This window comes from Gorilla gorilla, chromosome 3 (genome assembly GCF_029281585.2).
Source record: "Gorilla gorilla gorilla isolate KB3781 chromosome 3, NHGRI_mGorGor1-v2.1_pri, whole genome shotgun sequence".
NCBI classification, from domain to species: domain Eukaryota; kingdom Metazoa; phylum Chordata; class Mammalia; order Primates; family Hominidae; genus Gorilla; species Gorilla gorilla.
The window spans coordinates 8,778,107-8,886,645 of NC_073227.2; the positions used below are offsets into that span (position 1 = coordinate 8,778,107).

Sequence of the window (108,539 nt, forward strand, 5' to 3'; positions counted from 1 at the left end):
TGGTGTTTCATTCATGGCTCCAGATCCTGGGGGCTTCTGATCAACCCTCCCGCTAAGTGATGGATGACTAGATGAATGAATGGGTGGATGAAAGTATGCATAGAAACATGGATGGATGGGTGAATGCTCAGGAGAGCAGAAAGAAGTAAATGGAGTCAAAATGAGAATGAGGAGATGACTGAAGGATAAAGAGTTGATTTATGAGATAGAGGCATGGTCTCCAACCCTCCTATCCCCACACAGCCTCACCAACACCTGCCTTGGGGTAGCAGTGGCACATGCTTCAGATGATGTCCCCAGGCACCATGACATAGCTGCAGAAGGTGCCATAGACCTGAGGCTGATCATGGCTCATGAGAAATGTGCTAAGAGCCAGCAGAAAACACCCAGCAGCACAATAAAGTTGATGTTGAAGCTCTTCTCATCTGCCATGGCTGCCTGGCCAGGTCATAGACTATGCAATCCTGGCAGAAGGGGTCCACGTCATCCAGCATAAACACCCAGACAGGCTCACAGGGAGGCATGAAGCCCTGTGATTGCTGCCAATTGAGGCTTAAAGTTAAAAGGAGAACAAGACCCCCTCAGGTCCAGACCCAGTGCCTGGGCCCACAAGTTCAGGTGGCAAGAGGGAGCACACTTCAGTGAAAAATTGCACCCACCCACCCACTCAACTTCATTCCTCACCATCCTGCCTTCCCTGCAGGCTAAGCAGTCCTGCAGGGCACGTATGAATCTGAATGAGAGAGTATGCAGGAAAGAGGGAAGGGAAAGTTACCAGGACTGGGCCCCAGCCAAGGATTTGACATCACCTTATTTGCCTACTATAGGGATGAACTAGGTGGACCGGTGGCCATATTATTACACTGTATTAATACATATACACCTTTCAGCCCTGGGAAGCAGCATACAAGTCTGCAGGGAAAAGATGTTAGAATGCTGCTAGAGGATTCCGGGATCTCACAGGCTGGATTTCAGAGTCCTGAATTTTAGACTTTTCAAGGACATGTGCCCATCTGGGGTTCAGGCATAATAGTCTATATTAACTGATGGTGACTGTGTGCATGCCACCATAACATGTTACACTATTAACTCACTTAAGGGACTCCATGAGGCAGGTACTGCTATCTTCACTTTACAGAGGACATTGAGCACAGGCAAGTAACTTCCCCATGGTCACACAGCTGGAAATAGCAGAGCAGCTGGGATGTGAACCCAGAGTCTGTGTACTTAGCCACAGTGCAGTCCTGCTTAACTGCAGAACAAAATTATGTGTGTGAGCTCTGATGGCAAGGCAAGCTGGCTGGGTTTAGATCCTGGCTCCTCTACTCTGGGGCAGAATGGTTGATCAAGTTACCTACTGTGCTTCATTTTCCTCCTCTGTAAAAGGGGCGTAATAACTGTGCCTCCTACGTTTGGAGCTGTCTTTGAGCCTAGCCTTTCTTTGTTCCCCTGTACCCTTCACATTCTGTGCACCATCCAGGCCTGCTTTTAATGAGCTTCTCCCATTCCCCACCATGACTCTGGTAAATTAATGTCTGTGCAGCGTGTGAATGACTGATAGCAACTGACTCAATTTCCTTGCATCCTAATCCAGAGAGATGCCTTCCTAAGAATGGTATTCTAATTTAGGATTTTAGTCCTGGGGACAGGCTGATGAGAGAGATAAGATTCCTTTACAGGATTACAGGAATATAAGAACTATCAGTATCTCTAAAACAGAATGTTCACTTGGAGTGTTGATGGGGTTAAATGGCTGACGCAGGATAAAAGGCTTTCATTTGGCTCAGTGACTTGCTGGGTTTGGGGATTTTTCTCTTCTTGGTCATCATCTCCTGCCTTTTGCCCACCCCACGGTGGTGCTTGTTCCCCTAACGCCACACCTGTGCTCACACCAAGCCTTCTGCCTGGTAGTCCTACCTACAGACCTGTTTTGTTTTTTCTTTTTCTAGACAATTAAACTCAGAGTGATCTTTAACATGCCAGTCAATATTAATAAAACACAAGTCAAAGACAAGAGCAAACATATTTTAGATCAAAATTAGTGAGAAAACAATGGAAAAATTATATTTATTTTTGCAAAATCTGTTTGCCAGTATGACTAGTCAAATGGCTAATCACAGATACAACGTATTTTGTGAAAAACTTAGAATGTCAGAAATAATTCTGGCATTTCAAACAGCTGTGTAGAGGATTACCAAGATCAGTTTATATACACAAACACTGCAGACAAACCTGGCAAAATATTGAACATCAGACTAACAGTACAATCGGATACAAAACTGGGGAGGAAGGAGGAGGCTTTTTTGTTTGTTTTTTTGCTTGTTTGTTTTTGAGACAGAGTCACGCACTGTAGCCCAGGCTGGAGTACAGTGGTGTGATCTTGGCTCACTGCAACCTCTGCCTCCTAAGTCCTGATTCAGGCAATTTTTGTGCCTCAGCCTCCCAAGTAGCTGGGATTACAGGCACGTGCCACCATGTCCAGCTAATTTTTGTATTTTTAGTAGAGACAGGGTTTCACCATGTTGGCCAGGCTGGTGTTGAACTCCTGACCTCATGATCCACCCACCTCAGCCTCCCAAAGTGCTGGCATTACAGGCATGAGTCACCGTGCCTGGCTGGTTTTTTGTTTTGTTTTGTTTTTGTTTTTTTTTAGAGTCAGACTAGTACAATACCAGAAAAAATTACCAAACTCAGTAAATATTATTTGGCATTAATAAAAAATTCCAAAGGTGAGGGGAAGGTGCATTTTTTTTTAATGCACCAGGTTTAAAGTTCAAAGGATAAAAGGCAAATAGTTGTTTTCATCAAGAGCAGCTATACATTTCCCATAATTTTTTCAAAAGGAAAGGCTATTAACAACAGTGATTATTTAATGCTGCAAGTTTACAGCAAAGACAAAACTAAATAGCAAATTCACAAGGCAATACTTCCACAGAACTATCATCCCATGTCTCATGCAATGCCTAAAAAGTGCTCTTAATTGGATATACAAGTATAATTAACGTTAAAAAAGAAGAAATATAAATTTGTCACGCAGATACATTAAAGGCTGAGTAGTAATGAGTGGTTTTAATATTTGCCTTGTCAAGAGGAGAATATGTTTGTCATCAAGCACTTGAATCCTTTCCCCAGGTCACTACAGGAAAAGATATCTTAATTAAAGTGCAGCAGCACACTGAGAGCAACACACCACCACAGCAGTTAATTTTGGAAAGGCTGCTGTAAGCTCCACTAGTGACTGACATTTTACAGAAGACAGATTGATGAGTACACAAAAGCCTGAAAAAGCTATGGTCAAAATATAGCTTTCAATTGTAATTCACAAATAAAAGTCCTAATCAGTAAAACTACTGACATCAATAGAGAGAGTAATTGCAAATTGAATTCTAGCAGTGATTTCAACCTAGCTTGCTTTTGTCACAGTGTTATTTTGGTGGGTTGGTTAGGTAGGAAATGAGTAGCTTAGTATACTGGAAGGCTGATAGAGCACTTAATTTTCTTTCTAATAAGTCAAGATGTTGTGTTCCTCTGGGTGGTGGACCTACTGGCCTCTGATCAGTGAAGAGTGCTCCTTCCTCAGCGGCAGCCTTCGCTCTCTGTGCTTTCATGATTTATTTAGGTAAAAGTGTATTTTCGGACTTCTCAACATTCAGTTCTATACATAACTGTTCTCCTCTCTCTAGAAGCAGGCAGCAACATTGAATGCTTTATCAGGGCAATTGCTGAAGGTTTCTTTCTGGATCTGGATGAATCGTAAATTTGGGCAACTCTGTAAACTCTTGGAAAATCCTGTGTGGTATCTGAGGTAATCTATTCTACCTGATTCCATGCCACTGGTCTCCATTCCTGGGAAGAGATTCAGCACCAGCAGCACATACCACTGTGAGGGCAAGTACAAAATACCTGCTTTTAGTAGAAGATATAGTTCTCCTGTAAAACTTCATTTCCAAAAAAAGGACTATCATCCTGTTCAATCTGTGGACTAGAGATCCTTGTTACATGCCCAGGATTACCTATTTTAAGTATAACTTTGTTGGATGCCTAGTGACATGCTTTGGCTGTGTCTCCACCCAAACCTCATCTTGAATTATAGCTCCCATAATTCCCATATGTTGTAAGAGGTACCTGGTGGGAGATAATTGAATCATGGGGGCAGTTTCCCCAATATTGTTCTCCTGGCAGTGAATAAGTCTCAATAGTTCTGATGGTTTTTTACAGGGAAACCTGTTTCACTTGGTTCTCTCATTCTCTCATATCTGCTGCCGTGTAAGATGTGCCTTTTGCCTTCTGACATGATTGAGAGGCCTCCCCAGCAATGTGGAATGTGGGTCCATTAAACATCTTTTTCTTTATACATTACCCTGTCTTGGGTATCTCTTTACCAGAAGTGTAAAAATGGACTAATACACTAAATTGGTACAAGTAGAGTCAAGTGCTCCTGTAAAGATACCCAAAAATGTGGAAGCAACTTTGGAACTGGGTAACAGGCAGAGGTTGGAACAGTTTGGAGGGCTCGGAAGAAGACAGGAAGATGTGGGAAAGTTTGAAACTTCCTAGAGACTAGTTGAATGGCCTTGAGCAAAATGCTGATGATGATATGAACAATGAAATCCAGACTGAGGTGGTCTCGGACAGAGATGAGGAACTTGTTGAGAACTGGAGTAAAGGTGACTCTTGTTATGTTTTAGCAAAGAGATTGGTGAGTTTTTGGCCCTGTCCTGGAGATTTGTGAAACTTTGAACTTGAGGGAGATGATTTAGGGTATCTTCTGGAAGAAATTTCTAAGCACCAAGCATTCAAAAGGTGACTTGGGTGCTGTTAAAAGCATTTAGTTAAAAAAAAAAAGACAAGAGAACATAAAAGTTCAAAAAATTTGCAGCCTGACAATGTGATAGAAAAGAAAAACCCATTTTCTGAGGAGAAATTCAAACCAGCTGCAGAAATTTATAAAAGTAGAGTAGCCAAATGTTAATCACCAATACAATGGGGAAAATGTCTCCAGAACATGTCAGAGGTCTTCATGGCAGCCCCTCCCATCACAGGCCAGAAGGCCTAGGAGGACAAAATGGTTTAGTGGGCCAGGCCCAGAGCCCTCCTGCTTTGTGCATCCTAAGGAATTGGTGCCTTGTGTCCCAGCCACTACGGCTGTGGCTAAAAGGGGCCAAGGTACAGCTTGGGTTGTGGCTTCAGAGGGTGCAAGCTCCAAGCCTTGGCAGCTTCCACAAGGTGTTGAGCCTGCAGCTGCACAGAAGTCAAGAATTGAGGTTTGGGAACCTCCATCTAGATTTCAGATGATGTATGGAAACGCCTAGATGTCCAGGGAGAAGTTTGCTGCAGGGGCGGGGCCCTCATGGAGAAACTCTGCTAGGGCAGTGTGGAAGGGAAATGTAGGGTCAGAGCCCATACACAGAATCCCTACTGGGGCACCACCTAGTGGAGCTGTGAGAAGAGGGCTATCATCCTCCAGACCCCAGAATGGTAGATCCACCAACAGCTTGCACCATGCACCTGGAAAAGCCACAGACACTCAATGCCAGCATGAGAACATAGCCAGGAGGGAGGCTGTACCCTGCAAAGCCACAGGGGTGGAGCTGCCCAAGACCATAGGAACCCACCTCTTGCATCAGCATGACCTGGATGTAAGACATGGAGTCAAAGAAGACTATTTTGGAGCTTTAAGATTTGACCCACTGGATTTTGGACTTGCATGGGGCCTGTAGCCCCTATTTTGGAGCCAGTTTCTCCCATTTGGACCAGCTGTATTTACCCAATGCCTGTACCCCCACTGTGTCTAGGAAGTAACTAACTTGCTTTTGATTTCACAGGCTCTTATGCAGAAGGGACTTGCCTTGTCTCAGATGAGACTTTAGACTGTGTGTTTTTTGCTTTGTTTTTGTTTTTGTTTTTTGTTTTTTTGAGACTGAGTTTCACTCTTGTTGCCCAGGCTGGAGTGCAATGGCATGATCTCGGCTCACCACAACCTCTGCCTCCTGGGTTCAAACGAGTCTTCTACCTCAGCCTCCTGAGTAGCTGGGATTACAGGCATGTGCCACCGTGCCTGGCTAATTTTGTATTTTTAGTAGAGATGGGGTTTTCCATGTTGGTCACGCTGGTCTCAAACTCCCAACCTCAAGTGATCTGCCTGCCTTCACCTCCCAAGGTGCTGGGATTACAGGCATGAGCCACCACACCCAGCCTGGACTGTGGTCTTTTGAGTTAATGCTGAAATAAGTTAAGACTTTAGGGGACTGTTGGGAAGGCATGTGGGGTTTTGAAATGTGAGGACATAAGATTTGGGAGGGGCCAGAGGTGGAATGATATGATTTGGCTGTTTCCCCACCCAAATCTCATCTTGAACTGTAGTTCCCATAATTCTCATGTGTTGTGAGAGGGACCTGGGGGCAGTTAAGTGAATCATGGCGGCAGTTTCCCCAATACTTTTCTGTTAGTGAATAAGTCCTCCTGAGAGATCTGATGGTTTTATAAGGGGAAACCTCTTTCACTGGGTTCCCTCATTCTCTCTTTTCTGCTGCCGTGTAAGATGTGCCTTTTGTTTTCTGCCATGTTTGTGAGGCCTCCCCAGCCATGTGGAACTGTGAGTCCATTAAACCTCTTTTTCTTTATACATTACCCAGTCTCAGGTATGTCTTTATCAGGAGCCTGAAAATGGACCAATACCCCCATTCATCTTCATCCCCTTCTTCAGAGGCTGCATTGGGGATTGAGGTTTGAGACATGGAAATATTACTGGTTTCATGTCCATGTGAATCAAAGACATTGAATGAATATACCTCAAGCACCAGCCAACTTGCCGAAGGAGAACCTTCACCTCTGCTTGTTAAAAGTAACTCATGATTCTGTAATTTGTATTTGTAGCATCAACTGACCTTCCACCATCACAATATCCATTCCGTGTAAGCATATGAGCATCTGCCCAAGCAGACAAGTAAGTGCCAAACTACGCAAATGCTGTCCAAGCACTGTGTGAGCATAAACTTTTCTGAAAGCATTCTGCTCATGAACAGAGCCAGCCAGTGACTTTTCTGATCACTTAATGCACTTATCCAGCCTCTCCACAGGCGGCCCATGGGGTCTCCCGGGAGTGTTGGTGTTGAGGTGGCCTTGGTGCTGTCCCAAGCCCCATTCCCTAGCTTGTGCAGTGCCATGAGGTTGGACTCCTGGGCGCGTCCTGGGCTCTGGCCCACCCGCGATGCCAGCTGCCTGTGTGGCCAGACCCAGCTCCACCCCGCGGGGCTCCACGCCTCGGGGTTGCCCAGGGGTGTGGTCCCAGCTTTGCCCTCGTTGCCCACGGTGTCCGCCCCGGCCCTGGCTTGGCTGACAGCAGCCAGTCCAGGTGGGGCTTGGGCTAGGGGCATGCCCCTCCCACCTTTCTGGAATCCAAGTCCTCGCCACCGCTGCCAGGTCCTGCCAATACCCCTGGTGGCCCTGGCAACACCCCAGTTGCAGCATCGCCATCGCAGGGCAGACCCCGGCCAACCTCAAAGCGACTGTGCGGTGGGGCCAATGAGGACTAGGGCTGTGCAGCGCAGCCAGGGTGGGGGTGGCGGGCCACCAGGAGCTGCTCGGAACCAAGGGTCCTGGGGCCGTCCCACCCCGCACAGCTCTGGGTGGGCTTGGGGAGGGAGACACACTCTCATCCTACCTCGCCCCACCCGACAGTGCTCCGAGTCCTGAGTCCTCTCACCCCCATTCTACAGACACAAAGCTGAGGCCAAAGACAGGACGCTCACTTCCTGAGTATTTGCTGCCTGCTGCATGGACACCACCAACCTATTGTTTACAGCAGTCAGAGACCCAGACCCCCAGACTCCCAGGACCCCCAGGACCCCACTTCCTGGCAAGGAGGGCGTCCTCAGCAATGGTGACCTGCACCAAAGCGCTCCCCATCCAGGGTCACTGCCCCAGCTGGTGTGAGGCCTGCAGGGCACTGGGGATGTGTGACTGGCTCCCCTAAACCTGCTTTTCCCACATCAGGGAGGGCTGCACACCCAACTCAGCTCTGTGAGGACGGACTGATGTTGGCATGCAGGCTGTGGCCGTGAAGGGAGGGTTTGTGGAGGGGCTATTTGTGAGCCTGGAGGAAGTATGGGCCGTGCATGTGTGTGTGTGTGACTGTGTGTGTGACTCTGTGTGTGTGAGTGTATGACTGTGTGTGACTGTGTGACTATGTGTGTGTGTGGGTGACTGTGTGAGATTGTGTGTGACTGTGTGTGATGATGTATGTGTGTGATCCTGTGTGTGACTGTGTAACTGTATGTATGAACTGTGTGTGTGACTGTGTGTGTTTTTGACTCTGTGTCAGTGACTGTGTATGACTGTGTGTGTGTGACTATGTGTGGGTATGAGTGTGTGTGTGTTCATGTGTGAGGGACTGTGAGTGACTGCATGAGTGCGTGTGTGTGACTGTGTGGGTGGTGTGGGAGACTGTGTGTGTGTGGCTGTGTGTGTGACAGCATGTGTGTCTGTGTGTGTGTCTGTGAGACTGAGAGACTGTGTGTGTGTGAGACTGTGTGAGTGACTTTGTGTGTGTGAGTGTGTGTGTGAGTGTGAGTGTGCATGTGTGTAAGAATACTTCCATGGGAAGGCATCAGAGGTGTCTTAGAGTGGCAGTGGACAGCAGCATCCATGCAGAAGGGGCAGCTTGTGGACAGAGTCACAGGCTGGTTAACTGGTGACAAATTCCTGAAGGTGCCTGACAAATTCAAGAAGAGCCTGTTCCCAGATCAGTGGGGTCTGGGTTTTGTGTTCACCTTTTCCCACTGCTCCAGTGAGGCAGGACAGTGGGGCCAGATTGCATTCAACCATGGTCAAGGGCTCCCCTACAAGGTGGGGAGGACTAACTCCCTTACCAGCCCAGGGACACAGAAGGTTAGAGCAGCCTGTCCAGTGGGGATTTGAGCTCAGACAAGGGAAGCCACTGTCTCAGAGTCACAGAGCAGGTCAGTGGCAGGCCCAGGTCCTGGATCCTCAAGCTCTTTGTCTCTGAAGAAATATTCCACCCCAGAGCATGAGAGTTATCTGAGCACTGACTCCCTGGCAGATGAGGTCATTTTGCCTGTTCTCTCTTTTCACCTTCATTGTGTGTGTGGTTTGTGTAAATATCCCCATCATATGGTGGAAAACTTAGGCTCAGAGAGGGGCAAAGGCCTGTGCAAGGCTACAGAGCTCAGAAGTGGCTAAGCAGAAACAAGGACCAGAGAGAATTTCCCTTGACTTTGCTCTGGTCCATCTGGAGGTGGGGCAATTTACTGGGGGACCAGAGGCCATCAGCAGTCCTCTTGGTGGCCATGTGGGCTCAGGGGAGATGTGCATGTAGATGCTGGAGGCCATGATGCTTTCACCCTCACTCACTTCTAAAGGGGCAAGAATCTTTGCATGGCACAGACCCCTCGTTTGCCAAAATGACCCTCCCCTCCCTGCCTCTGGCCCCAGAGGTGAGTCACAGGTGGGTGAGGGTGGGGCCAGGCAAGGGCAAGGTGATGTTGCTAGCACACTCTTCAGGCCCTGCTTCAACCCACAACCCTGGGTCTAGACAGGAAACTGGGTTTTTCAGGCAAAACCCAGATATATTGTATCAAAATTTGGATTTCAAATAATATTTTCAGGTGATTCACATGCACACTGATAATTTTAACTGGCAGTAATTCTATAAATGAAAGGGAAAAGAATATATAGATATAGTGATTGTCAAAAATGTACAGTAAAGACTATGTTTCAATGCATATACATCTTATCTTACAAAAATAACAAAACAATAATAAAGAGGGGATAGGGAATGAGTTGAAGTAGAAATTAAACAGAAATAGGGCATAATTAGTAGATGTTGAGGCTGAGCATCATCTTATACTGAAGGGGTGGCCTGCCCCTCCACACCTGTGGGTGTTTCTGGTCAGGTGGGATGAGAGACTGAGAAAAGAAAGACACACAGAGACAAAGTATAGAGAAAGAAAAGTGGGCTCAGGGGACTGGCGCTCAGCATACGGAGGACCCATGCCGGCACAAGTCTGAGTTCCCTCAGTATTTATTGATCATTATCTCTACCATCTTGGAGAGGGGGATGTGGCAGGACAATAGGGTAATAGTTGGGAGAGGGTCAGCAGGAAAACATGTGAACAAATGTCTCCGTATCATAAACAAGGTTAAGAAAAAGGTGCTGTGCTTTGATGTGCACATACGTAAACATCTCTGTGCATTAAAGAGCAGTATTGCCACCAGCATGTCTCACCTCCAGCCCTAAGGCGGTTTTCTCCTATCTCAGTGTATGGAATATACAATTGGGTTTTACACTGAAACATTCCATTGCCCAGGGACAAGCAGGAGATAGATGCCTTCTTCTTATCTCAACTGCAAAGAGGCCTTCCTCTTTTACTAATCCTCCTCAGCACAGATCCTTTATGGGTGTTGGGCTGGTGGATGGTCAGGTCTTTCCCTTCCCATGAGGCCATATCTCAGGCTATCACATGGGGAGAAACCTTGGACGATACCTAGCTTTCCTAGGCAGAGGTCCCTGCAGCCTTCCACAGTGTTTTGTGTCCCTGGGTACTTGAGATTAGGGAGTGGTGATGACTTTTAACAAGCATGCTGCCTTCAAGCATTTGTTTAACAAAGCACATCCTGCATAGCCCTCAATCCATTAAACCTTGAGTTGACACAGCACATGTTTCTGCAAGCACAGGGTTGGGGGTAGGGTTACAGATTAACAGCATCTCAAGGCAGAAGAATTTTTCTTAGTACAGAACAAAACGGAGTCTCTTATGTCTACTTCTTTCTACACAGACACAGTAACAGTCTGAACTCTCTTTTTTTCCCCCATATTATACTATTTTGGTTATTGTGTATAAGTTAAAATATTCTCTGATAAAACACTTGTATAAAAAGAAAAACTACAGCATTAGCTCTTAAGACCATGATTAGGTTTGGGGAGGAGGAAAAAAGGAAGTGGTTTGTGGGCAAAAACAGGGGTAGTTCTATTCTATAGTTATGCAGTGTATTAGCTTTGTTACAACTTATTGAGCATTACATTAATATTTTATTGTGCATATATTTCTGTATGCATGTTATACATCAATAAAATTTTAAATATTATTTAATCCTAACAATATTTCAGAATAATAGCAATGCTTGGTATTGTTTTGTTTAAAAGTGGGGCATTTACACTCAGGCATCATGAGATGGATACTACTATTCCAAGGTATTTATTCATGTCCTGATCCTTGGGCGTCCCCCTCAGTCTTTCATTTTTTATTTCAATTGAGTAAGTAACGTGGTTTCAGTTTTGGGGAATGCAATTTCTTACAGCAACATCCTTCCTCCACAACAATATTCACCTAGCACAGTGGGCTGCACATAGTGTGCACTCAGTGTGTGGAACTGGTTTGAATCAGGAACAAAACAAGTAGCAGAGGTCAGTTTTGCAAAGGATAGAATATGGGTAATACGAGTAAGACTGAAAGGCCACAACTCAACAGCAAACACTTTTTACATGAATTTGAGAAATATTTTCAACTGGTTCTCTGAAAGATGTTGGTTTACAGCAGACATTTGGGAGTATGGTTGCATATTGTAATCACCGGGAGAGCTTTAAATCACACTGCTGCCTGGGTCTCACTCTAGAGATTCTGGCTTAATTATTCCCTTGCAACTTGGGTTTGGGAACATTAAACAACACCACCCACATGCACAGCAGTTTATTCTAATGTGCACCCAAGGGTGAGAAGCATTGATTCAGGGTCAGGAATGCATTGGTTGTGTGTGATTTCTATGTGTGCTCTAGGCATTTGCCGTATAGCTGCTCCTAGATGGGGGTCTTAGAAAACATCTTGGCCCTTCAAAACATACTCTGCTGGTTGGCTAAATTGCAACAGGGAAAAATATCAGCAGCACTATCTCTATGTCACTTGCCTTCAGAGCAAAAGTTTTTTCAGGCACAGTAAGTTGATTTAGTCTGTATTAAAAATCACAAGTATCCTACCAATACAGAATAATGACACAAAGGGTTTGCAGATATGTGGAGTGCATTATAGGTGTTTTCATATTTATCCTATGATAAGAAATTAAAATGTAATGTTGGGCATTAATTTCCTACACTCAATGCTTAGCCATTTCCTCAAATCATTTCCAGTTTTTCCAAGACACTTCAGAAGCATTCCCTGGAGTGAATTATTTCCAATGGTGAAGAGTACTGGATGGATGGAATGAGATTCTCAAAAAAAAATCTTGCTTCTATTTCAGAAATGTCACTCTTTTGCCCCTTGAAGGACCAGGAAACCTGGCTGAGTAGTGTGGTCTATGGAGGTGCATGGGCTTCAGAGACAACGTTGATCCTGAGTCCAAGCCAGCTGCTTAGTAGATGTGGGAGAGTTTTATACTTACCTGCAAGAAAAGACAAAACAAAATTGATTGCAAAAACAAATTTAAAAAATTTTTCTTATTGTATTCATATTCTTGGAAATGGCTTTTATAGTGGCTCCCATCAACAGACAGATTCTGTTTCCCAAACCTTGAATCTTCCTTATTTGCACAGGCCGAAGCTGTGCATATGACAGTGTGCCAGTTTGGGGCCCAGGCTCAAAAGGTCTTAAATGCTTCTGTTATCTTTTTCAGAATTTTTCCATGTCCATGAAAACAAGCCCATTTTAGCTTTCTGGAGGATAAAATAGCATGCTGAGAAAAGCCAAAGTGCGCCAGTTTACAGACAGCTCACTCCCAGAAGCAGAGCCACCTAATTCACCAGCAGCTGACCACTCACACCTGAAGGAGCCAAACTGAGCCCAGAAGAATGGCCCAGCTAAGCCCAGCCTAAATTTCTAAACAGCTCAACCCCTGAGAGAGAAGGCAGTCAGAGTCTGGTTAGGAAAATAGGGACGGAGGGTCTCGGGAAAGGAAAAGCACCTGTGGGACTGCACCTGCCCCACCCCTGTAGCTAGTGGGAAGAAATGTGGTTAAGAACTTCCTCTTACGCCAGGATGTTGCTCAGATGGGACTATCCCAGCTTAGACATAGGCAGAATAAATCAACCTAAATTTCCTTGTCTTCACCCAGCTCATTGTAAAGTCATTAACATTGTATTAGCATTGTGGTTTTAGCTTCTCCCCTGTAAGTTTCCCTTAGGCACTCATGGGTAATAACAAAAATGGAGTCACTGTGGTCAACCCCAGGCATGCGCAGATGCAGCACCCTTGGTGGGGAACTTGACCCGTCCCATTTGGGTAGAACCCACAGAAGACTTCCTCGTTCTTGCCACATAAAAGACCCAGAACTCAGCCCCATTTCTGGCAACCTGCTTTCAGGTCCCCTCTTGCTGCTGAGAGCTTTCCTTTTGCTTAATAAATCCTACTCTGCTTTCTCACTCTCTGGTGTCCATGTGCCTCATTTTTCCAGGTCATGGGACGAACCTGAACCTGGCTGAACTGAGGAGACCACCACACCAGCAACAAAGAGCAACTAGGAGACCGTGATATTCACATGGACACTCTCAGCTTGCAGCCTCTGCTCTCTCTAGGGGCACTGTCCCACCCACCCTTGAGCCTGAGAAGACAAGTTGGTAGAGAGGTTGTTCCCTCACTTCCAGCAGAAAAGAGGTGTCCAGGCCCTCAATTCCCTGAGATTAGAGCCCTCATGGCTGCACTCAATGTGGCGGCCACCTGCCATATGTAGCTACTGAGTACCTGGAATGTGGCTGGTTTGAAGTAATATGTGCTGCAAACAAAAAATGCACAGTGAGTTTAGAAGAATTAGACCAGAAATATACTTTATTTCTAATTATATATTGATCATGTATTAAAACAATAATATTTTGGATACAATAGGTTACAATTATCATAAACAATTTCACTTGTTTATTTTTTTTAGTTTGGATGTGGCCAATAAAAATTGTAAATTCACAAATAGCTAACATTTTATTTTTTAGAGACTTGTTTCTCTCTTCAAATCTCAGGTGTCCTACTCAAAAGACCAGAGGCCAGAAAGGTTATGAAATCTAAAATTTTAAAATAATTGTGATTATTTTGTTTCCGTTTGTGAACAAGTGTGTGTCTGTGTGTTCGTGCTCGCGCGTGCACAATTTATAAACGGACGTAACCTCACACAACAGAAGTTTAAAAATGAACCCCCAACAGAGCCAGGCCTAGCACAGAAAGAAAGCCCTGCCTGAAAGTACCTGGAGACACGAGTCTGTCAGTCTTGCCTCATTAAGTGTATGGTCGAATTTCTGTCACTCGAATTCTGTCACTCAAAGCTTGAGGGCGTAGAGCTAGTAGTTGTATCCAATGAGGGCGCTGGACTGAGAACTGCCCAATCAGGCAAAGGAGGGGGCGGCATCCGGGATCTGGCGCCGCTTCTGCGTCAGGCTTCTGCCTGAGCTCGGTTAGGTCCTCACCGACCTGCACCCCTCAGGGAGGCCTCAGTGATTCGGCCACAGCCTCAGCCTCCGTCGCTCTGTGACCTGCGGGTATTGGATTATTCGTAGCTAAGACTCTACGACACCCCTGAAGCCGGGAAATGGTGAGTGTGCCGGGCAGGGCGTCCGGAGGCGACGTGGCGGGGAGGCCTTATCGGAACCAGCGGGAAATGGCGGCAGCGGGACCCAGTCTGCGAACGGAGTCCCCGCTGCCGCCGCTCAGCCCTCGGTCCTCAGTCCCCTCCGGTGAGGGACCCGCGCTCCTGTCGGGGTCCCCGCAAGGCTGCTCTGGCCCAGCCTGCAGCCCTCCTTGTGCAGCTTTGCACCCGCAGCCCCGCACCTTCCCCGGGCTGTGGGGTGAGGAGTAGCTCATCTGGAAGACGCCTGCGCCGCGTGCGCGATGCCGGAGTGGGAGCAGCTGTGGTCCGGGGGATCCTGTCCCTACTTGACCGTGTTCGGAATGAGATCGAGGCCCCATCAAAACATAGAGTTCATGTGAGCAAATGGGGACTAATTAATGGGACAGCCCCGGGCATGGCTTGTGGTTTGGGGGCTGCCAGCGGGTCTTGAAGGAAAGGCTTTTGTGAGGTGTGTGAGGAAGCGAAGCAAATCACCCGCCCTCTCTAACTTGCCCACCAGTCCCCTTGCTCTGTATGCCTCCTCCGCGTGGCTGTTCCTGAGTGGCATCTTTTAGAATACGCTGGTGTGGGCGCGCACAGCGCTTCGCTGAGTTCTGTGAGTAGTTCTGCCACATTATTGAACTTGAGGAGGGTGTGGGCGCCCCTGTTTTGTAGACAGGTGTTCAGAAATGAAGACGGGTGTCCAGAGGCAGGGACTGGCGTCTGCAGGAGGGCAGCTGCGGGAAGAGCGCTGAGCTTGTGGGGTCAGCGCTGACTCTGGGTGGTGTCATTAGTGAGTTGCTGGACACCGCGTTGGGGTTGGAGCATTGACTGGTGTTGAGGAAACTCTGCAAGTTTTTTTGTCAGAAGAAAGACATGGCTGAGCCTGGGCTGGGGGGAGTCGCCGGTGTCCGCGGGAGACCTGACCGGGTTCTGCACATGCACTGTCCTGCTGCGCACTGTCCTTTTCCTCCAAGTCTCCTCCCGGGGAGAGAGGGCACTGAGAACTTGGAGGAAAGGAGTTCTGAGAAACATCCCTTCCCCGCACCCTGCTGCCGGCTGCCACCCAATGCTAACCCGCTCCTGAGCACGCCCACTGGGCATTCGCATGGCCACACGCGTCCTAAGACAGGGTTCTACCCTCAGGAATTGTGGCCATGGCAGCTTTGCTCCTACAGTTTTCTCCTAAGAATACACACAGTGCCCAGAAGACTCCATGCTTATCTCAACCCCAGATCTGCAGCAGGAATCTGTTTTCTTCACCTAACCAGGCTTCTGGACCACCTGATCCTAATCTCCTCTGCCTTTATGGACTCAGGAATCAGTCAGAGCGTAGCCTTGCCTGGGCCTGTACCTGTAGCACAAACCAGTCCTTTCATCAATCCTGCCCTGCCCCCACCCAAGGCTGTTGATAGCTCCTTTCTCTCTTGTGCTCTTTTCTTACCCACAAATCCTCTTTCCTGTGCACACAGTTTGCTCAAGTGCATCCCTCATGTGCTACAAGAATTCAGACGTTAGTGAGTTCAAGACCATGCCTTTAGACCTGCCTGTTGTAGGACCAAATACAAATTAGAAGAGGCTTAATGCTTTCTCTTTAGAGTGAGGGAAGAATTTTTGCTCTTCTCCCTTTTCTTAAAGCATTTAGTTTGAAAACTTTTATATTTAAACATTTTCTCTGCTTCTTTGAAAAATATGTAAATCATTTTTGTCAGTTAACTAGGTCATTTGTCTTTTTTGACTCAAAACTGTCTTTAGGACCTGGGAACTATTGCTAGGAAATACGAATAGCAGGAATATACACCCTATGCCACAGTTTCTGCAGGCGAGTAGGAGGCTGCCTTCAGCAGGTACCTGGCTGCACATTTCAAAACTACGTCCTGTCATGAAGATATGGGAAGTGTTTGTTTTTTTGTTGTTGTTTGTTTTTCATATTACCAATTAGAAAACCCAGATGACCTCCCAAATTAGTTGACGTTATTATAAACTGTGTATGACAAATGGTGCTGTCATGTATTGTACTTCAGTACTAACGGTGACGTTCTTTCTGTATTTGCAATCTATTAGTAGATTGCCTGTGATGTACATCATATTTTGGTTTAATTAAATAACAAATCATTATCTTGCTCTAATATTGTGGAGAGTATTTTAGGATTGGAGATGATTTTGCTTTTAGTTACATTTTCCAAACACTGTCCAGAATTACCAGATGGTATACACAAAGTGCCCACCAGGTTTCCCTTTAGAGAAAACCTTCCTTCTAAGGATTCCAGCCACAATCCACAATTTTGTGGCAAAGTGCTCCACAAATCTGCAAACAAAAAGGTCTCTCTATTTGGGATCTACAGTCATTTCTAGAGCAGTTAGACTATATTTCTACAAAAATAACTTTTCAGGACAGCCATCAGTTATTCCACTTCCGTCTGTGCTCCTGGCATCTTCAGATCTGACACTGGTTCAGACATCATGGGGCCCATACACCCAACCAGGATCACACATGTGCATTGATTAAACCTGATAACTTCAATTCTGTCCCTTCTCCCCTTGCCCAAATGCCCACAAATGTCCATAGCTCACCAGCCCTCCAGGACCTAAATGTGCAGTTCCAAATTCTGAATTTATGTCCTGGGATTTGAGAGAAAAACAGCACTTTTATCTGAGAAATACAAGTTCTTTTAATTATCAGACCCAGAGACTTGTTAAAATGAGACCACAGTCCTACTGTTCCCCTCTTTGAACTATGTGTTTTTTGAAATTCCTTGCATTGCCATCAGTGGCTATAAAGTAATGTAATAATACCACAATGGACACTATAACCCACACTCTGTGGCTTAACATATATAGCCAGCCACTAACCAATTTTAATTCTATAAATCAATAGGAATGTCTAACAACTTTGTATCAGTCTCCTCTCTACCTTCTTTTTTGCCTTTAAAAATACACTTGTAACTGCTTCTAATTGGAGTGTATATTCAGGGCAGCTATATACCCCAAGGTTGCAGTCTTCAAGCTTTGGCCCAAATAAACTCTCTACTTATTTACCCCAGCTTTTTCCTTTTAGGTCGAAATATTCTTCAGAATGTGTTGAAGGAGCCTCCATGAGAGGCTCTCTCTGATTTTACTCTGTTTGCTGTAATCCCCAAGAATGCAGAGGCACATTGATCCCACCTAGCATCTGCACATAAAAGCTGGCTTCTGCCTAGGAGTCACAAGACAGGGCCAGATTTTGGGTTGAAGACATACAGAAAACTCACAGAAGGCATTTTTTGCATCATGAAAAGTCAACATAGTCTTCTTAAACCCCACTTTCAGAGTGGAGTCTTTGAGTTTTCCAGGTCTTGTCACCTGTGTGAGAGGCTTCTGGTGTGAACAGAATCCTGTGGCAGAATCTCTAGGTGTATAACAAGCACCTTAGCAGTGAGAGGTCAGGGCCACAAAATATCCAGAGCCATGATCACAACCATAATCACAAGTATGCCATCCTGTATACTGGGGTACTGGAGTACTTTCATCTTTCCTCTTGTCTCAGAGTTAGCTGATCAGGGACAGTGCACATCACATCTGGATCCAGGATCTGCAGCTCTACCAGGGCAGTTCCGTTTTCTGTTTGCACTCCACAAAGTCAGCCTGAGTCTCTCCTGCCGGGATCACTATGGGGGCTTCAGCCCAGGGTCACTGAGGACACTCTCACCAGCATCAGTGAGTTATTTGAGACATTTGAGGATGTCCAATGCAGACTGGGGTCAGTCTGACAAGAAAGTCTAATTCTGGTTCCATTTCAGAGAAAGAGAAATGACTTATCAAGGGTTTGTTCCTCCCCTCACAGAAAGAATCCCATTGGTTCATAACCAGATAAGAGTTGTTCCAGTTTTCTGGTTCTGGAGACTCAAACTGATCAATAAGCTAATTGCTTCTATTTTATATGGTCATTAGAAAAAGAGATAAAGCAGTCGTGGTCCCTCCCATCAAGGAACTTGCAGTCCAGAGCACATGAATAAATGGTTGAATTCAGCATCATGTGTTCAGTACAAAGATGGAAACTGCATAGGAAGCTTAAGCTTCATTTACGTTACTTCCCTTTTATTATTTTGTGAGTTTTGATCCCTCCACCTGAAGGGCTATTCTGGACAGAAGAGAAGTTGTTATTATTTGTATTGTATTTAGCTTGCTAAGGATAAGTATTTAGCTTCTAATATAATTGGTCTAGAAAAACATAAGGGTTTTGGTTAAATTCCTTCTTATTGTATGTTGTAATATAGACAGGGAAGTGTCTAAAATAGATTAAAATTACACAAACTCTGGGAATAAAATCTCTCTTGGGCAGGCTTAGAAAAAACAAAACTGAAAATATTTAGTGGCCTAGAGAGCAGAAGCCTAGGGCCCACCTTCTGTCCCAACCCTGCCCAGATCCACCCTCTGCTGAATCTTGTCCAGGTCTAATCCACACTGAAATCTCTCACAGAACTGCTTAGAGGAGATAAGAGTTTGGGGTGGCTACTCCTACTGCCTCTCCAGAGCTGGTGCTCCCAATTTCCTGAAACACAAAAGCAGATAAATGGGGAAAATCCTAGGAATTATGGGACACTTAGTACCCATCTCCCAGGATGTTATGAGAATTAACACACATACTGTGAGCTTCCCAGCAGAGTGCTCTGTGACATACTTCTGCACACATAGTGCATGCTCCATAAAGATCACATTAATGCATGTGCACATGTTTTTCAAATGCAGACTTACTCAGACGTTTCCACCATCTCCAGCCTCTGTAACCTTTGAAGGGCCTGCAGAGAATGCCATGTTTCAGGATAACGATTGGTGGTCTTCAGATGAAAAGTATTTGTGTTGGGGTAAGGGACCCTGTGTGCTGTGCCTGCTTACTCTAGCTGAGTGGTACTATAATGGATCTAGGGGGAGGAATATCAGCATTAACAGGAGACTTGCTATAAGAAGCTATATAATTCATGGACCCTTTTCAAACCTGCAGAATTTTGTCACAGTGAGGCCTAGAATAGCAAATAATTTATACACACATTGAAGCTTGAAAGCCAGTGCTTAGCTAAGTGACTCTCAGCTGAGTCTTTAATAGTATCACATGGATGGTTTGAAGAGAAACAGTCACTTGTTCCCTCCCCACAGATCCTGTCTATTGTTCTGGGTGGAAACATCCCTGTTTTTTAAACTAAAACATGATTCTACAGTGAGGGCAGGGTCAAGCATTAGGGCTTCCAGATACTTTAATGAGTGGTGAGTTTACCCTTTGTTCCAGGAAGTCACAGGGCCTACTCTGCTTGGTTTTGGTAGCAGCAGGTCAGTGTAGCCCATATTTCCATTGCAGCAACAGTAATTGCTCACATGCCATCATTTTTCCTAAGAGTTATAGAATACTTTAGAGAACATGACTGTGTTGAAAGTTATTTTATCAGATAATTACAGTCAGAACTAGCTCCCTTAACTCATTTCTCCTGTAGTCAATTTAAGAACTCTGTCACTGGCCAGGTGTGGTGGCTTATGCCTGTAATCCCAGCACATTGGAAGGCTGAGGAGGATGGATCACGAGGTCAGGAGATCGAGACCATTCTGGCTAACACAGTGAAACCCTATCTCTACTAAAAATACAAAAAAAAAAAAATGAGCCAGGCATGGTGGCAGGCGACTGTAGTCCCAGCTACTCGGGAGGCGGAGGCAGGAGAATGGGATGAACCTGAGAGGCAGAGCTTGCAGTGAGCTGAGATGGCATCACTGCACTCCAGCCTGGGTGACACAGCAAGACTCCGTCTCAAAAAAAAGAACTCTGTCACTTGATAAATATGTGTTTTCAGGAACTCTTAACATTCAGGGATGTGGCCATAGAATTCTCCCCAGAAGAGTGGAAATGTCTGGATCCTGCCCAGCAGAATGTATATAGAGATGTGATGTTGGAGAACTATAGAAACCTGGTCTCCCTGGGTGAGGATAACTTTCATGTGTAATTCCTAATATTCTCTCAGAGTTTTATTTTTTTTCCTTTGTAGAATGTTTCTTGGGAGCTTCTGCTTTGCATGAATTAATTTCATCTTGTTTCTTCATGAAAAAATTGGGAGTCTGCTGGTGTAAAAAAAATCTTTAAGATGTTTCATCTTTACCTAAACCTTCTCTTTTATTGAGGGAATTTTTGTCCTTCACTCTAGATTAGTGGTAATTTTATAAATTCAGTGTTGTAAAATATTGTTTTCCACATCTTAAAATCCAATTTGTACCAATTTTTTTTATTCAGTAGTACTGGCTAGTGGAACTTAGAACCCACAGATTTGAAACACTTAAATATTCTAATGAGCCTATCAGGAAACAATTTTTGGATTAATTTTTTAGAATCTTCCATAATTTCTCTTTTCTTCTTAGCATAGTACTAGGTTGGTAATTGGAGAATCTTCAGCAGTAGTCACGTTATTTTATTTTATTTTATTTTATTTTATTTTTTAAATAAAACAGGTGTTGCTCTCTTTAACTCAGACCTGATCACCTGTTTGGAGCAAAGAAAAGAGCCCTTTAATGGGAAGACACATGAGACAGTAGCCAAAGCCCCAGGTAGGTGAGAGTGAATGAAGGAGAGGACACAGGCAAGGGGACCAAAGGTGAAGAAGGAAGTCAGGCCTTAAAATGTAGTTTGGAAAGCTCTTCTTCAATGCAAATAATTTCTGAAAAGGCTGCATTTTTTCTCATGTTCACAAATAGGGGCATCTTCAGCCCCATGCTGTTAAATCTTCTAAAAATTCTCTTTTTTCTTTTTTTTGAGATGGAGTCTTGCTCTGTCACCCAGACTGGAGTACAGTGGTGTGATCTTGGCTCACTGCAGCCTGTGCCTCCCAGGTTCCAGCAATTCTCCTGCCTTAGCCTCCTGGGTGACTGGGATTACAGGCATCTGCCAATACGCCTAGTTAATTTTTGTATTTTTAGTAGAGACAGGGTTTTGCCATGTTGGCCAGGCTGGTCTCGAACTCCTGACTTTAGGTGATCCACCTGCCTCAGCCTCCCAAAATGCAGGGATTACAGGCATGAGCCACTACACCCAGCCCTCTTTTTTCTTTAGAGATCTCCCTTCAAGTTTACAGGGATAGCCAATGTCCACTTTATCACTTATAAGGGGCTGCATGATCTCACTGCTGTTCCATTGCTTTTGGAGACATAGGAATAATTGTGTTATTGAGGAGCTCTATGTTAACGTATTTTTTTCAAATATTGATTTTGTATCATGCCTAAATATGTAAGGCAAGTAGTGGACATATTGGAATTTGGTTCAGAAATCCCAGGAACACTAGGGACAGATGTTGCACCTTTTCTGCTTAGTGATTTTTAATCCTATTGCAAATGTAATTCTACAAAAATTCTTTCTTAGCAATTTTATAAGAATGATAAGCATTTTCCTAAATATGAAAAATGTATTGTTGATTGTACTTCAAAATGTTATTGTTTTAGTATAAACTGAGATTTGTAATTTAAACTCTAGATGTGTAAATTTTCAAATTATAATATAGTTTAAAGCATGGTTTTCCAACCTTTTGGCTTCCCTGGGCCACATTGGAAGCAGAATTATCTTGGGCCACACATAAAATACACTAACACTAATGATAACTGATGAACTTTAAAAAAAAAAAGTTCATGAATAATTTTTATGGTAGCTACTGCAACAGATAAGTGAAATGTTCTTACATTCATAGGATTGGACACCACTTGATTAAAGTATCTACTCACCTTCAAGATTTCTTAAATGCACTGTCATTAAGTAGCTTAGAACACTGCTAAGTGTATATTATTATTTCTTAATAACTATTATACTTTTAGTAAGAAGCCTACTGGGGGCCAGGTGCAGTGGCTCACGCCTGTAATCCCAGCACTTTGGGAAGCTGAAGTGGGTGGATCACCTGAGGTCAGGAGTTCAAGACCAGCCTGGCCAACATGGCGAAACCCCATCTCTACTAAAATTGCAAAAATTAGCTGGGTGTGGTGGCAGGCACCTATAATCCCAGCTACTTGGGAGGCTGAGGTGGGAGAATCGCTGAACCCAGGAGGCCGAGGTTGCAGTGAGCCAAGATGGCGCCATTGCACTCCAGCCTGGGCAACAGAGTGAGACTCCGTCTCAAAAAAAAAAAAAAAAAAGCCTACTGGGATTCCATCATTGAGATCTATTGATATCTATATAAAAATGTGGGTCTCACACATACACCCACCCATATAAGTTATATATGTGTATTGTAAATTCTCACTTAACATTGTTGATAGTTTCATGGAAACTGTAAGTGAAGCAACATATTGTTTAAGAAAACTAATTTTGGCTCAGCACGGTGGCTCACACCTGTAATCCCAGAACTTTGGGAGACCGAGGTGGGCGGATCATGAGGTTAGGAGTTTGAGACCAGCGTGGCCAACATGGTGAAACCCCATCTGTACTAAAGATACAAAAAATTAGCCGGGTGTGGTGGCATGCACCTGTAATCCCAGCTACTCAGGAGGCTGAGGCAGGAGAATCACTTAAACCCAGAGGCAGAATTACTATAGTTGAATTGATAGAAACAAGGGTTATGTTTGAATGTCATATAGTGACATTGTTTTATTTAAAGATGCAGTTTTCAAGAACCTATTTTGAACATTGAGTACTTACTGTACATCTGTGTTTGTGTGACATGGATTTTTCTGATAAATAAAAATGGTATAACTATATATTTAATGTATACAATGTAATGATTTGATATGCATGTACACTGTGAAACAAAATACAGTCAAGTTGATGAGCACATCTAGTACCTCAATTTTTTTTGGAGTAAGAACACTTAAGATCTGTAGTAGCAAATTGTAAGCATACATTACAGTATTACTAACTATAAACACAATGCTATTTGGCTAATCTAATGCTAATTTACATTAGATTTCTCAGACTTACTCAACTTATAACTAAAAATTTGTACTCTTTGAACATCTCCTCATATTTCTACCCTCAGGCACTAGCAACCACCTTTTATACTCTGCTTCTATGAGTGTACTTTTTTAGATTTCTCATCTAACTTAAAACAAGGAGTTTCTTTGTCTTTCTGTGTTTGGCTTATTTCATTTAGCATAATGTCCTCCAGGTCTATCCATGTTGTAAATGGCTAGATTTCCTTCTCTTCTGGAGGAATAGTATTCTACTGTCTATATATAGACACACACATACCATATTTTGGCTATTGTAAACAATACTACAGTGAACATAGGGCTGAAGATCTTTCTTCAAGGTACAAATTTTATTTCCTTTGGTAGGATGCCCAGAAGTGGTATTGCTGGGTTGTATGATATTTCCATTTTTATTTTTTACTGTTTTTTATGACAACTTTATTTATTTACATCTCACCAACAGCATACAGATTTCCCTTATATGTATGGTTTGTCTGTTTTTGAATGGGTTATTGTTTTGCTTTGAATTGCAGAAGTGTCTTATACATTTTGGATATGAACTTCTTATTAGATATATGGCTTGCAAATAATTTCCTATGTTGTAGGGTTAAAAAAATTTTTTTTCTTTGCTGTGTGTAAGCTGTTCAATTTGATGCAGTCCCATTTGTTTGTATTTTTTGTTGCTGTGCTTTTGATGTCATATCAAAAAAGTTATTGCCAAGACCAACATTAACAAGGTTTTTTTTTTATATGTTTTCTTCAGGAGTTTTAAGGTTTTATGTCTTACATTTAAGTGTTTCATTTTGAGTTAATTTGGGGGTATGGTATAAGAAAATATTCTACTTTTATTCTTTCACTTGTGGATACCCAGTTTTTCTGGCACCATGTATAAACAAGACTGTATTTTCTGCATTGTATATTCTTGGTGGCCTTTTCAAAGATTAGTTGACCTTATATTCTGGTTTTGTTTCTGGGCTCCCTATTCTGTTCCATTGGCTTTTGTATCTGTTTTTATGCACATACCATACTCTTGATTACTATAACCTTTAAATAAAATTTGAAATTAAAGAGTATGATGCCCCAGCATTGTTCTTTCTCAAAATTGCTCAGGTTATTTAAAGTTCTTTAAGGTTACACTTAAATTTTACAATTGTGTTTTCTATTACTGTGAAAAATGCCCCTAAAACTTTGATAGGGATCACATTGAATCTAGAGATCATTTTGGATAATATGATACTTTGACAGTGTTAGTTATCCTAATGGAATATATTTCCTTTATTTGTGTCTACTTCAATTTGTCATCAGTCTTACTGTATTTAATGTATAATTTTTTTACTTCATTGGTTAAATTTATTTTAATTAAATTTCTTATTTTTATACTATTGCAAATAGAAATTGTTTCTTTTTTTGGAAAGTTTGTTGCTACTGTATGGAAATGCAACAAATATGTGTATGTTGGGCCAGGTGCAGTGTCTCATTTCTGTAATCCTTACACTTTCAAAGTCCAAGGCAGGTGGATGACTGAGGACAGGAGTTTGAGATGAGTCTGGGCAACACAGTGAGACCATGTCTCAAAAAAAAAAAAAAAAAAAACCCACAAGTATTTGTATGTTGATTATGTATCCTGACACTTTAATGAATGCATTTATTAGTTCAAACAATTTTTCTTGTTTTACTCTAGGGTTTTATATATATATGCATGGTCATATTATCTACAAACAGTAACATTTTTACTTCTTTTCCAAGCTGGAGAGCTTTGTTGTCCTTTTCCATGCCCAATTGTTCTGAAAGAAACTTCCAGTAACATGTTAAGATAGAAGCTGTGGCCCTGCAGACAGGCCTGCATATCTTGGCCTCAGCTGTAGTCTCTGAAGCAGCCCTGTGTCTGTACATTTGAAGGATCTAACAATGATTACAGTTTCTATAAACTATTTTTGACAGGTAAAGATCTCCCATTTGTTTGGTCCACAGGCTGATGAGATTACCTCTGGGGTTGCAGAGAAGAAGGATTGTAGCTGGGTCACAAGGGTGCTGCTGGGTCTGCTGTGGGGTCTGCCTTTGATGGTTATGTTACCAGATATTTGGACAGTCATGGATTCTTTCTGGGCTATGGAAACATTAAATATCCTTGAGGACATTATATGGCAGGCAGCAGGGTAGGGTTTGAAGTTTGTCTGCATATGATGGGCCAAATATCAGGTGTATGAATGGGTTTGGCTTCTACTGACTACCTGGGAACAGTTTTCACAAGTCTCTATGTGGGTCCCTGAATGTGTACAACTGGCCACAGACAGTGACTGTGAGGGCTAGAACTGAGTCACAGGGCTGCTTCAGGGAGCACAGCTGAGGCCAAGATATACAAGCCTGCCTCCAGGGTTATGGCTGGGTGTGTCTCCCTGCAGGTGTCTTAATGGGAAGGACCACTTGTGGACTGTAGCTGAGAGGGGTTTGAGAAAGGTTGCAGAACTGCTTCATAATCTTCAGTAACACCAGGCTCGATGTGCCATTTCCTTGTCTGTAGCCATGTCTGTGGGCCCTTGAGTTAGCCACCTGGGTGAGGGCCTGCTTTTTCTAAATAACCCTCCTTGATCTCTGGCTCCACTGAGGTTTCACAACCCTAACCATAGGCAAGTATGTTTCTACTTCTGTTTCCTAGTTTACTACTCAAAATATTGTATAAAAGTGGAATCATACACTGTCACTTTGTCGGTGTCTTATTTCACTTCAAATAATGGCTTTAAGATTTATTCTTATTGTAGCATCTCACAAGATATTTTCATTGAGGGCTAAAGAATATTTCATTGTATGTATAAACCACATCTTTTTAAATCATTCATCCATTGAAGAATGTTTGAGTTTTTTCAGTTTTTGGCTTTTGTAAATGATGTGGTTTGGATCTGCATTTTCATTCAAATCTCATGTCAAATTGTCATCCCTAATGTTGGAAGTGGGGCCTGGTGGGAGGTGGTTGGGTCATAGGGCTGGCTTCTCATGAATGGTTTAGCTTAGCCCCTTTGGTACTGTCTTTGACATAGTGAGTGAGTTCTGAGATCTCATTTTTCAAAAGTATGTGGCACCTCTTCTCTCAATCTCTCTTACTCCTGCTCCCACCATGTAAGATGATTCACCGTCCCTTTGCTTTCTGCTATGATTGGAAGCTTTTTGAGGTCTCCCAAGAAGCAGAAGCTGCTGCACTTTCTGTACAGGCTGCAGAACCATGACCCAATGAAACTTCCTTTTTAAAATAAATTACCCAGGCTCAGGTATTTCTTTATAGCAATGCAGGAATAAACTAATACAGTGAATATTGCTGCAGTAAACATGGATATGCAAATATTTCTTTCAGGTATACTTTGCATATTTTGAACAGATGCTCAGAAGTGGGGCTGGGCACCATGGCTCGCCCCTGTAATCCTAGCACTTCTTTGGGAGGCCAAGGCGGGTGGATCACTTAATGTCAGGAGTTCAAGACCAGCCTGGCCAACATGGTGAAACCCTGTCTCTACTAAAAATACAAAAATTAGCCAGGTGTGGTGGTGTGCACCTGTAATCCCAGCTTCTTGGGAGGCTGAGCCACAAGAATCACTTGAACCCAGTAGGCGGAGGTTGCAGTGAGCTGAGATCATGCCACTGCACTCCAGCCTGGGCAACAGAGCAAGTCTCTGTCTCAAAAAAAAAAAAAAAAAAAGGAGTGGGATTACTGGGTCATACAATAATTTCATTTTTAATTTCTGGAGGAACCTTTATACATTTTTCAGATGGTTGTATCATGTTTATTTCCACCAACAGTACACAAGGGTTTCAGTTCCTCCATGACAAATGACAACATTTGTGATTGTTTGCTTGATATTGGCCATCCTAATTAATGCACAATAATACCTCATTGTGGTTTTGCTTTACATTTTGCTAAAGATTGGAAATATTTTTCAATAATTGTTTGCTGTGTGCATTTCATCTTTGGAGAACCATTTTTATCTTGTTCATTTGTTAATTATGTTACTTACTATTTGTTGATTTTCTTGAAGTTGTTTATTCTGGATGTTAGCTTCTGTCAAATATATGCTTTTTAATTTGTTTTCTTAGGTGGGACTCTTACGAAATGTTTATTTTAATATGCAAAGATAAATTTAATGTAGTCCCATTTTTCTGAGTTTTTTAATTTGTTGCTCAGATATTTGATGTTGTATGCAAGGAAACATTGCTGAGACCAAGGTCATAATCTTACTGTGTTTTCTTCTAGAGATTGTATAGGTATAATTCTGACATTCAAATATTTAACTCATTCAAGACAGCTTTTGTATATGGTTTGGGGGAAGGACCCAACCTCGGTTTTTCCCATGTAGTTACAGAGTTTTCCAACACCATTTATTGAAGAGACTGTCTTTTTCTTGTTGTGCAGTCATAGCAACCTTGTTGAAGATCATTTGAGCATATACACAAACATGGTTTGGCTTTAAGTTCTGGGTTCTGTTCCATCACTATTTGTCTTCTTTCAAGTACCACACTGTTTTTATTTATGTAGCTTTGTAATCTGTTCTAAACAAAGGAAGCGTTGTGCCTCTAACTTTGTTCTTGTTTTCTAAGAATGTTCAGGCCAACAGTGGTCCTTTGATATTCCATGTAAATGTAAGAATTTTAAAAAAGATTTCTTTAAAAAGTATCATTTGGATTTTCATCAGGATTACATTGAATTTGAATATCACTGTAGGTAGTATTGTCATTTAAAAATATTAAATCTTCTGACAAAGAAGAGTATGTTCAAGAGTCTGTTAAGTTTCACATATTTTCGGATTTGGCAATTTTGCTTCTGCTTTTGATTTCTAGTTTGATTCCATGTGGTATGAAAGGATGCATTGTGTAATTCAATCCTTAACGCGTACCAGGCTTAATACCTTATGACAAAATAATGTGTACAACAAACCTTCATGACACAAGTTTACCTATATAACAAACCTGCACATGTACCTAGGTCTTAAAGTTTTAAAACGTAAGAGTTATTTCGTATTCTAACAGGTTGTCTGTGAAACAACAACTACTCATTTTCTTCTCCACTTAGCCCCGACACAGTTTAGTCTACTTTCTGTTTCTAGCAGTTTAACTACTTTAGGTATCTTACATAAGTGGAATTATATAGTATTTGCCTGTTTGTGCCTGGCTTCTTGCACATAAATAAAGTCTAAAAAAATGCATCCTTAGGCCGGGCACGGTGGCTCATGCCTGTAATCCCAGCAGTTTAGGAGGCCTGGGTGGGCAGATCACCTGAGGTCAAGAGTTCGAGACCAGCCTGGCCAACGTCGTGAAACCCTGTCTCTACTTAAAATACAAAAATTAGCCGGGTGTGGTTGCAGGCACCTGTAATCCCAGCTACTTGGGAGGCTGAGGCAGGAGAATTGCTTGAACCTGGGAGGCAGAGCTTGCAGTGAGCCGAGATCATGCCACTGCACTCCAGCCTGGGTAACAGAGAGAGACTCTGTCTCAAAAAAAAAGAAAAAAGAAAACTTGGTTCTTTCCACATATTTGCTTTTGTAGATGATGCTACAATGAATATGGATGATGGATGTGTAAATTAGTCTTCATTTGATAATATATGCAAGGGATTATTTACGTGCTCTATTCTGTTTCACTGGTATTGTCTTTTTTTGATCCAGTTATAAAGTATTTCAATTACCATAACTTTATAATAGGTTTTCAAAATCAGGATGTATGATGCCTCCCATGTTCCTCTTTTTGACAATTTTTGAGCACTTCTGGCCTCTTTAGTTCTCATATGTCTTTAGGATTGCTTCTTTCAGTAATGTAAAATATGCATAGCTGCTGTCATCCAAAGTATACCACCTTTTTCTTCAGCACTGTATGTCAGGGGAGACAAAACCCATCTTTGACAGCCCCCCAAAAACCAAAAATGTGGGTACATATTCTGCGTTTATCTTTCTGTCCTGAGGAAGCATACAGTTGGGAGTTTCTCATTGTTGACCATGCTGTATTGGCAGGAGGTAAGGCTGTGCCAGACGTAATAAAATTTTAATAAAATTTTTCTTCTCTTCTATATGTTTTTGGCATTTTGCTAAAGTGAAGTAGTACACAGTCTTAACTATGTTTTGGAATTCCCACAAAGGCAATGTGATCAATATGATGTTAAGGTCATATACCTATGAAGAAATGAGGACCAGTGATTTTTATTTTTAAGCTTTGCAATTTAAATTGATATTTTTATTATTTTGATTTTTAATTTTTGTGAATACACAGTAGCTATATATATATATATATCTGTGGGTTACATGAGATTTTTGATATGGGCAAGAAATGCATAAAAATCACATCAAGGTAAATAGGTATTCATTATCTCAACTATTTGTCCTTTGTTTTACAATCTGATTTCATTCTTTTATTTAAAAATGTACAATTAAATTGCTTTTGACTATAGTCACTCTGTTGTACTAGCAACTACTAAATCTTACTCTTTCCAATTTTTTTGAACCCATTAACTTTCCTCACTTCCTCCCAGCCCCCTACTGTATTTTCCAGCTTCTGTAACAATCGTTCTTCTAGCTTCATGAAATTAATTTTTAGTTCCAGCAAATGCATCAGAACATGCAAAGTTTGCCTTTATATACCTGGATTATTTCTCTAAACATAATGATCTCTAGTTCCATACATGTTGTTGCAAATGACAGAATCTTATTCTTTTTTATGATGGAAAAGTACTCCATTGGTCAGACGTGGTGGTTCACACCTGTAATCCCAGCACTTTGGGAGGCCGAGGCAGGCGGATCACCTGAGGTCAGGAGTTCCAGACCAGCCTGGCCAACATGGTGAAACCCTCTGTCTACTAAAAACACAAAAACAAGGCCGGGAGCGGTGGCTCGCGCCTGTAATCACAGCACTTTGGGAGGCCGAGGCGGGCGGATCACGAGGTCAGGAGATCAAGACCATCCTGGCTAACAACGGTGAAACCCCATCTCTACTAAAAATACAAAAAATTAGCCGGGTGTGGTGGTGGACACCTGTAGTCCCAGCTACTCATGAAGCTGAGGCAGGAGAATGGCGTGAACCCTGGAGGCGGAGCTTGAAGTGAGCCGAGATCGCGCCACTGCACTCCAGCCTGGGCGACAGAGTGAGACTCCATCTCAAAAAAAAAAAAAAAAAAAGCCAGGCATGGTGGTGGTCACCTGTAGTCCCAGCTACTTGGGAGGCTGAGACGGGAGAATGGTGTGAACCCGGGAGGCGGAGGCAGAGCTTGCAGTTAGCCGAGATCGTGCCACTGCACTCCAGCCTAGGCAACAGAGGGAGACTCCATCTCAAAGAAAAAAAAAGAAAAGTACTCCATTGTGTGTATGTACCACATTTGCTTTATCCATTCATGTGTTGATAGACACTTAGGTTGCTTCTAAATCTTGGATAATGGGAACAATGCTGCAATAAAAATGGAGGTACAAATATCTCTTTGATGTCCTGATTTCCTTTCTTTTATGTAGCTACTTAGGAGTGGGATTGCTGGATAATATAGTAGCTGTATTTTTCATTTCTTGAGGAACCTCTAAACTCTTCTCCATAGTGGTTGTACTAATTTACATTCCCACCAAGACAGTGCCAGAGTTCACTTTTCTCCACATCCTCATTGGCATTTTTTATTGCCTGACTTGGATAAGAGCCGTTGTAATTGGAGTAAGATAATATCTCATTGTCATTTGGTTTGCATTTATCTGATGATAAATGATGTTGAGCACCTCATCATATGCCTTTTTGTCATTTGTATGCCCTCTTTTGAGAAATGTCTATTCAAATTTTTGCCCATTTATAATCAGATTATTCAATTTTATCCTATAGAGCTATTTGTGCACTTTACGTATTCTCATTATTTTTTTTCTGACGGGCAGTTTACACATATTTTCTCTCGTTTTATGCGCTCTCTCTTAACTTTGTTAATTGTTTCATTTGCTGTTTAGAAGCTCTTTAACTTGATGTGATTCCATTTCATTTTTGCTTTGGTTGCCTGTACTTGTGGGGTATTATTCAAGACATCTTTCCCCAGTTTCCTGGGCTTCACCTGTAGAGCTTCACCAATGTTTTCTTGTAGGAGTTTCATAGCTTGAGATCTTAGATTTGTCTCTAATCCATTTTGATATAATTTTTTTATATGGCAAGAGATGGGGTCTAGTTTCATTCTTCTGAATATGGATATTCAGTTTTTGTAGCACAATTTATTGAAGACTCCTTTTCCCAGTACATATTTTTGACACCTTTGTCAAAAATAAGTTGGTTGTAGATACATGGATATGTCTCTGCATTCTCTCTACTGTTTAACTGATCAGTTTCATGCTGTTTTAATTACTGTAGCTCTGTAGTATCATTTAAAGTCAAATACTGTGATTCCTCCAGTTTCTTTTTACAATGGCTTTGGGTAGTATTCTGATTCTTTTGTGGTTCTGTCTACATTGTAGGATTGTTTTTTCTATTTCTGTGAAGAATGTCACTGATGTTTTTCTAGAGATTGTATTAAATCCGTAGATTGCTTTGGGTAGTATGGACATTTTAAAAATGTTGATTCTTCCTATTCATGAGCATAACATATTATTCAGTTTTTTGTCTTTTTAAATTTCTTGCATCAGTGTTTTATAGTGCTAATTGTAGAGATTTTTCACTTCTTTGCTTAATTCCTACGTATTTAATTTTAATTTGTGGCTATTGTAAGTGGGATTATTCTCTTGATTTGCTTTTACATTATTCACTGTTAGCATACAGACACACTTTTTTTTTAGACGGAGTCTTGCTCTGTCACCCAGGCTGGAGTGCATTGGTACAATATCCGCTTACTGCAACTTCTGCCTCCTGGGTTCAAGCAATTCTTCTGCCTCAGCCTCCCACATAGCTGGGACTACAGGCATGAGTCACCACACCTGACTAATTTTTGTAGTTTTTTTTTTAGCAGAGACGGGGTTTCATCGTGTTGGCCAGGCTAGTCTCAAACTCCTGACCTCAGGTGATCCACCTGCCTCAGCCACCCGAAGTGCTGGGATTACAGGTGTGAGCCACCGTGTCCAACAGTTTTAATCTTATATCTTGACTAACCAATTCTAGTAGTGTTTTAGTGAATTATGTTTTTCCAAATACAAGACCACATCATCTGCAAACAAAGATAATTTGACTTCTTCCTTTCCAATTTGGATGCCTTTTTTTTTCTCTTTCTCATTGCTCTAGCTAACACTTCTAGTACTATGTTGAATAACAGTGGTGAAAGTGTGTATCCTTTGTGCCTCTTCCTTTATCTTCTTCAGATGCAGACATCTTATGAGAATGTTTTTGGGTTTAGGTTCCCAACTTTACAAGGTAATTTGTCCTCAGCCATCCTGTTGTCTTTTCCTGGTCCTAGGCTTCAGAACTGTCTGGGGAAGATCCCAGATGCCCACGGTAGCCATGTGTCTTGGAGTGGTTAGGGCATAACAGTTACTGCAGCATCTCATCATAGTGGATGGCCTGAGGTGTGGGGTGGACCCTCTTGGAAGCAGCTGGGTGCCCTGGTACTCAGAGCACTCTTGTGGTTTACACTTCATTCAAAAAGCCACGTCCTTGTGGCATTAAGATTTTCTTTCTTTTTTTTTTTTTTTTTTTGAGACAGAGTCTTGCTCTGTCGCCCAGGCTGGAGTGCAGTGGGACAATTTCGGCTCACTGCAACCTCCACCTCCTGGGTTCAAACGATTGCCCTGCCTCAGCCTCCCAAGTAGCTGGGACTACAGGCATGCGCCACCATGCCCGGCTAATTTTTTGTATTTTAGTAGAGACAGGGTTTCACCATGTTGGCCAGGATGGTCTCGATCTCCTGACCTCATGATCCACCCACCTCAGCCTCCCAAAGTGCTGGGATTACAGGCGTGAGCCACCGTGCCTGTCCAAGATTTTCTTTCTCCCAATCCAGTTTCCATTTTTTGGAGACACATTGCTGTTCAGCCAATGGAAGTCTGATATTGAGGGGAAAGGCAGAATTGTGAAGGGAAAAAAAGATAGTATCCCCGAAGACAATGAAAGTCCATTCTAGCAAGATGGTGCATGGATGACCTGCAAAAATAAATAAATAAATAAATAATAGGCACTCCAGGCACACAGAGGCACAAAGTGCAGTGGCTCTTGGTCATTGAGTATTTCAAAGAGAAAGATGAAGGTAGGAGGACGTACATCATAAGACATTCAGCCCGATTTGACACTTGAGTCAGACATATCATTATTCCAGCCAGTACTGCCACTCCTTGGGTTTGTCATCTTGAAAAAATGTTTACTTATTTCAACTTCCACTTTTAGTAACTGTACAATGCATTTTATTAGTAGTGCTTGAAAAATAGGAATGTGAATTTTAAAAATGTCTAGTGACATATTTTATTTCTTAAAAATTCTTTCATTTTTCCCTTGAGAGTGTGTAATAAGTTTTTGAGATCTGTACATTTTGGGAATGGTTTCATACAGAACCTCAGGGCTTAGTTATGGGAATATTACTGGATAAACAAAAGTAGGAAACAGTTCTCTTCCTTTATGGCTGTGGAGAAGTGAATACATTTTTAGAAGAAATTTTGGTAGATAAATTGGTGATTTACAGAGATGTGCCAAAATATCAATTTTTCTGCATGGTAGAGAATTTGTGATAATGAATAAGTCTGCTCTGTATCTTGTTATCTGGATGTCTGAATTTAATGTTAAATTTTATGGAATAGGACTTGACATTCCTTAATGTTCGTGTATGATTACCTATTTGTTATTATGGAAATAATACCTAAATGACATATTTATTGTCTGAAATAGATATTTTGGCTTTTCTTGTTGAAGTATAAGATGTAAGTGCCTTACAATCTCCTTTCCTCCTATAAACATAAGCAATGAGTTGGAGGAATTTTGCTGGATTCTTTAAACACTGAGTTCTTTTACATAAAACTAAGTGAATAATCTTGACTGGGAATCAGAGACCTAAGCCTGTTGACTGCAAGGTAAGGCCAATCTTGACCCTACCAAAGAAGGTCATCAATAGCCCAGTAGTTTCTTCCTGGGAACCTTTTCTGCAGGTGTCGCAGCCTGGCCGAAATTAGACATGAAAGGGGTCTTTATACTGAGAAGCTACAGAGCCCTGGAAAGCTGAGCATCCACAGGCAGATGCAGAGAGAGTTGGGAAGGGAGGAGGGTTGTGATGTCCTCTGAGAGGGTGTAATTGTTATTGTCATTGGGCTGTTTCTAGATATCATCAAATAAAACAAATTCTGATGTAGGTAAGAAATGACTTTATTTTAAGGAGTATTGCCATGGGAAAAGCACCAAGCATAAGATCTGCAAGCATCTCCAAAATGAGGCAGATAAAGGCTATTTTTCATATGGAGGAGCAAACAAGATTAGAAAGAAGATGGGAGAGGGCAGAATGGAGAACAGCAAAATCAGATTCAAGATTAGAGAATGTTTCACCCTGAAGTCAGCCTGTTCTTGGGAGAGGTATCAAGAGGGTTGTATGCTGGCTCAGACTGAAGGTGGAGCATAGTCCAGTGGCCTGGGGGAAGGAGAAAAAACTTGAGCAGTTTGGTTAACAAGTATTCTGTTTGAACACTGAAGACAAAAATATTTAATTGTTTATGAGGGAAAAATGAGAATGTAGAATCTGTGAATTTGTGATATGTAAAGAGGGAGCATCATAAAAGTCATAATGAAGAGGGCATTTCTTTGCAGTAAGCTTTTCTTGCAGAACACAAAGGATTTGAGAGATGTTAGTCTAACTACCATGATTCACTGCCCGCCTCATGTTTTCCCTGCTTTCCTTTGTCCCATACATTTTTTCCTTTTGGCTTTTACAGGGTTGTATCCAATATAATAATCTGGTAAACATAGGTAAAGTGTTTTTGCCACATTCTGTGAGTAGTTTTTTTCAAATCCTTTAACTTGAGGGAGGGAGTTATGGAAGCCCATGATTTATAGACAGTTGCTCTGAAGTATAGGTGAGTCCCCCTGGGGCTTGTGACTGGCAGGTGGAGTGGAAGCAGTGTTGTGGGACTAAGCCCTGAGCCAGCAGGGTCTGTGCTGACTCTGGTGTTGTCAGAATTGAGTTGTTGGACACCCAGTTGGTGTTGGAGGATTGGTTGGTGTTCAGCAAACTCCATATATTTGGTGTTAGAATAAAGATATCAGGCCAGGTGCGATAGCTCACGCCTCTAATCCTAGCACTTTGGGAGGCCACAGAGGGCAGATTGCTTGAGCTCAGGAGTTCAATGCCAGCCTGGGCAACATGGTGAAATCCCCTCTCTACCAAAAATCCAAAAACATTAGCAGGGCACGGTGACACATACCTGTATTCCCAGTTCCCTGGGGGTGTGCTGAGGCAGGAGGATCGCTTGAACCCTGGGTGATTGATGCTGCCATGAGCCAAGATCATACCACTGCACTCCAGCCTTTGTGACAAAGTAAGACCCTTTCTCAAAAAAATTAAGATATCATAGCAGTCTTGGTTGGAGGGAGACACTGGGTCTGTTGTAGAATGGAGAGGCTTTTTTGTTTTGTTGTTGTTGTTGTTGTTGTTTGCACACAAGTTGTCACACAGTGAATTCTCCTGTGATTCTAGGTCTCCTCCAGGGGTCGAAGGGGACTGAGGACTTAAAGGGAAGGAGTTCTGAGGGCAGACTCTTCTCTCCACCCTGCTGCTACAATGTGATTTCTGCACATTCACACACATACATGCTAAGCAATGGTATGGCCATGCTTCTTTCATGACAAATCTTCACTCAGGAATTGTGCTGAGAAAACCTCTGTTTCTAGAGTTTTCCACTAATAGGCCATATAAGTATCCAGAAGATTCATGGCTTCTTTCTACCTCCCAGATATTGAATCTGCGCCAGTAACCTCTTTCCTGCGGTAGGCTAGGCTTCTGGATCACCTGACCATCTTATCTCCCTGCATGCTCACATTTATAAGTCAGAGCTGTCCTGCCTGGGCCAGTATCTGTAGCACTAACCAGTTCTTTCACCAATTGTGCACCAACCGTCACCCATGGGTTCTTTATAGCACCTTTTCTATTCTGCATTTTTTCCCCCACAAACCCTCTTTCCTGTGAAGACAGTATGCCCACGGTTACCCTGCAGGTGCCTAAATTTAGGCCATGCTGGAAATCAGATGTCCATGAGTTCGAAGCAGAGTTTTCAGATGTGGTTATTGTAAATATAAGTGCAAAATAGAAATGAGACTTAGTCCTCCAACTGGAAAATAAAGGAAGAGCATTAACTCTCCTCCCTTTTCTAAAAACCTTTGATTTAGAAACTTTTTATATGTAGATTATTTCTCTGCCATTTATCTTTTTTGTTGTCTTTTAAGTATCTAATTTATTTCTATTGGAGGTCTAATTTTTATTATTTTACTATGCTAACATTGGGATTAGTTATTTTTCAAGTGTTTTGAGGATTAAAGTTTCATTATTTGAGATATTTTTTCTTAATATAAAAATATATTACTATAAAATTCTTAGAACATCTTTTGTTACATTTCAGTTTTGATATGTTCTGTTTCTATTTTCAGTTTTCTCAAGATACTTTGTGATTTTTCTTTCTTTTTCTTCTTTGACCCAGTGGTTGTTCAGAAGCATGTTGTTTAATATACACATATTTGTAAGTTTTTTTACTTTTCCTTATATTGATTTCTAGTTTTACAAAATTGTGATTTAAAAAACATGATATGATTTCAGTCTTTTTAAAAATGAAAAGACTTGTTTGTTTTTGTTGTGGGCCAGATTTATGATGTGTCCTGGAGAATGTTCCATGTGTGTTTGAGAAGAATATAAATTATACTGTTGGATGAAATGTTCTATACACATCTGTTAGGTGCAGTTTTATAGTGCAATGCAAGTACATTGTTTTTTCACTAGCTTTCTGTCTGACTCATGTATTAAGTAGGGCAATAAAGTCCCCTATTATATCTGTCTGTTTCTTTCTCCAGTTTCGTTAATATGTGTTTATATATTTATGTGCTCCAATGTTTGGTATATATATATATATATTATGTTTTGACAAATTAGGCTCATCACAATATAATAAAATTTTTTTTGACAGATTTTTTTCTAGAAGTCTATTTAGTGTGATGTAATTATAGCCACTCCTACACTTTTAATTATTATTGGCATAGAATATTCTTTTTCATCCTTGTACCATTAACCTAACCTATGTATGTCCTTAAATCTAAAATAAGTCTCTTGTGCACAGCATATTGTTCACTTTTTAAATCTATTCAGACATTTTGTGAATGTTTTTTTTTTTTTTTTTTGCTCCAATAACAGAATATCCCAGAGTTGGTAATTTAAAAAGAATAGAAGTTTACTTAGCTCAGAATCCTGGATGCCAAGAAGTCCAAGAGCATATCATTCCCATCTGATGAGAATCACAGTTCCACATCACAACATGACCAAAGGCTTGAGGATGACAGAAGGTGTACACCAGAGCTCACTTTTATAATAGACCCACTCTCATGATGACTAATCCACTGTGGAAATGATGATACTAATCCTTTCATGAGAGTAGAACTCTCATGACCTAATAACTTCTTAAGGGCCTTATTGCTTAATTTTCTCACAATGTCAGTTAAATTTTAACATGAATTTTGGAGGGGACGCTCAAACTATAGCAATGTGTTTTTATTGGATAACTAAATCTTTGTATATTTAAATGAATTACTGATTGATAAGAACTTACTGCCATTTTCTGTTTTCTGACCATTTAGTAGTTTGTTTTTTAATTGTTTCATGCTGTCTTCCCTTGTATTTTCTTGAATTTTTGTTGTTTTTGTTGTTATATGCATTTTTTCTTTTGTGTATAACCACTACAGTTTTTTTTGTAATTTCCAGGAAACTTATGTAAAACATCTCATAGTTACAAAATCTAGCTTCAGATAAGAATTTAGCTTTTTGTTTTGTATAGATAGGGTCTTGCTTTGTTACCCAGGCTGTAGTGCAGTGGTACATTCATAGCTCAGTGCAGACTTGACCTCCCCAGGCTCAAGCAATCCTCAGCCTCCCAAGTAGCTGGGACTACAAGCACATGCCACCCTGTCTGGCTAATTTTTTTAGTATTTTTTGTAGAAACAGGCTTTTGCCAAGTTGCTCAGGCTGGTGTTGAACTCCCAGGCTCAAGCAGTCCACCTGCCTTGGACTCCCAAAGTGCTAGGATTACAGGCATGAGCCATCAGGCCCAGCTGCTTCTTTTTTAAAAAGACTAAATAGCTTTCTGAGATCTTTATTTAATTTTATTTATGTACTTATTTAAAAGACAGGGTCCTGCTATATTGACCAGACTAGTTTTGAACTCCTGGCCTCAAGCAAAAGTTAGCTTCTATGTATAGAAAAATTAAACAATTTTACTCCCTTCAACATAGTATTTATGTCACACTCTACATCTTTTTATATCGTATACCCTTTAACAAATTATTGAAGCTATATGTAGTCTTAATAATTTTTTCTTGTAGCTTTTATACCAGAGTTAAATGTGATTAATTCATTCACCATAATTAGTTTTATAGCCTTCTAAATTCGACTATGTATATATGATTTTCAGTAAAATTTATAATTTTGTTGTAAGTTTGGATTCCATTACAACTTAAATTCTCATTAGCATTTGTTGTAAGTCAGGTCTAGTGATTAAAACTTTCAACTTTTTTTTAATCTGAGATTTTGATACTTCATTTCTAAAGAACAGCTCTGTCAGGTATCGTCTTCTTAGTTGTCAAGGTTTTTTCTTTTTCTCCCTTCATTTGCATTTTAAATATATGGTTTCACTCCTGTGTGGCTTGCATGGTTTTTGCTGGGCAATCTGCTGATAACCTTATAGGAGTTCCCTTGAATGTGAAGAATCTCTTTTCTTTTGCTTTTTTTTTTTTTTTTTTTTTTACCCTTTACTCTTTATTTTAGGTTTTGCAGGTAAACCCCAGGTAAAGGGTTTTCTTTTTTTAATTTTAATTTTTGTGAGTATGTAGGACATGTATATATTTGTGTGGCACATGAGATGTCTTGATCCAGGCATGTAATGTGTAACAATCACATAATCAAAAATGGGGTATCCATCCCCTCCAGCATTTATAATTTGGGTTATAAACAATCTAATGGTGCTCTTTTAGTTATTTTAAAATGTGCAACTAAATTATTATACTCATACTGGGTATTACTCATTCTTTCTATTTTTTTTCTTTTTTTTTCTTTGTCTTTGAATTTTGGCAGTTTAATTATAATGTGTTCTGGACAATTTCTGTTAGATTCTTCTTGCTATAGACATTTTGAGCTTTTAAATTTAATGTCTATACTCCTTCCAAGATTGGGAAGAATTTAAGACATTATATCTTTAAACAATTTAAAAATTTTTTTCTTTCTCATGAACTTCCTAAAATGTGTACATTCTTACCATTGATTAAGAAATATGGGGGACAAATGCTTTATTCACTCACATTCTGTTTTTAAATTCTAACTAGGAACTTTCAAATAACTTTTATGTTTGCTGATTTTCTTTTTCCTGTATAACGGAGTCTCCTGTTAAAGTTTCTCTTAAATATTTTAGATCTCCTATTGTGTACTTCAGCTCCAGCATATCTAACTGGTTCTGTTTTCATGGTTTCTCTTTCTTTATTATAATTGTGATTCTGTTCATACGTTGTTGCAAAAAAAATTTAGTAATGTGGTTTTTTTCCATCTCATTGAGATTCTTTAACATAATTATTTTGAATTCTTAGCCATTTTTTAGATCTGTGTTTACTGTAAGTGGTTACTAGAGCATTTTTAGTTTCTTTTGGTGGTGTTACATTTGCCTGATCCTTCATGGTCTGTGATGCCTTGTTTTTATGTCCTTGCATCTGAAGAAGTAAATATCTCTTGCAGTCATTATAGATTAGTTTGAGGTGGTAAATATTTTCTCCTATTGGATCTCTGTGCTGCTGAGATTTCCAGTGAGTTTGCAGTAAGGTGCATTGGATCTGGATCACAGTGAAGTTCATGCTTGGCAGACCTGTTATTAGGGCATCAGACTGTTGTGGATTCTGTCTATTTTCTGGGAAGACTGAACTTTCTTCAGGATCTTGATCAGTAAGACCGGTGCTGAGAAAAAAAAGTCTCCAGTTATATATGCAGATGACAGAGCTGATACAATCCATGTGAGCAGGTATGGCTTCTGCTGTGTGGCTCTTGCTGGGTTTTTAGAAATCTTCTGACCCAGTCATTGGACAGATTCCTAGATGAGAAGTACTGACCCTTGGTCACAGCTGGGAGGGTGTGGAACTGATTCATAGGGCTGCTTCAGGATACACAGCTGAGACCAAAGTCTTCAGGTTTGTTTCTGGGTTCATGGCATTTCTCCCTCCAGATTCCTGGGTGGGCAGGACTGCTCCCAGACTTTAGCTGACAGGGACTGGAGGTAGGTTTTGGGACTGGAGCTGGGTTTTAGGACTGCTTCAAGATTCACAGTGGGAATAAAGTCAACCAGCATGCCTACAGGGGCACATATAGTGTGCTTTTTGGCAGGTCCCAGGTTAGGAAAAACTGCTTCTGGACTTTGGTTTCATGGACTGGGAGCCTGATTATAGTGCCACATCAAGATCCACCATCAAATAAATACTGGCGAGCCTACATCCAGGGGCACAGATGGACGTTTCTGTCTGTGGGTTCCTGCATGTGCAGGATTTCTTCCACACCATGATAGATGTGTGCAAGGGGCTAATTCAGAGATCACAGAGAGGAGCAACATCTAAAGTCCTTTCACCTGAGACACAGGACATTATGACTCCTCCTTGGTGTCTTGGCAGATGGTGCTAGTGGCATAAACAAAGCCAAATGGTCTACAGCTGTATTTACAATGAGAATTAGTCATATTTTCTTTTGTAGCTGGGACTATGATGGGCAAGCATGCCACTCAAGCAAGGGCATGCCCTCTCAATACAGCCCTCCTGTCTTGGGTTTACACCTTTTGACATGGATTCCAAAGTTCCCATAAAGGTTCATTTGCCAGGGCATAACTGCTGCATTTTTTTATAACCATAGAAGATTTAGGTAGAGAACCTCCTATTCTGCCATCTTGCTATGTCACTCCCCTTGTATGTTTTACTTTGATTGTTCTGTGTGAAATATTTTTTATTTCAAATTCAAAATGTCTGAAATAAAATGCTTAAATTTTCAAATTGTGGAATAAGTAAATGTATTGAAATGCCTCATTCTCATCAGAGCATTTTATTAATTATTGAGATAAATTTTCTTTTATTACTGTACCTTGAATGCCAAAGATTCAAAATACCAGCTCTTCATAAGTACATAGTCACAGTTGAATACTGTAAAGGATTGTTTTTATGATACACCTATATGATATTCAATATTTTAAAGGTCAGAATTTTTTATTCTTGTTTTCAACCCCATTTTAGTGGTTTGTTTTTAATCTTTATATTTGTATGGTAACTTTAAACCCTGTAACTTGGCCAGGGGCAGTGTCTCATGCCTGTAATCCCAGCACTTTGGGAACTCAAGGCGGGTGGATCATAAGGCCAGGAGTTCAAGACCAGCCTGACCAACGTGGAGAAACCCCGTCTCTACTAAAAACACAAAATTAGCCAGGCGTAGTGATGCATGCCTGTAATCCCAGCTATTTGGGAGGCTGAGGCAGGAGAATCACTTGAACCCGGGAGGCGGAGGTTTCAGTGAGCCAAGATTGCACCATTGCACACCAGCCTGGGCAACGAGTGTGAAACAGTGTCTCAAAACAACAACAACAACAATAACAACAACAACAACAACCTCTCTACCTTTTATGACCATGTGGTGTTTAATTCAAATAAATATCATTGGGTTTCACTTTGAGCAAATTAAAAAACGTATATATAAATCAGACATTTCTCTTGCCAAGAAAGTTATCTATGTGGTATTTGCCTGTATAAATATTGCCCCTACATTGTTTATAAATTATTTATCGGCCAGGCACAGTGGCTCATGCCTGTAATCCCAGCACTTTCGGAGGCCAAGGCGGGCGGATCACAAGGTCAGGAGATCAAGACCATCCTGGCTAACATGGGGAAACCCCATTTCTACTAAAAATACAAAAACAAAATTGGCCAGGCGTGGTGGTGGTTGCCTGCAGTCCCAGCTACTCAGGAGGCTGAGGCGGGAGAATGGCGTGAACCTGGGAGGCGGAGCTTGCAGTGAGCCGAGATCGCACCACTGCTCTCCAGCCTGGGTGACAGAGCGAGACTCCATCTCAAAAAAAATAAATAAATAAATAAAGTATTTATTTACTTGGGTGTTCATCATTGTTTTCTCGTGTGGGTGAGTAGTCAAAGAAACAGTGTAAAATTACCATCTATTTTATTATGTTATTCTGTGAGAGAAACACTTCTTACTTGAAGGTGATTTTTAAAGACTGTAACCTTTTTAGGTAGATCTAAATATTTAATTGTGATGAAAAACATGAAAATGCCAGGGAAAAGAGAGATCAGACTGTTACTGTGTCTATGTAGAAAAGGAAAACATAAGAAACTCCATTTTGATCTGTCTTTTGAACAATTGTTTTGCCTTGAGATGCTGTTAATCTGTAACTTTAGCCCCAACCCTGTGTTCACAGAAACATGTGCTGTATGGAATCAAGGGTTAAGGGATCTAGGGCTGTGAAGGCCGTGCCTTGTTAACAATATGTTTACAGGCAGTATGCTTGGTAAAAGTCATCACCATTCTCCATTCTCAATTAACCAGGGGCACAATGCACTGCGGTAAGCCGCAAGGACATCTGCCCAAGAAAGCCTGGGTATTGTTCAAGGTTTCCCCCAACTGAGACAGCCTGAGATACGGCCTCATGGGAAGGGAAAGACCTGACCATCCCCCAGCCTGACACCCATAAAGGGTCTGTGCTGAGGAGGATTAGTAAAAGAGGAAGGCCTCTTGCAGTTGAGATAAGAGGAAGGCCTCTGTCTCCTGCATGCCCCTGGGAACGCAATGTCTCAGTGTTAAACCCGATCATACATTTATTCTATTCTGAGATAGGAGAAAACCGCCCTGTAGCTGGAGGCGAGATATGGTGGTGGCAATGCTGCTCTATTACTCTTTGCTACACTGAGATGTTTGGGTGGAGAGAAGCATAAATCTGGCCTACGTGCACATCCAGGCATAGTACCTTACCTTGAACTTATTTGTGACACAGATCCCTTTGCTCACATGTTTTCTTGCTGACCTTCTCCCCACTGTCACCCTGTTTTCCTGCCACATTCCCCTTGCTGAGATAGTGAAAATAGTAATTAATAAACACTGAGGAAACTCAGAGACTGGTGCCGGTGCAGGTCCTCCGTATGTTGAGCACCGGTCTCCTGGGCCCACTGTTCTTTCTCTATACTTTGTGTCTGTGTCTTATTTCTTTTCTCAGTCTCTCATACCACCTGATGAGAAATACCCACAGGTGTGGAGGGGCAGGCCACGCCTTCATCTGCCACCCAACGTGGGTGCCTTTCTCTAGGGTGAAGGTACGCTAAGAACATGAGCAGTGAGGACAAGTCGACGAGAGATTCCTGAGTACATCCACGGTCAGCCTTGCGGTAAGCTTGTGCGCTCGAAGGAACCCAGGGTAACAATGGGACAAACTGAAAGTAAATATGCCTCTTATCTCAGCTTCAGCAACCCACGGCGGTGGCGCTTAATCCTACAGCACCACCTAGTGGACAATGTAGCACACTGTATGAAATCATTGATTAAGCCAGAAAACAGGGAGATCTTGAGGCATGGCAGTTCCCGGTAATTTTACAACCGGTACCAGCCGGGGAAGAGACAAGTAGGAGTGCCTACCCGAGCTGAGGCTAGATATGAATCTTTCACCTTGAAAATGTTAAAAGATATGAAGAAAGGAGTTATAAACAATATGGACCCAACTCCCCTTACATGAGAACATTATTAGATTCCATTGTTCATGGAAATAGACTTATTCCTTATGATTGGGAAATTTTGGCTAAATCTTCCCTTTCACCCTCTCAGATTTACAGTTTAAAACCTGGTGGATTGATGGAGTGGAGTACAAGAGCAGGTATGAAAAAATCAGGCTACAAATCCCACTGTTAATATAGATGTAGACCAATTGTTAGGAACAGGTCCAAAGTGGAGCACCATTAACCAAAAATCAGTAATGCAGAATGAGGCTATTGAACAAGTAAGGGCTATTTGCCTCAGGGCCTGGGAAAAAATTCAGGACCCACGAACAGCCTGCCCTTCTTTTAATTCAATTAGACAAGGCTCTAAAGAGCCATATCCTGACTTTGTGGCAAGATTGCAAGATGCTGCTCAAAAATCTATTACAGATGATAACGCCCAAAAAGTTATTGTAGAATTAATGGCCTATCGAATGCAAATCCAGAATGTCCGTTGGCCATAAAGCCATTAAAAGGAAAAGTTCCAGCAGGAATTGATGTAATTATAGAATATGTGAAGGCTTGTGATGGGATTGGAGGAGCTATGCATAAGGCAATGCTAATGGCTCAAGCAATGATGGGGGTCACTTTAGGAGGACAAGTTAGAACATTTGGGGGAAAATATTATAATTGTGTTCAAATTGGTCATCTAAAAAAGAACTGCCCAGTCCTAAATAAACAGAATATAATAAGCTATTACAGCAAAAAATAAAGAGCCACCTGGCCTGTGTCCAAGATGTGGAAAAGAAAAACATTGGGCTAATCAATGTCATTCTAAATTTGATAAAAATCGGCAACCATTGTCGGGAAATGGGAAGAGGGGCCAGTCTCAGGCCCCGCCACAAACTGGTGCATTCCCTATTCAGCTGTTTGTTCCTCAGGGTTTTCAGGAACAACCCCCACAGCAAATACCACCACTTCAGGGAGTCAACCGATTACAACAATACAACAGCTGTCCCCTGCCACAGCAGGCAGCACAGCAGATTTATGTGCCGCTCAAATGGTCTCTTTACTCCCTGGAGAGCCCCAACAAAAGATTCCTCCTACAGGGGTATATGGCCCACTGCCAGAAGGGACAGTAGGCCTTATTTTAGGGAGATCAAGTCTAAATTTGAAGGGAGTCCAAATTCATACTGGGGTAATTGATTCAGATTATAAAGGGGAAATTCAGTTAGTGATCAGCTCCACTGTTCCCTGGAGCGACAATCCAGGTGATAGAATTGCTCAAATACTGCTTTTGCCTTATATTCAAATTGGGGAAAAGAAAACAGAAAGAACAGGAGGGTTTGGAAGTACCAACCCTGCCGGAAAAGCTGCTTATTGGGATAATCAGGTCTCAGAGGATAGACCCGTGTGTACAGTCACTATTCAGGAAAAGCAGTTTGAAAGATTAGTGGATACCGGGGCTGATGTCTCTATCATTGCCTTAAATCAATGGCCAAAAAATTGGCCTAAACAAAAGCCTGTTACAGGATTTGTCGATGTGGGCACCGCCTCAGAAGTGTATCAAAGTGCCATGATTTTACATTGTCTAGGACCTGATAATCAAGAAAGTACAGTTCAACCCATGATCACTTCTATTCAAATCAACTTATGGGGCCGAGACTTGTTAGAACAGTGGCATGCAGAGATTACTATCCCAGCCTCCCTATACAGCCCCACGAGTCAAAAAAATCATGAGTAAAATGGGATATCTCCCTAAAAGGGGACTAGGGAAGAATGGAGGCAGCATTAAAGTCCCAACTGAGGCTGAGGGAAATCAAGAAAGAAAAGGAATACGGTATCCTTTTTAGGAGTGGCCACTCTAGAGCCTCCAAAACCCATTCCGTTGACTTGGAAAACAGAAAAACCTGTATGGGTAAATCATTGGCCTCTACCAAAACGAAAGCTGGAGGCTTTACACTTATTCGCAAAGGAACGATTAGAAAAGGGACATAGTGAGCCTTCATTTTCGCCGTGGAATTCTCCTGTTTGTAATTCAGAAAAAATCCGGAAGATGGCGCATGCTGACCGACTTAAGAGCTATTAATGCTGTAATTCAACCCATGGGGGCTCTCCAACCCAGGTTGCCCTATCTGGCCAGGATCACCAAAGATTGGCCTTTAATTATAATTGATCGGATGGATTGCTTTTTTGCCATTTCTCTGGCAAAACAGGATTTTGAAAAATTTGCTTTTACTACACCAGCCATAAATAATAACCAGCCACCAGATTTCAGTGGAAAGTGTTGCCTCAGGGAATGCTTAATAGTCCAACTATTTGTCAGACTTTTGTAGCTGAAGTTCTTCAACAAGTTACAGACAAGTTTTCAGACTGTTATATCATTACGTTGATATTTTGTGTGCTGCAGAAACAAGAGACAAATTAATTGACTGTTACACATTTCTGCAGAGGTTGCCAACCCAGGACTGAGAAGAGCATCTGATAAGATTCAAACCTCTACTCCTTTCCATTACTTCCATTATTTCCATGCATGTAGAGGAAAAGAAAATTAAACCACAAAAAACAGAAATAAGAAAAGACACATTAAAAACATTAAATGAGTTTCTTTTTTTTTTTTTTTTTTTTTTTGAGATGGAGTCTCGCTCTTGTCACCCAGGCTGGAGTGCAGTGGCGGGATCTTGGCTCACTGTAAAAACATTAAATGACTTTCAAAAGTTGCTAGGAGATATTAATTAAATTTGGCCAACTCTAGGCGTCCCTACTTATGCCATGTCAAATTTGTTCTCTAAAGGGGTCCGAAATTGAATAGTAAAAGAACATTAACTCCAGAAGCAACTTAAAAAATTAAATTAGTTGAAGAAAAAATTCAGTGAGCACAAATAGAATAGGTCACTTGACCCCACTCCAACTTTTGATTTTTGCTACTGCACATTCTCCAACAGAGAATTTTGAACATCATTATTCAAAATACAGATCAAAATGGGGTTTCTTATGTCTTCCGTTTCTACATAGACACAGTAAACAGTCTGAGCTCTCCCCTACATTAAACATTTTCAAGCATACAGTCTAGTGGTATTAAGTACGTTTACTTTTTTTTTTCTGCAGTGGATCTCTAGATTAATTTTATCTTACAAAAGTAAAATTTAATACGTCATAAACAATAAACTGCCCTTTTTTCCTTTTTCTTCAGCTCCTGAAGAACACCGTTTTACTTACTGTTTCTATAATTTTGGCTGATTTCCATATTCTTATTAGTGTAATTATATAATGTCTGTTTCTTTTTGATTATTTTAGATAATGTAATGTTCTCAGGCTTTGTTTTTGTAAGATGTGTCAGAATATCTTTCTGTTTTAAAATGAAATAATATTTCATTATATGTATATGTCACATTTTAAAAATCTAATACTGATCTCTAAAGGGCCATTTGTGTTGTTTCCAGGAATTGTCTTTTGTAAATAATAATGAAGAACATGCATGTGTAAATATCTGTTTAAAGTCCTGCTTTAAATATTCTTGGAATAGTTAGGATATAGTGATGTAGTACTATGGGTATGTCCATATTTTTGTTTCCTGAGCCTTTGATGTCATATCCAAAAAGCGACTGCTAAGACCAGTTGCATGAAGCCTTCACCATCTATGTTTTTATTACATTCCACATATGTGTAAGATCATGTGGTATTTGTCTCAGTGTATCTGGTTTAATTTCTGCAACATATGATCCAGCAGTTTGAATTCTTTCTTTCTTACATGGTCATCAATGTTTTATTGTCTTAGAATCAAAAAAACCATCTTAAATTATGATGTTTATTGCTTAAATATATGTCACCCTGTGGTACATTTTTTTCTATAATGGCTGTACTAACTTACAATCTTACCAGCCGCATATGTTAACTTTTCTGTACATTCTCACTAACAATTCTTTTTTGCCTTTCTAATTACAGTCATTCTAACTGCAGTGAAGTCATATCTTATTGTGGCTTTGATTTGCATACCTCTGATAATTAGTGATGTTGAGCATCTTTGCATGTTCTTCTTGGCCTTTTGTATTTCTTGTTTTGAAAAATGTCTCTTAGTCCAGGCAAGGTGGCTCATGCCTGTAATCCCAGCACTTTGGGAGGCAGAGGTGGGCAATCACCTGAGGTCAGGAGTTCGAGATCAGCCTGGCCGACATGGTGAAACCCTGTCTCTACTAGCTAGGCGTGGTGGCAGGCACCGGTAATCCCAGCTACTCAGGAGGCTGAGGCAGGAGAATCGCTTGTACCCAGGAAGCGGAGGTTGCAGTGAGCTATCGGGGGAACCAGCCCCCAATATTTCAATGTAAGTTCTTTTCTATTTTCCCTAATTGGCGGCTGGCCTGAGAAATAAAGGGAAAGAGTATAAAAGGAGAAATTTTAAAGCTGGGTGTCCAGGGGAGACATCACATGTCAGCAGGTTCCGTGATGCCCCCCAAACTGCAAAACCAGCAAGTTTTTATTAGCAATTTTCAAAGGGGAGGGAGTGTATGAATAGGATGTGGGTCACAGAGATCACATGCTTCAAAGGCAATAAAATATCACAAGGCAAATGGGCAGGGCAAGGTCACAAGGTCAGGGCAAAACTAGAATTACTGATGAAGTTTCATGTCCCACTGTGCACACATTGTCGTTGATTAACATCTTAACAGGAAACAGGGTTCAAGAGCAGAGAACCAGTCTGACTAGAATTCTCCAGGCTGGATTTTCCTAATCCTAGCAAGCCGGGGGGCGCTGCAGGAAACCAGGTTGTGTTTCATCCCTATCTACAACTGCATAAGGCAGACACTCCCAGAGTGGCCATTTTAGGGGCCTCCCTCTGGGAATGCATTCTTTTCCCAGGGCTGTTAATTATTAATATTCCTTACCAGGGAAAGAGTTCAGCAATATTTCTTTTGCCCGTTTCTGGAAATAAGGGAAATATGACTCTGTCCTGCCTGGCTCCCAGGCAGTCAGACCTAATGGTTATCTCCCTTGTTCCCTGAAGATCGCTGTTATCCTGTTCTTTTTTCAAGGTGCCCAGATTTCATATTGTTTAAACACACATGCTTTATGAACAATTTGTGCAGTTAACACAATCATCACAGGGTCCTGAGGTGACATACATCCTCAGCTTATGAAGATGACGGGATTAAGAGATTAAAGGCAGGCATAGGAAATTACAGGAGTACTGATTGGGGAACTGGTAGATGTCCATGAAATCTTCACAATTTATGTTTAGAGACTGCAGTAAAGACAGGCGTAAGAAATTATAAAAGTATTAATTTGGGGAAGTAATAAATGTCCATGAAATCTTCACAATTTATGTTCTTCTGCGGTGGCTTCAGCTGGTCCCTCCGTTCGGGGTCCCTGACTTCCAGCAACAGTGAGCCTAGACAGTGCCATTGCACTCCAGTCTGGGCAATAAGAGTGAAACTCTGTCTCAAAAAATAAAAAAGAAAGAAAAATGTCTCTTAAGGTTTTTTCCCTATTTTCAAATTATGTGTTATATTTGTTAAGTTTGTTATATATTCTGTAAGTTTACCTCTTGTATATTTTGCAAATATTTTCTTTCATTCTGTAGATTATCTCTTTGCTCTGTTAATTGTTTTCTTTGCTGTGCAAAACATTCTTAATTTATTGTAATCCCATTTGCATATTTTTGTGTGTGTTTTGAGGTCTTAGTTAAAAATTCTTTTTTCTGCAGTAGCTGGTAAAAAGTTCCTCTATGTTTACTTCAAATAGCTTTATAGGTTTAGGTTTCCTATTTAAATCTTTATTTGTGATTGAGTTCTTTATATCATAAGAGGTAGGGGCCTAGTTTCATTTTTTTATTATGTAAATAATCAATTTTTCTAGCACCATTTATTGAAAAGACAGTCTTATTCCAAATGTGTGTTCTTGACATCTTTGTTGAAAATCCCATGGCTCTAGGTTCATGGATTTATTACTGGGCTCACTGGATACTTTGACCTGTTTATCTGTTTTTATGTCAGTATCATCCTGTTTTGCTCATTATAGCTTTATAGTATGTTTTGGAGCCAGGTAATGTGATGCTTCCAGCTTTGTTCTTTTGGCTCAGGATTACTTTCACCATTTGTGGGTCTTCGGTTCCTCCTCATAAATTTTAAGCTTTTTTTTCCCATTTCTGTGAAAAAAGTCTGGTACTTTGGTAGAGATTGCATTGAATCTGTAGATCATCTTGTGTAGTATAGCAACTTTTATATTTTTTCAATTCATGAGCAAAAAATATCTTTCAATTTCTCATGTCTTTTTCAATTTTTTATCAATGTTATATAATTTTCAGTGTAGAGATTGTTTACCTTAATTAAGTTTGCTGTTAGACATCTAGATATCTTTATTTTTACTGTGTATGTAGAAGGAGTATTTGGCAAAACTCAACATGCCTTTGTGGTTTAAGAAACTCAACGAATTAAGTATAGATGATATATACCTCAACACAATAAAGGCCATGTATGACAAATCAATGACTGATATCATCCTAAACAGGAAATAGCAGAGCACTTTTTTTCTGACATCTCAGACAAGACAAAAATGTTTTCATTGTGTATGACAATATTCAACTGTGTACACCGTAAGACTGTGGAGCATGACTTGGCATGGTGGCTCACACTTGTAATCCCAGCACTTTGGGAGGCTGAGGTGGATGGATCACTTGGCATTAGGAGTTCAAACCAGCCTGGCCAACATGGCAAAACCCTCTCTCTACTAAAAATACAAAAATTAGCCAGGTGTGGTGGTTGGCACCTGTAACCCCAACTAGTCAGGAGGCTGAGGCAGGAGAATCACTTGAACCTGGGAGGCGAAGGTTACAGTGAGCCAAGATCGTGCCACTGCACTCCAGCCTGGGTGACAGAGCACGACATCATCTCAAAAAATAAAAATAAAAAATAAAAAGACTGTGGAGCACAAGTCAAATATGGATCAGTTATAAGTCTATTTCTGAGTCTCTGTGTTTATCTGTATGCATATTGTTCCTGTAGTGTTATATGAGTTGTATACTTGTTCTGTTTATGTGTGTACAATGGTGGTTTTACCCTGCCTAGGTGAATAGTCACTGAAATTCTCCTAATTTTACCCTCTATTTATTTGTAAATCTATATTTTTGTGTGTGAGGGAGAAACACTTGTGATGTGAAGATAATTTGAAAAACTGCCATACCTCTGTGTCTATTTTAGATATTAATTGTTGTCAAAAACACAAACTTTACAATCAAGTATTTTTAAATATTGAGTTCAGTCATATTAATTATATTGACATTGTTATGTACTATATCTTTAGAATATGTTTATCTTGCAAAGCTAACACTCAATACACATTAAACAACTACCTACATTTTCTACTTTCTGGCCCTTTACAAAAACAATTCTGTTTTCTATTTTAGAGTCAAACTGCTTTAGATAACTCATGTGAGTTGATTCACACAGTTTCTGTGTCTTCATGGCTGACTTATTTCATGTTGCACAATGTCATCAAGATTTATCTTTTTATACTTTTAGAGTTTTTTTTGCTTTTTACAAACTTAGTATTTCATTATTTTAATATTACAAATTTATCCATCTATTTGGTGAGAGAAATTTGCATTGTTTTCATTTATTTGCTTTCAGTAACAATGCTACAATAATTATGAGTGTACAAATTACTCTTCATTTAACCATATGTGTGATGGTGTATATTTTTGCCAGGTTTTATTGGTCTAGCTGTTCAGCTTTATATCCATACCACATTGTTTTAATTCGTTTCCTTTGTATGTGTTTTGAAATCATGAGCTGTGAAGCCTCCAAATTTTTTTGTTTTTTTAATTCTTGGGTGCTTTATTGTCCCTTGAAATTCCATATAAGTTTGTGGTTGCCGCTTCTAGTTCTGCAAGAAATTGATTAGAAATTTGACAGGGATTTCATTTAAACTGTAGATTACATTGAGCAGTCTAGACATCTTCATAATATTTCAAAATTTGAACAAGAGCATGCTGGACTGTATTTTTTAATTTCTATAAATATGTAAATGTTATAGTTTTCTTTTATTAATTTCTACTCTCACTCCAGCTTGGTCATTAAAAGTTATCTGTAAAATTTCTATTTAAAAACAAATTTTAAGACTTTTTGTGGCCTAACAGGTGGTTTACCAAGGAGAACATTGTATGAGCTATTGAGAAGTGTGTATATCCTGCTGTTATTGAGGAGTATTCTCTATGGTTCTCTTAGGCATAACTGCCGTATAGTGCTTCAAGTCTTCTGTTTCCTTGTGAGTATTCTTTTTTTATTATTCATTACAGAAATTGGGGTATTGAAATATTCTACTATAGGCCGGGCACAGTGGCTCACGCCTGTAATCCCAGCACTTTGGGAGGCCAAGGCGGGTGGATCACGAGGCCAGGAGATCGAGACCCTCCTGGCTAACATGAAACCCCATCTGTACTAAAAATACAAAAAATTAGCCAGGCGTGTCGGCGGGTGCCTGTAGTTCCAGTTACTCAAGAGGCTGAGGTGGGAGAATGGCATGAACCCAGGAGGCGGAGCTTGCAGTGAGCCGAGATCATGACACTGCCTTCCAGCCTGGGCGACAGAGCGAGACTCCATCTCAAAAAAAAAAAAAAAAAATCTACTATAGTTATATTGCTCTCTCTGTCTTGCTGTGTCAGTGTTTTATTTTTATATTTGGAACCCTAATGTGACACATACACACACACGCACATTTATATATGTATACACACATTTGTCGTGGGTTCCCAGTAAATGAACCTTTTTATTGTTGTTTAATGTCCTTCTTGGTCTCTTGTGCTTTTAAAGAATATTTTATGAAATATAACAGTTTTGACTTAAGATGTACTTTGTGTAATATAATCTTGACTTTTTTTTGATTATTTGCATGAAATGTTTTCTTTCATCTTGCCTTTTTCAGTCTCCTTAATCATTAGATCTCAAGTGATTCTTGTTGAAAAGCAAGTTGGATCTTGTTTTTTAATTTTTTAAATCCCTTTATTTGGTGGCATCTATTTTGAATCGAAAGTTTACTTCACAAATACTTAAATAATTTGCTTAATTAGAAAGTCATTTTTTAATTGTTTTACTTGATTATTATACCTTTGTCCCTTATTTTCTTTCTCTGTCTTCCTCTGTGTCTTTTTAATTTTTATATTGATAGGATTTCTTATACTTTTGTGTATCTATAGATACTTTGTGGTATCTTGGGGATTACATAAAATTTCATAAAGTTAATATATCTTAAAATGCTAAGAACTTCAGTTGCATTTAAAAATTCTTCCTCATACATTTGCCCTCAACTTTGTTATTGGTGTGATTAATCATATTTTATGTTGCATATTAACAGATTATGATTGTTTGATTATTTTTATGCTTTTATCTTTAAAACTTCAGAGATTAAAATGTTTTCTGTAACATTATAATGGTACAGAACGTTATATTTGTGTATGTGCATCTTTTTCAGAAAGTTACGTATTTTCATATGATCATGTTTTGTTTTCTTGCATTGTTATTTTCAGTGGCAGATACTTTCTTCAGAATTTTTTTGTAAGGCAGATGTGCTTTTTGAGCATTTGGTTATCTTGAAAAGTCTTTACCTTTTTTTCATTTTTAAGACAGTTTTGCTGGTTATATTCCCAATTAGAAGCTATTTTTCTTTCAGCACTTTTTATCACAATTCCTTCTGGTCTGAAAAAAATTTATCAACAGATTCACTGGTTATCTCTTAAGACCACACTTATGACACATCACTTTTATCTTGCAGCTCCTAAGATTCTCTTCCTGTCTTTGACTTTTGAAACTTTGCTTATATATGTGCCTTGCTATAAATCTGTGTGTGTGTACCCTAGTTGAAGTCTGTTGAGCTTCATTTTTTATATCCTTCTTTTGCTTCTGAAAATTTCTGTCATTATTTTTGTATTTTTCACCTCCATGATGTCTTTTTTTTGTTTTTAATGTTTTCATTGATTCTCATTTTTCTGATTTTATTTAGTTGTATGTATTTCCATTTAGCTCATTGAGAATTATTCAGGTTAAATTTTAAAAATTTGTACATCTTCATTTTTTATGGTTTTCTGAAAATCTTTAAATTTTTTAATTGGGCCATGTTGCCCTAATATTTTGTATGCATTGTAATATTTGCTTGTTATTTGAAGATTAACAAAAAGCCATTTGTCACAATCTTCACAATGTTGCTTTGTCCTGACATAGTCTGAAACCAATTGTCTTTGATAGAGATTATGGGAGCCTCCCATACATGTTTTAAGGATGTGTCTTGTCTGGAATTTCATGTTTTTCAGTTAAAAGGGTTTGTTCATGTTTCTTCTTAACAGTCTCTAATCACTTGCCCTACCTACTTTCTGTATTTAACACTGCAGTCTGCTCCTGAAACATTTACATTTTTGTCTCAGCAAACCCAAGCTGTCCTTTCAAAATATACCACTGTTTCTTTCAGCATTCTGTATTATTGGAGACAGAAACCAGTTTTTGTAAAGACCACCAAAAGCCAGAAGTAATGATGTGTGCGTTAGTATTTTTCTTATTTTTAAAGAAAGAAGCCAGGAATTGGCAGTTTACTCCTAAAGACACAATGCTATACTGGGGAGGAGGAAGGGCTGTGTAAATGTAACAAATTTTCCTTTCCATTCTATGTGGCTCTTGGCATTGTTCTTACCTGAGGCATTACATACAATTAACTCATTTCGAGATTTTGCACAAAAGCATTTTGATGAGTATATGTTTATTACATGTATATGTCTGTGAAGGAGTTATGGCCTGTGGTATTTTGTTGTGCCATCTTACTAATGTACTTTGTATAAGTATATATATTAGATTTGTAAAGTAAGTATATTGATATGTAAAGTATATTCATATAAATCTAGTAAGTGGGATAATTTGTTATTTTTATTTCTTTCAGGTATGTGTTCTCATTTTACCCAAGATCTTTGGCCAGTGCAGGGCATAGAAGATTCATTCCACAAACTTATACTGAGAAGATATGAGAAATGTGGACAGAAGAATTTACAATTAAGGAAAGGCTCTAAAAGTGTGAATAAGTGTAAGGTGCAGAAAGGAGGTTATAATGGACTTTACCAATGCTTATCAACTACCCAGAGCAAAATAATTCAATGTAATACATCTGTCAAAGTTTTTCATAAATTTTCAAATTCAAACAACATAAGACATACTGGAGAGAAATCATTTAAATGTAAAAAATGTGGCAGATCATTTCCCAAGTTCCTCCAACTAACTTAACATAAGGGAATACATGCTGGAGAGATACCCTACAAATGTGAAGAATGTGGCAAAGCCTTTAATAGGTCCACAAGCGTTACTAAATATAAGAAAATTCATGCTGGAGAGAAACCCCTCACGTGAAGAATGTGTCAAAATCTTTACCTCATCCTCAAGCTTTGACAAACATAAGAGAATTCATACTGGAGAGAAACCCTACACATGTGAAGAATGTGGCAAAGCCTTGAGACAGTCCACAGTTCTGAATGAACATAAGAAAATTCATACTGGAAAGGAACCCTACAAATGTGAAGAATGTGGCAAAGCTTTTAGACAGTCCAGAAGCCTGAATGAACATAAGAATATGCATACTGGAGAGAAACCCTACACGTGTGAAGAATGTGGCAAGCTTTTAACCAATCCTCAAGCCTTATACACAGGAGCACTCATTCTGAACAAAAACTTTACAAATGTGAAGAATGCAGCAAAGCCTTTTTTACTCAATCCTCATCCCTTAATAAACAAGAGAATTCATACTGGTGAGAAACCCTACACGTGAAGAATGTGGCAAAGCCTTTTATAGGTGCTCACACCTTACTGAACATAAGAATATTCATACTGGAGAGAAATCCTACAAATGTGAAGAATGTGGCAATGCCTTTTATAGATCTTCACACCTTACTAAACATAAGAGAATTCATTCTGGGCAAAAACCCTACAAATGTGAAGAATGTGGCAAAGCCTTTAGACAGTACTCTGCACTGAATGAACATAAGAAAATTCATACTGGAGAGAAACCCTACAAATGTAAAGAATGTGGCAAAGCCTTTAGATGGTCCAGAAGCCTGAATGAACATACGAATATTCATATTGGAGAGAAACCCTACACATGTGAAGAATGTGGCAAAGATTTTACTTGGTCCTCAACCCTTACTGTACACCAGAGAATTCAGACAGGTGAGAAACATAGTTGATAACATAGTTGAATGACATTTCTAGTAATATGTTTCCTTTGGCTTTAAACAGCAAATAAATTGAAGAATATTGTTCCATGTTCTTTTCCTTATTTAAATTTATTTCTTAAATTTCTGGAGGCACATAGTATATGTATATATTTCTGGCATATGTTAGTTATTTGAATACAGGCATACACCATGTAATAATCCATCAGAGTAGGCCAGGCGCAGTGGCTCATGCCTGTAATCCCAGCACTTTGGGAGGCCAAGGCAGGCGGATCACAAGTTCAGGAGGTCAAGACCATCCTGGCTAACATGGTGAAACCCCATCTCTACTAAAAATACAAAAAAATAACCGGGCATGGTGGTGAGTGCCTGTAGTCCCAGCTACTCAGGAGGCTGAGGCAGGAGAATGGCATGAACCCAGGAGGCAGAGCTTGCAGTGAGCCTAGATAGCGCCACTGCACTGCACTCCAGCCTGGGCGACAGAGTGAGACCCCGTCTCCAAAAAAAAAAAATAATAATCCATCAGAGTGAGTTATTCATCACCTTAAGTATTTATTCTTTGTATTACACAAGTCCAGTTATACACTTTATTTTTTAATGTACAATTATTTTTTACTACAGATCGTTTTGTGATTGTAATATATCAAAGTATAATTCATGTTTCTGAGTCCCGAATGAATACTTTAAAAAATGTTTCATATTTGTCTTTGAACATGTAGTGTCTTGTCCTGCAAACACATACGGACTTTTCATTTTTATTTACATGAAGTTAAATATATAAATGTATTGCTCTAAAAATAAACCTTTAGGTGTAACAAAATTACAGAGCAAGCAATAGTGTTTGTGTGAGAGTTTGTACCTATTTTCCAAAGAAAAGATCAATATTGGAACAAAGAAGATACTTTTATAAGGTGGATAATTTACTAGAAATCTAGAAACCTAAAACATTCTGAAATCAAATCTATATTTCTTTGGATTTAATTACTGTAAAATCTAATTGTTGAGACTCTCCCCATGTAAATTCTGTTTTCATTTGTCTGTTACTCATATTACAGCTATAATTTACTTGTTTCTTATTTCTTTTGTTTTTACTTCATTAAGTATTTATGATGTTAGCTGGTGAGAAATTATAAGAATGATTTTTATAAAATTTAGTAGTACACAGAAAATTTTTAGATGCAAGTTCACAATTTGTGTATTATATTTTATCTAGTTAGAAAATTTCATTTTGTGGCTTTAACTGGAGAACTCTATATGAACCGTTTTCTTTAGTTGTTCCTTTCACTTTTTACTTGACATAAATGAGTTTATGTATTGTGTGCCAATTTGTTCAGGTAAGTACTGGGAAATCTTTTAAGTCATGGAGATGTTTTGACATAAAATTGTAGTGAACAAACATAAGAAAGTGCTGAGTGTGTAATAGATGCTCCATAATTAGCCATAAATATTCTTTCTGGAGTCAGTTTGTAGCTGCAAGTAAGAGACTGAAAATGTCTATAGTGAAGAAATGGCATTAATTGTGCATGTGGAGAGGACATCTGTTCCCAGGCTGCAAAACTGACTCATTCTGAATTTAAAGAGGGTTTTTTTTTTTTTTAATTTAAAAGTAAACTTTAATGTCAAAAATGCAAACTTAGAGAGGGCATAAAGATCACACACAAGGCTGCCACTTCACACTTGGAGGGTTGCACAGCATCTGGGCAAAGGCTCTCCTCACTTCCCAGATGGTGGGGCAGCCAGGAAGAGGCGCTCCTTACTCCCAGATGGTAGGGCCGCCGAGCAGAGGCACTCCGCATTTCTTAGTGCGGCCGCCAGGCAGAGGCACGCCTCGTGTCCAAGAAAGTGTGGCAGCCGGGCAGAGGCGCTTGTCATGTCCCAGGCGGTGCAGTGGCCGGGCAAAGGCGCTTTTCATTCCCAGACGGTGCAGGGGGCCAGGGAGAGGCGCTGCTCACTTCCCAGACAGTGGGGCAGCCGGGCAGAGGTGCTTCTCACTTCCCAGAAAGTTGGGCAGCTGGGCAGAGGTGCCCCTCACTTCCTAGACGGGGCAGTGGCTGGGCAGAGGCGCTCCTTAAAGAGGATTTGTTTTATGTTTATCCGCAGCTATGTATGCCTCACAGCTCCTCTCCTTGTGTTATGGCTACGGTTTTCTCACTGTTCTCTTCATGCCATGTAATTTCACATGGACGTTCCAGGTTCTGATAGGTTCGACTTTTTTTAATATGGTAAATTGCTCCTAATTGGGACTGTTTGAGGTTATTTATAACTTCTCAGTGCAGCATTTAGATCGCTTGAGAAGTCTTTTAGTGTTCACAGGTAAGAGAATTAAGTCAGCATTGTTTTTCTGCTTATGAAAGAAAATTTTTGAGATTCTAACACAAACTGTCTTAAGCATAACACTAAGACTAGGTAAAGCATTAATGTGAGTGGGTTGCATATTGTCAGCACCATATGAAGAAAATATCAGAATTTTGAAATTTCAGAGAAAATATCTTAGAGGTAAATTTTTTAGGAGACTTAATGGTAGAGAAGAATTTTACATTTAATATTCTATGACATACTTATAGCAAAACTTATTTTTTCATGCAGAATTTTCTGTTTCTGAATGTGAATCTTAAGTGTTGGAAAATAATAGAATGGTCTCTGTAGATTCAAAATTTGGAATGATCCTTTTTGTCCAGATTGATACTGCAATCCTGAGGAATTTCTCTTATGATTTTTTATTTTAGTGGATGCAGTTCATGGTCTACAGTTTTCATTCTTAGTCATCTAACTTTAACCAAGTCCTTGGTAACCTTCTCGAAAAATTTTGGAGAGTATGGCAGCTGTTAAATTTAACATTTTCTCAGTGATTTTTAATGCAAATTTACTTACTTTGGTCACAGAATGGACAATTATGGGACCTTTAGCAAGTTACCCTTTTAATGTCTTCCCTATAATTACCATCAGCATTAGAAACTCCAGGTGCTTCAAACTTAAAGCAAAAGCCCTAGAGTACATTATCTTGTCTTATATAGTGTTCTGGGTCTCAAACATGCTGGCAAATATTAGAGTTTCTGTGGTTATTACAAAAACAGCACGAAAACTATTTTTGATAATACTCAAAGACAGACCAGCATTTGAAACGTTATTCTGTGATGGCTTTTAAAATGCATTTTTAATTGACAGATAAACTATGTATTTATCTTGTAGAACATGGTGTTTCGAAGTATATATATATGCTGTCAAAGGCTTACTTCTAGGTAATTCACATAGTAATTATTTTTTTGATGAGAGCACATAACATTGACTATCTTAGTATTTTTCAAAAATACAATTCATTATTATAGTCACCATGCTGTAGAATCGATTTCTTGAACTTATTCCACCTGGACATCTGTAATTATGTATTATTTTACAGACATCCCTCCAAATGCTTTTTTTCTAAATAACCAAGTATCTGGTAAGCAGCATTCTGTTGTCTGGCTTATTTTCATTTAGCATACTGTCCTCCACATTTGTTCATATTGTTTTAAGCGACAAGATTTCCTTTGAATCCTGAATTGTATTTCCTTGTGTATACCATATTTTGAAAAAATGAATTGAAACATGCATCAATTTATTGAACAAATCATGTAATGAAAAGATACTTCTGTGTTAAAACACGTATTAATGAAATCCAGCTTTTACACATTTTTTTTTATTTTTTTTAGATGGAATCTCGCTGTCACCCAGTCTGGAGTGCAGTGGTGCAATCTTGGCTCACTACAACCTCTGCCTCCCGGGTTCAAGCAATTCTCCTGCCTCAGCCTCCTGAGTAGCTGGGACTACAGGCGTGAGCTACCACGCCCGGCTAATTTTTGTATTTTTAGAAGAGACAGGGTTTCACCATATTGGCTAGGCTGGTCTCGAACTCCTGACCTCATGATCTGCCCACCTTAGTCTCCCAAACTGTTAGGACTACAGGCATGAGCCACCACGCCCGGCCTACACATTTTATTAATAGTTAATTTGAAACTAAACACTACCCATAACACTGTGTTAATAAATTTAATTTTCACAGTAACTCCATAGCATAGGCATTATTATTATCCTTATTTTAAAGAGAAAGAAATAGAGCCACAGAGAAAAATTACTTGCTCACAACAGTGGAGCCAGTTTTAAAACACAGGGAACTTTGACTCCAGAGAAAACACTCTTTATTAAACACCCTCTTCAAACAAAAAATAAATGATTATCTTCAACACCCATTCTTAGTAAATATTTAACAAAATTAAATCAACTGATACATTTTTTGTTATGTGTGTGTGCAAACGTGTGGGCGGCAAGCCACCCAGGTGCAGAGGCAAGAGTCCAAGGACACGAGCTGTTCCAGTATAATAAAATATAAAACAAGAATAGTTACGCCAGACATAGATCTTAGATATGATTATATATGAATATTATATATGAATATAATTAATCAGTAGTACTTATTCTTTATTCCAATATTATAATAATCCTCACTCTATAATCATAACCTAGGAAAAACCAGGCCATATAGAGATAGGAGCTGAGGGGACATAGTGAGGAGTGACAAGAAGACAAGAGTGCGAGCCTTCTGTTATGCCCAGAAAGGACCACCAGAGGGCTCCTTGGTCTAGCGGTAACGCCAGCGTCTGGGAAGACGCCCGTTGCCAGGCGGACTGTGGTCTAGCAGTAGCCTGTCAAGGAAAAACACCCGCTACTTAGCAGACCAGGAAGGGGAGTCTCCCTTTCCCCAGGGGAGTTTAGAGAAGACTCTAGTCCTCCACCTCTTGTGGAGGCCCTGACATTAGTCAGGCTCGCCTGCAGTTATCCAGAGGCCTGTCTCCCTGTGATGCTGTGCTTCAGTGGTCATGCTCCTAGTCCACCTTCATGTACCATCCTGTACACATGGCTCTGCCTTCTAGATAACAGTAGCAAAATTAGTGAAAGTACTAAAAGTCTCTGATATGCAGAAATAATAGCGTAAGCTGACTCTCTCTCTCTCTCTGCTTCGGCTGCCAGGCAGGGAAGGGCCCCCCGTCCAATGGACACGTGACCCACGTGACCTTACCTATCATTAGAGATGACTCTTTACCCTGCCCCTTGTGCTTTGTATCCAATAAACAACAGCGCAGCCAGACATTCAGGGCCACTACGGGTCTCCATGACTTGGTGGTAGGGGTCCCCCAGGCCCAGCTGCCTTTTATCTCTCTGTCTTGTGTCTTTATTTCTACACTCTCTCATCTCCACACATGGGGAGAGACCCACCAACCCTGTGGGGCTGGTCCCTACACAAATGTATAAATTATGATACATAAAGGAGAAATACTTCCTCTATTTAACGAAACTATATAAACTCTAGAAATTGTTCTTTGCTACTGACATGTACTTGGGAACAACCTTTCTTTCAACTGTCCTTGCCACCCCTCCAGCACTTCAGAATATTTATAGCATGATTTTTATGTAAACCTGTAGTCAGCAAATGCTGTAATTAATCAAATATTTACTACAAAGGCAAGCAGTACACTATGATTTTACTTTCTTGATACAAATTTTGAGTTAGTTATTTCACTCTATATTAGTATCCTTTGTGCATTTTTCTCAGTTTTGCCTAATACTAGCAATTATCTTACTTTTAAACTATTTGTTTATAAAACTTTAAATTATCTCTGGGAACCTCAGCTCAGCAGAGTGCATAGCCCTGACCAGAGCCCTAGAACCAGAAAAGAACCTAGGAGTTAGGTACTTTTTATACAGATTCCAAATGTGCCATTTTAGTATTCCACAATTATGCCACCATTTGGAAAGAAAGGATTGTTGACAGCAAAAGATACCCCTATTAAATATGGGTCACAGATATTTTACCCTACCCTAGGCTATCCACCTACCACAGAAAGCTGCAGTTCATTGCTGGGGCTACCAGAAATGCCAAGATGAGATTACCTAGAGAAACAGGAGGGTTGGCCAAGCAGCAACGGCCACCACCCTTTCCAGGGAACTCCTTATGGCCCTTATCCCAACTTTGCCTAACCACCTGCCCACCCTGCAATGGGGTACCAAATGTGAATATACTCTAGGACCTGAAAGATTGTATAAATTGGGAGAGGTTCTTTATTTCCCCCAGGTTCTCCAGCAGAAAGCAATAAGGGCACTCCATAATTCTTGTTTCTTTAGGAGAGGCCATCTCCATCAGCTATAACCAAAAAAACCAAAAAACTCCTCTTTTTGACAAGTTTGTAAAGCCTGTCCATCTGGGTCTATAATAATCCTCCAGGCCCTATGCCACTCCCCTTAATTCAGCCAGTTCAGCAACAAGAAACCTACCCAGTGGGAAGAATGGTAGGTAGACTTTAATTGCCAGCCTATTGAGGCTACAAATATCTCCTGATCCTTGGGGATGCCTTTACTGCCTGGGTTGAAGCCTCTCATACTAGAATAGAAAAGATTCAGGTAGTTGTCAAGATCATTCTGAAAGAAATTATCTCTTTGAGCCTCCACAGTCTTCACAAAGTAACAATCACCTATATTTTATTTCACAAACTACCCAAACAGTGGCAAAAGCCCTAGGGATAAAATACTTTTCACACTCCTCCTGAAAGCCACAATCTTCCAGGAAGGTAGAAAGGACTAATCAAGCTATTAAAAGGACCTCGAGCAAATGATGCCAGGAAGCCTCTTTACCATGGTTAGAACTTCTGCCCATGGCACTTCTCCAGATCAGAACAGCCCCTAAATTACGTCTATGCCTTAGTTTCTTTGAAGTCCTATATTGGAGACCCTTTCTACATGCGAACCTAATAGTATACCCAGAGGTTACCAAATTAACCCAGTATATAAAATCCCTGACTCAATTTCAAGAGGTCATCCAGGAGTTTGGACAGACAATTCTGAGTCTAACCCCAACAACCCGTATAACCAGGCAGGAAAACAAGTCATCATTAAAGTCTGGAGAGATGGATCTCTCGGATCTCAACTAACCCCGTCACAAAAGAACGTTACTATCATAATTTCCACCCCAATAGCTATCAAGTTTCCTGGCATCTCTAGCTGGACACATTACTTTTGAATACAACTACAAACACATTAAGGAACCAAAGACTAAACCAACACTTACCTACTCCTGTGACCCACAGGAGGACTTACAAATTTCTCTCCAAATGAGAAGTAATGCTCTCCCTCCTTTTACCTCAAAGTAGAGTGATCCCAATAATGGCCATCTTATTTGCAGTGGTACTGTTGATTCTTACTTTCACCCTAACTTGTGCACCACCAGGAGTTCCATTAAGAGCTTTTTTTTTTTTTTTTTTTTTTTTTTTTTTTTGAGATGGAGTCTCGCTCTGTCGCCCAGCTTGGAGTACAGTGGCGCTATCTCAGCTCACTGCAAGCTCCGCCTCCCAGGTTCACATCACTCTCCTGCCTCAGCCTCCTGAGTAGCTGGGACTACAGGCACCTGCCACCACACCCAGCTAATTTTTTATACCTTTAGTAGAGACAGGTTTCACTGTGTTAGCAAGGACGGTCTCGATCTCCTGACCTCATGATCTGCCCACCTCAGACTCCCAAACTGCTGGGATTACAGGCATAAGCCACCGTGCCCAGCCATCTAATACTAATTTTTTAACCTAATTTAGTTATTTTACTTTTGACTGCTTTAGTCCATCAGCAATGTTAGTAATACTTTGGTGTTTATATTGCAAGTCATAATACTCTTTGCAAAGTTACTAATACATCTTTGTTACTGTAAACCAACACCCTCTCCAGGGAAGTTTCCTATGTCCCTCTTACATTTAAACATCAAAGCCATCATCTGAGTAGTGATCTCTCTAATAGTCATTGCATTAACAGTTGCTCTTAACAAGCATCTCAATTTGGCCCTATTCTGAACCATGCAGCCTAATGTTCTCTGGTCATTACTCATACTCTTTTGTTGTTGTTGTTGTTGCACTCTGCAGGCAACTCCACAACTACTAAACTCTACCAATTCTTCCTATGCCTCAACCTGCTAGCTAGTCATGAATTCCTCTTCATTCAGGGTGGGAATGGCCTACTTGTCCACAATACAAGAATGGGCAACTTCTCAAGCCCAACTTAGCTTCACCTATCATCAGGACCTCTCTATACAAAAACCTTCCCTCTGCTAACATAATATTTTTAAAACAACCTAAAGCAGCTTTTAAAGATTTTCTTAAACCCACCCCCATTGATTCAAGCCCCTTGTTCTCCCCTGCTACCCTCATTGGCCAGGCACTCCTATGCATCTGTGCTACTGTAAATTCCAGAACCATCGTGGGTGCTTTAGACCCAGCACAATGCAACACAACAAGCACCATTATTGATATTTCTCAAAATTTTGTTTCACTAAATATTCTCAATATCAAATGAGATTTTCTATTCTCCCTCCAAATGTTTTAACACCTGGACCATTCATCCAAAATGATGCCTCTGAGTTCTCCGTCAGTCACCCTTCTTGGAGTCAACCCAACCCATGGTGTTGAACAAGCCAGTATAAATTATGCAAAAGGTTTCAAGTCTTTAATTTCTTTCAGAAAATCCTTTTCTTTGACACTACTAGAAACATGCCCATGTTTAAAAAAAAAAAAAAATAGGACCCATGTCTGGCTCCCCTGGCAGCAGCAACTTTAGTGGCAGGATCTCACATATTGGGTAGCCAACAAGGACCCTGGTCAGTGTTTGGAACTGACCTCACCTTCTGCATCCATTTTTATCGACTACAGAACTTTACTTCCTGTGTGAAATGCAGGCTTATCTCTGCCTCTCTGGAAACTTGACGAGCACATGCACTCTGGCTTCCTTCACCCCTAAAATTTCCATTGTCCCGGCTGATGCTTCCTTGCTGTTACCCTTTACTACCTCACACCAGATCGACTAAGCAGTTTATCTTTTTTTTTTTTTTTTTTTCCTGAGTTTGGCATCTCAGGTGCCACTACAGGAATAGCTGGCATAATTATTGCTTCCTCAACTTACACAACCTGGCTCTGGAACTGACTCACAAAATAAAAACTACTGCTCAGACTCTTACAGAGTGACACCAACAAGTTATCTCGTGGCTGTAGTTTGAAATTGTAGAGGTCTTACTGCAGCTCAGGAAAGAATCTGCCTTATGCTAGGAGAAAAATGCTGTTTCTGGGTTAACAGATTAGGGAAAGTCCAGGACCATGTTAGAGGTTTTACAAACCAGGCCTGTCACCATCAGAAACATGCCACTGAAAGCTAGTTCTCTTGGGGTGCCACTTGGTTCCAATTCTCATGACATCCCACTTTTTGGAGATCCCTAGCCTTTGTCTTCCTTTCTCTTTTTTGTGAGCCTTGCTCACTAAATCTAGTAACCAGGTTCGCTAGTAACCAGGTTCGTTTCCTCTCACCTAGAAACTCTCAGACTTCAAATGGTCCTGCAACAGGAATATCGACCTATTTTCCCCCCATCTGGACAGCCATGTCCCTAAACATTTCCTCTGGACACTGCAAGTTCAACCTTCTGGGAGAACATGGATGGAATCTTTTTCTGACAAAAAGCAAGAGAATGAGATACTGATGAATTCTTTATCTCATATTACCAGGAAGTAGTTACAGAAGACCCACAGTGCCCCTAGACTCAAAGATTTTTAGAGTCTCAATCTATTAAGGAGGGAATGTTAGAGTAGGCAGTTAGACATGAGCAGGAAAAAAGAGCCCCTGGGGGAGAAAAATCTCATGCTCCAAAGACAACCCAAGATATGTATGCTAAATTTGAGCAGAGTGGACAGGAAATACCCATGAAGAAAGAATACCCAGAAACACCCCTTAAGACACCCAATAATTGCTCATACTGTGATTAAACTGTCAGAATGTAGCTAGCTATATGCTGACAAAAAGGGGGAAAGGGCAAAAGGAAACTTCCTAAGAGATATGCAGGCATAGTAAGTACAGATTTGACTGCTATATGATTTTCCTAGGGTAGTGGTAATAAGCAATTCTGCCATCAAAACTCATTGATCACTGGAACTCACACAGGTACATCAGCCGACAGTAAGGAAGCATCTCATAGACCTGGGCAGAAACTCAGTGAGGATAAAAGAAGAGATTTACCAGGAAGCAGGAAACTCCACAAAGACAAAGGCAGACACTTAAGACAGAGGTGGGAATTTTTTTTAAGTCTATAATAATAAAAACTGCAACATGTAAATCTCAGGGCTGTTTCCAGCTGGGCCAATCCACTCCTCCTTCGGTGTGTTCTTTATTTTCCTTTAATGAACTCTCTGCTTGCTTCACTAACTGTCTCTGGGCTGAATTGTTTCTCTCAAGAAAATAATAGCTGAGGACCTTATATATGCTGAATTACATTAAAGGAATTAATGAATGTTTGAATTCAATAGCTGCCATAATCTCCGAATTTTTTCTAGAGAAGGTGACCAAGAACTTGGATAAAGTTAGATGACTAAAAATAAAAACTGTACCCCATGAACTGCATCCACCAAAACAAATCTCAAACTCAAGATTGCAATACGAATCTCAACAAAAAAAGATCATTGCAGATTTTGAATCTACACAGATCATTCTATTATTTTTGCAACACTTAACATTTACAGTCAATAATAGAAGATTCTGCATAAAAAATAAGTTTTGCTATGTCACAGAAAATTATATGTAAAATTCTTCATCTACCATTAAGTCTTAAAAATTTTATTTCAAAGATATTTTTTAAGCGATTTCAAACTTCTGATGTGTTTCTTCATATGGTGCTTACAATCTGCAACCAACTTATATTTATGCTTTAATATAATATTAAGGTATGTTACATTTAACACACTTTGTGTTAGATTCTCATACAATTTTTCTTTTACAAAGAGAAAAACAGTGCTCACTTAATCCTCTTACATGTGGACAGTGAATTACTCTTACCTCAATTACATGATCTGAATGTTGCATTGATAAGCTGTAATCTCAAACACGCCAGTTAAAAACAATGTACTACATTAAAAATTCCAAACTTCTCATCAGAGCCTAGAAAGTCCAAGTGAAATTACATGGCATGAAGTGAACAGTGAGGAAACTGTAGCCATAACACAAAGAAGAGCAGTGAAGCATACATAGCTGGGGATAAACACATGAAGACATCAGAAAACTAAAGACAATTAGAAAAGAAAAACAGAGGCCAGGTGCAGTGGCTGATGCCTGTAATCCCAGCACTTTTGGAGGCTGAGGTAGGTGGATCACCAGGTCAAGAGATCAAGACCATCCTGGCAAACATGGTGAAACCCTGTCTCTACTAAAACTATAAAAATTAGCTGGGTATGGTGGTGTGCACCTGTAGTCCCACCTACTTGGGAGGCTGGGGCAGGAGAATCACTTCAACCCAAGAGGCGGAGGTTGCGCTGAGCCAAGATCATGCCACTGCACTTCAGCCTGGTGACAGAGTGAGACTCTGTCTCAAAAAACAAAAAAAAGAAATATAAGGAAAATTAAATGTTCCAATAAAACATAACTATACACATTGTGAAATTACATCTAAAAAGTATTTTCTGTGCACTAACTTTTATTAAAAATTCTTATAATTTCTGACCAGCTCACATACTTTATGGAGTTAAAAAAAAAGAATGAGAAACAAGAAAATTATACCTCTAGCATGAGCACCACATTAAAACAGAGACTTTTTACAGGGAGATTCCATTAGATTTTACAGTAATTACATAAAAATAAGAAAACATAGATTTTAATTCAAAATGTTTTAGGTTTCTAGATTTCCAGTAAATTATCCACAGTATTAATAGAAACTTCTTTGTTCCAATATTGCTATTTTCTTCGGAAAATAGGTACAAACTCTCATGCAAACACAATTGCTTGCTTCATAATTTTCTTACACCCAAGGTTTATCTTTAGAGCACAACATTTATATATTTAACTCCATGTGAATTAAAACAGTCTGTATGTTTGCAGGAGAACATGATGCATGTTCAAAGATAAATATGAAACATTTTTGAAAACCATTCAGGACTCAGGAATGTATGAATTATAATTATACTCTGATATACTTATTACAATCATAAAATGACCTGTAGTAGAAAAAATTATACATTTAAAAATAATTGAAGTGTATAATTAGATTGTGGGTAATATAAAAGATGAATGCTGGAGAAATCCCAACTCTACTAAAAATACAAAATTAGCCAGGTTGCCAGGCGCAGTGGCTCACGCCTGTAATCCTAGCACTTTGGGAGGCTGAGGCGGGCGGATCACGAGGTCAGGAGATCGAGACCATCGTGGCTAACACGGTGAAACCCCGTCTCTACTAAAAATACAAAAAATTAGCCGGGCGAGGTGGCAGGCGCCTGTAGTCCCAGCTACTTGGGAAGCTGAGGCAGGAGAATGGTATGAACCCTGGGGGGCGGAGTCTGCAGTGAGCCAAGATCACACCACTGCACTCCAGCCTGGGCAACAGCGAGACTCCGTCTCGGAAAAAAAAAAAAAATTAGCCAGGCATGGTGGCACATGCCTGTGATCCCAGCTACTCAGGAGGCTGATTTAGGAGAATTGCTTGAACCTGGGAGGTAGAGGTTGCAGTGAGCCAAGATCACACCATTGCACTCTGGCCTGGGCAACGAGAGCAAAACTCTGTCCCAAAAAAAAGAAAAAAAGAAAGAAAAAGAAAAAAGATAAATGCTTAAGATGATGAATAACTCATTTACTCTGTCATTATTATATATTGTATGCCTGTATCAAAATAACCCATATATACCATAAATATATACATACACTTATGTACCCACAAAAACTTTTTAAAAATTTAAATAAGAATAAAAATGCAACATGGGAACAATATTCAGTTTACTTGCTGTTTAAAGCCATTGGAAAAATAGACTAGAAATGTCATTCAGCTATGTTATCAGATAGTACATTGTTAGCATCTCTTACGTATACCCTTGAGTAAGGTGGAATAGGTGAAAGCTGGTGGCATAACACATCATTCAAGGCACAATAATTTCTACACATTAATAATTTTATTTAAAAAGTTAAGGCCAGGCGCGATAGCTCAAGTGTGGAATCCCAGCACTTTGAGAAACTGAGGCGGGTAGATTACCAGGTCAGGAGCTCAAGACCAGCCTGGTCAATATGCTGAAACCCTGTCTCTACTAAAAATACAAAATGTGGCCAGGCCTGGTGGTGTGCGTCTGTAATCCCAGCTACTCAGGAGGCTGAGGCAAGAGAATCACTTGAACCTGGGAGGCGGAGGTTACAGTAAGCCAAGATTGTGCCACTGCACTCCAGGCTGGGCAATAGATTGAGACTCCATCTCAAAAAAAAAAAATTAAGTTTACACATGATCTTAAAAGACAATTTAAAAATTTACAGCATTTTATTAATGTACAATTGGTAAAACAATTTACTACTAAAATTCAGATTGTTTCTCACAATAATGCAAAATGTTACTCTGAACACCTACTTCATGCATCACTCTAAGTCAACTACAAAAAGCCTCTCTGCTTAGATTTTCCTCAGGCGTCTTTCATTTCTGTTTTTTCTCTTTCATGTAAAAGTTCATGAATACTGCCCACCTAATGGAATTTCTCATATATCTGGTGCAGGAATAATTCATCACGTTTTCACATAAATGAGAAAACTGAAATACTATAATTTTGGATTTGAATTATTTGCTTTTCAAAAAATGTATACTTTTTTCAAGTAAAAAAATATACTTTGAATGAAATCTCTTCAAAAATCTACTTCTTTTCAACTTATATACGCAGAAACTTTTTTTTTTTTGAGGTGGAGTCTTGCTCTGTTGCCCAGGCTGGAGTGCAGTGGTGCGATCTTGGCTCGCTGCAAGCTCCGCCTCCCAGGTTCAAACCATTCTCCTGCCTCAGCCTCCCGAGTAGCTGGGACTACAGGCGCCCGCCACCAAGCCCAGCTAATTTTTTGTATTTTTAGTAGAGATGGGGTTTCACCATGTTAGCCAGGATAGTCTCGATCTCCCGACCTCGTGATCCGCCCGCCTCGGCCTCCCAAAGTGCTGGGATTACAGGCGTGAGCCACCGTGCCCGGCCAACAAAGAAAGTTTCTAACAGGTTGAACTTTGGATTTTTTTACACTTAATACTCTGATTTCTTGTAAAGTGTTAGTTCCTTAGTTCTTTCTCCAGTAAATCCTCTGATGTTTACATAGGCTTAATTTTAGCCTAAATATTTCTCCACATTTATTGCATCTACAAATTCTCTTCTAATATAAACTCTCTAGTGTTTCTTAACCTGCAGTTTTTGAACAGATGTTTTTCCACATTTATTACATTTGTAGTATTTCGCTCCAATATAAATTCTCTGATGTTGAACAAAGTTTGAGCAACTGCTTCTGAGTCTTCCGCTAGTACAAAATGTGTACAGTAAGATCCAGGATACAAGTACAGGTACTACAACCCTCTTTATATTTGTATTGCCTGTCAAGAATACTCTTCTTCACTTTAATGGCCTATATTTTCTAAAAGGTCTTTCAACAGAAATTACATTTATAATGCTTTTGTTAACCATAAATTCTGATATCTGGTAAGATGTGAGTAGAAATTAATGGCTTTTGTATTTTTATATTTGTGCAATTATCCTCATGTATAAATGCTATCACATGCAAAAAGATATGAGCATTGATTAAAAGTTTTGCCACATTTTTTGTATTTCTAGTTTTCTTCAGTAGTAATTACATACAGTAAGATGTGATGAGAATTTGAAGTCTGCCGGGCATGGTGGCTCACGCCTGTAATCCCAGCACTTGGGGAGGCTGAGATGGGCGGATCACGAGGTCAGGAGATCAAGACCATCCTGGCTAACATGGTGGTACCCCATCTCTACTGAAAATACAAAAAATTAGCCTAGCATGGTGGCGAGCACCTGTAGTCCCAGCTAGTCGGGAGGCTGAGGCAGGAGAATGAAGTGAACCCGGGAGGCAGAGCTTGCAGTGAGCCAAGATCGTGCCACTGCACTCCTGCCTGGGGAAGAGAGCAAGACTCTGTCTCAAAAAAAAAAAAAAAAAGAAAGAATTTGAAGTCTTTGCCACATTTTAAATTTTCATATGGCTTCTCACCAGTATCATTTATCTTATGTTTAGAACACAGTGAGGTGTGGTTAAAAGCTTTCTCATATTTTTCACATTTCTAGAGTTTCTCTCCATTATGAATTATCTTACGATTAGAAAAGATTAAGGAACATTTAAAGACTGCCACATTCTTCATACTGGTAAGACATTCCTCCAGTACGAGTTCTCTTATGTTTAAGAATGCTGGAGTACAGCTTAAAGGCTTTTCCACATCCTTTACACTTGTATGGTTTTATCTCCAGTATGAATTCTCCTATGTATGTAAAGGTTTCCGGACTGTCTAAAGGCTTTGCCACATTCTTCACATGTGCAGGGTTTCTCTCCAGTATGAATCCTATGTTCAATTAGGGTTTTGGAGCTATTAAAGGTTTTATGACATTCTAAACATTTATAGGGTTTCTCGCCAGTATGGATTCTCTTACGTTTAGCAGAATTTGAGGATGAGGTAATGACTTTGCCAGATTCCTTACATTTGTAGGTGTTCTCTCCATTATGAATTTTCTCATGTTTATTTATGGATGAGGACCGTTTATAGGCTTTCCCACATTCTTTACATTTGTCGGATTCGTCTCCCATATGAATTTTCTTATGTTCATTCAGGGTCGTGGACCATCTAAAAGCTTTCCCACATTCTTCACATTTGTAGGGTTGCTCTCCAGCATGAATTTTCTTATGTTGATTCAGGTATGCGGACTGTCTGAAGGCTTTCCCACATTCTTTACATTTGTAGGGTTTTTCTCCAGTATGAATTCTTATTTTCATTCGGGTTGTGGACCATCCAAAAGCTTTGCCACATTCTTCACATTTGTATAGTTTATTTCCAGTATAAATTTTCTTATGTTCATTCAGGTTTGTGGATCATCCAAAGGCTTTGCCACATTCTTCATATTTCTAGAGTTTCTCTCCAGTATAAATTTTATTATGTTGATTAAGGTATGAGGACCGCTTAAAGGCTTTGCCACATCCTTTACATTTGGGGGTTTTATCTCCAGTATGAATTGTCTTATATTTATTCAGGACTCTGGAACGTCTAAATGCTTTGCCACACTCTTCACATCTATAAGGTTTCTCTCCAGTATGAATTTTCTTATGTTTACTCAGGTATGTGGACCATCCAAAGGCTTTGCCACACACTTCACATTTGTAAGGTTTCTCTCCAGTATGAATTGTCTTATGTTTATTCAGGGCTCTGGAACATAAAAAGGCTTTGCCACACTCTTCACATCTATAAGGTTTCTCTCCAGTATGAATTTTCTTATGTTTACTCAGGTATGCAGACCATCCAAAGGCTTTGCCACACTCTTCACATTTGTAAGGTTTCTCTCCAGTATGAATTATCTTATGTTTATTCAGGTCTGTGGACCATCCAAAGGCTTTGCCACACTCTTCACATTTGTGGGGCCTCTCTCCAGTATGAATTCTCTTATGTTCATTAAGGGTTGTGAACCGACTAAAGGCTTTTCCACATTCTTCACATGTGTAGGGTTTCTCTCCAGTATGAATACTCTTATGTTTATTAAGGGTTGCGGATTGTCTAAAGGCTTTGCCACATTGTTCACATTTGTAGGGCTTCTCTCCAGTATGAATTCTCTTATGTTCATTCAGAACTGAGGACCTACTAAAGGCTTTGCCACATTCTTCACATGTGTAGGGTTTCTCTCCAGTATGAATTCTGTTATGTTTAGTAAGGGTTGTGGACCTATTAAAGACTTTGCCACATTCCTGACATTTGTAGAGTTTCTCTCCGGTATGAATTTTCTTATGTTTGGCAACATTTGAGGATGAGGTAATGATTTTGCCACATTCTTCACATGTGAAGGGCTTCTCTTCAGCATGAATTCTCTTATGCTTAGTAAGGGTTGAGGACCTATTAAAGGCTTTGCCACATTCTTCACATTTGTAAGATTTCTCTCCAGTATGAACTTTATGTTTAGCAAAGTTTGAGGATGTGGTAAAGATGTTGCCACATTCTTCACATGTGAAGGGTTTCTCTCCAGTATGAATTATCTTATATTCATTAAAGATTAAATACCATTTAAAGTCTTTGCCACATTCTTCACATGTGTAGGGTTTCTCTCCAGCATGAATTCCTTTATGTTGAGTTAGGTCTGAGAACTTCTGAAATGACTTGCCACATTCTTTAAAGTGTTTCTCTCCAGTATGTCTTATCCTATGTTGGTTTGAATTTGAAAATTTACTAAATACTTTGACATATGCATTACACTGAAATATTTTGCTCTGGATAGTTGACAAGCATTGATTAAATTCATTATAACCTCCTTTCTGCACCTTCCTTTTACAGCTTTTTCTTAATTGTAAACTCTCATGTCCACATTTCTCATATCTTCTTAATATAAGTTTGTGGAATGAATCTTCTATCCCCTGCACTGGCAAAAAGTCTTGGGTGAAATGAGAACACACAGCTGAAAGAAATAAAAATAAATTATCCTGCTTACTAGATTCATACAAATATACTTTAAAAATCTAATATATAAACTTATACAAAGTACATTAGTAAGATGGCATAACAAAATACCACAGGCCATAATTTCTTCACAGACATATATATGTAACAAACATATACTGATCAAAATGCCTTTTAGTGAAATCTATAAATGAGTTACATGCAATGCCTCAGGTAAGCACAATGCCAAGAGCCACATAGAACAGGATAGAAAGTTTGTAACATTTACCAACCACAGTTCTTCCTCCTCCCCAATACAGCACTGTGCCATTAGAAGTAAACTGTCAACTCCTGTCTTCTTACTTAAAAGAAAAGAAAAATACTGACACGTATCCTTACTTCTGGCTTTTGGGGATCTTTACAAAAACTGGTTTCTGCCTTCAATAACAAAGAGTGCTGAAAGAAATGGTGATATACTTAGGAAGGACAGGTTGGGTCTGCTAAAACCAAATGTACATGTTTCAAGAGCAGACTGAAGTGCTAAATACAGACAACAGACCAAGTGATTAAAGACTCTTAAGAGGAAACATGAACAAACCCTTTTAACCAAAAAATAAACACAAAATTCTAGACAAGACACATCCTTCCAACATGTATGAGAGGTTACTATAATCCGTGTCAAAGACAACTGGCTTCAGACTATGTCAGGAGAAAACAACATTGTAAAGGTTGTGATAAATAGCTTTTGGTTAATGTTCAAATAACAAGCAAATATTATAATGTATATAAAATATTAGAACATGGTCTAATTAAACAATTTAAAATTTTTCAGAAAACAACCATAAAAACAAAGATGTACAAATTTTTAAAATGTAACCTGAATAATGCTGAATCAGCTAAATGGAAACACGTACAACTAAATGTAATCAGAAAAATGAGAACATCAATGAAAACATTAAAAACAAAAAACAAATCATGAAGGTGAAAAATGCAAAATAAAGACAGAAATTTTCAAGTTAAAAAAGGATATAAAAACGGAAGAAGCTCAACAAACTTCAACTAGGTTACACACACAGATTTATAGCAAAGCACATATATAAGCAAAGTTTCAAAAATCAAACTTAAAAAGGACATCTTAGGAGCTGCAAAATAAAAGTGATGTGTCATTTATAACTGTGGTCTTAAAAGATTACCAGTGAATCTGTCAACAAAACTATTTTGCAACAGAAAGAATTGGGATATTGTTAAGGTGCTAGAAAAAAAAAAAAAACAAACTTCTATGTGGGAATCATATAACCAGCAAAACTGTCCTAAAAATGAAGAAAGAATAAAGACCTTTCAAGATAACCAAATGCTGAAAAAGTATATTAGCACAACACGTCTTACCAAAAAAATGCTCAAGAAAGTATCTTCCAGTGAAAATAACATAATGCAAGAAAACCAAACATAATCATATGAAAATATATAGCTTTCTGAAAAAGATATGCACATCCACAAAGTTCTGTACCACTATCATATTACAGAAAACATTGTAATTATTCTCTAAAATTTTAAAGAGGAAAGCATAAAAATGATCATAAACTGTTCATCATAATCTGGTAATAATACATAACAACAATATGATTACTGACATCAATAATGAAGTTGAGGGCAGATGTAATGAGGAATTTTCAAATTCAACGGAAGTTAAGTTTTTACCAGTTTAAAATATATTATTTTAACTTAAAGAAATTTTATGTAATTCTCAAGATACCAGAAAAAAAGTATCTGTATAGATACACCAAAAAATAAGAACTAAAGGTGTATCAATACAAAAATAAAAAAGACACTAAGGAAAACAGAAAAAGAAAATAAGGGACAAAGATAAAATAATCCAGTAAAACAATCAATAAGACGAGTAAGTCTATTTCAGCAAATTATTCAAATATTTATGAAGTAAAGTTTCCATTCAAAATACATGCACCAAATAAGGGGATCGACTGCAAAAATTAAAAAACAAGATCCAACTTGCTTTTCTACAGGAGTCACTTGAGATGTAATGATTTAAAAAGACTGAAAAAGGCAAAATGAAAGAAGAGATTTCATGCAAATAACCAAATAAGAGGTCCAAATTATGTAATACAAAGTACATCTTAAGTCAAAACTGTCCTATTTCTTAAAATATACTTTAAAAAGTCATAAGAAAGAAGGACATTGAACAATAATAATAATAAAGGTTCATTTACTGGGAACTAATGACAAATATGTCTATACATATGTTAATATGTGTGTGTGTCTCCCCCACATTGAGTTCCAAATATACAAAGCCAATACTGACAGAATTAAGACAAAGACAGCAATATAACTATAGTAGGATATTTAAATACCCCAGTTTCTGTAAGGAATAATGAAACAAGATAAAATATTCATAAGGAAACAGGAGACTTGAAATCAGTATTAAACTATTATGCCTAACAGAACTGTAGAGAACACTGCTCAGCAACAACTAAATACACACCCTTCTCAATACCTCATACAATATTCTCCTTGATAGACTACATGTCAGGGCACAAAAAAAGTCTTAAAGTTTTAAAATTGAAATTTTACAGATTACTTTTAATGACCAAACTGGAATGAGAGTAGAAATAAAACTAAAAAATTTACGTATTTATAGAAATTAAACAACACACACTTAAGCATGCTCTTGTTCAAAGTTTGAAATAATGATATCTAGACTGCTCAATATAATCTACAGATTAAATGCAATCCCTGTCAAATGTAATTAAATTCTTGTAGTAATAGAAAAAACAACTCCCATATTATATGCAATTAAGAAACAGTGAAGTACCCAACAATCTTCAAAAACAGAAGCAATCTCAGAGGCTTCATAGCTCCTGATTTCAAAACACATACAAATCTAAAGAATTAAAGCAATCTGGGATAGGTATAAAGCTGAACAGCTAGATCAACTAAATAAAATCTGGCAAAAATATAAACTCTCACACATGGTCACATGAAGAGTAATTTAGACACTCATAATTATTGCAGCATTGTTCCTGAAAGCAAATAAAAGCAACGCATATTTCTCTCACTAAATAGAGAAATATAATTTCAATTATTAAAATAATGAAATATTACTCAGTTTGTAAAAAGCAAAAAATAAACAAGTACAATAAAGATAAATCTTGATGACATTATACAACAAAAAGTCACAAAGAGACAAACTATATGAATCAACTTACCCAAGATATCTAAAGCAGTTTGACTTTAAAATAAAAAATAGAATCGTTTGTGTAAAGGGTGAGAAAACAGAAAAAGTAGGTAGTTATATTGAGTGTTAGCTTTGCAAGATAAACATATTCTAAAAATCCAGTGCATAAAATTAATAAAATGACTAAGCTGAATATTTAAAAATAAGTAAGATTTTAAATGTTATGCATTTTTGAAAACAAAAATAATATCTAAAAGAGATGGAGGTATGAGTTTTGGAAATTATCTTCAAATCACAAAAGTGTTACACACACACAAATACAGATTTACAAATAAATAGAGGGTAAAATTAGGAGAATTTCAATGACTACTCACCTAGGCAGGGTAAAACCACCATTGTTACACACAAACAAAATAAGTATACAACTTAAAAACAATAGCGAAACAATATGCAGACAGATAAACACAGACTCTTACATTGGAAATAGATATATCACTGATCCATATTTGACTTGTGCTCCACAGTCTTACAGTGTACATAGCTGAATGCTGTCATACACAATAATAATACTAAATAAAAGCATCCTTGTTGTGTTCCAGATCTCAGATAAAAAGTTTTCTGCTCCTTCCTATTCAGTATGATTTCAGCCATTAATCTGTCATATACAATCTTTATTGCATTGAAGTATATAACATCTATACCTAATTTGTTGAGTTTCTTAAATCACAAAGACATGTTCAATGTTGCCAAATGCTGCTTCTGCATCGACAATAAAAAATAAAGATTTCTAGTAGCAAACATAATTAAAAAGGTGAACACTCTCTACACTGAAAATTGTAAATAATTAAAAAGTGAAAAAGACATGAAAATTTGAAAGATATATATTGCTCATAAAATTAAAAAATATGAAAGTGGCTATACTACTCAAGGTGGTCTATAGATTCAATGCAATCTCTTATCAAAATACCAATGACTTTTTTCACAGAAATGGAAAAAACAAACTTAAACTTCACAGGGAACCACCAAAGACCTCCAAATAGCAAAAGTAATCCTAAGGGGGGAAAAAAAAAAAAAAAAAAAAAAAACAGCTGGAAGCATCACACTACCTGACTCCAAAATATACTATAAAGCTATAATAAGCAAAACAGCATGATAATGACATAAAAACAGACAGATCAAACTATCCAGTGAGCCCAGTAATAAATTCCTGAACCTAGAACCAAGTGATTTTCAACAAAAATGTCAAGAACTCACATTTGGAAAAAGACAGTCTCTTCAATAAATGGTGCTACGAAAATTATTTACATGATAATCAAAAAAATTAAACTAGGCTCCTACCTCTTACAACATAAAAAACTAAATCACAAATAAAGATTTAAATGGGAAACTCAAACCTATCAAGTTATTTGAAATAAAAATACAGGAATGCATTACCACATAGGACAGAGAAAAGAATCTTAAGACCTCAAAATCACAGGCAAAAGAAGCAAAAATATGCAAACGGGATTACAACAAACTAAAAATGCTTTGCACAGTAAAGAAAACAATTAACAAAGTGAAGACATAATCTACACAATGAAATATTTGCAAAATGTACATGACAAAAGATAAATTTACAGTATAACAAACTTAACAAAAATAACACACAATTTAAACATAGGCAAGAGGCCTTAAGAGACATTTTTCAAAAGAAATACAGATGGCCAAAAAGTACATGCAAAGATGCTCAACATCACTAATTGTCAGAGAAATGCAAATCAAAACCACAAGACTTGACTCCAGTTAGAATGACTGTAATTAGAAAGACAAAAAAAAAATGTTAGTGAGAATGAATAGAAAAGGAAACACAGTAAAATTTTAAGTTAGTAGAGCCATTATAGAAAAAAAACAAGTATCACAGGACAACATATATTTAAACAATCAACAAATGGTATTTTAACACTGTTTCTTTGACTCCCCACCTAGACAATAAACCATGAACGACCACACACACACAAAAAAAATTCAAATTGCTGGATCACATGTTCTATTTTTAATTTTTTAATTAAATGGGATTGCTGGAACATACGTTAGTTCTATTTTGTTTGCAGCTAAAGAAAACAAAATCAGTATGTCAAAGAGAAATCTACACTCCCATGTTTATTAAAACACTATTTATGGCCAAGGTATTCAATCAATCCAAGTGTCCAAAACTTGGATGAATAAAGAAAATGTGGTATATATACACAACAAAATACTATTCAGCTACAAAAGAGAATACAATTTTGATATTTGCCACAACAGGAATGAACCTGGAGGCCATTACGTTAAGTGAAATAAAAGATAACACTGAGACAAATACAAAAGATCTTACCCATATGTGAAATCTTATATAAACATTTATGAGGAAGGCTTTATCCAACTAGTCTCAACAATAACTTTTTGAATACAACATCAAAGGCTCAAGAAAAAAATATGGACACACACATGGTACCACATCACTGTATCCAAAATATACCAAAAATATTCAAGGCAGGACTTTAAATACATATTTACACATGCATGTTAATTATTATTTACAAAAGACAATTCCTGGAAACAACACAAATGTCCCTTTAGAGATCAATATCAGATTTTTTAAATGTGACATATATACAATATTTTATTTTAAAACAGATATTCTGACACATCTTTGTGGAGGAAAAGTTAAATATTAAATTTGAACCCAACTGAACATGACAAACAATGGTCACCAAATCCCAGAATGGGTTGTGTGAGCCCCCAGCACTGTTTCAAAGAAACTTCTATTTCAATCTATTCCTATATGTTAGCTATTGAAAAACAATAAACAATCGCAAAAACAATTTGACCTTTTTGTGTTCCTTGAGTCCAGTCACAAAGGGCCCTTGTGACTGGGCCTCATGCCAAACAACTCATTACAAAAAGAGCTAGGGTCCCAGACCGTGCCGAAGCTACATGAGACCTCTCTTCGTCTGTGCATGGAAGGGTGGCGGACTCTGGAGCCCAGGCTGTTACTTCCTAGTCTGGTGGTGAATCCTCCATAGTCTGGTAAATGTAAATATATATATCTCCTTTTCCTTCTCCCCTTCCCATTGCAATTTGCTTATTATATCATTTGCTTATACATCTGCATTGCCATTTACATGGGATAAAGGTTGTTTACCCTTAAAGATATTGTGTGTGTGTCTTTTCTTCTCCCCTCACGCATTTCCCGCACAGGACAATCTTACAAAAACAAAGCCGGAGAACATTATGTTAAGTAAACTGTGAAAAAAAAAAAACAGACATGGGGGCCGGGTGCAGTGGCTCATGCCTGTAATTCCAGCACTTTGGGAGGCCGAGGCGGGCAGATCACGAGGTCAGAAGATCAAGACCATCCTGGCTAACACGGTGAAACCTTGTCTCTACTAAAAATACAAAAACCAAAAAAAATTAGCTGGGCGTGGTGGTGGGCGCCTGTAGTCTCAGCTACTCTGGAGGCTGAGGCAGGAGAATGGCGTGAACCCGGGAGGCAAAGCTTGCAGTGAGCCAATATCACGCCACTGCACTCCAGCCTAGGTGACGGAGCGAGACTCTGTCTTAAAAAAAAAAAAAAAACAAAAACCAGACATTATATAATTACACCAATAAGAATATAAAAATCAGTCAAAATTATAGAAATAGTAAGTAAAATGGTGTTCTTCAGGACCTGAAGAGAAAAAAATGGCAGTTTATTGTTTATAAGGTATGAAACTTTACTTTGATAAAATTAATCTAGAGATCCATTTCAAAATAATGTAAATGTACTTAACTCCACTAGGCTGTACACTTGAAAATCTTTAAGCAATGTTAGGTTTTTCATCACAACTAAATATTTACATCTACCTAAAAAGGTTACATTTTTCAAAAATCACCTTCAAATAAAAAGTGTTTCTCTCACAGAATAACATATACGCAAACAATAAATAAGTGGTAATTTTTTACTGTTTCTTTGACTACTCACCTATAAAAGAAAACAGTGATGACCACCAGAAAGAAAAACTTATAAACCAGGTAGGGGCATTATTTACACAGGCAAACACCACATAGATAACTTTTATAGGCTATAGAAATGTCTGAATTACACATATATTTTAAATTGCTCCAAGTGAAACCCAATGATTTTTATTTGAATTAAACACCACATGGTCATAAAAGGTACAGAGTTGAAAATTACCATACAAATATGAAGATTAAAAACAAAAAATAAATAATTGAGGAGAACCTACATGAAAAAAGACTCCCCAGTAAAATACAGTTTGAAAACAATAAAAAATTCTGACCTATAAAATATAGAATATAGATGTAGATGTATCATAAAAACAATCCTTCAAACAACTACAGTTTTCAACTGTGACTATGTACTTATGAAGATCCAGCATTTTGAATCTTTGACATTCAATGTACAGCAGTAAGAAAAAAAAAAACAAAAAACGGCCAGCCGCAGTGGCTCACACCTGTAATCCCAGCACTTTGGAAGGCTGAGGCAGGTGGATCTCAAGGTCAGGAGTTCGAGACCAGCCTGACCATCTCTACTAAAAATACAAAACAAAAAGATTAGCCAGGTGTGGTGGCACATGCCTGTAATCCCACCTACGGGAGGCTGAGGCAGGAGAATTCTTGAACCCGAGAGGCAGAGGTTGCGGTGAGCTGAGATGGCGCCATTGCACTCCAGCCTGGGCAACAAGAGCAAAAAATTCTGCCAAAAAAAAAAGCAGCAGTTATGTCCTGAAAAAGGAAATTTATGTGAGCTTTGGAATCCACGTCAAGGGTTGTGAACCCAAGACTGAGGAGGGCTGTATTGAAAAGGCATGCCCTTGCTTGAGTGGCATGCTTGCCCATCACGGTCCCAGCTACAGAATAAAATATGTCCAATTTTCATTGTAGACTTAGCTGTAGACCATTTGGTTTTGTTCCTGCTACTAGCACCATCTGCAAAGACACCTAGGAGAATTTCTAATGTTCTATGCCTCAGGTGAAAGGCCTTTAGAAGTTGGTTCTATCTGTGATCTCTGAATTAGCCCCAAATCCACTCTTTACACATGTCAGTCATGGTGTGGAAGGAATCCTGCCCAGACACCCACAGAGAGAAACATCCATCTGTGCCCGAATGTAGGCTTGCCAATAATTATTTGACAGTGGATCTTGACGTGGCACTACAAGCTGGCTCCAAGTCCATGCAAGCGAGTCCAGAAGAAGTTTTTCCTAACCTGGGACCTGCCAAAAAGCACACCTGTATGTGCCCCTGTAGGCATGCTGGCTGACTTTATTCCCACTGTGAATTGTAAAGCAGTCCTATAACCAAGCTCTGGTCTCTGTCATCTGGAGTCTGGAAGAAGTCCTACCCACCTAGAAATCCAGAGGGAGAAATACCATTAACCCAGAAAAAGACCTGAAGACTTTGGTCTCAGCTGTGTATCCTGAAGCAGCCTTATGAATCAGTTTCACACCCTCTCAGCTGTGATCAAGGGTCATTACTGCTCATCTAGGAACCTGTCCAATGACTAGGTTAGAGCATTTCCAAACACCTCGCAAGAGCGACACAGCTGGAGCCACACCTGCTCAGATTGATTGTATCAGCACCTTAATCTGCAGATATAACTGGAGGCTTTTTTCCTCAGTGCCAGTCATATTGATCAACATCTTGAAGAAAGTTCGGTCTTCTCAGAAAATAGAATCCACAACTGTCTGATGCCCTGATGACAGGTCTGCCAAGCAGGAATTTCACTGCAAACCCAGTAGTAGCTATGTGACCTGGATTCCAAAGCACTTTATTGCAATCTCAGTGGAAATCTCATCAGCCCAGAAATCCAATGGGAGAAGATATTTAACTCCTCAAACTAGTCTATAATGACTGAAAGAGGTATTTACTCCTTCAGATGCAAGGACATCAAAACAAAGCTTCATGAATTATGAAGGATCAGGCAAACATAACAGCATGAAAGGAAACTAAAAATGCTCCAGGAAGCACTAACAATAAAACATAGATCTAAAAAATGGCTAAGAGAGAATTTAAAATAATTATCTTTAAAAATCTCAATAAGATGCAAAAGTACACATATTACTAAATTTTTTGCAACAATGCATGAAGAAAACCAATGATAATAAAGAAAGATAAGCCATTAAAAAAAGAACCAAGGCGATATGCTGGAGATGAAGTACACAATAGTAGAACTAAAATATTTAACAGAAAGCTTTAACAGGAGACTCAGTTATACAGAAGGGGAAAAATCAGCAAACTTAAAAGTCATTCAAAAGTTCCTAGACATTTTTTTTAAAAAGTGAATAAAGCATATAGCTTCAATAATTTGTTAATGGTATATAATATAAAAAGATGTAAAGTGTGACATAAATAGTGTGTTGAAGGGAGTAAAACTGTTTAATATTTTTATACATAGAAGTTCACTTTTGCTTGAGGCCAGGAGTTCAAAACCAGCCTGGTCAATATAGCAGGACCCTGTCTCTAAAATAAATACATGAATAAAATAAAATAAAGATTTCAGAAAGCTATTTATTCTTTTTTTAAAAAGAAGCAGTTGGGCCTGATAATGCATGCCTATAAACCTAGCACTCTGGGAGGCCAAGGCAGGTAGATTTCTTGAGCCCAGACGTTCAAGACCAGCCTGAGCAACATGGCAAAACCCTGTCTCTACAAAAAATACCAAAAAAATTAGCTGGACATGGTGGCATGTGCTTGTAATCCCAGCTACTTGGGAGGCTGAGATGGGAAAAGTGTTTGATATTGGAGAGTTCAAGGCTGCACTGAGCTGTGAACCCACCACTGCACTACATCCTGGGAAACAAAGTAAGATCCTATGTGGGTAAAAAAGAAGTTAGATTGTTACCTTAAGCTAGACTTTTTAAACTATGAGATATTTTATGGTCCCTTGGAAATTACAAAAAAAAAATGTTGAAGATACATACACACAAAAGAAACTAAAGCATATAACAAGAAAAATGAAACAAACTCAACACCATACAAGGGAAGGCAGCATGAAAGAAAAAACAGAAATTACTAAATGGTCAGAAAACAATGAACAAAATGATAGTAATAAGTTCTTATCAATCAGTAATTCCTTTAAATATAAAAAAATTTAGTTAGCCAATAAAATCACATTGCTATGGTTTGAGTGCCCCCTCCAAAATTCATGTTAAAATGTAACTGCCATTGTGAGAAAATTAATAAGTGAGGCCTTTAAGAAGTTATAAGGTCATGAGAGGATCAGTATCATTATTCCACGAGTGGGTTAGTCATCATGAGTGGGTCTATCATAAAAGTGAGCTCGTGTTGTGATGTGGAAATATGATTGTCATCAGATGGGAATGACATGCTCTTGGACTTCTTGACATCCCAGATTGTGAGCTAAGGAAACTTCTATTCTTTATAAATTACCAACTGTAGGATATTCTGTTATTGATGCAAAAAATAAACTAAAACACTCGCGAAATGTCTGAATAGATTTAAAAAAATCAACAACATGCTGCACACAAGCGACTTACTTTAGATTTAAGGAAATACATAGGTTAGTGGTTCAAGGATGAAAAAAAAATTCCATGCCAGTAATAACTAAAAGGGTATAGAAGTGGCTATATTTACATCAGACAAAATAGACTTCTAAAAAAAATCTGCCACAAAAAAAACTTCATGATATAGTGATAAGAGGCTAATCTGTCAAAAGAATATAACAATTAAAAATATATATATATACCCAATATTGGAGCACATAAATATATAAACATATATTAAAAGAAATGGAGAAACAGAAAAACATAATACTGGGGGACTATATTGCCCTACTTAATACATCATTCAGACAGAAAGTAAGAAAACAATTGCTTGCATAGCACTATAAAACAACTGCACCAAAAGACATATATATAGAACATTTCATCCAAAAGAATAATTTATATTCTTCTCAAACACACATGGAATATTCTCTAGCATACATCATAAATCTGGCCCACAACAAAGACAAACAAGTCTTTTCATGTTTTAAAAGACTGAAATCATATCAACTTGTTTGTGGTTTTTTTTAGTTTTTTTGAGAAGGAGTCTTGCTCTGTCGCCCAGTCTGCAGTGCAGTGGTGCGATCTTGGCTCACTGCAAGTTCCGCCTCCAGGGTTCACGCCATTCTCCTGCCTCAGCCTCCTAAGTAGCTGGGACTACAGGCACCCGCCACCACGCCCGGCTAATTTTTTTGTATTTTTAGTAGAGACAAGGTTTCACCTTGTTAACTAGGATGGCCTTGATCTCCTGACCTCGTGATCCACCCACCTCAGCCTCCCAAAGTGCTGGGATTATAGGCATGAGCCACTAAGCCCAGCCTGAAATCATATCAAGTTTTTAAATTACAATTTTATAAATGAGAAATCAATAGCAGAGTGAACATTGAAAATCTTACAAATATCTGTATATTAGACAACATGCTTCTGAACAACTGACAGGTCAAAGAAGAAAAAGAAAAGAAAAATCAGAAAGTATCTTGAGACAAATTAAAATAGAAATAGGACATATCAAAAGTGGAATGTAACAAAAGCAGTTCTAAGACAGAATGTTATAGTAATATAATTTTATATTTAAAAAATCTCAAACACTGTAACTTTAATTCTTAAATAACTTGAAAAAGAATAATCTCAATGTTAGGATAATAAAGAAAATAATAAAAAACAGAACAGAAACAAATTAGAGACTTAGAAGACAACAAACACTGGGTGCAGTGGCTCATGCCTGTAATCCCAGCTCTTTGGGAGGCTGAGGCGGGTGGATCACGAGATCAGGCAATCAAGACCAGCCTGGCCACATGGTGAAACCAAGTCTCTACTAAAAATACAAAAATTCACCGGGCGTGGTGGCGGGCACTTGTAAACCCAGCTACTCAGGAGGCTGAGGCAGAAGAATCGCTTGAACCCAGGAGGCGGAGGTTGTGGTGAGCCAAGATCACACCACTGCACTCCAGCCTGGGCCACAGAGTGAGAGTCTGTCTCAAAAAAAAAAGAAAGAAAGAAAGAAAAAAGAAAAAGAAACAAACAAAAAACAAAAAAGATAAAAGGCAGAGAAAGAATTTACATATAAAAGTTTTCTAAGTCAAATATTTTAAGAAAAGGAAGGAGTAAATACTTTTCCTTTTTTCCAGCTGGAGGATTAAGTCTGTTTCTATTTTACATTTATATTTACAATAACCACATCCAACAATTTTGCCTAGAACTCACGGACATCTGATTTCCAGCAGGGCCTGGATTTAGGCACCTGCAGGGTGACCTGAGGCATACTATGTTCACAGGAAAGAGTGTTTGTGAGGGGAAAAAAAATGCAGAATAAGAAAAGATGTTATCAAGAACCCAAGAGTGAGGGTCAGTGCACAGTTGGAGAAAGGACTGGTTACTGCAATAGATACTGGCCCAGGCAGGCAGCTCTGACTTATGAATGTGTGTGTGCAGGGAGATAAGATGGTCAGCTGATCCAGAAGCCTAGGCTACTGGAGGAAACAGGTTACTGGTGCAGATTCAAGATCTGAGAGGTAGAAAGAACCCATGAGTCTTCTGGGCACTTATGTGTCCTATTATTGGAAAACTCTAGAAGCAGAGGTGCTCTCAGTACAATTCCTGAGAATTAAGCTTTGTCATGGGAGAAGTGTGGCCACACCATTGCCTAGCGTGCATGTGTGTGAATGTGCAGAAATCACTTTATAGCAAAAGGGGTCAGAACTCCTTCCCTTTGAGTCCTCAGTCCCCTCTCACCCCCAGAGGATATCTAGAATCACAAGACAATTCACAGTGTGACAGCTTCTGTGCAAAATTTTAAACTCTCCATTCTCCAACAGACCCACGGTCTCCCTCCAACTAGGGCTGCTGTGATACCTTTATGTGTTTTTGAGACAATGTCTCACTTTGTCACCCAGGCTACATACAGTACAGTGACACAATCTCGGCTCATGCCAGACTCGACCTCCCAGGGTTCAAGCGATCCTTCTGCCTCAGCCCCCAAGTAGCTGGAACTACAGGTGCATGCCACCATGCCCGGCTAATGTTTATCTATTTTTTGGTAGAGATGGGATTTCACCACATTGCCTAGGCATGGTGCAACCAGGAGGAACTCCCAACTCTATGCTTCTTCCTCAGGAGAGAAAGAAATGTGGGATATGTGTCCACATTTCTGGTTTTCGCGGAACTGTGCAAAGATGAGTTTTGTCTCCCCTGACAAAAAGTGCTGAAGGAAATGGTGGTATACTTTAAATTGCAGCAGCTATGCATATTTTGCATTAATAGAACAAGCAATCCTGAAATTTTATCAGAATTAAAGAGACCAGAAGTGCTCAAGAATTGTCAAAAAGAGAAACATCAGAAGCATCATACATCATGACTTTAAAAACTAATTATGAAGCTATAGTTATTGAAACAGTTTATAACTAGATTTAAAAAAGACAATGACAGTGAACAGAAGAGCATGTAAATAATCCCTTGCATGTATTATCAAATGAAGAGTAATTTACACATCCACATTCATTGTAGCATCATCTACAAAAGTGAAAAAAACTTTTCTTAATAAAGACAATTTTGAATATACAAATAAATATTATTCAGCTTCTTAAAAGCAGAAAAGTTTTTCTATATCCACAATGAGGATACATTTTTAAGACTTTATTTATGTGGAGGAAGCCAGGCAGAAGAAGACAAGTGCTATGTAATTCCACTTATGTAAGATATCTAAAGTAGTTAAATGCTTAGAAACAGACTAAACTGTGACAGGGCTTAACTGGAGAAGAAAATGAGTAGTTGTTGTTTAATGGACAACGTATTAGAATGCAAAACAACTCTTTTTTTAACTTTATTTTAGGATGGGGTATATGTGCAAGTTTGTTATGCAGGTAAACTTGTGTCATAAAGGTTTGTTATACAGATTATTTCTCATCAAGGTATTCAGCCTGGTATGCATTAAAGATTGAATTATACAATACCTCCTTTCAGACCACATGGAATAAAACTAGAAATCGGCCAGGCTTTGTGGTTCACGCCTGTAATCCCAGCAGTTTGGGAGGCCAAGGTGGGCGGATCACGGGGTCAGAGATCAAGACCATCCTGGCTAACATGGTGAAACCCCGTCTCTACTAAAAATACGAAAATTAGCTGGGCGTGGTGGTGCACGCCTGTAGTCCCAACTACTCAGGAGGCTGAGGCAGGAGAATGGTGTGAACCCGGGAGGTGAAGCTTGCAGTGAGCCAAGATGGCGCCACTGCACTCCAGCCTGGGCAACAAGCAAGACTCCGTCGCAAAACAAAACAAAACAAAACTAGAAATCAAAAGCAGAAGCAAAATTGCCAAATCCAAGAATATGTGAAAGTTAACATACTTTTTTTTTTTTTTTTAAAGACGGAGTTTTGCTGTTGCCCAGGCTGTAGTGCAATGGCGTGATCTCGGCTCACTGCAGCCTCCGCCCCTCGGGTTGAGGTGATTCTCCTGCCTCAACCTCCCGAGTGGCTGGGATTAGAGGTGTGTGCCATCACGTCCAGCTAATTTTTGTATTTTTAGTAGAGACGGGGTTTCACCATGTTGGCCAGGGTAGTCTCGAACTCCTGACCTCTGGTGATCCACCCGCCTCGGCCTCCCAAAGTGCTAGGATTACAGGCGTGAGTCATCGCACCTGGCCAACACACTCTTGAACATACTCTTCTTTATGTCAGAAGATTTAATATTGTCAAATGACAATACTACCCAGTGATATTCAAATTCAATGTAATCCTGATGAAAACACAAACGATACTGTTTGAAAAATATATATATATATTTTTTTGAGATGGAGTCTCGCTCTGTCACCCCAGGCTGGAGTGCAGTGACAAAATCTTGGCTCACTGCAAGCTCCGCCTCCCGGTTTCACACCATTCTCCTGCCTCAGCCTCCTGCCTTCAGATATACTTTGGATATTTTGAATAGGTGCTCAGAAGTAGAATTACTGGCTCATATAATAACTGCAGTTTTAGTTTTTGGAGGAACCTCCATACATTTTTTTCAGGTGGTTGCATCACTTTTTCCCCACCAACAGTGCACAAGAGTTTCAATTTCTCTACATTCTTTACAACATTTTTTTTTTGCTTTATATTGGCCATCCTAATTAATGCACAACAATAACCTTATTGTGGTTTTGCCTTACATTATTCTAAAAATTAGAAATTTTCTCAATAATTGTTATATGTATTTCATCTCTGGAGAAACATTTTCATCTCTTGTCTATTTGTTAATCATGTTATTCTTTGTTGATTTTTTGGAATTGTTTATTCTGAATGTTAACTTTTGTCAAATACATAATTTTTAATTTTTTTTGCTTTTGTGCTTCTTAGGTGGGACTTTTACTGTTTGTTAATGCGTGGAGATAAATTTAATGTAGTCTCATTTTTCTGTGGTTTTAAGTTTGTTGCTCATGTGTTTGATGTTATATGTAAGAAAACATTGCTGAGACCAACGTCATAGTCTTTATTCCTATATTTTCTTCTAAACATTGTAAAGTTATAATTCTTACATTTCAATATTTAACTCACTCAAGATAGTTTTTGTACATGGTTCAGGGGAAGGATCCAACCTCAATTTTTCCCATGTGGATACAGAGTATTCCAACACCATTTATTAAAGAGACTGTCTTTTTCTTATTGTATGGTTATAGCAACCTTGTTGAAGATCATTTGAGCATATACATGATGGTTAGTTTTTGAGTTCTCTATTCTGTTCTATCATCTACTTGTTTTCCTGCAAGTACCTCACTGTTTTTATTTATGTAGCTTTGTATTCTGTTCTAAAACAAGAAGTGTTGTGCCTCTAGCTTTGTTCTTATTTTCTAAGATTGGGCCATGATGGTCCTTGAAATTCTATGTAAATGTAAGAATTTTTAAAAATATTTTTCCAAAAAGTAGGCTGGGCGCAGTGGCTCATGTCTGTAATCCCAGCACTTTGGGAGGCGGAGGTGGGCTGATCATGAGGTCAGGAGATTGAGACCATCCTGGCTAACACGGTGAAACCCTGTTACATCCGTGTAACAGGGTTTTGAAACCCAAAAACATCCATGTTATTGCAACAATATTCACTGTATTAGTTTATCCTCGTATTGCTATAAATACCTGACACTGGATAACTTATTTTTAAATAGAGATTTAATTCGCTCATGGATCTGCAGGCTGTACAGAAGGCATAGCAGCTTCTGTTTCTCAGGAGGCCCCAAAAAGCTTCCAATCATGGCAGGAAGCCAAGCAAGAGTGAGTCATCTCACATGGTAGAAGCAGGAGCAAGTGTGTGGAAGAAGCTGCTTTTAGAAAATGAGATCTCTTTAGTTATTAAAAGAAAACTGCAGAACTCCTCATTGGTTTTCCTTTACCTAATGATTTCTGTGAAGTGAGACTTGGGTAGTAGGAAGAAGGAATTAGACACTCTACCTGCCACCCTGCATGTGTGTGCACTCGCGCACATGCTGTCTACATATAATCCACTCCTTTTACTTTCCTTTGAAACTGGTAAGGTTAAAATAGGGGAGAAATCCTACATGTTGCAATGATAGCTTTTTGGAAAATTTAAGAAATCAAACTCTCCAGGCTCTCCATCTTGATTTATGCTTGAATTGTTATGTGCCATATTTGCTTTGAACTCTGATTACCAGAAGTTTTACTAAAATGTTGAAGAAATAATTCACTTTCACCTGCTTTCTAGATTTTGTACATCTCAGTTCATAAAGCAAGCTTGTTGACAGCATAGTTTTCTAAATGCTGCAGATTTGCAGCCATTACCACTACAAAGAATTTTGAATGAGGGATTTTTTTTCTTTGTTAAAATAGTTCATGTTTCTGTAGAAATTTCACTTTTAGATTGAACTGCAATGGATAAGCTATCAAAAATAAAAAGAAAGAAAATGATATCTCAGGAGTAATCATTCACTATGGCAAAGACAGTACCAAAGGGGATGGTGCTAAACGATTCATGAGAAGCCAACCCTATAATCCAATCACGTCCCATCAGGCTCCACCTACATTAGGGCTTATAATTTGATGTGAGATTTGACTGCGGACACAGATCCAAGCCATATTCTTTACAAAAGCCAAAACATGAAAAAACTCAAACATCCTTCAACAGTTGAATAATTTAAAAGGATGTGGCTTACACATACAATGAAAAATTATTTAGACTCAAATGAAAATATCTTGTCAGATGCTACAATATGGATAAATCTTAAAGCCATTATTTTAAGTGAAATAAAACACTAACAAAGTGACAGTGTAAGACTCCACTTATATAAAGTATTTTACATAGTAAACTCCTACAAAACGTAAGTAGAAAATTGCTTGCCTATAGTTAGGGTTGTGAAACCTCAGTGGAGTCAAAGATCAAGGGGGGTTACTTGGAAAAAGCAGGCCCTCACCAGGTGGCCAACTCAAGAGCCCATAGACATGGCTACAGACAAGGAAATTATGCACAGAGTTTGGTCTTACTGAGGATTCCAAAAATAGTTCTGTAACCTCTCTCAAATTCAATCTCAGCTATAGTCCAGAAGTGGTCCTTCCCATCAAGAGACCTGCAGGAAGACACAGCCAGCCATGGCCCTGGAGGCAGGCCTGCAGATCCTGGCCTCAGCTGTGGTCCCTGAAGCAGCCCTGCAGATCCTGGGCTCAGCTGTGGTCCCTGAAGCAGCCCTGTGACTCAGTTCTAGCCATATGTAGTCACAGTCTGTGGCCATTCGTACACATTCAGAGGCTCACAGAGAGACCCGTAAAAACTGTTCCCAGGTAGTCAGCAGAAGCCAAACCCATTCATACACCTGTTATTTGGGCCATCATATACAGACAAACTTCAAAACCCTAGCCTACAGCCTACCATATAGATTAATGTCCTCAAGGAAATCTAATCTTTTCAGGGCCCAGAAAGAATCCATAACTGTCCAAATCTCTGGCAACACAACCATCAAAGACACAATGCACAGCAGACCCAGCAGCACCCTTGTGACCCAGCTACAACCCTTCTCTGCAAACCCAGAGGTAATCTCATCAGCCTGGGGACCCAACAAAAGGAGATGTTTACCTGCCAAAAAATAGATTATACAAACTGTAAATCATTGTTAAATCCTTAAAATATACAGACACAGGGCTGCTTCAGGGACCACAGCTGAGGCCCAGATCTACAAGCATGCTTCCAGGACCACAGCTTCTATCTTAACATATTACCAAATGTACCAGAACAATTAGGCAAGGAAAAGGAGAACAAAGCTCTCCTGCTTGCAAAAGAAGTAAAAATGTTACTGTTTGTAGATAATATGATCATGCATATATATGAAACCCTAGAGTAGAATAACAAAAACTGAACTAATAAAGGCACTCATTAAGGTATCAGGATACATAATCAACATACAAATATCTGTAGGTAGTTTCTTGGTTTGTGTTTATAAGGCAAGGTCTCACTACAAGGCCCAAGCCCATCTCGAACTCCTGTGCTCAAGTGATCCACATGCCTTAGCCTCTGAAAGTGCTGAATTACAAAAAGGAACCAATATACCTGGCCCAACATACAAATATTTGTTTCATTTCCATAAAGTAACAAAATTTCCAAAAAAAAGAAAAAAAATTCAATTTGCAATACTATAAAAATAAGAAATTAATTCAAAATAAATTTAACCAATGAAATAAAAAATTTACACACTAAATACAAGATACAAAATCTAGTGTATAACAATAAATTTAGACACTAAATAATGACAGAAACTGAAGCAGACACAAATAGATAAAACCAGTTTCCATCAGGATAACAGATATTGTCAAAGTATATTTTCGAAAGTGATTTGTAGATTCAAATGTGATCCCTATCAAAATTTTAGTGGCGTTTTTCACAGTAATAGTAAACACAATTGTAAAATTTAAGTGTAACCTTAAACAATTTTAAATAACGTAAGCCATCTTGAGAAAGAACAAAGCGAGGGGCATCATACCTTCTAATTTTAAACTTTATTTAAAGGTTATAGTAAGCAAAAGAGTATGGTATGTGCGTAAATACAGATGTAAAAAAACCAATGGAACAGAATAGCCCAGAAACAAATCCATGCATACAAGGTCAACTAATTTTGGCAAAGGAACCAAGAACACACAATGCAGACATTACACTCTTGTCAATACGTGGTGCCAGAAAAACTGGATATCCACAAGCTAAAGAATAAAAGTAGATCATTTTCTTACACCATACCCCAAAATTAACTCAAAATGAAACACTTCAATGTAAGATAAAAAACCTTAGAACTCCTGAAGAACATATATGGAAAAGCCCTGTTGATACTGGCCTTGGCAATAACTTTTTTGATATGCCATCAAAAGCACAGCAACAAAAGAAAACACAAGTGGGATTGTATCAAAGTAAACTGCTTCTGCACAGCAAAGGAAAAGAAAACAAAATTTCTAAAAACCCAACAGGATATAAATATTTGCAAGCAATATATCTGATAAAAAATTTGGGAGGCCGAGGCGGGCAGATCACCTGAGGTCAGGAGTTCGAGACCAGCCTGACCAACATGAAGAAACCCCGTCTCTATTAAAAATACAAAATTAGCTGGGCATGGTGGGGCATGCCTGTAATCTCAGCTATTTGGGAGGCTGAGGCAGAAGAATCACTTGATCCCGGGAGGCAGAGGTTGCAGTGAGCTGAGATCACGCCACTGCACTCCAGCCTGAGCAACAAGAGCAAAACTCTGTCTCAAAAAAAAAAAAAAAGTTAATATCCCTATCCAAAATGTATAAGAAACTTCTACAATTCAAAGCAAAACAATAATAATGATAAGCCATTCAAAAATAGGCAAAAGGTTAGATTTTCTTTCCCCCCAAAGAAGACATACATACAAGGTAAGTGCTATATGCTGTTGGTGAGATGTAAATTGATAAAGTCATCATAAAAAACAATAAAAAGGCCGGGAGCAGTGGCTCACGCCTGTAATCCCAGCACTTTGGGAGGCTCAGGTGGGCGGATCACGAGCTCAGGAGATCGAGACCATCCTGGCTAACATGGTGAAACCCCGTCTCTACTAAAAATACAAAAAAAAAAAAAAAAAAAAAAAAATTAGCCAGGCGTGGTGGTAGGTACCTGTAGTCCCAGCTACTCAGGAGGCTGAGGCAGGAGAATGGCGTGAACCCAGGTGGCGGAGGTTGCAGTGAGCCGAGATCACGCCACTGCACTCCAGCCTGGGCAACAGAGTGAGACTCCATCTCAAAAAAAAAAAAAAAACCAGTAAGAAATAAAAATGGAAATATTATATAATCCAGCAACACCACTGCTGGGTACACTACCAAAGGAAATTAAGTTAGCACCTTGAAGAAATATCTTCAGCCCCATGTTCGCTGTGTGTATATACATATACACACACACAGTAGACTACTATTCAGCCATAAAAGAAAAGGAAATCTAGCCATTTACAACCTGGATAGACCTGGAGGAAATGATGCTAAATGAAATTAGCCAAACACAGAGAGACAAAGACACTGTTTCTTCTCACTTAGACAGGGAATCTAAAAATGTAAACTCATAAAAGCAGAAAGTAGAATGGTGGTTGTTGGTGCCTAAGGGTGGGACCATGAGGAGATGTTGTTCAAAGAGTACAAATTTTTAGTTATAAATTGAGTAAGTCTGAGAAATCTAATGTACAATAGCATTAGATTAGCAAAATAGCATTGTTTATAGTTAATAATACTATAATGTATGCTTACAATTTGCTACAACAGTAGGCCTTAAGTGTTCTTATTACCAAAAAAAATGGTTAGCTATTTGAGTAATAGATGTGTTGATCAACTTGACTATATTTTACAATAAAATATGTGCATGTCAAATTATTATAAAATATGTGCATATCATTACATTGTAAATATTAAATATAGTTATACTATTTTTATTTATCAGAAAAATCCATATCACACAAACACAGATGTACAGTAAGTACTCAATGTAAAAAACAGATTCTTGAAAACTGCAACTATAAATGAAGCAATGTTGCTATATACCAAACATAACTCTTGTTTACATCAATTAAACTCTGGTAAAATTACTTTGGTTTTGGTTTTTTTGGAGACAGAGTTTTGCTCATGTCGTCTAGACTGGAATGCAATGGCACGATCTCAGTTCAGTGCAACCTCTGCCTCCCAGGTTCAAGTGATTCTCCAGCCTCAGCCTCCCGAGTAGCTGGATTACAGGCGCCCCCCACCATGCCCAGCTAACTTTTTGTATTTTTAGTAGAGATGGGATTTTGCCTTGTTGGCCAGGCTGGTCTCGAATTCTTAACCTCGTGATCCACCCACCTCAGCCTCCCAAAGTGCTGGGATTACAGGCGTGAGCCAAGGCACCCAGCCCTAAAATTCGCTTTCTAAAATGATAAGTTGCTTCACTTCGTTTCCAAGAATCTATCAACAATGTAAGAATTTATTATACACATATATAACTTATTTAGGTGTGTGTGAGAGACACACATTTTATATAGATACAGATACACGTCAATGACAGAATCTCAGGCTTCCTACTAAATAAGACAAAATTATAATAGTTATTAAGAAATAAGGTAATGATTGAGCGCTTAATATTAGCAATGTTCTAAGCTGGTTAATGACATAGAACATTTAAGAAATCTAGAAGGTGAGTAAACACTTTAATCCAGTGGGGGCCAAACCTTTGAATGAGAGGGCTTTTTTGCTTATCTAAGGTGGTGGATATCACAAAACTTATTCACAAACCTTTTTCTTTAAGCTCATCAGCTATCATTAGTATTAATGTATTTTACGTGTGGCTCAAGACAATTCTTCCAATGTGGCCCAAGGAAGCCAAAAGGTTGGAAACCTGTGCTTTAAACTATATTATAATTTGAAAATTTGCACATACAGAGTTTAAATCACAAATCTCAGTTTATACTAAAACAATAACATTCTGAAGTAACATTACATTTTTTCATATTTAGGAAAATGCTTATTGTTCTGATAAAATTGCTGAGTAATAATTTTTGTAGAATTATATTTGCAACCTCTATAGGATTAAAAATCACTAAGCAGAAAAGACGCAACATCTGTCCCTGATGTTCTTGGGATTTCTGAACCAAATTCCAATATGTCCACTACTCACCTTACACATTTTAGACATGATACAAAAAGAATATTTGAAAAAAATACATTGACATAGAGCTCCTCAATATACACATATTCCTATGTCTCCAAATGCAATGGAACAGCAGTCAGATCATGCAGCCCCTAATAAACGATAAAGTGGACATTGGCTCTCCCTGTAAACTTGAAGGGAGATCACTAAAGAAAAAAGAGAATTCTTAGATTTAACAGCATGGGACAGAAGATGCCCCTATTCGTGAATATGAGAAAAAAATGCAGCCTTTTCAGAAATTATTTTCACTGGAGCAGAGCTTCCCAAACTACATTTTAAGGCCTAGCTTCCTTCTGGACCTTGGTCCCCTGGCCTGTGTCCTCTCCTTCATTCACTGTCACCTACCTGGGTGTTTGGCTACTGTCTCATGTATCTTCACTTTGTAGGGCTCCTTTCTTTGCTCCAGATAGATGACCAGGTCTGGGTTAGAGATAGCAACACCTGTTTATTTTAAAAAATTAACATGCTACTGTTAGGGATTCTCCAATTACCTACCTAATACTATACTAAGCAGAAAAGAGAAATTATGGAAGATCCTACATAATTAATCCAAAAATTGTTCCTGGCAGAATCTTTAAAATATTTAAGTATTTTAAATCTGTGGGTTCTAAGTTCCACTACCAAGTACTACTGAATCAAAATAAGCGGTGCAAATTGTATTTTAAGATGTGGGAAACAATAATTTATGTCATTGAATTTCGAGAATTACCACTAACCTAAAATGGAGGACACAAATTAGCTCAACAAAAGAGAAGGTTTACGTAAAGATAAAACATCTTAATATTCTTTTTTACACCAGCAAACTCCCAACAGTTTCTTGAAGAAACTGAAATTCACACAAAGCAGAAGTTCCCAAGAGACATTCTACAAAAATAGAAAATAAAACTCCCTGAGGGAGTATTAGGAATTATGTATTGAAGTTATCCTCACCCAGGGAGACCAGGTTCCTGTAGTTCTCCAACATCACATCTCTATACAAATTCTGCTGGGCAGGGTCCAGGCATTTCCACTCTTCTGGAGAGAATTCTATGGCCACATCCCTGAATGTTAAGAGTTCCTGAAAATATATATGTTCAAGTGACAGAGGTCTTAATTTGACTACAGGTGAAATGAGTTAAGAGAACTAGTTCTGACATGTGACTGACTGGGATTATCTGATAAAATAACTTTCAACACAGTAATGTTCTCTAAAGTATTCTATAGCTCTGCAGAAAAAGGATGGCATTCCAACAGTTTCTGTTCCTGCAATAAAAATAATGGGCTACACTGACCTGCCCCTACCAAAACCAAGCAGAGTAGGCCCTGTGACCTCCTGGAAAAAAAGATTGAACTCAGCTCTCATGAAAGTATCTGGAATGCCTCACGCTTGACCTTGGCCTCGCTGTAATATGCGAGGAACTTAATTTAAAAATCAGAAATGTTTCCACCCAGAACAACAGACAGGATCTGTGGGGAGGGCACAGGTGATGATTTCTCTTCAAATTGTCTGTGTGATCCTACTGGAACACTGGGCTGAGAGTCACTTAGCTAAGCGCTGCCTCTCAAGCTTCAATGCGCATAAAAATTATTTTATATTCTCAGCCTCACTGTAACAAAATTTTGCAGGTTTGAACAGAGTTCATGAATTAGCTTCTTATAGCAAGTCTTCTGTTAATGCTGATGTTCCTCCACCTAGACACATTACATTACCACTCGGCTAGAGAAAGCAGGCACAGCATAGAGTCCCTTACCCCAACACAAATACTCTTCATCCCAAGACAAGACCACAAATCATCATCCTGAAGCACAGCATTCTCTGCAGGCCGTTTAAAGTTTACAGAGGCTGGAGATGGTGTCAATGTCTGAGTAAGTCTGCACTTGAAAAACAACATGTGGTCCAGGCATGGTGGCTCATGCCTGTAATCCCAGCACTTTGGAAGGCCGTGGTGGGGGGATCACAAGGTCAGGAGTTTGAGACCACCCTGGCCAATATGGTGAAACCCTGTCTCTACTAAAAATACAAAAATTAACCAGGCATAGTGGCGTGCGCTTGTAATCCCAGCTACTCAGGAGGCTGAGGCAGAAGAGTCACTTGAATCCGGGAGCTGGAGGTTGCAGTGAGCCGAGACCATGCCACTGCACTCCGCCTGGGCGACAGTGAGACTCCATCTCAAAAGAAAAAAAAAAAAAAAAAAAAAGAAAAACAACATGTGCGCCTGCATTAATGCGATATTTATGGAGCATGTACTATGTGCTCAGGAGTATGTCACAGAGCACTGTGCTGAGACACTCACATTATGTGTAAATTCTTAGGACATCCTGGGAGGTGGGCACTAAGTGTCCAATACTTCCCAGGATTTAAATACAGGGCCCAGAATTACCATTTCCTTTCTATTTTCCTACAATTGATTTGTTTTTTAAAGGTATAGAATAACCAGTCAATATAAATAGATCACAAAGAAACAAAGGATGTATTAAATGCAATTCAGAGAAATTTATTTTTGTGTTGTATTTAAGATTTGTTAAAAAAAAAAAAACTGCAGGGATGGAGAACAGGTTGCTGGATGAGATGTCTCTAGAAACACTGGTTTTAATTTTATAAAAAAGAATTTAAGGTCCAAAAGTATATAGCTTTTCCCCATTTATCTGCTTTTGTGTTTCAGGAAATTGGGAGCACCAGCTTTGGAGAGGCAGTAGGAGTAGTCACTCCAAACTCTGATCTCCTCTAAGCAGTTCCGAGAGATTTCAGTGTGGGGTCAGACCTGGACAAGGTTCAGCAGAGGGTGGATCTGGGCAGGGTTAGGACAGAGAGTGGGCCCTAGACTTCTGTTCTCTATGCCGCTAAGTTTTTTCAGTTTTGTCTTTTCTAAGCCTGCCCAAGAGAAATTTGATTCCCAGATTTTATGAAATTTTAATCTATTTTAGCCACTTCTCTGTGTCTTTAATAACATACAACAAGGAATTTAACCAAATCGCTTATGTTTCTCTAGCGCAATTATATTAGAAGCTAAATATTTATTCTTAGCAAGGTAAAGACAATACAACTTCTCTTCTGTCAATTAATAGTCATTCAGGTGGTGGCATCAAAACTCACAAAACAATAAAAGGGAAGTAACCCAAATGAAGCTTAAGTGTCCTGTACAGTTTCCATCTTTGTACTGAACACATGATGCTGAATTCAACCATTTATTCATGTGCTCCAGATTGCAAGTTCCTTGAGGGTAGGGACCATGACTGCATCACCTGTTTTTCTAATGGACCATATGAAATAGAAGCAATTAGCTTATGGATTATTTTGAGTCTCCAGATCTCACTTTTCACCAAAAAAAAAAAACTAGAAAACTGGAGCAACTCTTATTTGGGTACAAACCAAGGAGATTCTTTGAGGGGAGAAACAAACCCTGAATAAGTCATTTCTCTTCCTCTAAAATAGGAGCAGAATTAGACCTTGCTGTCAGACTGACCCCAGTCTGCACAGGACATCCTCAGATGTCTCAAATACAGATGCTGGTGAGTGTCCCCAGTGACCTTGGGCTGATATCCCCATAGTGATCCAGGCAGGAGAGATTCAGGCTCAATTAGTGGGATGCAAACAGAAAATGAAACAGCCCTGGTGAAGCTGCAGATCCTGGATCCAGACATGATAGCCCCTGTCCCTGATCAGCTAACTCTGAGGCAAGGGGAAGGACAAAACTACTCTACTCCAGTAAGAGTTTACGGGGAGGCATAGTTGTGACTTTGGCTCTGAATATTTTGTGGCCTTGAACTCCCACTGCTAAGGTGCTTTTTTACACTTAACAGATTCTGCCACAGGATTCTTCTGTTCCCACCAGAAGCCTCCCACACAACTATATCAGGTCACTGGACAAGATCTGGAAAACTCAAAGAGCTCCACCTATGTTGACCTCTCATGATTTAGAAAATGTCTTCTATGAGTTTTCTGTTATGTCTTCAGCCCAAAGTCTGGTCCTGTCTTGTGAATCCTAGGCAGAGGTCAGCTTTTATGTGCATATTCTAGGTGGGATCAATGTGCCTCTACATTCTCAGGGGTTACAGTAAGCAGAGTAAAATGAGAGGAAAGATTCTCTCATGGAGGCTCCTTCAACACATTCTAAAGAATATTTTGACCTAAAAGGAAAAACCTGGGGTAAACACAAGTAGGAAGTTTATTTGGGCCAAAATTTGAAGATGCAACACTGGAATATAAACGTGCCCTGAATATACACTCCAATTAGAAGCAGTTATGAGTATATATACGTATATATATACATATGTATATATGTATATATATATACACATGTGTATATATACATATATACACATGTGTATATATACATATATACACATATATGTATATATAGTTTTATATATATAATTTATATATAAATATATATTTATTATTTATATATAAATATATTTGTATATAATATATATTATATTTGTATATAATATATATTATGTTTGTATATTATATATTATATATTTATATAATATATTATATATTATATATTTATATAATATATTATATATTATATATTTATATAATATATTATATATTATATAAATATATAATATATAATATATTATATATTATATATTTATATAATATATTATATATTATATATTTATATAATATATTACATATTTATATAATATATTATATATTACATATTTATATAATATATTATATATTACATATTTATATAATATATTATATATTACATATTTATATAATATATTATATATTACATATTTATATAATATATTATATATTACATATTTATATAATATATTATATATTACATATTTATATAATATATTATATATTACATATTTATATAATATATTATATATTACATATTTATATAATATATTATATATTACATATTTATATAATATATTATATATTACATATTTATATAATATATTATATATTACATATTTAAATATATAATATATAATATTATATATAATATTATATATTATATAGTATATAATACATAAATATATAATATATATTATATATTTATATATTATATATGTAAATTATATATACAATTTATATATATATAAATATATATACTTTCTTTTTTTTTTTTTTTTTTTAAAGAGATGGAGTTTCCCTCTTGTTGCCCAAGCTGGAGTGCAATGGCATGATATCAGCTGACCGCAACCTCCGGCTCCTGGATTCCAGTGATTCTCCGGCCTCAGCCTCCCAAGTAGCTGGGATTACAGGCATGCGCCACCATGCCGGCTAATTTTTTTTTTTTTTTTTTTTTTTTTTTTTAAGTAGAGACGGGGTTTCACCATGTTGGCCAGTCTGGTCTCGAACTCCGGCCCTCAGGTGATCCGCCTGCCTCGGCCTCCCAAAGTGCTAGGATTACAGGCGTGAGCCACCATGCCCAGCTGACGAGTATATTTTTAAAGGCAAAAAGGGAGGCAGAGAGGGAACTGATAGAAAGTTGTCAGAAATTCTTATTGGCTTATAGAAGTAAGTGGTTAGTGACTGGCTATATACATTAACATATAAGGTGTGGGTTACAGTGTCAAGTATGAAATTATTAGGTTAATCTTTAGCCATTTGTGGCCAGGCATGGTGGCTCACGCTGGTAATCCCAGCACTTTGGGAGGCCGAGGCAGAGGGGTCAAGAGGTCAGGAGATTGAGACCATCCTGGCTAACACGGTGAAACCCCGTCTCAGCTAAAAAATACAAAAAATTAGCCAGGCGTGGTGGTGGGTGCCTGTAGTCCCAGCTACTCAGGAGGCTGAGACAGGAGAATCACTTGAACTCAGGGTGCGGAGGTTGCAGTGAGCAACCACTGCACCCCAGCCTGGGAGACAGAATGAGACTCCGTCTCAAAAAGAAAAAAAAAAAAGAAAAAATTATAGCCATTTGTGGCAATAGCACACAATTAAAAAAGACAAATAGTTCAAAGAGGGGAACAGTACATGACTGTGGTCTCATTTTAACACATCACTGGGTCTGATCATTAAAATAACTTGTATTTCTCAGATAAAAGTTCTGTCCTTCTCTCAAATCCCAGGATAAATTCAGAATTTGGAACTACATATTTAAGACTTGGAGGGCTGGTGAGCTATGCACATTTGTGGGCATTTGGGCAAAGCGAGAAGGGAGTTGAAGTTCTCAGGTTTACCCTAGAAGAAAACCTAGGCAATATCATTCAGGACATAGGCATGGGCAAGGACTTCATGTCTAAAACACCAAAAGCAATGGCAACAAAAGCCAAAATTGACAAATGGGATCTCATTAAACTAAAGAGCTTCTGCACAGCAAAAGAAACTACCATCAGAGTGAACAGGCAACCTACAGAATGGGAGAAAATTTTTGCAATCTACTTATCTGACAAAGAGCTAATATCCAGAATCTACAAAGAATTCAAACAAATTTACAAGAAAAAAACAACCCCATCAACAAGTGGGCAAAGGATATGAATAGACACTTCTCAAAAGAAGACATTTAGGTAGCCAAGAGACACATGAAAAAATGCTCATCATCACTGGCCATCAGAGAAAATGCAAATCAAAACCACAATGAGATACCATCTCACACCAGTTAGAATGGCAATCATTAAAAAGTCAGGAAACAACAGGTGCTGGAGAGGATATGGAGAAATAGGAACACTTTTACACTGTTGGTGGGACTGTAAACTAGTTCAACCATTGTGGAAGACAGTGTGGTGATTCCTCAGGGATCTAGAACTAGAAATACCATTTGACCCAGCCATCTCATTACTGGGTATATATCCAAAGGATTATATATCATGCTGCTATAAAGACACATGCACATGTATGTTTATTGTGGCACTATTCACAATAGCAAAGACTTGGAACCAACCAAAATGTCCAACAATGATAGACTAGATTAAGAAAACGTGGCACATATACACCATGGAATACTATGCAGCCATAAAAAATGATGAGTTCGTGTCCTTTGTAGGGACATGGATGAAGCTGGAAACCATCATTCTCAGCAAACTATCACAAGGACAAAAAACCAAACACCGCATGTTCTCATTCATAGGTGGGAGTTGAACAATGAGGACACGTGGACACAGGATGGGGAACATCACACACCAGGGCCTGTTGTGGGGTGGGAGGAGTGGGGAGGGACAGCATTAGGAGATATACCTAATATAAATGACGAGTTAATGGGTGCAGTACACCAACATGGCACATGTATACATACGTAACAAACCTGCACGTTGTGCTCCTGTACCCTAGAACTTAACGCATAATAAAAAATATATAGATAGATATAAAAAAGAAGTTCTCAGGTTTAATCAATGCACATGTGTGATCCTGATTGGGATTATGGGCCCCATGATCACGGAATCAGTGTCAGATTTGAAGATGCCAGGCACACTGACGAAGGAGGAATAACTGATTGCAGTACTAAAAAGTTATTTTTGTAGAAATCCAGTATAACTGTTATAGAAGCGACTGTAGATAGAAGGAGAGACCATTCTGTTTCCAGATTTGGGGAGCACTTTGCTGCACTTTGTGCACCTTGCCACCAAATTATGGGTTGTGAGTGGAATCCTGAGAAAGGTTTTTCTCTAAAGTGAAGCCTAGAGGGCACTTGTGTATAATGTCTGGTGATTCTGGACAGTGTGAGGAAAAAATATAACTAAAAGCAAAATCATCTCCAATCCTAAAAAACTCCACAATAATAGAGAAGTAAGAAAACGTTTTGTTACATAATTAAACCAAAATGTGATGTGCATCATAGGCAATCTACTAAGAGACTACAAACACAGAAACTCACCATAATTAATTCTCAAGTAGAAGACATGACAGCACCATTTGTCATATACGGCTTATTGTAATTTCACCTAGTAATCTGAGAACTCATCTGGGTTTTCTAATTGGTAATATTTATAGAAAAAATAAACTTCCAACATCTTCATGACAGGAGGCAGATTTGCAACGTGAGGCTAGGTACCTGCTGAAGGCAGCCTACTAGTCGCCTACAGAAACTGTGGGATAGGATGCATGTTCTTGCTATTTACTTTTCAAAGCAATAGTTTCCAGGTCCTAGATAAAGACAAGTTTGACTCAGAAAAGACAAATGACTTATTTAACTGACAAAAATGACATATAAATTTTAAAGAAGCAGAGAAAATACTAAAATATAAAAGTTTTCGAGACAGGAGCAGTGGCTCACGCCTGTAATCCCAGCACTTTGGGAGGCCGAGGCGGACAAATTGTAATGCCCAACCTTGTTTCTACTAACCCTGTTTTTAGACTCTCCCTCTTCCTTTAATCACCTAGCCTTGTTTCCACCTGAGTTGACTCTCCCTTAGCTAAGAGCCAGACAGACTCCATCTTGGCTCTTTCACTGGCAGCCCCTTCCTCAAGGACTTAACTTGTGCAAGCTGACTCCCAGCACATCCAAGAATGCAATTAACTGATAAAATACTGTGGCGAGCAATATCCGCAGTTCCCAGGAATTCATCTGATTGATAACGCCCAAAAGCCCCGCATCTATCACCTTGTAATAATCTTAAAGCCCCTGCACCTGGAACTGTTTACTTTCCTGTAACCATTTATCCTTTTAACTTTTTGCCTACTTTATTTCTGTAAAATTGTTTTAACTAGACCCCCCCTCCCCCTTTCTAAACCAAAGTATAAAAGAAAATCTAGCCCCTTCTTCGGGCCGAGAGAACTTTGAGCGTTAGCCGTCTCTTGGCCGCTGGCTAAATAAACGGACTCTTAATTCATCTCAAAGTGTGGCATTTTCTCTAACTCGCTCAGGTACAACATTAACACCTGAGGTAAGGAGTTCGAGACCAGCCTGGCCAACATGGTGAAACTCCCTCTCTACTAAAATTAGAAAAATTAGCTGGGCGTGGTGGCACAGGCCTGTAATCCAGCTACTCAGGAGGCTGAGGCAGGAGAAATGTTTGAACTCGGGAGGTGGAGGTTGCAGTGAGCCGATATCACGGCACTGCCCTCCAGCCTGGGCAACAGAGTGAGACTCCGGCTCAAGAAAATAAAACAAAAAAAGTTTTCAAACTAAATGCTTTAAGAAAAGGGAGAAGAGCAAAAATTATTCCCTCATTCTAAAGAGAGACCATTAAGCCGCGTCTAATTTGGGTTTGCTCCTGCAACAGCCAGGTTTAAAGGAATAGTCTTGAACTCACTAACGTCTGAATTCTCGCAGGCAAGTGAGGGATGGACTTGGGCACACTGTGTGCACAGGAAATAAGATTTGTGAGGAAGAAAAAAGCAGAAGAGAGAAAGGAGCTATCAAGAGTCGTGGTGGGGGCAGGGCAGGACTGACTAAATAAAAGACTGGTTTGTGCTACAAGTGCAGGTCTAGGCAGGGTTACCATCTGACTGATTCATGTGTCCATAAAGGCAGAGGAGATTAGGATCAGGTGGTCCAGAAGCCTGGGTGGGGGAAGGAAACAGGTTCCTGCTATAGATCCAGTGTCTGGGGTTGAAATGAGCCAGGAGTCTTCCTGGCACTATGTGTGTTCTTGGCAGAATACCCTAGGAGCAAAGCTGTCATGGGCACAATTCCTGAGGGTAGAACCCTGTCCTGGGAGGAGTGTGGCAATGCGAATGCCCAGTGAGCGTCCTCGGGAGTGGGTTGGCATTAAGTGGGGGCTGGCAGCAGGGTGCAGGGAAGGGCTGTTTCTCAGAACTCCTTTCCTCTAAGTTCCCAGTCCCCTCTCTCCCCGGAAGGAGACCTGGAGGAAAAGGACAGTGCCCAGCAGGACAGCACATGTGCAGAACCCGGCTGCGCCTCCCGCAGACACCAGGCGTCTTTCTCCAGCCCAGGCTCAGCCATGTCTTTCTTCTGACAGAAAACGTGCGAAGTTTGCTCAACACCAGTCAATGCTCCAACCCCAACGCGGTGTCCAGCAACTCACTAACGACACCACCCAGAGTCAGCGCAGACCCCACAAGCTCAGCACTCTTCCCGCAGCTGCCCCCCTGCAGACGCCAGTCCCTGCTTCTGGACACCCGTCTTCATTTCTGAACGCCTGCCTACAAACCAAGGGCACCCACACCCTCCTGAGGTTCAATAATGTGGCAGAACTACTCACAGAACTCAGCGAAGCGCTGTGCGCACCCACACCAGCGTATTCTAAAAGATGCCACTCAGGAACAGCCACGCGGAGGAGGCATACAGAGCAAGGGGACTGGTGGGCAAGTTAGAGAGGGCGGGTGATTTGCTTCGCTTCCTCACACACCTCACAAAAGCCTTTCCTTCAAGACCCGCTGGCAGCCCCCAAACCACAAGCCATGCCCGGGGCTGTCCCATTAATTAGTCCCCATTTGCTCACATGAACTCTATGTTTTGATAGGGCCTCGATCTTATTCCGAACAGGGTAAAGTAGGGACTCGACGACCGGACCACAGCTCCTCCCAGGCGGGCACCTCGCACGCCACGCAGGCGTTTTCCCGATGAGCTCCTCCTCACCCCACAGCCCAGGGAAGGTGCCGGGCTGCGGGCGCAGAGCTGCACAAGTAGGGCTGCAAGCTGGGCCAAAGCCGCCTTGCGGGGACCGACATGAACCCGGGTCCCTCACCGGAAGGGACCAAGGACTGAGGGCTGAGCGGCGGCAGCGGAGACTCCGTTCGCAGACTCTGTCCCGCCGCCGCCATTTCCCCCCGGTTCGGATGAGGCCTCCCCAGCCTTGGGACGCCCTGCCCCCACACTCACCATTTCCCCACTTCAGGGGTGTAGCGGAGTCTCAGCTACGAATCATCCAATACCCGCAGGTCACAGAGCGACGGAGGCTGAGGCTGTGACCGAATCACCGACGCCTCCCTGAGGGGTGAAAGCACGGCGGTGGAGACCCTAAAGGAGCTCAGGCTGGCGCAAAAGGCAAAAGCCGCGCCAGATCCCGGGTGCCGCCCCCTCCTCTCCGGCTGCGCGCCTGATTGGGCAGTTATCAGTCCAGCGCTCTGATTGGATAAGACACCAAGCTCCCCACCCTCAGAATTTGAGTGACAGAACTTGCCACCACACAGTGCACTTAATGAGGCAAGAGAGACTCGTGCCTCCAGGTATTTTCAGTCAGGGCTTTCTGTGCTAGGCTTGGCTCTGTTGGGGGTTCATTTTTAACCTTCTGGTGTGTAAGGTTACGTCCATTTATAAATTGTGTACGCACGCGCGCGCACACACACAGACACACACTTGTTCACAAATGGAAACAATATAATGACAATTATTTTAATATTTTAGATTTCATAACCTCTCTGTCCTCTGGTCTTTTGAGTAGGATTTTAAGGGGGAAGCAATCCTTTAAAAAATAAAATGTTAGCTATTTGTGAATTTTCAATTTTTTATTGGCCACATCAAAAATAATAAAAAGAAACAAGTGAAATTGTTTATAATTTTAACCTATTGTATCCAAAATATTGTTTCAATATGTGATCAAGATATAATTAGAAATAAAGTATATTTCTGATTTAATTCATCTAAACTCACTGTGTATTTTATGTTTGCAGCACATTTTACCTCAAACCAGCCACATTCCAGGTACTCAGTAGCTACATATGTCTGGTGGCTGCCACATTGAGTGCAGCCATGAGGGCTCTGACCTCAAGAAAGTGAGGGCCTGAACATGTCTTTTCTACTGGAAGTAAGGGACCAGCCTCTCTACCAACTTTTCTCCTCAGGATGAAGGATGGGTAGGACAGTGCCCCTAGAGAAAGCAGGGGCTGCAAGCTGAGAGTGTCCACGTGAAGATCACTGTCTCCCCTTTGCTGTTTGGTGCCAGTGTGGTGGTCTCCTCAGTTCAACCACGTCTGGGCTCTCTTCCATTGACCAGGAAGAATAAGACATACAGACACCAGAGAGTGAGTAAAGCAGAATAGGATTTATTAAGCATAGGGAAAGCTCTCAGCAGTAAGAGGAGACATGAAAGCAGGGTGCCAGAAATGGGGCTGAGTTTATGTGGCAAGAACAAGGAAGTCTTCTGTGGGCTCTGCCCAAATGGGAGGGGTAAAGTTCCCCTATACCAGTGTTGCATCTGAGCATGCCTGGGATTGACCACAGTGACTCAGTCTTGGTTATTACCCATGAGTGCCCAAGCGAAACCGACAGCAGGTGGAAAGGGTGAAGCTAAAACCAAAATACTTATGTCATGTTAGGTAACATTATAAGGAGCTGGGTCAAGTTAATGACATTTAGTTTGATTTATTACACCTGGGCCTAAGTGGGGACAGTCCCTTCTGATCAACATCCTGGCATAAGAGGAAGTTCTTAACCACATTTCTTCCCACTAGCTACAAGGGT

At 39.4% G+C, this 108,539-nt stretch overlaps 1 protein-coding gene and 2 pseudogenes across 1 annotated transcript; 1 reads left to right on the forward strand and 2 right to left on the reverse strand.

Annotated features, from left to right (window-relative positions):
• Positions 1-3,425: 3,425 nt before the first annotated feature.
• LOC101151521 (wee1-like protein kinase) lies at positions 3,426-6,909 on the reverse strand (annotated as a pseudogene).
• A 7,305-nt stretch (positions 6,910-14,214) lies between these two features.
• LOC101151892 (zinc finger protein 595-like) lies at positions 14,215-68,015 on the forward strand (annotated as a pseudogene).
• A 1,168-nt stretch (positions 68,016-69,183) lies between these two features.
• ZNF732 (zinc finger protein 732) lies at positions 69,184-107,177 on the reverse strand. The gene is given in 5 exon segments (XM_019025364.4): positions 69,184-71,766; positions 71,768-73,956; positions 96,628-96,723; positions 97,213-97,339; positions 106,959-107,177. Coding segments are annotated over 5 exon segments (2,535 nt in total). The 5' UTR covers positions 106,962-107,177; the 3' UTR covers positions 69,184-71,646.
• Positions 107,178-108,539: the final 1,362 nt, after the last annotated feature.